Source organism: Acanthopagrus latus, chromosome 18 (genome assembly GCF_904848185.1).
Source record: "Acanthopagrus latus isolate v.2019 chromosome 18, fAcaLat1.1, whole genome shotgun sequence".
Lineage (NCBI taxonomy): Eukaryota > Metazoa > Chordata > Actinopteri > Spariformes > Sparidae > Acanthopagrus > Acanthopagrus latus.
Window position 1 is genome coordinate 23984920 of NC_051056.1, and position 144179 is coordinate 24129098.

General features: G+C 41.9%; 6 protein-coding genes across 26 annotated transcripts in view; 2 read left to right on the plus strand and 4 right to left on the minus strand.

The window, feature by feature from the left end:
- Positions 1-271: 271 nt before the first annotated feature.
- On the plus strand, positions 272-18353 carry lnx2b (ligand of numb-protein X 2b). The gene is made up of 10 exons (XM_037077282.1): positions 272-630; positions 6446-7042; positions 8679-8872; positions 11623-11822; positions 13268-13690; positions 14081-14212; positions 15099-15273; positions 15832-16075; positions 16180-16338; positions 16425-18353. The coding sequence occupies exons 2-10, from the start codon at positions 6642-6644 to the stop codon at positions 16558-16560; spliced, it is 2064 nt and encodes a 687-aa protein (XP_036933177.1). The 5' UTR covers positions 272-630; positions 6446-6641; the 3' UTR covers positions 16561-18353.
- A 3342-nt stretch (positions 18354-21695) lies between these two features.
- On the minus strand, positions 21696-28810 carry chic1 (cysteine-rich hydrophobic domain 1). The gene is made up of 6 exons (XM_037077822.1): positions 28455-28810; positions 26280-26334; positions 25111-25266; positions 24673-24729; positions 24132-24191; positions 21696-23165 (listed from the first exon to the last, which is right to left on the minus strand). The coding sequence occupies exons 1-6, from the start codon at positions 28670-28672 to the stop codon at positions 23115-23117; spliced, it is 597 nt and encodes a 198-aa protein (XP_036933717.1). The 5' UTR covers positions 28673-28810; the 3' UTR covers positions 21696-23114.
- Positions 28811-30283: 1473 nt separating this feature from the next.
- Positions 30284-34473, minus strand: cdx4 (caudal type homeobox 4). Its single transcript, XM_037077821.1, has 3 exons — positions 33713-34473; positions 32081-32226; positions 30284-31062 (listed from the first exon to the last, which is right to left on the minus strand). Exons 1-3 carry the CDS (start codon positions 34146-34148, stop codon positions 30829-30831), a joined length of 816 nt encoding a protein of 271 aa, XP_036933716.1. The 5' UTR covers positions 34149-34473; the 3' UTR covers positions 30284-30828.
- A 13720-nt stretch (positions 34474-48193) lies between these two features.
- On the minus strand, positions 48194-94912 carry kdrl (kinase insert domain receptor like). The gene is made up of 30 exons (XM_037076597.1): positions 94344-94912; positions 87520-87610; positions 85444-85661; positions 83932-84059; positions 82475-82634; positions 82194-82330; positions 81937-82108; positions 81626-81752; positions 80936-81105; positions 79518-79674; positions 77636-77750; positions 74968-75076; positions 72688-72972; positions 72304-72450; positions 71492-71620; positions 70174-70280; positions 69649-69778; positions 68744-68848; positions 67069-67182; positions 66770-66858; positions 66466-66619; positions 65640-65737; positions 64873-64995; positions 64156-64267; positions 61402-61501; positions 58880-58985; positions 57288-57412; positions 55283-55361; positions 54322-54425; positions 48194-50301 (listed from the first exon to the last, which is right to left on the minus strand). The coding sequence occupies exons 1-30, from the start codon at positions 94405-94407 to the stop codon at positions 50118-50120; spliced, it is 3939 nt and encodes a 1312-aa protein (XP_036932492.1). The 5' UTR covers positions 94408-94912; the 3' UTR covers positions 48194-50117.
- A 3661-nt stretch (positions 94913-98573) lies between these two features.
- On the plus strand, positions 98574-110470 carry tex11 (testis expressed 11). Of its 3 annotated transcripts, none has more exons than XR_005071047.1 (29): positions 98574-98705; positions 99947-100059; positions 100433-100517; positions 100669-100748; positions 100833-100913; positions 100999-101118; positions 101338-101418; positions 101550-101635; positions 101722-101779; positions 102309-102404; positions 102528-102609; positions 103036-103114; positions 103221-103372; positions 103517-103602; positions 104033-104197; positions 104303-104405; positions 104526-104650; positions 105268-105353; positions 105856-105909; positions 105987-106027; positions 106107-106184; positions 106289-106359; positions 108109-108222; positions 108449-108521; positions 108615-108764; positions 108874-108990; positions 109090-109210; positions 109839-110006; positions 110104-110470. XR_005071047.1 is itself a non-coding variant. In XM_037076598.1 (29 exons), exons 1-29 carry the CDS (start codon positions 98678-98680, stop codon positions 110173-110175), a joined length of 2757 nt encoding a protein of 918 aa, XP_036932493.1. In that variant the 5' UTR covers positions 98574-98677; the 3' UTR covers positions 110176-110468. The 3 variants fall into 3 exon arrangements, 2 of the variants coding, with proteins under 2 accessions (XP_036932493.1, XP_036932494.1); XM_037076598.1 differs by having other exon boundaries at positions 108874-108982; positions 110104-110468; XM_037076599.1 differs by having other exon boundaries at positions 104033-104170; positions 108874-108982; positions 110104-110468.
- A 1433-nt stretch (positions 110471-111903) lies between these two features.
- The window catches only part of dlg3 (discs, large homolog 3 (Drosophila)), an 87448-nt gene continuing 55172 nt past the window's right edge, over positions 111904-144179 (minus strand). For 8 of the 19 annotated variants that reach the window (XM_037076604.1, XM_037076615.1, XM_037076600.1 and 5 more), the window contains 21 exons: positions 142108-142161; positions 141634-141684; positions 140217-140341; positions 139655-139824; positions 138770-138906; positions 137356-137500; positions 135532-135694; positions 134608-134733; positions 129036-129192; positions 128258-128360; positions 121407-121521; positions 118231-118407; positions 118054-118129; positions 117354-117453; positions 115766-115807; positions 115519-115569; positions 115328-115429; positions 115067-115239; positions 114713-114822; positions 114537-114628; positions 111904-113737 (listed from right to left, as the gene is read on the minus strand). In XM_037076604.1, coding sequence (XP_036932499.1) covers positions 113631-113737; positions 114537-114628; positions 114713-114822; positions 115067-115239; positions 115328-115429; positions 115519-115569; positions 115766-115807; positions 117354-117453; positions 118054-118129; positions 118231-118407; positions 121407-121521; positions 128258-128360; positions 129036-129192; positions 134608-134733; positions 135532-135694; positions 137356-137500; positions 138770-138906; positions 139655-139824; positions 140217-140341; positions 141634-141684; positions 142108-142161 — 2376 coding nt within the window. In that variant the 3' untranslated portion in view covers positions 111904-113630. Of the gene's footprint in view, positions 113738-114536; positions 114629-114712; positions 114823-115066; positions 115240-115327; positions 115430-115518; positions 115570-115765; positions 115808-116623; positions 116670-117353; positions 117454-118053; positions 118130-118230; positions 118408-121406; positions 121522-126589; positions 127376-128257; positions 128361-128384; positions 128555-129035; positions 129193-130635; positions 130774-134607; positions 134734-135531; positions 135695-137355; positions 137501-138769; positions 138907-139654; positions 139825-140216; positions 140342-141633; positions 141685-142107; positions 142162-144179 lie in introns of those variants that run through there. The other 11 variants (XM_037076601.1, XM_037076606.1, XM_037076610.1 and 8 more) reach the window with 9 other exon arrangements.

A 144179-nucleotide genomic window follows, 5' to 3' on the forward strand; every position in this document is an offset into this window, starting at 1 on the left:
GTCATTGAAGATTTTTCTCTTCTGATTAAAATGTCTTCTATAAAACCTACATAATGCACCTTTAGTGGACTATTTTGTTTGTAAAGTCATGGTAATTATAATGGTTATTTAACTGTAGTGTTGTAGTGAGAAGAGAGGGAGAGAGGAGGTAAAGGTAACACTGCAGACACATGAGCCACAGGAGCAGATGAGTGCTGTGTGTACACCTGCCTGGACCTCTTCTTCTTCTTCTTCTTCTTCTTCTTCTTCTTCTTCTTCTTCTTCTTCTTCTTCTTCTGCTTCTTCTGCTTCTTCTGCTTCTTCTTCTTCCTGACTGTGCAGCTCAACGGCTCTTGGCTCAAGTATGTTTGCTCGAAACTGGGAAAGTCGCCCAGCCTCCGCCTGTAGGTTGAACCACACCTGGGACGGAGGACTGTGCTAATTCACCGACAGCAATGCGGTAAAGAAAAAAAAGAGAGAAGAGAAAAAAGAAACGCGACCTCGGCGGTGTGCTGTGGATGCTGTCCGGTGTTTTCTGCTGCTCTTTTTTAACAACAAAAAAGTCGTTATCTTCCAGACTTCACACTGATGTCTTTGTTTTAGCTAGCCCGCACGCACGTTAGCTGCTTCCGGAAAACAACCTTCACACAGGTAAGACCAGTTTCGGTCTCGACTTGAGCCAAATCTCCTCTTTCGTGTTAATAACCTTCAAACAAAGCTGTTACGCATTTTAAAGTGATCGCACAGCCCGTGTTTAATAGTGAAATGTGGGTGTATTGGGGCACAATGTGTGACAGAAAAAAAAAGTGAGTTCCCGTCCTCAAGGTGTGTGTGTAGCTGTTAGCGTCGTCTCAGCAGGTTTACATGAAGGTGAAGCCATGTTCGTGGTGGTGAGCTGCTGTTTTTTTTAACCCTCATACCGTCGATGTGAGCGAGAAAAAAAACAAAACAAAACAAACTATGAAGGCTAACTTTTATTACCTCTTCTGTCATCTGGATCTGTCATGTTGTTGTGGTGATTAGGGGACAAACCGACAGCCATGAGCTGACAGGACAGAGGGGGCAGTGAGTTATTTATGGTCCCAGTGACAACACACACATCCAGGCAGGCAGGAGAGTGATTACAAAATGTCCCTGTGACTGTTACTGAGCATGAACAAATGGTGAATTGATTTATACCTCTCTGTGTGTGTGTTGGAAGTACATGTACATGTGGGTACAGTTGAGGATTTCCATGTAATGCTGCTTTACACTTCACTTCACTCCAGGAGGAAATATTACACTTCTTTGCTCCACTACAGGTATTCGATCACTGTAGTTATTAAACATATATGTCTAGCTTATACATATAATGCTTTACCACCCAACAGTGTCTGTACGAGCTGCCTTAACACGCATGAACACTTCATCAATATTGTCCTAACTTGTGAGAAATACAGTCATTCAGGGCTGCAACTAACAAGGATTTTCACTGTTGGATAGGCATGAGATGGATATGAAAATTTAACGTCATGATTACCCTGTTTATAACATAAATGCGATTCACAAAATTATCCAAATAATCATCAAAAATATCTTTAAACTGTTAAAATTGCATACAAACATACTGGAATCACTTTAACCTTTGTGTTTTTTTCCTTGATAAATGTTTTTCATGAGGTCTTCCTACTCAAAAAGAGGATAAATACATGGTGGTAACATCATCTCCCTGTCGTCCTTGGTTGGGAATCTGTAGTAATTACACACATCTGATTTAACGTGTTTTTGTACAAGCCATGCCTTCAGCTGATGACAGGCTTAGGAGATTCAGAATAAACCAGGGGCCTGACATAGGACTGTACATCAGTGATCAACTTTTTGTGAGTGTTTTTTTTATTGTTTTTGTATCATGATACGCGATGAAAATCTTTCGTCGTCCCATCCCGACTGGCGAATAATGATCTGTAAGATATCAGAATATGTCGAAAAGTACTTCCTAATACAGCCCTCAAATTTCTTGTTTTGTCCACAACCCAAAACTATTCATTTTGCTGTTTCAGAGTACAGAAACCAGAAAATATCCACATTTAAGAAGCTTGAATAGAGATGTTTGACTTGTTTTGTGTTGTTTACATTACCATCAAACATTAGGCTGTATTTTTTCTTAAACACACAGACTATAGAGTAGAAGCTTTTAAGCTGCAATTAATTGATCAAGGTAAAATCTGTGAAATGTCCTGGCCTACAAGTCTCGTTCTCCAGATGTAAGCAAAAATATTCGTTTGGTTCAGACCCCAACGTATGTCACATCATCACGATTTTAATAGTTTTCTTTATCAGTAAAAATTGTGATCCTAAACACCCTTATTTCACCATTTTATACATATCTATTCTGAGTAAAAACCTGTCATCAGCTGAGTATCACCTCTCATTTGTGCTTTAATTGGTAGATTCAGTTGGCGACTTCCTCTGTAGGAAATTTAGAAACTTGTGAGTATGAAACACTGTCACCTTCTGCCAATCATGCTGTCATCATCCTTGGCTGATGATAAGTTAAGGCCATGGGTGGTGTTTGTTTGGTATGTGTGGTAAGGCCATTGTACAGTGGGAGGCTCAGAGGCCCTGTGAACACAAGCTTAACCCCAGTGTGTGATCTGTAGGCGAAACACTGGTACCACAACACGTGTTGCAGTAAGGCTGAGAATCCTGCAGGTTCAGCTGTATGAATGTACAATGTGGGAAGAGGCTTGAGTGGAAACACTTTGGAGAATGACAGGTTTAATGTCCCTCAGATGGTTTGTTAGGCGTGGATATGAAATGCAAATATTGGTCATTGTATTCAAAACAGACGACTTTGCATGTTGTTGCTATAGCAGTTACATAATATTCAAACAGCGCCCCAAAATAGATGCAGTTTTACTTCAATTACAAAGGAAACAGGGCTCTAGATTTAAGACAGGCACTGATCATAGAAGATATTCTTGTAACCCTGATGATAAGTGTTGTGTGTTTGGTCAAGCCATAAAGGTGTAATCTCAGACATGCTGGAGCTTATCACCTGATTATGTCATACTGAGACACTGATGATTAAGAGTCGTTCACTTCTCTGTAGTAATTTAATTCATTTTCCATTTTATGTGCTGTATTTTACGTATGTGATATTTTTATTGTTCATACCAGACAGTGGTGTAAGATAATGTGTGTGTCATGTCTACCTCTCTCTCATGAGCTCTTACAGAGACATTATTAATCTAACGTGGCCTCACCTGTGTTCAACGAAGGTGTGTCGGCGCATGTGACTCACTCATATCAACCATGAAAGCGAGTGACTTGGTTCAGCTTTGAAGGGACGCCAACACGGGGTAATCCTCTGGGAGACCGGAGGACACGGAAGGGCCACAGACATTTCCCTCCAAAGCTTAGACTATCACATGATTACAAGGCATTTGATTTGGATAAGGCGTTCCCTCATTAAGTGTAGTTGACTCTGAAACAGTGGAAGCATATTTCACTCCATCGATTACAAACCTGTCTTGTGTTGCACATTTGCTTGTGGTGTTTTTAATATCACTTGATACTTTAATTTGTTTGACTAATTATGAGGCTGTTCAAGATAATTATATTGATTTATTCTACATAGTCTATTGACATTGCCACTAGCTGGCATCGTTAAAGACTTCTCCTCTGGTGCTAAGAAGTGGTGCTAATACAGGACATTTCGACCTGTAGTCTCCCTGTTAAACAAACCAACCTCCTCGGCTGTTGCGGTCTCTCCTGACAGCTGTCGCTCTTCTTCTGTTATGATACTTTTCACTGCTAGAGTATTTTTGGGCCAGAGAGAGTGGACAGGCTGGATGTCTGAAGTGCAGGCTGCACCTTCACCAGCAGCCCAGAGGCAAACACTGCTTTACCTAAACGAAGTCCTGCATCCAAACTCTGCCACTACTGTAACCCCAACCTCCAGCGCACATGTAGGCCTCTTGCATAGATTACGCTGTAGGCTCTGTGTAGAGCCTGTGTGAAACCATAAATCAGCCTCAAGATGTCTGACCACCAGCCTGTAACCCTAAGTTAGCTTCAGTCAAGCAGCAAAGCTCACAATTAAAAAGCTGTTGACTAATTGACTGATTAGTCAATTAATCAGTCTACTAATTGTTTCTGCCATTCACTTTTTTACATTAAGCTTTTGCATTTTGACAAGTCTCCATTTCACGTGGAGGATCCCGAGAAAGACGAGTCCCTTTATTGATGTATTGCTGCCTGCATCCTTGAGAAACGTGGAGATATACTGCTGTGTCAGTGTGGTGTTGGTGTACAGTGATGGATCGTTACAGAGCCAACAGCAACCTTCAGTCACGGTAATCACGGCGGTTTACGAGGTCACTGCGTGTCTTCCTGTGAAGTGAACCTCAGCTCCACTGAAGACATGCTGCATCTTCAGTGAAACCTACTGGGTGCTCTTTAGTCAGCTGTGTCCCCAAGCTTGTTCACGTTGTCTCAATCACAAAGCAAATAATACACCTTGATAGGAGTGAATGGGTTCTTGATAAGGGACCTGACTGTACCTTTTGCAACAGGGCAGCTCATTGTATTTAATGTAAGTATATTGTATGTGTATCTGTTGTTTCACATTCTTGCTCTGGGTCATGTGATTTCCAAATAAATGGAGCACAGCCCGGTTTCTACTGCACATCCCTCTGTGTGCCACAGGATCCATGACCCCCTATCTGTTACAGGACAAGGTATCACTTGTACAAAGTGAAGACAAAGAGAAAGAAGGCCTGTGTGACCTCAGCTGGTGTGCATTTATGTGGAGAGGCGTGTGTGCGCACACATATTTGTAATCACTCCTGTGTGTTTGCAGTCATTCAGCCACTGAGAGTACTTTACCTGCAGTTGTGCAACATCAGCAGTCTGAGTCCCCAACCCCCCAAACACACACACGCACACACACATACACACACACACACACACACACGTTAACTCGCATTGACAGATTCTGAAGGAACACTTCTGCTTTACGCTCACTCTGCCTAGTTACACCAATTCCCCTCTGCATTCCTTACACCGGTGCAGTCAGACCTAATACATATCCATTCCCATACACACAAATATATGCCCCTCCACACACATACAAACACACACACACACACACACCAGACATTATTCTGACGGTGTGCTGCTGGAGAGGCAGGGCTCTGGTTTCATTCAGGCTTCAGGCAGCTGCTAGGCTAGAGTCTCATTTGCGTGCAGTCGCTACTGGGCGCTTGACAACAGAGATATCATCTTGGGTGAGTCGCTCCAAGGCAGTAACTGTGAAGATAAAGAAGTCTCTTTGTGGCTGAAATCTTGACTGGGTTTTACAAAGGGAGGGGAACTGGAGGTAGTGAGTTCGCTGTGGTGGCTTATTTGTGTCTTTTTCGTGCGCAAGAGAACAGTTGTCTTTGTCCCTTTGGTTTTTAGGTGGTGTTTTGTACACTTCTGGTCTACCTCAGTCCCTCAGACAAGTTCTTATAAATAGATGCCTTTGAAGGTGTCCAGAGCAAAACTATTGGCTTATATTGTACAAAAGGAATTTACTGAAACCTAATGGTTCTTTTTGCACCTTAACATAATGAGCAGTCAATAAATGTAAACACATTTAATTTTGTTCAAAATCCACACAGATGTTTTATTGGATGCAGTTTATTTAAGCTATCTAAAGCTACTACAAGACACTTTTTTTGTTGATTCCCATTTAGACACAAGATGGGTGAAATTAAATAAACTTTGTTTAGACCAGACTAAAGAGCAGCTTCTTTCCCCAGACTGTGAAACTAATTAAAAATCAGTTCTGATTTTATGATTTATGAAACCTGAATAAATTGGACTCAAACCTGGTGAGAAGTAGCCAATCTTGTCGATGATGGTCTCATTTGCTGATGTACATCTAGGGAGCCATCTGAATTATATTGAGCTGCTGCATAACCAGTGAACGTTGTATTAAGTTTCATTTATATGTGAGCCTTATTAAACATATTTGGTTTGGTCAAACGTTTCTCAGAGGAATGCATTCCTAATCAGCAGTCCCCTTATGTGAAGGAATTAAAGGAGATTAGGAGCTGGACAAAGGGATGGAGACCACTGCCGATTGGGTGCAAGGGGTCATTAGTGATGGGGGTTGTATTTCTGCCCAGTTCATTCAAAATTCTTACTCTCGTGTAGCGCCATGCCTTTGTTCCTTCCCATTAGCAGGGGTTTGACTCTAGTCTGGTTTTCTCTTGCCTCATTTCACAGAGTTTAGCCCTTTCAGAGTGGAGCACGGCGACTTTTTAGCTGAGATGAGAATTCCTTTTGTCCCTCAGGAAACTAGCTGAGAGGAAGCAGCTGCAGCTCGGTGCCATATTGCTGCTGCTCTGTGGATTTGTCATTTCCTGTGGAGCTGGTCGGTATGAGTAGAAATAGTCCAACTTCTGCTTTGGAGCTTACTGTGTCTCTCTCTCAACAGAAAATCAAGATGAAGACGTGGAGATAACATTTTTGACTCTGGATCATTGTTTTGACTTTGGATTTGGGAATGGATTTTAGCTTTTGACACACAGACACATTCTCGTTAAGTTTCACCAAACAAGGTTTTTACGGAGATAAGAGGACGTCGTTTTTTTCCCAGAAACAAACAAGTTTGGACTGATTTCAATCAGCTCATGGCTGCAACTGAAACCAAAGCTGTCGGCAGCGCTCCGGGCCTGTCGTGGGCGCGGGTCTGTAAGGAGTGTGGCCAGCAGCACGATGGCCTGGAGAGCCACCTGTATGAGTACCAGGACGATGTGGACGATGAACTGGTTTGCCACATCTGTCTGCAACCCCTCATCAGACCTATGGACACCCCTTGTGGCCACACATATTGCTTTCACTGTCTGAGTAACTTCTTGAAAGAGCAGGACTTCTGCCCCGTTGACCGCCAGCGGCTGCAGCTGCATCAGTGCCGTCCCTCCAGCCTGCTGGTCAGGAACCTGCTGGACAAGCTGACTGTGATGTGCCCCCACAATACAGAGTGTCAGCAGCAGATGCAGCGCTGTGAACTGCAGCCTCACCTGCACAACAGGTAAGACCAAGGACGGTATGCAGACAGCATGTTCAGGGTTTATTGTTTGACCTTTACTTGGCTGAAACTATTGGCCACAGTGTGTGTCTAAGAAATATGTTCCCTGTCTTTATCAAATACTCAGGGTTGTTCAGTGTTCACATAAAGGGATGCACTGATATCCGTCAATCAGTAAACAAGATGATATTAACTGATGGCAGAGGCTGATGTATATCTGTCTCTTATATCAATTTTGCCCTGGCACGTCCCTGAGCTACTGCCTCACGACATCTCTGCCATCAGTTCAGAAAGTTACTGAAAACTTCCTGTCATTGAGTAAGTAGTTGTAAAGCAGGCTATAAAGGCCATAATTGTTATTGGAAATATATATGTACATATTTTACGTGCAAAAGGAAGTAATTAAAGGGTTTTTTTTCTTTCACAACATCACAAGCAGCTGTTTTGTATATGTAATGTAATCCTGCACACACAAAAACATCAATTGACCCTTCAGTCACCTCTGTAGCTTGTTGTAGAAAAGTCAAATCAAGGCTGAGGCTGACCTTGCCTCAGGCAGAAGCTTCTTGTTTATCATGCTGCAGCTGGAGAAACAAACAACCAACAACAGACTGTTTCACACAGAATACAAAGGCAACACATGGATGATGTAAGAAATGGGGAGACATGACATCAGTATACTGAAGTTTTGTCATAAGACAGTGGGAGGCTTTTAGCAGCGATTTGAGGCCATGATTCAGATAGAAACAAAGGTGTATAAGGAATATCAGGGAGAGAACATCTGAAGAGTTTTACATCACAGTGAGTAGTATAAAAGGAATAAAAGGAATAGTTTGATATTTCTAGCAGTGTGCTTTCTTTCCAAGAGTTAAATATGATGGTTGATATCGTTCTCATATTTGTTTATCAAATATGAAGCTACAGCCAGAACTGGGTTACCTTAGCACACAGACTGAAAGCATGGTGGAAACAGCCACCATCGTTATGCTTAGTCTAACAACATCCACCTAACGGCACCTCTACACTTCACTGTATTAAGTCATGTCAGAGGAATTCTGTCTCCTCTCAAGAATGTAAAATAACTGTAATCAGAATTGTTTGTTTTTCCTCTTCATGCCCTTTTTCAGACTGTGTTTTTCCCTCTTTGAAGCTGTGCTATGTATTCCTCCTCGCTCAGTTCCTTTATGAACACACAAACTAGTTATTATTGAGCTGGAGGCAAGCTGCAGGTCAGCAGTCGTGTTGTTCACATGGCCAGTTTGGTGCTTATCATCCTGGTGGCCAGCCGTGACGCAGTCAGCTGTGGGTGGCAGATTGCCCTGCTGCAGCCTCTCTGTGCAAACAGTGAGGAGACAAAGTTCAGGCATGAGGAACAAGCAGCAGTACCAGCACTCCGACTGACTTAATCAGACTCAACCTGTCTCACCAGACACCCTGCAATGCAGTAAAACTGCACAGTGCTTCTCTACTGAATACTGTGTACATATTCACATTCTTTCTTTTTGTCTCCTCTTGTCTGCATTTATGTGTTCATCCATTCCTGACATTTAAGAACATCCCTTTCCATTATACCATGAAGTGTTTTAAACCTCTGCTCAGTCATCAGCCACATTTCCTCCATGTTCCTGTGTCTCCTCAGATGTCCTGTTTTTAGAAGACTGAGGGAGGAAGCAGAGAAAAGGAAGAGGCCCTCGTGGAACGAGCTAAAGGGACGCAAGAGTGACGGGGAGTCATCTGGTGATGCTAAACATTCAGCGTCTCTGTCCCGAAATCCCACCAGAGATCAGCCCGAGCCTGGACTGATTAATCCTGCCTATGAAGAGAGCGAGGATGGTATGGAGTCATTTTTATCACACTTAAAACATTTTTATACCCACATAGACACTGACACAGCAATCCATTTTAGTTAGGCTTGTTCTCAGCGACAACAAAGTCTAATCTTAAAAAAAAAAGTGTTTACTTTATCCTAAGGAAGGTTTTAAAGCTTTGTTCCCCATGTATGCACAAGAGGTGTGAATCTCCACTGGCCTCATGATTCAGTTGGATTACGTATCAGCTGTCAACGCTTGAAATGCAAAATAATTCTCGATGCATCACAATGCATCTCAGTGTATGGCATCGTCAATGATTTATATTACTGCGCATGGCTGCTTTGTCTTCATTTAATTTCCCAATACATAAACATTACAAAAACAAAACATTTGTCCATCTGCATGCCTTACACGTTTGTCTACAATAACATTGTTTTCATATGGCAGCTGTAAGACGCACCACACCAGATGAAACTGTCTTGAATTTCCACTCACATCAATACAACAACAGGATTGGCTGATATGTTACTCGGTTCTCTTATAATGTCTCTGGTGGCGCTGAATAATAATAGAAGCTTCTAGCCTGAACGGAAACAGTCTGGTATGGTTGCAAAAAAAAAAACCCAAATCCCCGTTTCCGTCCCCTTCAGTGGGGGTGGCAGTCAAAACACACAGACAGGAATTGCTGATGTTTTTAGCCTTGAGGCTTTGAGTCTGTCGCAGGTGAATCATCAGCCAAGCTGTAGGAACTTGCACCAGCTCACAGATGTTTTAACCAGACAGTCTCATCCCGGGGGAAACCCATAAAAGCACCGTACAAACCACTACCAAAGACCAAAGTCCATTAGACATAGTTTCCAGGTAACTGGTAATCAGTGTCTACAGAGACGTTCATATTGTTGTCATTTAATCGCTATTTTAACCAAATGACTGTTGTATGCTCTTGCAATCTCTACAGAACAAAGTGAAAGACAGTTAAGTTATTCTTTTAAATCTACAGTTAGGTTTTTTTATATTTATCAAAAGTCAGCATGTTGACTCATCCATGTCAGACAGAATGATAGCGATGCTTTGGAGTTATCTGTAGCGTGCAAGTACTTGAACAGATCAATCCCAAGGCTGAGATACCGTTCAATGTGCTAAAACTTGTGTAGCTTATCGCAAGTCAAGTTCCACTCCGTTTCTCATCTGTTTTACTGCGAACTGTGTGCTGTAAAAACAGTCGTCAAAACAATTCGCTTTCTTTGTAAAGGTTTTTTTCTCCAGAATTTGTTTTCTTGCTGTTTTTCTTTGAGACTAGAAGAGAAGACGAGCATCTATCTCTTTGCTTCTCAGTAAGGAGATTAGTACAAAATATGCTCAGTTTATCTCTATTATCTCTATACAAACAACAAGCAGAAAATGTCAGCATGTTCCTTTTACTTACTGTATGTACTGAGACAGATATGATTAAGAGAACCTTTTCACTTATTACATAATAATCACTCAATGGTATGCTGTAAATGGTGCTGTTTATAAAGGATAATTACAGGTCCAACATGGGCTGTATTTTTATCATTCTAGCAGTCATTTATTTACTTAACAGCTTACTCTGGAGGATTTGTCTGTTGTTGTCTGTCAACACACCAGGTACTGTATGGGATTCTGGAGTAAGATAGGTGATTGTTAAGTGTCATTTACAGGTCATCAATAACTGATGCGTTTGGATTTGTGAGCCACCCAAACAAATGTCAGAGTATTTGACGACCTGGGAAAGATCATCAGCTATGTTTCCCCAAGTCACCGATGTCTGAAAATGCCCCAGACAATGCAAAATAATCTGAAAATACAGGCAGAATACCCCCAAATACTCTAACATCAAAGTGATAACTGAGAGGGATTATTTTTATGAGTTTTCTGGGAAAATCCTGCATAGTTGACATTCAGTAATTGTTCAGATCTGAGACATGACATCACTACAAAGAAATCAGAAGGTGCACAATGGTGCAGGCAAATGATCCAAACCACTTTATTTGGTTGGTTAAAGAGAAGGTGACACCTGAAATGAAATAATCCCTCACTGCATGACAAAACTATGTGCATGTAATACCATGTTGGAACAAATTTGAACCAGGAAGTTGGTCTGTAAACTGAGCTAACCTGGGATCTGTTAAAACCTGCGTGGTTTGACGGTGTTGCATTCCCAGATTAATAATGCTACAACTTCGGAAAGGAATGATGGCTAGATAATTTGTATTTTATCTATATTATCACATACTGGATGTTAACTATTATAATTATAATAATAGTGAAAATGATAATGATAAGAAACTTTATTGACATAGAAATTTTCAAAAACAAGTTTACGAAGTGCTGCTCGGACATGAAAACAAAAAGGGAAAGGGAGCTGAGGTAGCAGGAGTATAAGAGATGAAAAGGTCATTGATATCAGAAGGGGGAAGGTTGTTAAGTGATTTAAAAACAAGGGTAACCAGCGCAATGAGGCTAGGAAAATACAGGGAACATGCCCCCAATTTCTAGCTCTTCTAAGAACCCTGACACCAGTAAGTTGGGGGCAGTTGATCAAGTCTTGTGGCTGTTGGGCAAATGAAGAGTTGTAGTGATCAAGGTGGCTGCAGACAGGGATGATCCGACCTTGGCAATGTTACTTAATTAACAAATTGTTCTGTGATGCTGCTAAAAACGTTTAGAAGGTTTTAGAAGTATTTGTTTCATAAACAGGTGATGCAGTCACATTTACCCCACCTGGTTCTCTGTTCCTCCTCCCTCCAGACAACACCCCCCTGCGGTCCAGTCTGGTGGCCGAGGCCAACGTGGTGGAGCTGTTCAGAGAGGAGCCGGAGGAGGAGCTGGGCCTCCGCATCGTGGGGGGGAAAGACACACCGCTGGGGAACATAGTCATCCAGGAGATTGTCAGGGACTCGCTTGCAGCTCGTGATGGCCGACTGGCCCCAGGAGACCACATCTTGGAGGTGAGAGAGGGGCTTAGTATCAGGTATTCACTTCTTCAGCATGGGAATTCAGAAGGGATCCTGGTGGCAAAGTGTGACACAGTCCAAAATGTTTTTGCATCAACACTTCGTCCCTGTGTTTTTGTGGTAGTGTAAACAAAGTGCTCTGAAGCGGGAAAGTAGATTTTCAAGATAAACAAGTTTTGGCTCCCTGGTAACAAGGCGTGGTTAGGACGGCCGAGTCAAACACTTTGAGTCAGTAGAAACAAATGTACCTGGCTGCTGTCACAGACTGACATCTGTTTGAGAGGGTGTGCTAAAATGTTGTTTTTGAATTATTACGAAACAATAATGTGATGAGGTTTCACATGATAGGAATAATATATTGTGCTGTTATTGGTAATCTAATGTCTTTTTCCATTATCAGTTAATCTGCTGTTTTTTACTTTCGATTACTGGATTAATCATTTGGTCTATAAAAGATCAGAAAACACTTCAAACTGCATAACATTACAATATTATGCAGCCCAGTGTGACGTTGCTAAATGTCATGACCGGTTGTCGAAACCCCCAAATCCTCCTGGAGTCATCAAATGTTTGAAAAATTAATTGATTAAATTTCTGTAACAGTTTAAGGTTTTTCCAGTAAGCAACTCAGCAATTAATTGACTTATTCTTGCAGCTTTAGTGCTACTAGAGCATTTCAGCATTTTAATGATAAATATTAGATGTCAGTGTCAAAACTCATAAATGCTATGAAAATTACTGAAATAATTTTTAGTTTGGTTTCATGTTTTATTTGCGGTAACAGTATTGTTACCCTCAGAGGAGAAGTCGGCCTGCAGCATATGAATTACTTTTAGATTTTAATAAGTTGTGGTTTCCCCTTTTCCAACAATGTTCTCGTCCTTGGATTTCTACCCTCCGGTTCTCCTTGAACATGGTACCGCAGTAAACCGAGCTCAGAGACTATTTCAGCCTCGACGTTGGCACCTCTGTTTCAGTGTGTCCTCCAAAATCCTCTAAAGTTAACAAATCCCAAACCTAGAAATGAAAACAAAACCCCGCCAGGCGACAAGCCACCTTCAGGATGTGAAACATTAGCTGCTGTTTTTGGCTCTTGTTGGAAAGCTGGTGGATGTAAGGAGATACGGTGAAGATGAGAGAAGATTGCATCATTAAGATCTTGAAACTCAATCTTTCTCTTCCCCTCGAATTGATGCATTGATTTTTTTTTTTTTAAGGCAATTATCATTTTGACAGTCTCCCATAGAGGCAAATATTATGGATCTGATTTAATACAGAATGAAGATAAGGAAAGTCATATGTACAGCTATAGTTGTAAGTTGCTCCACATAACTTTCTGTAGCTGTGGTGAACATGTACAGTGTATGCTGCCATGTTTCCATCAGGGTGCTCCACCACTGATCCTGTTGTTTCTCCTCTCCCTGGTGTCGTGTTTCCAGGTGAATGATGTCAGTTTGGCTTCAGTCCCCCACGCCCGGGCCATGGCAGTGCTACGGCTGCCTACCCTCCTCAAGCTCACCGTTATGCAGGAGAAAGGTTTCAAAACAAGGGAGCCGCGGTCCGATCACCACCCTTCCTCTTCCACTGCCTCACAGCCCTCTCACAGTCCCCATGGCAACACTATCTCCAATCACAACCCTGGCACGGTCCTGCAGGTGACGTTAATGAAGAGCCAGCGCAGCGAACCACTTGGTATCAAACTCATCCGCAAGTCGGACGAGAGTGGGGTTTTCATCTTGGACTTGCTGTCTGGTGGTTTGGCAGCCAAAGACGGAAAACTGAGGAACAATGACAAGGTGTTGGCCATCAATGGACACGACCTGAGGCATGGCACACCTGAGAGCGCTGCCCAGATCATACAGGTATAGTCAAGACAAGAGATTGAATTTTGTACGTTTTAATCTATTAACTACAAATGAGATATATGAACTGAATACAGTGATTAATGTTGTTAATTCATTAAAACGCTGGAATTCAGCTGTCAGGCAGAAGCCAGTTTTAAGTCTTTGTAAGTCATTGTTCCTGACAATACATTACCATGATTACTCTGAACCATTACTGCAGCAAATCAATCTGAAAACTCAATGATTGTGGCACAGAAAGTGGTCGACGGTAACATCAATCATGTGTTGTTACACAAAAAATGTAAAAACTATCATAATAGACACCAAAATGTGATCTTAGATTCCATAATAGAGCGTTGTATATGTCTTTTCTGTGGAAATAATTGCTTTTCATTTGTCTGTTTTTAGGGGAGCGAGGTGCGTGTGAACTTCGTGGTGATGAGACCTGCAGAGACTCAGGAGGAAGGAGGGAGCAGCAGAGACGGCAGAGCCAGGAGGCCTGAGCCGCAGTACTTCAGGCGCCAGTCCACCTACATGAAGGTAAAACTGATCATTTCCTCACAAACTAACGCTCAGATTACTGTTAAATACAGTATTTTCCATCCACATCTGTTTGGGCTCCTGCCAGCTGTTGGCTGCTGGAATCTTAGCTTCCTGTTACACCAGTAGCCTCAGTGTTGGTCGCAGTATCTTACAAACTTTACGTGTTTCTGTTTACTCAGCGTAATTGTGACGATGGCTCCTTTGTCAGTGACACTTGGTTGTACCATACACTGTCACTGCAAAGAATAGCAACCCCCCAGTTGGGGGTGAGAAGCTTTGAGAGCAGACACCTGCGTCGGTGAGCGGAGATGAAAGCCCCTCTCTGGGCCTCCCTCTGTCCTGATCAAAAGGCCCGGGGTGCTGCTCACTCTGCTGCTACAGGGCCACTGTCTTGTTGTTTTTTTGGCTGTTTCTTTGCGTGGCAGAGGATCAAAGCTGGTAACAGTTAGCTTTCGCCTGCAGAGTCGAGCCTTTTCGTCTTGCTGGGGGGGATGGGTTCCCTGCTGGGGGGAGGAAGAACCACCACCTCCCCCCAAACTTCCCTTCTCATGGTTTACAGACTCCAGAGGGAAACAAGGAGGATGGTTGAAGTTGTCATTTTCCACACATCTTTTCCACTACGAGAGCGTAGTGTTGATCCTCACACGTTCCCTCTACTCTTACCTCTCAGCTCCCTCTCAAATGTTTCACATTTGTTTCTACGAGTGGTTTTGTGAGAGGAGTCAATTGAGACAAAGTGTCCTGGAGAGGTTAAGTGGATGCAGAGACTGCTTGTCAAATAGAATAAGATAAAATGTGATTGAAGTTAATTAACAATTCTTTCGGTGATGTTGATCAGTGTTTTAGGTATTGCTTGGTTTGATTTGTCTCCTTGTTCGAACAGGATCCTCCAGGAGGGTTTTCCAGCCAGGAGAAGACTGTGAGCCTCAAGAAGGAGCCTCGGCTCTCACTGGGCATCACCATCGCCGGGGGGAGGGACTGTCGCAGCCGCCTGCCTGTTTACATCACGAGTGTGCAGCCTGTCGGCTGTCTGCACCGAGATGGCACCATCAAAAGAGGTACAAGGCAGCACCTAGTGATCTGTGACGGTCTTTGAGGTGTTGTTTTTGTGGCCAGTGCTACAACTACCCACCAACAGTCCAAAATCCAAACAAATTCAGGCTGTGTGCCAGCGAAGTTAGAGAAGACGACCTTCTGTTGTCTCCAGCTTCCTCTGTGATTATGAATTCTAAACAGCTGTCCTCATTATTCATAATTCTGTTGATTTTGTCAGTCACATCTCGACAATTAAATACTCATGCTGTCAGCTGGCTGTCTCTCTTACTTCTCATCAGTTTTTTGCTGCAGTTTTGTTGTTTTGCGATCCTAAGAAAGAGTGAAGAAGAAAAGATTTAAATGTTTTTCATATTGTACAAATGTTTCACTATTGACAGATGTCTTTACAAAAACAATCTTGAACCACTAACGCAGATGCAAATTGTCTATGAAAATGACTCCATCTGGTTGAATCAACAGAAAATCAAGTTCACCCCTGAGTAAGAAAATGAAAAATTGTTCCTCATGTTGATCCCAGAGCTTAATTTAACAGTCAGTATCCACGGTGTGTTTTTCTTCAGGCGACGTCCTGCTGAGCATCAACGGTGTCGATCTGACCCAGCTGACCTACAGCGAGGCCGTTTCTGTGCTGAAGGCTCAGACAGCTCAGTCCCAGGTGGTGCTCCGCGTCATCCAGACTCTCTCTGACGACTCCGAGGAGGACATCGAGTCTGCCAACAAGGACGACCTGGACCCTTTAGAAGAACTCAGAGACGACACCCTCAACTGGACGCCACTGTGGACTCGCTGGCTGGGGTTACCAAGGTAGATCCAGTTCATTTCCAACTGAAATCTCTTCCTCCACTTCAAGTGTATTCTGTTAATTTTCATGTAAAAGACACACTCTGACTCTGCTTTTGTTGTTTCAGTCACATGCACTGGTGCCGGGACATCGTCCTGCAGAAGACCAACAACGAGAGCTGGGGCTTCAGTATCGTCGGGGGCTATGAGGAGAGCCACGGCCAGCAGCCTTTCTTCATCAAAACCATTGTGCCTGGTACGCCTGCTCACTTTGACGGACGCCTCAAGTAAGTTTTGGCCCCACGTGATGTAATCGGCTCCCGTATTCTGTCATCACTCAGACTCCGTGTTAATGATCTGTGGTTCTCTGCAGGTGTGGCGATGAGATCGTGGCGGTGAACGGAGCCACAACCGTGGGAATGAACAACTCGTCACTCATCCCCATGCTCAAGCTGCAGAAGAATAAAGTCACGCTGACGGTGGTGTCCTGGCCCGGGAGTCTCGTGTAGCACAACACACTTTTACTGACAACACTATCGCCCCCTTTGTTGATCACACGCACACACAGATCGGTGCCCTGTTCTGCTGCATTCTTGACTCTCTGTCCCCTCCATATGTGACTCACTGTTAGGTTAGACTCTTGTTCCATCCTTCGATTGGTTATGTAACACAGAGCTTTTGTGTACTTAAGTACACAGTAAGAGCCATCATGTGCACAATGTAAATGACTTTCCCAGGCAGAGTCTCAGCAGGTAGCTGTTAGTTTCCCTCTCGCTCTGAAAGGGCAGATGATTGCACAAAAATGGGTTTAATCAGGGTGCAAAAATGATGACAATCAGTGAATTATATCTGTAGGGCGAACTGGAAGGAGGTGTTTGTAACATAATTTTGATCCTTTTGTAAATACGTAAAGTAGTTTTGCTTTCCTGTTGAATAATGTTATCATTTTGTAGCTATGACTTGACTCAAGTGATTCACAAAAAACGGCATCCAAAGATTAAATGTAGCGCTTTGAATACATGTACACAGCTGTGATTTAAAAAACGATGGACGCCAAAGACAAGAAAGATCATCCCGACCTGCACCTTTTGTCCCAGTAGTGTGATTGAATCGACTTTATTTACATTGCACTTTTAAAACATGCAACAAAGAAACATTATAGAAGAAATTCACCCAAAAAATGTAAATTCAGTTCTTATCTACTCACCCACATGCCAAAAAACAAATACAAAAACACGCCATCCTCAAAACATTCCTGGAGTTTCACAGCAAAAGAGAGCTGCAGCATTCTCCTAAACAACTGAAGGAGACAGACTTGTTTTGAAACATAGAAAATAAATCATATAATGGCTCCACACAGCTTGTCTGGTGTAATCCAAGTCTCGAGAATCTTCGAGCCCCTAATTGATTTGAAAAGACGCCACACCACACTATTAGCTCTGCAGCCGAAGCCAAGCAAGTCCCATCTCCTTCAGTTGTTCAGGAGAATGCTGCGATGCTGTTGTGCTTTGAAGTTCTACAAAAGTTTTGTAAACTATGAAGCTTCACCCAACTTTCCATCCACACAAGGAAGGTAGATAATGACTCATTTTTCATTTTAAGGCGAACCTACCCTTTTAAGAATTAAATCAACAGCTACATCTTGTTATAAAAAGACAGGAAGGTTGTTTGACATTTTGGTCCTGGCCCAGACAAAAAGGATCAATTTAAAGTGGCCTAAAGAATCTGAAATATCTGAGGTGCAGTCCTAAAACCTTACACCCTCCTCAACTTGGCAGGAAACATGCGTAGACCATTTAATTAAGTTATGTCGGGGTCGAGGTTTTTCACCAGGAAATAAACACGGACACATTTATCTGTTTTGATGAAAAGTGTTGTTAATCCATAGATAACACATTCAGCGGTGTGATTTAATAACTGACACATTTGCGTTGACTTGTGCTTTGTATTTATTTGTTTTAGATGACATAGTGGCTCATACTGAACGACTTTGACAAGCGTGTGGACATTGAAGGACAAACCAGAATGTAAACTTGCCTTAAATTTGCCACTGTAGCACATGTTTCCTCTCATTATACACAGTTTATAGGAAAAGTTTAATGGCCTTGTTCAGACACTGTTGCGTTACCTCGTTTGATTTTGTTGTGTCAACACATTCCAGGTGGCCTTCCTCGTGTCTTCACTGATATGAGACTTACTGAGTAACACGTAGATAGTGTATGTATATATATCAACAGTAGGTAGTGTGCATATAAGCCTGTCCACTGTTTCATTATGTTCAATAAAGTCATAACAAGTTGTGTGTTTTTGATGGTTTCTTACTGTTCGAGACACAGAGAAGACTTTTAAGGAGGAGATAGCAAAGAGCAAGAGACAACGTTGAAGGAATTTAAAGTGAGGAAGATTCAAATATTTAATCGAACACAGACTCACAAGTTCATTTTCATCAAACTAGACATATTAATAACCTCCTTCTGCCAGTGTACGTCTGAACGACTCCTCAGGATGTCGAGTCCATTTATAGAGTTTGAAATTATAACAAACAGCTGATTTGTTGTCAGAAGTTCTTTGTTGTCAAAAAGATTATTTCCGTCTGTTTTTCTGGCTTTTTCTTTTTTTAATTGCTGCATTCCGTATAAAAATAAGATCAGTACATGAATTGACACCATGAACTTTCTTCAGTCAGCTGTTAATCATAACCAGGGGTGGAAGTTACTAATTACAACTACTCAAATTACTGTTATTAAGTAATTCTTTTGGGTGCTTGAATTTTTTCCAAGTCTGTGATTTTACTTGTCAATAAATATGCATTACACCATGTAATCCATTTTAAAATCACAATTAAACATCAACGGTCAATAAATAACTAATTCTCTGAGTAGTTGAAGAATAATTTTGTCCTTTTACTGTAGTTTTACTTGTAACTGAGTAATATTTCATTAATGTAACTAAAAAATCAGTACTCTTTCCACTACTGATCATAACTGACAGTATGATAAGGCATGTAGAAGTCATGTATGTTTATCAATATTTTATTTTGCATTGTTGTTTTTAATGTATAGACACATTTGTCCCAGTGTTTGTCCACGAGGACTTTTCTACCTTATTTTACTTACTAACATTTCTTGTTTTAGTGAAAAAAAATACAGAACTAAAGTAAGTTCCAGGAAAATGGTTTTAAAAAAGAAAAAAAAGATCACAGCAGTTATTGATATGTTAACATTAATACACTGTATTTGTTACTGGACCTCATAATGTTCAGGGAGGTCTGAGAGGTTTCTTAGTTGTTCCCCATTCATCTTGATGAACTACTGCATGAGTGCAAATGACTGAAATATTTTACCTCCAGTCAGAAATGTCCACCAAACTGTACAGTGTGTTCATGGCTCAGTCTGACCCCTAGTGGACAGAAACTATACTGCATTTAAAAAAAAAAAAAAAAGTCCCAGGTTCACTGCTCATGTTTGGGTTGAAATGGATTGGTTTCAGCCTCGCTAGAACACTTAAAACATTTTTTTTTTTCTTTTTTGTAATAAACACATTTTCTGCTTTGATATTTATTTACAAAACTTAAAGACAACCGAACATGTTTTTGGAACGTTTTAACACAAGTACACGTCTTGATTAAATAAGACATGGTTGGTTCAGTGTGAACAGTTCAAGTCTGAGAATATCTGCTTGTGCAAACAAAGACGTACGCGTGGAGTTCTGTACTGTCTTACTCACCTTAACCTGCTCTATCACACACACACACACTCACACACACGTGTGTGTTTGTGCAGCAGGACCAGTATGACTTGCTTCAGATGCACACAAACACTCAACACAGTGTCATAAACAGTGTGAAGTGTCAGTGGTGGAAGGAGTCTTCAGATCCTTCTCCAAAGTAAAAATACAAATACACAGTGGCAGTGGAGTACAGTTACATTACTGAAATATCACTCAGTTACATGTACAACTACTGGTGCTACAAAAATGCAGATGAAAAGTTTAGATAATAATTCTACTCAGTACTCAATTAGGATTTTTAAAAGTAACTAAGTAGATTACATGGTGTGGTGCATTCTTAAGTACAAGTAAAATTACAGACTTGGAAAAAGAACCCTAAAAACTGAGTTAATTACAGTAATTTCAGTCGATGTAATTAGTAACTTCCACCCCTGCCAAGACCTTAAGGTGCAAATACACAATTATACGTAAAAGTCCTGCATTCACATGTAAAGGTAGCAATACTACAACACAAATACTCTGTTACATTAACTGAGAGAATACTTGAGTAAAGCACAAAATGCATTTTACTTGTTGTAACAAATGTTAGTTTAGATAAATCTTTATTTCACAACTAATCTTTACAAATCAAATTACTTTCGTTGGGATCCTAATCAAACAAATTTTGCACGTCAGAGTGACTTTGTGTTCACAAGTTTCCTGGAAAAGAAAAAAAAATGATCCTCTTTTTTTATAATTTCCTTTTCGATTAAACTGTAAGATCATTTTTATAATAACCTGCTTGGCTGAATCTTGAAGCTTCTTACAGTCCAAACTTTAGAGCCGATTACTAGTAATTTCGCACATTAACTAAATCTGGAGGTGGTGGCAGCGACGTGGAGCAGTAAAAGGTTCCTGGACCCTTCTGTCTAAACAGGGACAGACTGTGAATGTGGAAACAAAAAAACAAAGGACCATAAAAGCAGCCACACTGAAGTGAAGACCACCACCTCGGTGTTCGGGGGTTGTGGTTGAGACGCAGCAGAGACACGGTGCAGTTTTTTTCTCTGGCCGCTGGTCTGTGACGTTAGAAAGTAGCAGCAGGTTATGGTGACATCATCCCTGAGTTCTACAAATGTGTGACTAATTTGCGGTCCGTCTTGTTAAAGTTAACGATTCAGCACCTTGTTAAACATGACAAATAAGACACATTTCTGCAGCAGGCGTCACGTCAAGTGCTTTGGCTGAATAATGATCAGTTGGAAACACTTTCTAGTAACACTAACATATACTTAAGTCATTCTTTATTAAAGCATGGCTCATACCGATTCAGTGGTGGATCATGAATTCTGTTTCTCACCATTAACAAATGATCAAGATACTATGACTTGATTAGCTCATATTCAATAATCAGTAAAACAAGTCATTAATTTGGTAACACTACCAATATTAATAAATGGTAAATTTAAAGTTAATTGAACTTAAATTAATATTTATTTCGCTTTTAGCCTGGAAGCTACAGGGAAGAATAAAGTCTTTTCAAATCAATTCAGAGTCTCAGGTCTTCTAGAGACTAACGCTGACGAGCTCTAAGGAGTTTTTTTACGTTAATTTTTTTAACTAGTCCACATTTACTTCACTTGTTCAGCAGAATGCTGCAACACTGTTTTGCTGTGAAGCTCTAGAAATGTTTTGTGGACTACGAAACTTAAACCAACCTTTCATCCATGTGAGGCTGAGTAGATAATGACTAATTAATTCATTTTAGGGTGAACTTTTCCTTTAAATCATCATGAGCGATGCATTAGTTGAGTATCATTTAAGTTTAAGATGATTTGCACCCTTATTACAAAGTGTTACTGATCTGTTTTTACTGACATGACTCATCATTCATCATCTGACTGTTTCACAAAAAAAAAACAAAGCTGCTGCAAAGTAAAATCAAAATCAACAATTTATTTTCTCTCTCCGTAGGGATTAGGTCATCATGACAAACATTTACAAGAGTTGTAACAGGGACAATACTGGGAGGAGGATTTAAAATCTCCTTTGTACAAGAGAACAGATTTCAACCTGTACTTTTTCGTGGTTCACCGACTATTCCAGAGGCACTCTAATAATACAATGCGATGCAGCAATCTCATGACTAAGATTAAGGAAAAATGACACGGACACTGGACAGGATGGCTTAGACAAAAAGAAGAAACCATCTGATCAATACGCCATGAAATATGTGCTTCCTAAACACATCTGGAGGACCAAACACAGCACGGGGAGGAGTACAGAACAAAACAAAACAAAAATTAATGCAAAGTTGGGTTAAAATGATTAATAGATGGGTGGAAGAGCAGAGTTCAAATCACTATCTTCCAACTTGCACATCAGAGATGAAACCATCTCCATTTTTAACGGCTGATGAATCATCATTATTGGCAAAAAAAAACAAAAAAAAACGCACAGTGACATGCGCTGGATTAATCTTTATCATCTGACTTTCTAATGGGCTCGAGTGCAATAATCAGTCCTAACTCTGGCATCATGTACATTGTAACTATATGGCTTACAAGGTAAACAGGTCCATATAAACTAGAAAGGTACATAAACATCTTTCATTAATCAAAACTATGGTACAGCAATATATTGGCAAAAACAAAACCAACTAAAGAGCTAAGTAACTTTATGTAAACAATGGTATACCACTGTACAGCTTATCCTAACATGGTATTTACAGGTCAAGTTCTTTTACTAGCTAGTTCCCATGTACAGAGGGTTAATGTAAAGAAAAAACACAGGGTGGTGACGTACACTGTACGTTAGGCAATTTCAACCATCCCATCTACTTGCAAAGAATTTCAAAGAGCGGAAACCCAACAAACAGCATTTAAATATTCAGACTTGTTGAATTACCCAATGCCTTCCTCTTCCTGTTACATGTAGAGTTTTTTTTTTCTTCTCTTTTTAAAAAGATCATACATAAGGCAAGGATAGTTAAGGAAGGTGGAGGCATCACATTCTTTGCAAGGGATTACAGATATAATAGATGGGATACAGGCTGACGGTTCTTTGGGGTAAATGCACTTTTTCGAGAGTTTCACTTGTTTGTCACATGTAACAAAAAAAAAATACACATCCGAGTGCAACAGAGGGGACATGTCTAGTTCTGTCGGGAAAAAATGTGCAAAATCTGCTCTAAAGCAAAGTGACAGTGTTGCAAATTTCTAATGTACAAGGTACTGGGAGATGTACGGGGTCGTCACGAGAGACACCGGTGCAGACCCTTATTCCAACATACTGTATATACAAGGCACTAAGGATAAGATTCAAGGGCCACACGTCCAGTCCTTCAGCAGCCTCCTCAGTCCGGTCGGAATATAGGATATTTGGGTAAGAATTCTATAAGAATCACCTAAAGACAGAAAAAAAGACAAAACTCATTATCATTTATAAACAACTGCAAGATGTTTAAACATAATGTTCTAACTAGAGATGAAATTATTTATCAATCTGACAGAAAATTCATTGGTAAAACGTCTCGGGACATTTGCCATAATAAAGAATGTGACTTGTCTTATTTTTTGGGTTCTGACAAAGACATTTATCGTGCTTTCTTCCTCAAAATGAACACAATGTACTTGATCATACAAAATAAAAAGAAAGGATATAAAGAAAGAAACCGGGCGGCTCTTATGTAACTGTTGGATAATATTACTATCTTTATAAATCAAAACATATATTTTTCAGATAGGTGGTTTTAAAGATAATTAATCAATTGTCCCCATATGTATTTAAAAAATCTCTGTATTTTCCCCTTTGTGTCTACCTTTAGTTTAGCAGTGAGAAGGACAGAATTAGTTACACAGACAAAATAGACAAAGTTTTAATAAAATAACCCTGATATGATGGGCTGACATCAGTTTCATCAGTATATGTGTCCAGTACGTGCTGATGTGAAGTGTAATTAATAAATTCCCAGTAAGGTTTATTGTTTCAGTGCACTGACGTCATTTAAGGCAATTAAGTTTATCAAATTCTAAATGTCCTGTACTGTTACTTCTTCACCACATGTTTGATGTATAAATGTGTTTTTGTGTATATATAAATAAAAGAATATTGCCCGATGCATAGACATAAGAATTTGTTTATTTATGGCTAGTTTCACAAATGTGAGGATTTGTTTCTTTTCTTTGTGTATTAGATGGAGCAAGACTTTAAAGATTACTTCAGGCTCAACGAAATATTTACTATTTCCCTGATGTTTTATTTATGACAATTAATAGAGAAAACAATCAGCTTATTCACAGCTAATGCAAACAATCACTATGTTATGTAATTGTCCAATAATTTATAGTTTTTCCTGTGACAGCCTACTTACGTATTCCATCATATTACTGCTTTCACATTTTCTTTTGCTGAGTTTCCAGTGCAGGCCCAGCTGATGAGAGAAGAAAAGACACAGACACAATGAATGAACATCTCTCTCTCACACTCAAACAGACACAAAGACACACACACACACACACACACACACAAACACACCCACACAAAGAAAAATCTGTCTGAAATCTCCCCTTCAGTGTCGGGGGAATTTGAGAGCTGGGCTGTCTGGTCTCACCGGGGTCAAACTGTGGCCAGACACCCTGAAGAGCTTCCTTTATGCCTTTGCGCAGCTACTAGCTGTAATTTGTTGCTGCGAGACAAAACAAAATTAACACGGCATTTTACTGCTGACCTCACGATCCTCTCAGGCCCGGTGCGCCAGATCTGACTCAAACTGCTTTGAGGGCTTAAAGAGTTTACAAAACAGATTAATGATCATTATCCATCATGATGATACTCCACTTCCACTGCACACTGACACACACAATTAAGCACTTTCACACAGGTGCTAATGTGCAATTTGTCTCCTTTCTTACCTTGTGGTATAGCCGGTTATTTTCCCACTCTAACAACTTATGAATAGAACGTCTTGTCTGTTGGAAAAGACAAACAAATGCACGTACATTAACAATCGGTACTCCGTCTTAACACTTTAACAGGTAACAGTAAAAAGCCACAGTTTAGGATTTATGGACTGGGCTCCTAATTTACCAGCTAGTAATCTACACTTCGCTGTCATTAATTCTGAGTTGTAACACCACCTTTAAATGACACACCCTTGAGCTGGGCAGGACAGGAGCTGAGCAGCGCAATGCGTCATTTCTACACAGAGCCACTAATTGAACACGAGCCGTTATTACCCTCTACACTTAGACCAATGCGGCTGAATTGCTATAACAGCCCCTGAGTAATCAGCGCTGATGTAAGGGAGAGTTAAACTGTCCAACTCGTGTCACAGGAGGTCTGGGACTTACTCTCTTGTTGAGGCAGATTACAGGCCATAGACTGCAGCCTACTGTACAGCAACAACACAGGCAGCCGCAAAGAAGCCACTTCACATTCACAGGCAAGTTCTTCTTCAAACAAGCGTTCACCCTGCTGATGCTGGTTTTGAATTCCTCTGGTGCTACCTAGAAAAACAAAAAGGAGAAATGATGGATGTGTATGTGCATGTGTACCAAAATCAACAGTTCCTACAGATGCAATGGGGGAGATTTGGGGGAATATTGAAGCAAATTGCTCAGAGCGAGAGACAACTCAAGTGCTTGGAGGTGGTGCTGACATGAAAGATTCCTAATTGCTCAGAAGAAAACCTGAGCACGGAGATCAAAGAGCTTTAGAAGACCAACAGGTAGATATTTGCAGATGTTGTCCAGAGATGAGATGAGATCTCTAAATACTCTGCCTCTGACTTGCTAACCGAGCTCTAGACTGTTCAAGGCAAGGAGAGACTCAAAGGAGAGATAAGCTCAGTGCCTGTGGCTGCGCCGGCCAAACAACTTGAATGGATGCTCATTCCTCGCTGAGTCTGTACGCCATAAAACCGGGGTCGTAATCTTTTATGACAGGATGCAAAGGTCTCTTTGCAAACAGCCAAAGACCTCAGAATAAAGCCCAGCAGGGCCTGATCTGCACCCTTCAATCATCATAATTGTGACCTCATCCATCACATGTCACCCTGGGTCACAATACTGAAGATACTTTTTATTGCCCCACACTTCCCTCGGCCTGCTCTTACCCCTACAGCCTTTTTGTGTTTCTGCGTCCGACCCAGGAAGCTTTCCTTTCTTGTCTGCGGCAGAGTCTTCATTTCATTATTTTATCACCTGGAGCTGGACCCTCAAAAACACTGGGGTCCCCGCCAACCGAGCCCCATAGACGGCTTACTCATTTACAGAGCTGGACAGCAGCACATTCAGGCTCTTTTCTATGCGCTGTGGCGCGTTAGTTGAAATGCATCTCCGTCAAATCAAAACCACTTGGAGAGGTTTGAATGGGCCGGTTTGGGGAAGTTGAGGCTGTTAAAGGCCCAAAAGAACAATAGAATCACTGTGGCTTTTAATTGCTTAATTCTCCCGACTTGGAAGTGAACAGAAAGCAGCCGGCAACACTGAAGGGCAAGAAAACTAAAAGGCAACTGTACCTTTCCCGTGAGAATAGAAGGGAATTCTGTGTCAAATCTGTTGCTCAGTCCAAACCTGAAAAATACAACAAACAGAATGTGAGAATATTGAAATAATGATGCATCTGAAACTGAGGACAAAAGCTGCCATTACTATGGACATGGTGGAAAAAAAGAGCCTGAGGAGAAATATATTATCTGATCATGTAATGAGACATAACATGCTCGCTCACAAATCATTTGGGTTCAGTTTAGCTGCCATCACGATTAGTGCTGAAACCAACAATTATTTTCATTGTCAGTGAACGTATCAATTATCTTCTCAATTACTAATTAATAAATTAGTTATTTTGTCTATTAGATGTCAGAAAATGGTGAAAAATGTTGATCAATGTTTCCCAAAGCCCAAGATGATGTCTTCAAATGTCTCGTTCTATCCACAACTCAAAATACATTCAGTTTACTGTCACAGAGGAGTAAAGAAACTAATAAAATTTTCACATTTAAGACACTGGAATCAGAGAAAGTTGACTCTTTTTTTCATACATTTATCAAAACAGTTGGTGATTAATATGATAGCTAACAACCAATTCACAAATTGCTGTTGCTCCCTAGGGGAACATTAAAATAAAACACAACAGGACTGCACAATAAAGACATTGCTATTGTAGTTCTTGATGTAAAGAGAGTAGATATGGAGGAGTGAAGGTAATTGACATCATATTAGTAGCAAACCAATACAATAATCCTTAAATTATCATCAGTATAATCAGGATCCAAAGAAATAAATTCCACAATGTACCAACAAATCATAACCAGGAAAATAAGCTTATACCTCAAAACTTCCCAGAAGCCATTAGTATTTTATTCTATTCACATGGGAACTGTGTGATCATTCCCTGTGAGTAAAATAACAGAGATACTGGTCTGTCATCAGCTGCTGATGGAGCAGAGTAAAATCAGGGTTCCTACATGTTTTCCACAGTGAAATTCGAGCACTTTTTAAGTATTGTTCAAGGTGTATTTTCAAGCTTGTCCAGCAACTCACGTACAGGGATGGGTCAGTAAATGTTTTATCATAGATGAGGAGAAAAAAAAGGATAATTATGAGTCAAGATAATCGCACATATCCTCACATGAATAATATGAAAAAAGCTGACGTAGATTCCTGTATTGGTTTCCTGTCACCGTGGCTCAGAATCAGGCTAAAGAAGACTCGTATACATATATAGAGCATATATTTGTCTGATTAAAGGAGCACGATGTAGTTTTGAAGAGGAAATTCGCATTTTTCATTTTTACAACAATACAAATTCAGAAATATCTTTTGTCCCTTAACTGAATAAACAAGCTGTTCTCAGAAGAGAATAATGTCCCCAGAAGAAGATCACGAAGACTGAATGATGGCAGGGTCCGCCACATGTAACCAAAACAAAACAGTATGAAACTGTGTTGTCCTTTAAGGTCAGTTTGTTTGTTTGTTCAGTCATGAAAACAAAGAGCGGCCCCTTATTTAGTTTGATTATGCTCCAATAAAAACCAAGATCTATCTCTTCTGATTGAAATCTCTTCCAACTAACTACATATTACCCCTTTAACTGATTATAATGACACCTATGAACCATTTCACATTTTTGTAGTTCACTCTGATTATCACTGAACTACTACATGACGTCATATGAGGGGGGGATGACGTCCTTTATGCTCCACTCTGGTTATCACCCTGGAAAAAGAAAAATGGCAGCTAAGGAGCTGACACCCCTTCATATAAACAGTGATTAAACTTGTCTCAGACGTTCATTGAGATGGTGACAACGAGCTGACCTGGTAGATAACACCCTGACGTCTGGAGGCTGGTGAAGATGTGTTAGCCCGCTCGATAATAACGTCACATTCACACACTTTGAGCTAACGACACATCACATGTAAACTCTCCTGCTAACCAACATCAGGTGCCAGCCGACCACGTACATGGCTGTCGCTGTGAAATAAAACTCTCAAAGCTTTTTTTTTTCTGTGTGTGTGTGTCGTTAAATCAAACTAACCGTCCTAACAGAAACAAACGGCTAACCGTTAGTTGCTGTGTTTGGCGTTAGCTAGCAGGCTAGCATCGGCTAACCAGGCTAAAGGATGAAGACAGCCACACAACAAAGCGACCGGCGGCCGGACAGGAGCGACAAACACGGCTCAGCTTACACGGTGATGTGGCCGGCACCTCGCATGATCACGGGCTCCGGGCAGTATCGGGGCAAGTGCTCCTCGCTCACTACGTGCTCATCCTCTTCGTCTTCCAACTCATAAATGGTATCAAAGTCCGCCATGTTGGGTAGTAAGACGCTCATGACGTCTCCCGCGGGGGCGCGCACGGACGCACGAGCGGGAGCGCGGAGCCGGAGTTTATGAGGAGGGATCATCTCCAGACATGAACATCATCATCATCATCATCATCATCATCAGGACCATCAGTCTCCAGAGCTGAGATGAAGATTATCATCAGAACCTCATCAGTGAGACATGATGGAGGCAGATCAGCAGAATCCATCAGATCAATACTGCAAGATTTTCTTGAGCCGCTGTAACAAGAATAATTTCACAGCTGAGGGATCAATAAAGTTTTATCTCAGACCCAGAACATATGAAGTGTTTATATAATGTTCCATCTCTTAATTCTGCAGTTGACACCAGGGATAATTGCCCTATTTAACTTCTTCAGACATGGACAACAGATCAATGTGGAAGCCAATTTCTGCCAAACAAAACAAAATGTTAAGAAAAGTTGGTCAAAGTCACAATTGCAATCAGAATCATGAGGTTAAAAAGTCATCATGAGATAAAAGTCATAATTTTGAGCTGGAAATTCATAATTATGAGACAAAAAGGCAAAAGTATGAAATAAGAAGGTATGATTATGAGATAAAAAGTCATACTCACGAGATAAAATGGAAATCACGAGCAAAGTGTTGACTTTTTTATCACGTAACTATACATTTTGTATTTCACAGTTTTGACTTTTCGCATATTTTTGACTTTCTCGTGACTCTTTATCTCGGAACTGACTCGATGTCTTTCCATCAAGCTTCTTTTTTTTTTTTTTTTTGTCTTGTCAGGCAGAAATAGTCCTCCGTAGGGTCAAAGACAGGAAAAGACCTCCTTCCTAAAAAATATCCAGTCTGGCCACCCGACAGTTGATGTGTCACTTGAACTCATCACACATGAGCCCAGTGAAGCTGAACCTTCCTTGTTGAAATGCTTTGAACCCAGAACAAGTTACTGAGCGTGACGACTCTATTAGATGTAAAGTCACTGACATTGAATGTTAACGAAGGTGCACCTGAACACAACTGTATGTTCAACAGCCAAACACACAGTTCTGTTTAACACCTGGACAACTGGGGGCTAATTAAATACAATTCTGTGGTACTTCACATGAATATTTCCATTTTCTGCTACCTCACACTTCCTCTCTGTATTTTGGAGGCAAATATTGTGGCCTAATTTTCACTCCACTGTATTTATTTTACCTTTTTTTTTTTTTAGAAAATCACTTTTGATTCATGATGTCAAACACTTTAAGACTTTTACTCACGTAGCAGTTCTCTCTTAAGTAATAACAGACGTCTTTGTGATATTTTAACACCATTTCTATAATACCTTCGCTGAAATTGTATACTTTTATTTTTTTGCAACATTGCTATTTAATAAGTGAGATATGTAGTTGTATAGTGGTGAAGCACTAGCTGATTTTAATTAAGGGGCCACTGAGGGTGACGACTGGCTCCACTGGGAGATGCACTGAATCCACTCAAACTTGGTGATAGAGTTTAAATGCTGATTATATTTGGCATTTTCCCTATTTTAAGTAATTTTTCAGTAGTATTTCCTTCTTTCTGTCTGACCTGTAGTAATGTGATCTGTTATCCTGTAATAATAATAATGTAAAATACAGATTTGTTGGAAGCATCTCAAGTACAAGACATGTGATGTCTGCAACCAGACATTTGGTGAATAAGAGAAATGACAGTGTGTACTGCAAAAGAAAAACATTTTATTTACATTTTTATGAGCGTTGCCACCAAACGACCCGTATCATTCAAAAATTGTGCTGAAATAAACGAGTGTAAATGATTTGTCAAAGTCAAAGCAGGTCGTCCAGTTTTGACCTGAGCTACACACAGCTTCATTAACAACGTCCCTGAGTTCTCATCTTTTATTCACAAACACTTCATCACATACAAAAAAACAAAAACAAAAAACAAAAAAAACCCAAAAAGGATATTTATATCTTCTTAACTCACAAACAAAATTTAAAGCTTTTAAGTTTGAAACACGTCGATTTTTTGATTTTTGTTTTTTCTTTAAATCCCCACGTTATTAGATCTATTCTATAAAAAAAGCAATATTTTTGGAAGAGCCTCCAGCATTTCGTTGCTGTAAAATGACATCTTTATCCACAAGCTCGGTGCTGCAGGACGACAGTTCAGATCCCCTGCTGCCTGTCAGGTGTCCTGTCAGCAGGTCGGAGTGCTCAGTTATTGTGTTCGGTGGTCCGGACGGCCACAGGTGAGCTGCTTCACTGAGTCACTGTCACCTGCTGTATATTCCTGATAGATGGCAAGGTGTTCATTCCCTGGGGAGGGTACAGAGAGCCGTGGATGTCTGAGGGGCTGAGAGAGCCCGGCACCGGCAGAGGGCTCACTGATCCCGGGTCGCTGTGCACAGAACCGCCGCTGCCGTCAGACTGACCCAGCTTCTTCTTGATCAGCTTCCTCTCTTTGGCTCTGCGGTTCTGGAACCAGATTTTCACCTGGAGACACCAAAACAAAAGGACATTTAATACAGATGTAAGTGCACGGGTTGACTCCGACAACCTGCGCGTTCTTCCATAATCCGAGAAAAACACAATTAAATAGAAAAGAGACGCGTTTAGTTGGAGAGGAGCAGGAAACACACAAACACACATACATAAATATTTTGGGTGTAAACTACGTTATTCTAAGTACCAGCCCTTTATTATTATGATAACAAAAACATTCAAACATCAAAGAAAAGAAGAAGAAAAATTCACCAAGATAACAAACACAAATTGGTGCTTCCTTTAGGAATATTGAACGTTAAATATATTTTTTGTGGTCTAAATTACCTTAAACTCCTAAATTTAACTCCTAAAATAAGATAAAAATCCAGTTTCGAAAATAAGAGTGGCTAGAAAATGAAAAACTATCAATAAATAATGACAATAAACTCTCTTTATTTGGGTGTGAGCTGCTTTATTTTATCTCCATGTTATTTAATTCTAACTACAATAATGAAATAAATTAAATTGATTAGCTCAAGATGCCAATTTACACATTAAAGATGTTTAAAATAGTAAAATAATGCTAGATATAGGCTTAGTATGATGATAATATATTTCTTGTTCAATTCTGCTGTCATTTAAAATTAATATGAAGTATAAAAAACATTGTTTGCACCAAATATCTGAATATGATTTATAATATAACATTTTTGCATTTTAAGATTTACTTCTCAAAAAAAAAAGAATGAATTAGCAAAACAAAAAAATATCAGGTTCATTGTATTTTAATATAAATATATAAATATAAAAGTTTCCTTTCTGTCTTGAGTGTAAATATTCAGACAGCTGTCACAACACTCACATGATCACATCGACACTTTGTTAAGTTCCACATGTAGAAACTGTTTCCATGTGGCTGCTCATCCACATCCATCACTGACTTCATCACATGTTATTAAATCATGTAATACATCTTCCTGCCATGAAAACAAACCACACGGACGTATTTCACTGATTATAAACGTACCTGTCTTTCCGACAGGCCGAGGTTGACCGCCAGCTCTGACTTCCTCCTGATGGTGATGTATCTGTTGAAGTGAAACTCCTTCTCCAGCTCCAGCCGCTGGTGGTCTGTGTAAACTACCCTGTACTTCTCCTTCGTTCTTGTTTTACCTGCGAAAACGACAGACAGAATAAAAACACAGTTAAGATCGAGCGTTTCTTCTTTTTTCTTCTTTTTCTTTTAGCAGCCAGGTGGTTGAACTAGAAGATTTACGCAGCGCAGGCTGCATGCCAGGACCGGCCTATCTGCACATAGCATCTTTATTAGCTGCTCCTCAAATCCACATCGCTCTGCTGCGGCTTCAGATACGCAAATTGAGCTTGTTTTGTCTTTGCTTTGATCGCAGTTGTAGTACAGTGAATTTCAAACAGCCGGTGACAAGTTAAAAAGAAACGCAGGACAGTAAAGAAAGAGATAAGAGAGAGAAAAAAACGTGTGCGGGCCCACAAACTGACGCGTTACTGCGCGTAAAAACACCTCCAGACAACACGAGGAAAAAGTGTGAAAGTGTTGTTTTACGATTTTACAGGATCGTTAAAGGAGTGCGTGTTGAAAACAAATGGCTGACGATGACAAATCTGACCTGAAGTTACACAAAATGTGACCAACAACCGCGTTTCTACAGTAAACGACGAGCTGATTCCATCGGACCAACAGTGTGTCAGTTTAATTCCAGGCCCCGAGAAGAAGAAATATTCGATCTTCACGCTGCTGTAAAGGCCTTACAGTTTGTACCAAACCCCACGTTGGGAGTCACTGGCTGTGAAAAACGTCACTCGTTCCGGCAATATAACTCTGCGAGAGGAAGGGAAGCCTGGTGCATATCAAAGTGAAGAGGTGTTGAAAGCAAAGGCCACCGCCTGGATATGACGGATAACACGCCAAACACCAAACAATGTGACAGGGAAGTCGAGCTCACATCTCCAGGATTCACGACATTAACATCACAACTGGGCCTGGCGCCGATTCCTCACACCTTTCTGTCTCTCTCTCTTTTTCTCTCCCTTTTTTTTTTTTTATTTTTATTTCTAGCAGCTCAGGAGAGAATTCAGTGCACCGAGCTGCGGGTCCTCAGACCAGTTTCACAGCAGAATTATGAGATGTGGAAATAAGTTTTGGACTCGTTTCTGCAGCCAGTCTGATGCAATTCATTATAAATATTTCATATGGATATTCATCTTAATATGTCGCCTTTAAACACTCTCATCCTATCAACAGTCACTTGTTATTAACCTAAATGTGAGCAACTGGCAGAAGACAAATGTCAAGAGAAAATAAAGGAGTTTGCTTCAATTTGCTTTAATTTCTATCGACTTCTTGTGCGCTTTCTTTTCTTTTCTTTTTTTTTTTGGCAACACAATGTTCAACCATTTTTTTGGTCAAACATATTCGATTTGAAATTTAATTTTAAACGATCTGAAACTTTAAGAAAAAGAATATTTCAGATGTGTGTGTAAAATCCTCAGTGAACCACACATTCTTGCGTGCGCAAAAAAACAAAACAAAACACATTTTCTTTTTGGGTGTTGCAAGAAAAAAAACAACGAAAACAGAATCGAATGACAACATTTTTGGGCACAAAGCCGAAGGACTCACCTGTGGAAGATGATTGCGCAGTTTTACTCATCCACTGGAACGAATTGCGTCTTTCTCTGTCGGGAGAAAGTTGTCCAACATTTACGTTCTCCGGCGGCGGCTGTAACACCGCAGCTCCTGGAGGATGCATGTGACTGTACTCAGACGAGCAGTAAGGAACCTGTCCTGGAGACGAGTTGTTCATGGGTGTGGGAATAGTATTGGGTGGGCCCAGACTGTAAGCGCCCCAGTCCTCCCGTGGGGCTCCATACGAAGGTCCCCAACTCCCCGACGACTGTGCGTGCGTATCCATGTTCGGCACATGATGGTATCCGGTAAAGTCGGGGTACTGTGGTGTCGAAACAAAGTTCTGTGGGGGCAGGTTGATGCTCGATCTTCTCACTGGCCCTTGGTGATACATGCCGCTTTCTTTATCCAGAAGATATCCCACATACATGATTTGTACAAAAACAGCTGAATGTGATAAAAACAGCAAAAGGGGAGGATGTTGTGGCCCGTATTAAGGCGACATTGCGGCCCTGAAACTCTCAAAAAGAAAAAACAATCCTTCTGCTGTTTGTGTAGTCCAAATGGGTTCCCAGTGTGAAATGCGCCGTAGGTCCAGTCTGTCTGCAGTCTCACATGATGTGGCTCTGTTGACAAGACGGTAAAGGTATACTAAGGCCTTCCTGACGTCAGCCAACTCCTCAACTCTTGAAGATTTGCATTCAAATGAGAGTGACCGACGCTGCCGGCCCCAGCTGTCCCCTCGCGCCTGTCCCGTAGCGCGTCATCACCTGACAGCGGGCCTATCCTGAGCACGAGCTCTCCCCTCCATGAATACATTAACACGGCGGCCTATCAGCTGCACAGGCTGCAATAAACCGAGGAAACACGTCCTCAAACGCATCAAGGGGGAAAAAAGGCCCGTGCGTAATTGCGCGCAGACGTGTTTTATCTCATAGAAGCTTCACTTTCTGGAGACGAGTTACTGAGTCAGAGTCTAAATCACCACCACAGATTGTAGATATTAGTTATTATTATATGTTATTTGTGTGTGTTAGCCGCAGAGTTTTTATTGTCCCCAGACTAAATCCAGAACATCCAACACGTTTAAGAACCTGTCATCATGGGAAAGTCTCCAAACACGCTTCACGCGTAATTCCCGTTTTATTTGTCGAGATATTCACTTGCAAACGAGGTGCAAAGTACGAGGGACTTTCTCTTGAAGCAAGCCGGACCTTTCGTATTCCGTGTTTCACACCTCAAGGTCGCACTTCACAGCTAATTCCGGTTACAAGGAAACTCCAACAACCCCCTCTGTGACAAACAGCGGCCCTCCACACATCACTCACCGCTGTCCCGTGAAATCACTGTGAACTGATTTGTCTGTGATCGCGTCTGATGCGACTCAGGAGTTTTATCAGAGTTTTAAAAACACACTTGGACACTTTTCAAAAATGTGCACGGTGCGGCCTGCTCTGCTGCAGACTCACACATCCACGGGTTCATGTAGTTGATGCAACTCACTGAGCATTAATCTAAAATATACCATGTGCAAGGATGAGTTTTAAAATGCATTTTTTTCCCCCAAGATCTCAACTGCAGCTCCAATGTGAGCTGCTGTTCTTGTGCGTCTGTACTAATAAATATATCTGGATCACAGGAACCAGCAGAGTCTTCTTCTTCTTCTTCTTCTTCTTCTTCTTCTTCTTCTTCTTCTTCTTCTTCTTCTTCTTCTTCTTCTTCTTCTTCTTCTTCGTCTTGTCATATTTTTTGGGGGTATTTCTCTGATCAGTTTGTCAGGTGTCTCACGGCCTCTTTAGCAGCGCTGACTAATTGGCTTGTGTAAAAGTCCAGCTCGAACTCATAAATGCTGATGGATGCCTCTGAAGCATCTGCTCATTGACCACAAAATATTTATGAGACAGTCTAATCGACTCTGACAGTCCAAGGCCAGCGCGCGTCTCCTTCTGCCTCCTGGCTTCAACAGAAACCCTCAGCTGCAGCAGATAAATATAGTAAATGTGTCTGAATGTGTCTGAATTAAGGCGTCTCCTCTGACAGGAGGCTACATATTTCAAATTGTTTCTTCTCAGGGGGGATATGAACTACCAGGTCTAAGAGTGTGTTTGGCTATTTTACATGTTTTATTCTGATTTTAAGACTCAATTTTCTATAATCATTCATTCCTCCTGCACTGTAGAGTCACATTCCTGCAGCTGGCTGTGTTTCTTCTGTCCTGTCCTGTAGCTTCAAAGAGTGCAGAGTGATTTTTTTTTTTTTTTTTTGCCAAATTTTGAGCAAATTTGTTTCATTTTTACGTTGATGCTTTGACCAAACATTTTTTTCTTTCTTTTTTTGTGGTTACTTCAATGCCAATAAACCCTCAGTGGCTTGGAAATAGATAAATAAGACTCACTGCTGCCCTCTTGTGAGTTTTTTATCAGAACTACAGCTGCTGTAATCAAAACTGCTGACTGATAATCAAGTTTAACCTACTTACTCAAGCACTGCACTTAATTAGGCTCTCAGTTTAGTTTAGTTAAATTGGGTTTAGTTTAGTTTTAGCGACACTTTTCTTTTACTAAAAACAAGAAAAGTTGAAGTAGTTGAGGTAGAAACTAAATGTAGGCTTTATCTTCATCTAAGAGAAAGAAAAGAGACACACATGTTCATAAATTAAAGGTAAAACATGATAAAATACCAATAAACATGCACAACTTTCACATTAAAAGTTTGATTAGCTGCAGATGAAATCACAACACGATCAGACGGTTCATAGCAGCCTGTAATCACATGTACTGAACCTGTTATGCAGATTTAAGTCACGTCAAGTTTGTTCAAGACAACATCTCATTGACAAAGAGAGAATCAGTCAATACACAAGCTTCTGTCCTGGAGATGCAGGTTGTTTATTTGTCTAGTTATTTGAAAATCAACTTGAGGATAACAAACCAAGAACTCTTCGCAGCCTTGTGGTCGGTCTGTCGTCACTTTAAAAGTGAAGGTTCGTGTTTGGAGAATATCAAAGAAAGCATGAGGTTTCAGAGGAGAGAGGAAAGTAAAACTGCACTTACTACATTCATCTCATAAAGTTAGTTACTATCTAATTTACAGACGATGATCAACAAATAAAACACTTTGTTTTTTTTTACATGTTCGTACGAGATGAGGGGAGATTCACACTGCTGCAGTATTGAAGTGATGTCCACATTAATGCACCAGTCAGAGGTCAAACAGGAACATGTTTCCCTCATATCAGCACTTTTTGCAATGACAACCCCCATAAACCTTCATTAAAGGAGCAGTACAATGCACCACTGCTGCCTCAACATCAGTACACTGTATGTTAATCATCTCCGGCTTCAGGTTTTTTTGTTTTTTTTGTGCTGGTTATTTGTGTGAGAAACTTCTACTGATGTGTTAGTTGGATTTCATTTATTTTTCACTGATGTCAGATTGTTTATAACGTCATGTTTGGAGGGGCCCACCGGGGAATTTTTTTTTTATTTGGCCCGAGAAGCCTCCAGAATCACCACCGACATCAATGACAGACAGTTTGACCTGTCGAGCTCAGTCTTTATAAAAACAACAGAAACAATGGCTTCTTTCCTTTAAGTGTCAACATGAGACACATCGCTGAGTAAACATGCACAATACATCGATACTTTAAGCATTGTCACTACTTGTAAATGTTCCAGGTTTGATTTAAAGTGTCACATTGAAGTGTTTCTGTTATGTTGAGTCAACGTGAGAACAGGTTTAATGATTAAATAAGGTTGATTAATTAGATTTTAAACAGACAAGAAACATAACGTATCTTCAAATGTTTATTATTCAAGTGTCATATGTAAAATTAATGCATTTAAAACTGGATCTTCTGTCTCCTGTAATAAATCACAAATCTAATAACCAAACATGTTCACACTGACTCGACATGAGAGAAAAACTCTAAATTCAACCCTTTACATCATGTAACAAAATTAGATTTACAAAAAACAACTGACATTTTACATTATAATCCAGTGATGTTTTACACATTATTCTGAAATGGGATGGGACACAGTGTAGGTAACATTTTGAATGCAGAACCTTTATTTGTAACAACGTGTTCCTACAATATCTTAGAGTATTGAAATATTTCTCTGCAGAGCTGCTCACTGGACTCTTCACCACAAGAGGGCGACGTTCCCCAACACAGAACATTTAAAGACCTGTATCACGTTTCACACCTCAGCCAGAATCACAAACTGCTTTTTACAGCTCAGTATGATTCAGCTGACAGATAGTTACTGTGACAAACCCACAAAGTGTCAGTTCAAAGTTTAAAAGTTTAAAACCCACTAATATTTGGTAATGAACAAACAGGTAACTTCTGAGCCCTATTGTCTTGAGATAATATATTCTGTTGTTGCAAAATGTTATCAGTCAAGAAAATATACAACAATTGTTCGGTTGTTTTTGAATATTTTAATACGTAAACGTCGCATATCATATCTTTAACCCCTGTTTTATCCTCAGGAGCTGAAACTTCACATGAACAAATGAAAAGGAAAGAAGTGAAAAGAAACTTTCTCACTGGCAGTTGTTTGACAGACTTCTACTTCCATCTTTTCTTGCCACACTTGCGGCTTCAACCTTGGATGATCCTTTCTGTACTTTTGGCCGACCAAATATTTTATTTTGGCACGTTCACCTCGCAAGGTTCACTTCCTCCTGCTGTCCTCCCCCTTTCTCTGAATTTGAATATTTCAGAGGTTTTCTTGCTAAACCCTTGTGAGTAACATCACAAGAGGAAGTCTGAGGAGAACGTGTCTTTTATGTAACTCTGTACTTGTATTAATGACACATGTCACCAGATGACGGCGGTTTGATGAGGATCACATTCTGCACACCGCTGTGATTCAGGAGACGCGTTCGTGTTTCATCGTGGCCGCAGACATTTAGTGACGTAGTTGTTCTTTCAGATTCACTTGTCATATGATTCTTTTAACAAGAGCAGACTTGTTAAAAGTTACGAATTCAAATGATTCAAGCACTCAGATCCATTTAAGTAACTTTAGAGGTACCACTGTGTGGAAATACTCTCTGACACAGGGCCGTTTAGAGCTTCTTTGGGGCCCTTTAACAAATCTCCACAAGAGGCCCCTGTTTTGGGGAACTGTGGTGGTGGATTATGAAACCATGCAGTTTATACCTAAATGCACTCATCCGCCACATTTCAAGAGGAACAGAGGCTTTCTAAGTGTCTCAAATTCAGGTCAGACATCTCAAGTTTACGGGAAATAATAAAAAAGGGACATTGGAAGACACATACGTGAGACAGATTTGCTGAGGAATACAATAAAAAATGTCACAGTTTTACTTAGAAAGTAAAATTATTTGTAAGAAAAGTTGACTTTTGAGTCAAATAATGACGCTGTGGGACAGAGGCTGACTCAGCCTACAGTCTCAAAGCTTCATTATTATTTGACTTTGATTAAATTAACCTCTCTTACAAAAAGCCATTCAAGTAAAAGCAGTGATGGAATGTAACTGAATACATTTACTCAAGTTCTGTGCATGTTTGAATCAATGATCATTTCAGTCACTAGTTGCTTTGCAGATTGCATGTTGCATAAGAGGCAAAGTAGATGATAATAGAAAATCAATGTTTTTTACACAAGTATCAGAAAAAACAACATCACTGATGCTGATAATCAGGAAAAGGTTGAATATCGGCTCTGAATCACAACCCGACCCACACCGCTGAAGCACATTACAGTCGATCCTCTTTATGTGCCCGTTGTTTTCACTAGATGGCGCAATTTAGTTAGTTTTGCTGCGTCTCCTGGTCTCTTCACAGATGTGCAGGAGTCGATGATTGAAAGACAGAATACAGCAAATGAGAGAAAACTTCCACATGGACTCAATATCCGAAAAATCAAAATGCAAAGATCTTCTACACGGCGATTTTGCGATAATCGATACATCGCAGGACGATTACGTGGCGATACATCACGATATCTGTCTGACTGAAGAACACAGAATACCCCAGGAAGGCAAAGTGCAGGGACTCGGCATCGACTCACTGCTTTGTGAAACTTGACTTGAAACTTTTAGAGCCTCTTTATCACACAGAGTTCATGCTGCAGTCCAAAAACAACCATCGACCAGAAGAACTGCTCTTGAGTTCTAATGTTTAAAGGGAGGATAAAACTATGAGTCACTAAATGCACAGATGTACACCTCAATATGAATCTGACGAAGCTCCGCTGCAGAGGTGACTATGATCGTGTCCAGGGGTGCGCCAGAGTTTTCTGGCTCAGACCCGACTGCACTGATTTGACTGGGAAAACTCTGGACGGGTTGTATAAGCCTTGAAACAGCACGATCCTCACATTCCCCTCCTGTCAGCGGGGAAGAGGATTTACAGTCACGCTGATATCACTGCTCTGGACTTTGCCCAGCCGTTGTGTCATTGTTGATGCTCAGATCCCCGTTCTTTAATTCCAGGACTTTGCATCCTGATTGTCTTTAAAGCTGCAGGTCAAACATTTCAGACAGATCAATGTGAGCGATCAGTTTTAAACCCTCTTAACATCCCTGACTGTTGACACATACACAAACACCGACAGGACCCTGGAAATGTCCCTTCTTCTTCTTCTGCTTCTTCTTCTTCTTCTTCATCTTCTTCTTCTTCCCCTGAGCTCAGCACAGCGTGTACGATGCAGCTCCACGACAGTCAGCGGCGAAACTGCCCAAGAATTCAGTTCGTTGCATAACTTCGCTGATGTTATGGAAGTGGCTGCAGTGTTTCTCTGCGGGAGGAGAGGTAAAACAAGACCATCTGCTACTATTTTTAGAGAGAAACTGCCTGCGTGGGCCGACACACACACACACACACACACACACACACACACAAACAGGCAAGCGATCCTTCATTTGTCGTGTTCTGTAAATGTGAACCACATGTAAAGCAGGATGCTGCAAACACGAGTCATGTTGGAGTATTTTCGAGCCGTTCGCTCTTCAGGACGCGACAGAAAGAGATGCTGGCGAGATTGTGGAAAAAACTACTTCGGTTTTACGAGCAAAAACGAGAACATTTTCTACATCTTTGCGGCGTCGCAGGGACAAGTTTTTTTAGTTTCATTTTGACTTTATTCTTTGAATCATGCCACAGGTATTAGCACATGAAGTTCATGAACCCGTGTGACCAGATTTTTTTCCTTCATCTTCCCAGTAATATATGATGTGCGGCACAGATAAGGCAAAACCCTCACATGAATCACTCCAAACAGTCAGATGAGTCTCGGGGTCACCAGAGTCCAGAGGTCGGCACCAAACTTCACAACGATCAATCTGAAACCTGTTGAGATACTTCAGTCTGGACCAAAACGATGAACCAATCAACCAATCAACCTACTGCGATCTTGAGCCTTAAAGGGACAGTTCATCTCATAGTCAAACATACATTATTTTCCCCTTTAACTGCAGCGCTATCTATCCATCCAGATTGTGATGTCTGCCGTGGAGATGCCTTTCTTCCCGCCAATACGATGGAAGAACATCACACTTGGATGATATCGTGAGCTATTTTCCACCAGCCGTATCCACGTGCAGCAGAAGTCCGCTCATGCTCGCATCACAGAGGTGATTTAAACACCGATGGCGTGTAGGAACTGTGTGGATCGACGCCGCGGCATTATTTCAATACTCACAAGCTTCTCATTTGGCATCGGTTCCTTTAAAGAACATTGATAATCAGATATAATTACAAAAACGTGAGCTGCTGCATCACTACTGACAGTTTACAGAACTTCAAACAACCCTCACACAATCAGCCGGCCTGCGCTACGTGACACAGGAAACACATGAGACATGAGATGATGCACGGCAGACAGAGAGTGCACCGCCGTGTGTTTCTACTTTGTACATCTGTGGATAAAACTACCGCAAGATGCACTGTTTGTGACCGACAACACAACAACACACACTGAAAACTCCAAGAAGGCTAAACAAAAACCAGAAGTAGTCAAACCATCCATGTCTTCTGTTCCACCTGCTGTCCGGTAAGAAGAAGGAAGGCCTGTGTCTTCAACAAAAAGACATTAAAAACATTTTATAGTGTGGGTTTGCAAATGAGGTATCATCTTATTACGCATACATTTCCATATTTCAAAATCCATCTTTTACTTTGAAGACAAGAGTCAAATGTCTGAAATCACATTCCCATTTAAAGGAGCATTATGTAGTTTTTGGGGAAGAGGAAGATCTTCACCTAAATAAATAAACTAAATAAACAAACTCTCTTCATGTTCGTGACTGAATAAACTGAATAAAAACCTTAACACCAGTGCAATCGATACTGTTTTACTGTGTTTTTTATTTGGCGGACCCTGCCACCTTTTCAGCTTCAGAGAGTGTTCTGGACCTTATTTTCCTTCTTCACTCAGAAATTTTGAATTTGTATTATAATCTCATGAATAATGTTAATTTTAAAATTCTGATTTTCAAATTTCTTCCAAAATGGCGTCATGCCCCTTTAAGAAATGATCAGTATCGGTATCATCGACACCTCATGGCGTCCTCCTAAACTGAGCTGTAATCTTAGCGGGCGTAGTTAGCTTAGTTAGCTAGCCTCTCGTCCGCGAGTACAGACAGACGATAGATGCGACATGAAACTACTCACGACAAGGTGAGTAGATTCTCTTGAGTAACCAGGTCATGACTGCTGGACAAAGACACTGCTGTTGAGTTTTTAGTTAACATTTTTTAAGAATTGTTTTGGTCCTTTGAGCACCACAAGTGACCAGCATGTCAAAAGTCCAGAAGTCTGCAACATCACATCAAAACTATCTAGATGGATAAAAAGCACGAAGAGGAAAAAAAATGTGGGTTTTAATTTTGGGGCGAACTGTCCTTTTAAAAATAGAAATGAAGCAACAGCAAAACAAATGACTTCCAAGAAAAAAAAAGAAAAAAAAACTGCTCATTTTCTTTAAAATACGACGTGTTGAAAGATCAACCACAACACACAGCGGAGATGAGACGAGGCCCGGAGCGCACAAACTGCAAACTGCTGGTGGCAGCAGATGGGGAGGTTCTGACGGCCCACATATGGACCCATCGGAGGGGTTCCAGAAGCAGCACTCAGAAGCCCGGCAGCACCAGAAAAGGGATTAACACCAGCTCCTAACTAACCCGATGATGTTTAAATTCATTATGGCGCTGCATTTTGTTCCCAGGCCCTCTAAACGCACCCCTCACCCCCCGTCTGAGAGGTGAACAATGGGGGCGAGCTGGTCTCACTGCACTTTTGCCTTTTTGAATGGACACTGATGAGTCTGAAAGCTCCTGAGGGTTCAGAGCTGACATGTTTTTTATTTATTTATCTTTTTGTTCCAGTTCTCTGGAATCAATTTGAGGTCGGACGTTTCCTTCAGAAATACCGCGCGCTGCTCGTGTTAGCACCGAAACAAACAGAGGCAGGAGGCGATCAGACGCACCGATCTTATCTGACACTAAGTCTTCTCTCTGTGTTTGTCGTCAGCAAACAAACATGGAGGCACACAGACGAGGACACATGCTATGAATAAAGTAAACACTGTGCAATACTTCTTCTTTTTTTATTTACTCCACTGGCATGCGAGCATTTCAAATTTAAATTCAGACCAACAAGCTCTCTGATGTTTTTCATATAAAGCGTTTTAAAGAGATCCATAAAAAAAAAATACAAAAAAAACAAAAAACAAAACCCAAAGTAAGAGTTCTGTTCTGTTTCTTTGGACTAATCTACAACACATGACGAACTCTGCCAGGATATAAAATGCCACTCTGTTGGTTTCCCCCGAAGTGACTTTAAAGCTCCTGAAACTTCAGCTACATCACACAAATATCAACTAAAAAGAAAAAAATACACAGGTGGTGTAAACAGATGTCGCGTACGTTTCCCGGTTTTATCGTTCCAGCAGCAGAGTCTCACGGGACGGCAGTGTCAGTTTAATATGTTAACAAATGTTAGATAGACTTCCATGAAACTTCCCCAGAGGATGAATGTTAGTCATTTCGGTGATCCTCTAATGTTTCCTCCAGCTGCCAGCTCAACCATAAGTGACTTTTGTGGTTCTGAGGCAAAATATTGAAAGGATTTCCGTGAAGGCTGGTGCAGCACGTCACGTCCCCCTTCGTAAGTGAAAATCTGATGTCTATTTTTTGGTTATGACTCAAAGCTGGAAATTATTTATTTATTTTTTTTCTTTTTGCATTTTTTGCACTTCCAGTTCCCTCATTTCCAAGTCAGTTGGGTTTTGGAATTGTTTTTTTGGGGTTGGATGGTTAAAATAAAAGTCTGCTGTTAGCACAAGTTTGAGAGACATTCATGGTGTGTTATATGATATTAAATATGCCAGTATGCGGTATCTAACCCATGCTTACATTCTGGAGTTTATTGTTGTTGTTGTGCATCTTGGGCGGTTGGTAACAAGTGGCTAAATGCAGGTCTGAGAACAGAGGAAGTTGTTTGTGAAGCTGTGGAAATCTTGACTTGAACGTCACTACAGAGGTCGTCTGGGACATTAAACGTCTTTACGCTGCACGTAGCGAAGCACATACTCACTATTGGGTTGCAAACTATTCCAATTCTAACTCTACAGCTTGTAAACTGGTCAGTTGATGGTAAAGTGTGTGTAGCAGGAAGCTTGGCGGCGGTGGCCTTTAAGTCAGTGTTGTCTGTTTATAGGCCAACTACAGCTTTACAAGTGGCGTGTTCATCTGTGAAGACCATCTCGCTGAACTTAAAGGTATCGTGATCATAAAAGATTATTTTTTTAGCAGCGTTGCAAAATCGAATGGAAGAATCCCGCAGGCTCTTTTGCAGAAGGAACCGAGGAGATGCCGTCTTCCAGCCCGGTCACAAGGCTACATTGTTAGCAGTCAACGTTTTCTGCAAACCACGGACATTTGTGCCGAACGCGGCGTATCTCATTTCACATTTTATGCTTATTTGTGGGCTTTCTCGTCAGGAGGGGACTGGCGTTAGTACGAGCCACAAGGCTGCCGGGTAGATGACCGCGCTTTTACCCGGTGAGGAAATTTCCAGGCGTTTTTGTGGCTATTTTGAGCCAAACCAGGATGTTTTCCAAACCCCAACCAAGTGCTTTTTGTACCTAAAGCTAAGCAGAGTGTAAGCAGAGTGTTGTGACAAGGGAGAAAGAGAAAATTTAAACTTATCTGTTGTTTTGCACGAATGTACTTTGCTTACGTTTACTCCGGTGGTTGGGTCGTAAGTTAGCCTGCAGAAACACGTCATCTCCCTGCAGCACCTTATAGCTTCCTGTCAGACTGTCACTTTCCCATCAGCCCCTGCTATGTTAGCACGCTGCTGTAAACATGGAGGGAAAGCGGAGCAACAACATGCAACAAAAAGGCATCTCAGCCACTGGCCTGCTGGGAAACCACCAGTTACATCTGCGTGACCAAAAAAAAAAAAAAAACAGCTTGTTGATTCTGTTGTTTGTTGACTTTTATTCTACACATGACAATATATCATGCTGCTGATCTGATCTTGTTTGTTTTTCGCCCTTTGAACCACAGCGCTGCCGAAGCGTCTTAATTTAGCTGTTTGTGTTGTTGGCCTGGTCCTTTTTATTTTGCTTGTTAAAGGTTGGACAGTATCCGGCTCATTGTTGTGCATTTAGGTGAGAGGCGCGGATGTGGACCGACCCTCCATTCACCTTCGTGGGCAGGGGTCTGGGAATAGCATTGTATGGTCACTTGAGGGGGGGAGTCGGGGGGGATTTGTGCTGCTCGTTCAACAGCTCAGCGTATGATCGGATTTCAAGCTGCACAGATTGAGCTGGATGTTTTTTTTGTCGTGGACTCAGAGGTTTCCTGAATTCATCAACGCCTCTTTTTCTCAGTGATCGATGGCGCGATGTGCAGCTCTGTTTGCTTTGGGAAAAAGGAGCTGTGGAGGCGTCGGAGGAGGAGAGAGGTCATTTTCATAAATGTGATTGTTCAATGAGGGAAACAAAAACAGCCTGAACGGGCGTGGCGCTTCATACAAACATTTTGGGTTATTATCCCGTTTATCTACCTCTGTTCCTCCTCTTGACGCAGTTTTTCATTTTTTTTTGTAGTTTCTTCCTCATCGAATTTGAGAGCGGGAGGATGTAGGGTCCCATATGTTGTACAGATCATGGTACATTTTGAATATGGCCGATATAATTCAACACAGACTCCACTTAAGTCTTATAGGATCTCACTTTAAGCCAAAACACAATATTTGTCACATTCCATCTCAACTCATATCCTGAGCTCGACTCTCCTGGTGACAGATTTATATCCTCGCTTGTTTCATTAGTAAGACTTCCGATCAAAGAACAATAATAATGAGGAGGTATCTTAAGTCACTGCATTGCAATTTTCTTTAACTGCTTCTTCGTTCGGTGGTGTTTATTTCCCCACCTGGTGATTTTATGACATCGGCACGATTAGAGGATATTTTCAGATTTGAAGTCTGTCTTGAGGCAAAGATCTGATGCCCATGTGTGCAGATGTTTTTATGAGGGTATCGTCCGGAGATTCACCCGTTTACTGCCACTACTTCAAATAATATGGAGATAGCAGATTTTGTAGAATATGGACACGAGCACAGCAGCAGAGGTGGAAACTACAAGCAAAAGATTGATTCATCATGAGTCTCACATCTTTCACATTTGAAAATTGTGAAGAAATGCTGTCACCACTGCAAAGCAGGAACCATGACAACAAGTTTATCAAAATGACTGATTTACCTTCAATCATCATGTGTTTTAGTACTTTAAATAAGCAGATAACTGTAGTGGAGTGAAACATTTCCCTGCTGCTGTCGGCTCCTCGGGATCAGAACAGTCGTCATATTTCTGCCTGTGTGGAAAATTACAGATACACAAACCTGTCTGTTACCAGAAGACAGACAGTCACGAGTGCCCTCCCCCTCCAACATCCTTCCCTTGTTTGTTTAATGTCTTCTTCTGGAAATAGTCGGAGCTTGTTGGTATGTGACTGGGTATGAAGTTGTGTACGGTAAATCCACAGAGGACAAGCGGAGACAGTCGAGGGCCCAACCTGTCCTGTGGCGCGTTGTCCCCCTCTGACACACCCGGTGCCGGTAAGCGAGGGGCACTGCGCCCCCAGAGGAAGCCGTGTGTGTGGCGTCCTCCGGTCGTGACCAGGATGATTAACAGTTCCTTCCTTTCCGGCTCAGGGGGGCTTTGTCAGACAGGCTGCCGACACCTTGTCCTGCAGAAGGAAGTCTCTCACAGTCCAAGGAGCAGCAGAGGGGCTGGACACCGACCGGCTTGGTCCAGTACAAACAAACCTTTTCTTTTAATTAAGGTTTGACAATTCAAATGGGAATAATTCTGTGAATCAGCTTGATTGCGGTTAATAATAGCTCAGAGCCTCCGGTCAGACTTGGTTGTGGTTCCCAACACGGGGGTGGGGGCCCTCTGAGAGCCTGCAGGACCCATCTGAGGGGTCATGAGATGGTTTAAAGGTCCAGTGTGAAGGAGGATCGAGGACCAGCGGGAACAACTGGCAGAAACTGAATATGATACTAAACCCCACACACACACTGGACCATCACAGGAAATCAAAGGGGGAAATAAACACAGTGTTTTTCCACAAAACAAATTATTTTTGTTATATTTTTGATACAACTGGATTCATTTTAAGACTTGAATGAAAGCGATGAACACTGAACTCTCTTCACTTGATTAAAGAACATGCTGAACATTGTTTTTGTTTTACTGAGTGAAGTAATGACACGATGATGTTTTTTATATTCAAACTAAAAGTCTGTGAGACTTATTGATAACCAACATATTATTTCTGATGAAGTTAAAAGTCCCTCTCTAATAAAAATAAACTTGTCTTCTTGTTCCTGCAGTCGACTGTTTTAGCTTCCCTGTGTTGAATGATGTGAGTTCAGAGTTTGACACTAGAGGCAGTTTTCTCTGTGCTCAGTGAAAAATCAGATTTTTTGGGGGGCGGGGCTACGAGCAGGATTTGTGACATCACAAATCAATCCCGGTCCAGTATTCAGCGTAGACAAGTGTGAAGTGGAAGCTTGACGCCTTTAGCGCACAAACACTGAGAATGAATCTTCACAGTGAAGCAGGAGACATCTCGAGTCGAACAGTTACGCAAAAATATCTGCATATTCAGATATTCTGGAACTTTTAATCAACGATGTAGAATGAATGTCATTTTAAGGATTTGAATGTGGTAAACATATATTTGTTTGTTTTGTATATTTTGTATGTCTTAATACATCTTTCAGTCAATGTTCACATCATAGCATGAGTCTAGCAGCTTTTGTGAGGCTGGATGATAAAAAAAAACCAAACTGTTTAATTAATTAAAATGACCGTAAACCCTTAAATATCAAGCTCATGGCGTATTAGGATCCATGGACATCGCCACACTCTCCTTACACAAGTATTTCATGCAAATATGAGTCAAGACCACAAGTAATGTATAAATATATAAATCTTTATTCATTTATTTACTTCATATGCTCAGTTAACAGTGTTGGGGAACATGACTTTCATCACACTAACCTCTAGGCACACTACAGGAAGAAAACAGATACATTTTGGAGGATGTGAGCCGCTGCAGGGTCTCATTACTCACACTGGTTCTGAGTGAAGAAATGCAGTTAAATTGAAAACACACTTCTCTTTTCAAAACCTCTCAGTGTCATTGTGAAAGCAGTAACTAAAGTTAAACTCAACACAGGAATGTAAGAAGTGAACATGATGATTGTTATGATGTTAGGATGGTATGAAATAATATGACAAATACTGCAAATGTTAATTTCCTACTATGTAGTTAAGAGTTAAATAAAAAAAAAAAAAACTTTTTGTAACTTGTGACCCTCAACACTGTTTCACAATAATATACCTTTTAGAATACACAAATTATACTTGATATAAAGTATCAGTGCATGATCACGTCCTCTCCGCATGAACAAAACAAACTGGTAACAAACAAAACAACAAAGTAAATCCACTTCATATACTTCAATACTGTTTTCTTTAGTGGTCGAAAAGCAAAAACTAGCTGCGTCTCTACAGGGTGCGTGTACGCAAACACGAGCGTGAACAAGGTCCGGTCAACAATACTTTAAAAGACAATAAAATGCTGTTCCAACGAGGAGATTTTGTACATGTTGACAAATAACACAACAGTGAACTGAAGCAGTCTGGTGCTAAGGTTTTTTTTTTTTTTTTGGAGCTTGCCCTGCAAGCTTTGCTCACACTTAGCACGAGACCAAGGAAACTTTATCCATGTACGTGTTTTCTGCAGGCGCACGTTCCCCTCAGCTTTACAGCAGCACAACACAGCATAAACATCTGGAGTGGAGTGAAATGTTTTGGGATGTATCAGGAAGACTGAGCTTGAAAATCCTTTGGTTACCTTTTTTTTTTTTTTCACATGAAACCGAACTGGATTACTAAGTAACAGTGTTTACAATCTAAATAAATACACAATTCATTTTTTAACTAGTGCTTTTTTGAATAAACTGTTCCTACGAAGACTTGTTCTCATCTCTTCTCACCTCATTTATACTTTGACCTGACAAACACGACTTTTTCACTAGCAGACTGGGGCAGGAGGAGGAAATCTACATGTTCAGTAACTCTACATTTAAATGCTCTCATGGTCGAGCTCTTGCTCTCAGCTCTACCCTGTTCCCTCCAATTACTTGCGATTTTTTTTTTTTCCACAACCCGGAGAGCTTCAAAAAACATCCACCACTTTAAAGGAGCGATGACGCCCCCAATAAGAGACTTTGACTTTGAAAATACGAATGTTTTGTTGCTTTGAGCAAAGCTTAATTTTGGCTGACCTTCCTATGAAGCTACATTACAAAAAAATATCTTCTCTGTAACCTTTTTTTCCACAAATTTCTTTCCAGTTTTTACTTTTTTAATAAAATAAATCATTACAAACTCAGCTATCGTCTCTTTTTCCTTCATCATCAAAGGTTGTAGTTTATTCAGATCTGTGGTAAAGTTGGAATCACGTGGTTTGTTTTCACAGTAGATGAAAGAAATACCTGAGCCTGTTTTCAGCTGTTAGATATATCACAGTGAACGTGGAACGAACCAGCAGCATTAATGTCAGCCTACGTCTGAAAACTGGAAAAGAATCAACAGTCTGCAGGTTTCCTTTCTGCTGCACAGCAGACGCCCTGGAAGTTGGCAGATGCAGAAGTTAACAGTCGAGCAGATTCATTTCAGAGCGTCCTTTTCTAAACACTTTCAGAGGGAATGTCACGTGTTTTCCTCTCAAACTTCACCACAGTCCAGAGATAAGAGCCAAAACAGAGGAGAACGACGCAAAAGGCTTCAAGGCTGCCGGTCAGATTCTCTCGGGGCGGAGCAGGAGGTTACACAGGAGGGGTGGAGTAGCGCACCACGTAGTTGTAGTCAGGCGGCGGGCTGTGACACTCAAGACCGGCGTCCAAGGCCGAGTCGTCCAAACTGAAGTCCAGAGAGGCGACCGGAGGGGGGAACTTCTCCTTCTCCGAGTCGCTCAGCACAGACTCTTTGCTCTTACTCACCGCCTTCATCCTGAAAACACACAAGAGATACACAATGAATAAAACAGGCAGATATCAGCTGCTGCAACTGAACTTTTCAAGACGTAAATCAAGTCGAGCAGGACGTAAAAATGAAGACGCAACAATGATTTATCCACATGCTGAAAAACAACCTAAAGCATGTCCATCAAACTAGCAACAGACAAGTTTTGTGCGTTCAAGTATCATAATGAACTAAATGTTGATTGCACAGTGTAATGGCTGCGGAGCAATGAAACCATCTGTGGTGAGACTGATTCTCTTTAAACTTTCACGACGCACGATGTCTGCCACCGGGCACAAAGAACAAAGGCACACCGCCGATCGAGTTTCGAATCTGTTCTCGCGTCTCCACCATCGACTCAGTGAATGAACAAACTCATGTTGTGTCGCGTGTTCTTGGGTTAGTTGCTGCTCAGAGGAAAACTGACAATGATCCAACAATAATACCACTTGGAAACACTAAGGAGGGAAAGTTGTCTGTTTCCACTTTAAAAGCAATTAGTTGATTAACCAAATTGTGGCTCTAAAGAAAATGAATTGGTCATTTTGATAATAATTTTTCAAAGTCTTTTGACTTTAAAGTGCTGAATATTCTCTGAAACATGGGGTTTTATTGCTTTTCTCAGTTTTGCATCAATGTGAAATGAATGTTCTTTGGATAGTTTGGATGAAGCATGACTGGAAATTATGACAGTTGTCGTTCACCATTTGTAATATTTTACAAAAGGAGCTCTAATATCTGTGAGTTCCAGCCTCTTTCATGAGCTTCTGTTCAATCAAGAATAGATTATCCAGTCACTAAAATACTCGAGGATCTGGATCTTTGGAGACATGCGACGTCTTAATATGAGCTTCAATAAAGAAAATGCTTCATGTTACACAGTTTCTTTTTCTTTATCTTTTTCATTATCAAAAAGATCTTAATAACAAAAGTCACTTGAATTAAAAACTAAGAAAATTAACTCGTTCTATTTTTGATCCTTTTTGTTTGTTTTTATTTATCTTTGGTGCCGTGTGTGACAGATTTGTGTTTGGTGATGTTTCTGTTAAAGGCTCTCTCGTTTGTTGTTACATGTGCGGAGTTATTTAGTTGTCTAACGTTTACGTTTGGCTTGTATTCAACTTTCCTCTTCTCGTCGACACAGTGTGATTTTAATGTTTATGTCCTGGACTTATTGTGTTTAAAAAGGACCCCAGCAAGATTAACAAATATTCCGAGGCAAGCTAATGGGGATACTATTGAATAATTAAGAAAATAAAGAGACGCAGCGATGTAAGTTGGCCACATTATCAGCCTTACATGATAAACAGACACTCCTAATTGCAAAAACAGACAACACATCAGCGCGGCGTGACGGGACGATCAGCTAACATCCTGACCGAGAGGTGACACAGAACCTCTTTTCTCTCAGCATGGAAACTGGAGCAGTAAACGGGTAAACAACTGTGCACAATATCAGGCCTTTTTCTTCAACATCTTGACTTGATCGCTCTCACAATAGAGGGCTGTTTTGATACTCTTTGACTTCAGAGAAGAAAAAAAAACACAAAAAAAAACATGCCAAGCCGCACAATCAGACAAAACTCTCCTCATTCAAATATGATGTAATCCATCATCCTGAGTGTTTTCTGCTTCACTTGATGCTCAGAATATGAGTAATTGCCTCTTATTGTCTTTGGAGGTTGCTATGGGTTTCCACAGCTCCTCTCTCGGGGGCCCAGGGGTCAGCGCCCAGCGGGGGTAAGTGACGCCGCTGTACTGGAATGTTGCCCCGATGACTAACTACCTGCTGAACTAGTCATCAAAAATAGTTCACAATAGTACAGTGTTGCTGTGCCAATGCCAAGCTGCAGGTACAATGGGCAATTAAGTGACAGGAAATAAAACGAGGTCAGCTTTAGATGTGAATACTAGCTTCTTTGTCTTGATGTGAGATGAACATCTTCGGGGGTTTAGACTGTTGGTTGCACAAAGACGGATTAACTTTTTGCAGTTTTGTTTAACCACAATCCACTCAATCATCGCTGAGGCAGCTTCATCCGCAAAGATCGTTCAATCAAAGTTGTGTTTCTGGTATAAAGGAGTCTGGTCAGGGGAGTGGTGAGGGCCAGCGGAGCAACAGGTGGACTTCAGAAAGACAAAAAGGAGAACGGCGCTACAGCTAAGAGGGGAGGCCATTGTAAACCCTTCTGAGTTCAAAGGTGGCAGTGACTGAGTGGTTGCCCAGCGAGGAAGTCCTCCCCTCAAAATGCACATCATTCTCCGCATGCCTGGGTCGACTCCTTCTTCCACACCGAGGCGCTGATGACATAAGCAGGCCTGCAGTGTTGTAAAACTGCCTGACGGTGTTTTTTTAATGTGACTGCAGATGAATTATTATCTTTTTAAATGCACAACTTCCACTCTGATGCAGCATGCAAACTGTAAAGTAACTAGTAAGCAAAGTACTCAAATAAACAGAGTTATTGATCGGCCAGATATCGGAGTGTCAGATATATCAGATTCTGTGCAGGTCATATTTACACACATGCTGCCTGCTTATCCCAACAGGATCTCCAGCCCAAACTGTAAGAAGGAAACTAAATAATCCATGTTTTTTAACCAAAATATGTGCATTCATTGCAGAAACAGGCCATTAAAACAGCTTACAGTGTGTTATTTTCTTTAGTTATTAAATGGTCAGTTAACGTCACAAATATTTAATTTGATTTAACTATCCAGTTAATTAAAGGTCTTGAGAAGGAAGATAATTGGAATTGGCTGAGGAAATTGCAGTTGGTGCATCTCTAAAATCTACTGGAGTAAAGTACAATATTTGCATCCAGAGTGAAACATTTGTAATTCAGTACAGTACTTGAGTAAATGTACTTAGTTACGTTCCATCCCTGCAGGCCTGTATCGAGTCTTGGTAGCTTTGATTTTAACTTTTGAGATCTAGAAGACGCTGTGAGTGGGTGTGGGTGTTTTTAGAAAAGTGAGTTTGATGAGCTGCGATTTAATTAAACTCCTTCACACAGTGTCATAAATCTGTTGTGTGTGTAGTATAAGTTATTCCTCCAGAAGTTGTTTACATGTTCCCTCTTCATAATTAGAGCTTTTTATATTGTTTTCACAAGTTTAAACTCTTTTGCTCTTAAGAAGAGATTCAGGAAAACATGTGGAAGGACGATTTACTTTACTGCTGTTCCTCCTTTAAATCCTTTTTAAGTGGAAACCACGGTACTTTGAAGGCAGCATTAATGGCTGCTACTGTGCAGGGAGCAGCAGAATAATACCACAAGGTTTAAAGTGTAATTACCAAGTTCAGAGGTTTGACCCTGTAAATTAACCCTGACACTGAGCTGCTGTAAACTTCATATGTAAGCCTTAAGTCACCTACAGAGGCCCTCATAAGAAAAAGATTTACAGAAATTTGAATCAGATTTGACTTTATCCTCGAATAACTCCTAAAGTGAGAACACATTGTCTCTGTGTTTGTCTCCTTTATGATCTTGCCCTCGCAGCATCTTTAAGTCATCAAAACAATCTGCACGAAAATTCAGAGTAGAGGACTTAATCCAAGGCCACTCATTTGAGGCTCCGTGTGTTTGTTACCTAGCGCTGCATTATGCCAGACAGCCATGACTCATACGTTAAATCCATCTGGGAGGTATCTCATTCAGGACTATTCAGTGAAAACAAAGAGGTTTTAGTGTGCGCTCCTAAAACAGCCAAACCTCAAGTGACGCAGCCGCTCTGCTTTTGTGCTCGGCCCTTCAGTTTGTCACCTTCAAGCGCTTTCCCTCCCTCTTCTCTTTTGTGTCGATGTCTGTACCTCATGGCTTCTCCAGACAAAAGGGGAAAACTGGCTGCTGACGTCTTATTTAAGGCAGAAGAAACGTGTCTGTGTGTGTGTGTACGACAGTAATAGTATCTACATTCCAGCACAGAGGGGAGGTTTCCAAGCAGGTATTTTGCAGCCTCTTCCTCTGTGATGTGCAGGGGTGCTGTGTGGTGCAGTGTACGTACGCCAGAGCCATGATGCTCAGAGGTCGGCCTGCCAACGATTCGAGGCGCTTCAGGGTCTCGATGTTGTCGGACGAGAGGCCCATCCCGCTGTCTGAGTGACCGCCCTGATGATGAAGATGATGGTGCAGAGACAGACAAAGACAAATAATGAATAACTACACACCAAATGTCATCTTTCCTTCTTATTGTTATCTGAGGTGAACAAATTACAAACATGTAAATGTATATAAATAAGTAAACTATCTCTAAGGAACCTTTCAGCACCAGACCTACATTAAACATATATATAAAAGAATTGAATAAAATGTATAATAAAAGCATTTGCCAGGTGGTTTATTGTGGGAAATGTTCACTTCTACATGATATTCGACTGCGTAGCGGTCAGAACATCTGTCAAAGATTAAAACCAATCTCTTCACTTTGGCCTTTATGTACTCATTATGTTTTAAGACCGTCTTAGTCTTTTCAGCACTGAAAGGATTCAGTAACAGAACTCCAAAAAGTTTGACGCTGTTCAGTCTTTGCAGGCAGCATCGTTACAGTGAAGAGAATCAAGATTATTAATGTTTTCCTGACTAAATGAGACGGAATAAAAAATAGCGTGTCACAGTGTTGAAGTCATGAATAATGTGGCCAAATGGTAGCTGTTACAAAAAAAATAAAATCGGGCCAAGTACAGAGCCCTGTGGGACTCAACATGACGAGACAGACGGGGAAGAATTAAAGCTAGCAAGAGTTCTAACTTTTTGACAGGTATTAGGACAGACTAATTTTAAGCAATTTCAAATAATGTTCTAACCTTTCGCGCAGTTCAATCGTGCCATTACAAATAAAGACATTCACGTTCCAGGCTGAAGTTTCTAGCTAAACGCCTGTCATTTAACTAATTGCCTGGCGGAGGATAAGTTAGAGTGCAGATTGTGTGTTTATTCCTGGTCGAGATCCAGAATAAATAACTCACCCCGTGGTTCTCATTTGTCCCGTTTTCCATGGTTACCTCGTCAAAGGTTTTCACACTAGCAGGACGGATCTTGATGTTCCTGGCAAGAAAATATTTCCAGGGTAAGTCTCGAATATACCCTCAACTGTTCTCTTTCTGTTTAGAGAATCATTTGATTACACACCGGAGCCAAGAGGCGAAAAGCTCGGCAACAAAACCGCAGGAACTTAATCACTTGAATCAACAATGTGCGGCATCTCTGACATTGTACTTTGAAAACACACCTTGTTTACTTTGCATTTCAACACACGGAGGCTAAAACGGCGGCTTAATTCAGCTTAAGGGGTAACTGTCATTACTGCTTTTCAACACCTCCTCAATAAACACACTTGGAGGACCTGTGAAAACCCAAGAGCTCAACAAATATTATTTTAAGTGCATATAAATCTTGAGGCTGGCTTTATGGTTTTTCGCTGAAATTCCTCCCAGGAGCTACAATACTGAAAGCTCTCTGTCCAGCAGGCTTCTGTGTGCACACTCCTTATCAAGTGTGAATCCGGCCTCTCATTGTCCTCAGGTCAGACGTAAATGTTCTCCTGGCTGAGTTTAGTCTGAGCGCTGCAGGAACACCAATTGTTTTGGATATTATTCAACGCAAAGAGGGAAAATAATTTAGCTATTTCCTTTGCAAAACAGACTCCGCGGTGTTTGCCTGAGGATAGGTTTACATGTCTTTAAGATAAGATTAGAATTTCTTAACAAGGTCGTAGCCAAGCTGGCAGCTGTCTGAGGCTGCACTTTGAGCTAAATGCTAACATCAGAATGATAACGAGCGCGGAACGTCAGTGCTCACATGCTGAAATAGTTACCATCTTATCTGATGAAAATATTGTTAGTTTTGCAGCTATTTGGTCAAAAATCTAAACACTAGACAGATTTTAATCTCGACCGGATGATGTTTCACGTCAACACATCCAATAGTTGTTGAGACATTTCACTAAAAACCACAAACGCCAATCGTTTCTGGCGGCCGCAAGATGTACTGAGGATATATCTGATCACTCAGACCACATTCAGAGGCTTTCTGTGTCAGTCAGTGACCACAATCTTGCAGAAGTGTGTTCACACATGTGTGACGGGCCACACTGAAGGACCGTCTACTCGACCGATGTGCTCCTCCAAACAGCAAGAAGCCACAACAACAGGCAGAATGGATTACACGCCGTCTGAATTTTATTTGCTCCACTGTAATGCAAACTAGGTGTCTCAGGTCTCTCTGCAAATGTTAGCAGCAGATGTTTGTGAACACAGCGTCTGTTTCAACTGACCCCCTCCCCCCCCCAGGCCCCCTCAACAAATCCTGCAATTTTAAGAGTTGTTGAGTAAGGAAATTAAGCAAGTTTGTTCTTTTCTCGTAAAAAAAAAGCATCAGTTTGTTGCAGCGTGGCTGTACCAGCCTGTCTGCTTCCATGTCTAAAGTGCAGCAGTTAGAACACACTGATTTAAACCTTTTTTTACTAATACAGTAAACAGCAACTGGTACAGCAAACTTCTTTGTCTCCCATGAAGAAATACTCCAGACTAACTTAAAGAAACTGCTCAAATCTGTGAGTTAAGTTTGGTTAAACCTCATAAACTTTGTGAAACACTAGTTAAGACCCCGTGAAATCCGGTTATGGTTGTACATGAAATTATAGCTCTCTCCTTGTTGAAACACTTGTGTCAGTTTGTCCCGGTGATGTACGTGTTTATTTGGATATAGAGACGGGAAGGGAGATCCGCTCGTAAGTCCACACTCGCATGTCAATGCCAGGCGTGAACTGATGTGGCTTAGAGCTGTCTACTTGAGATCAGACCACTCAAGACGAATGTGGTCTGTGGTCATTAAACCTGTGGTTCTCAAACTGTTTTCTGGCATGCTCGCCTTCAAAAGCGGAAAAAGTCTCCCCATTCTATATATTTTGTATCAATCATTCACAATAATAGGGGAAGCAACTAGGTGGAAAAGCGGTGTCGATGTTCTCACCAGGTGCTCCCTGAGTCGCGGTGTGAAGCGGGTCGAGTGGTCGTCTCCTCTGACAGCACGCTGTTGGACGGGTCTCCCACCTTGGCCAGCAGGGCTGTGTTGATGGGTATGTAGTGCTTCCCCTCCTAAATCCACCGAACAGAGACAGAACACATCAGCCTTTTTACAGCCATGATGCAAAATTACAAAGAGGCCGAAGTAGGTCGAAGCTGTGTGCATGCTGTACAAACACACATCCACAGGTCGTGGCGGGCAGCCAAAGAAACTACGGTCATACCTAATAAATCCCACACAATGTTCTTAAAGTTGATGGAGGCGGCAGCGACTGTGACCGGCCTTCCTGAACTGTAACAATAGCTTTATTAATAAGAGTCAAATCGCTCCATCGTTCTCTCTGTGCAGTCTGAACTGTTTTTCATGAAGATAATCTTTTGCAGACTCATTTGTATTGCAACATGATGTAGTTTCCATGTGATGTGATGTGATGTGGGGCTTTGCCTTTATCTCTTATTACTTCGCTGGACAATCTACAGTCCTGTGTGGTGTTATATGATTTCTTTTCTTTGTCTGCAGTAATGTACAGTCTGGAGATAAAGCCTGTTCTCTTCTGTGGAAACATGACTGTGGGTATCTTGTAGATCCAGATGACTGAGAGGGATCCGTTCTTGTTAGGGTTTTGGACAGTGTCCTGATGTCAGTAGTAGTGTCAGACCTTCTCCAGTTTCCATCCTTCATCGTCAAAAATGTCATTAAGTGAGACTGTATTTGATCAACCTCTACGGAGGTGGTGCTTCAAATACGTTGTGCGTATACATTTTAATGGGGAGGTCACCTGGATGCATGACTCACCCATCGGACACAGAATCAGATTTCATTTATGACACCAGTTCTGAGATCCAGATTCTGTTCAAGACATATTCACACACGAACCCAGCCTGAAGCGATTCGGCTGAATATGACTTGGACAAAGCCAGACTCAGGTCTCACAGACCTCTAACAAATCAGAGTGTCTGCTGTGTATTGTCCTTATATAAGATCAGATCCTTTCAGTTTAACATGATTGCATAATATTCCCTTGGTGCACATTTTCTGGCCTGATTAGAACAAACTGCAGTTAACCTTTCTGACAGCCTCATAAAACCCGACAATGTTTTGTTGCATCACACTAACAATTACATTGCTTTTCCATGTGTTTTGAAGTGTGGTTCCTCTGACAGGAGTGATTGTGCCATTTCAAAGAGATCCAAGTGTTTGTGTTGAGTGTTATTTCCCCTCTCAGTTACTCCAAGCACCCCCTCCCTCCTGCTCTGAAACGCCTGTAAGCTGCAGGACTCAGATCAACGACGCTGCTTCCTGAGTATTTGCCTTGTTTGTGACTCACTCTGCAGAGCTAGTGACCTGAAGCATGCAGGGATTTAAGCTTGAAATATAAATTGTTTGTTTCATTTGTCAGTCACTGTTTGAAGGATCACTTTTAGTTTTAGTCGAGAGCTCAACAACTTCGTTCCTGCTGCTTTCGAAACAATCCCGTCACACATTTCAGCCTGAACTCCATCATGTAGAGTTGAACCAGTCCTTGTTTTCTATCATACCTGTTGCACACTGGCCTGAAGCAGATCTCCCAGCCTCTCCACCAGCTCAGTGAAGGTCGGTCGCTCCAGTGGCTCCCCCTGCCAGCAGTCCAACATGGTCTGATATCTAAGGGCAAAAAATAGATGTCTATGCATTTGCCTGATGGTCCGCAGTTCAACAAGACTGCGTCGCAATTATCACTTCAAATTGACAGTTGTTTGATGGGATGATGATGCAAGAGAAAGATTACAATAAAAGATTGGAACGTGAATACACTTGGTACAGCCCCACTCCTAACGCTGTGGTTGATGTATTATAAACTGTGACTAAGCACCTTTATGAGGATAATAAAGTATTCTTAGTGCCGATAGTCCTTTGTCTTTTCACCTTTGATACAGAAACCTCTGCGCATTGACCTCCCACATCTGGTCTGACTCTAACTCGACTGTCATCTCGAACATTCGTCCTGCTTTCTATTTCCAGGTGATCCCGAGCCTCTGTGGTTATATCTGATTCTCTCTCGGATTTTGGGTGTGAAGAGCACGCAGCCTCGCTCAGGTCGCTGACAAGCTGTCAGCATCTCGGTCCGTGTGGGAAGACTCAGAGCCTTTGAGAGAGTTTCCATCATACAGGCCTGTCTCATTTTGTGAAGGAATTCAGAAACTGAGCACCACGGCTGCTGTTTAAGTTACGTTCACGGCATGTCACTGATTGGCAGTAGACGGTGATGGATCCCTGTTCTGTTACCACTTTCCCCTATAGATATCTTAAGTTTAATGTACATAGATCTATCTTGACTCCCTTTTGGCAACATATTTAGTCAATGAGGACTGTTGCTGCTGTATTGAGCCCACTTCCTCTCCGCCTCTCTGGCCCTCAGTACTGTTAGGCCCAGACTGAAAGAAGCCAAGTGTCTGTGATTCCCACGTTAATGAACATATCGTCCAGGTGGTAACCCTCCTATTGGTGACAGGATGTGGAGAGCATGATCACTGCCTTTATGCATATCATTGTGTATGAGTTCAAGATTTAAACCACATTTCCTGCCAGAATAAATAGCCTGCCCCACATGTTTTGGGTCTTTTGGGAGCGTGGTGTGTCTGGGGGGGGGCTATTCCGTAGAACTGAGCAACTCTGTCCGGTTGGGCAAGTGTGGTAGGATGGGAAGTAAGCATCCTATTTATTGTCCTCCCACTCTCCGAGCAGCATCCGCCAAATTCCTCTGCAATGCATCAGGACGGGGGATCTTATTAACAGACAACATTCCTGATGAATCAGTGCTGCGGCGGCACAAATTAATTGCTCAACACTGCCCGAAACCTCATGTGCTTTTCATCATTCATATATTACGAGGTCAAGGTGTCAAAACCTGGGCTTACAGACACATGTGATCAACTGCAGACCTCTGCAGGGGATCTCCCCACCGACTCTGAGTGCATTACTGTGAATCCCATTTAAACTGATATCAGCAGGTTTTATCTTAGTTTTAAATGAGCGGCAGGCCTCACAGTCCTACAGCCGCGCAAAATATATAATCTGGCAGCGTCTGTTTTTGCCAGCGCACCGCCTGAACCGAGATGGAAAGTAGGAGAGATTCTTGGCACCAGCAGGTCTGCGTCTACAGACCCTCCGTTCATGACTAAAAACTACAGTCTGGGTTAGATTTTATGTATCATTTCCAATCAGCGTCTCCTCTGCAGAGCGGATGAATTCATTCAGTTAGCTCGACTTGGCACGAGCTGTTGGACCTTTTGATATCACATCATTATTAAGGAGAAGTGCAGCGTTATGCTTTCAAAACAAATAAGATTTGTGACCTTTGTGAGTCGCTTTAAAATGAAAACCAGACACAACGTATGCATGCACACATGTTGGAGTGAGCCCATGAGTGCTGGATCTGGATCAGCTGCACATTGTTATTCCTGTTACAAAAGCTAGCTGCATCACTGACTGACTGACAGCACTGATACCAAAGAAGAGGACTCTCTGTTCTCCCACAGATATTTATGTCCATCACCTTCCACTAGAACCCCACTCAACAACAACAAAAAAAAAGCTCTCCAGTCTCTGGCTCTTGTCAGTGGGGTAACTTGGACTCCAGACATCACTTTTAATCGTGGTGCTCAGTTACATCTGCAGCACTGTCAGTCCCAAAATGCCTCAGAGCTTCAAGCTCGCCGCTGCACAGCTAATCAGTAGCTAATGTTTCCTCGGAGCAGGATTACCCATGATTCTTATCAGGCACCCCTGACCTGCTGGTGCAACCGCAAAGAGGGAGAAAGACACAATGTCTCCTTTTAGTCGTCTGCCGACATGGGAGCTTTTACTCGCTGCCTTTATTTTGTGAGGGAGAACATACAGCTGAGGATGTGGAAAACAAGACTTCTGTAGCTCCATGGAAGATTTAAAAAAAAAAAAAATGATAGTCAGGGCAGTAATGAGCTCACTGAGTCAACTCACCGTCTCTGTTCTCTTGAGATGGACAGCATGCAGATATTCTAAATTTGTGGTGTTCTGAAACAAAGTTAAAGGGAATGCTCACATTTCAGAGGAAGAGTATTCTGGTGCTCTCATCCTGGTCCCCTCTTTCAGCCTGCAGCAAAACTCTTCGTCAATTTGGACACCAGGGTACGGGGAGGCGCCTGAGAGAGGAGGGAGGGGAAGAGGTTCATTACAGAGTTAACTGCTGTGCACAAAAAACATTACTTTACACTACTATATACATGATAACATAATAAAATCCAAATGTAGGAATATTGTCAAGAAAGTTAAGTGCTCAGCTGAGTCATTACTGTGGTATTTTGTGGTATTTTAAAGGCTCCAGTAAATCCTGAGGGCGTCATTGATCATAAAGCTGGTCTCTTCTCCATAATGCTCATTTTTTAATTGCGTATTACGTGTTGAAAAAAATCTCCCATTATTCAAAACATTAAAATGATCAACAGCCTCTCAGTGACTGACTGACACGTTGAGGTTTTAAAGGATTATTCTGCCTAATGCGCGGTTACAAAGACAACACCTGCCCGGGCTCTGTTGCATTCTCGATTCCCTGCTGGGAACATTAAACTCTGTTTGCTGGTGAGTGTGAGCAGCTTTCCAACTCCAATAATCTACAACATCTCGCAGATTTGTTTACGAGCTCTTGCAGACTGCCGAACAGCTGCTGCATACATACATGTTTACCCATCAAACTGCTAGAAAAATAAAATATGACCCAGTTTTTATTAGATTTGGTTGGATTATGTAACTATGGTCCCCATGTGACAAACAGTAAATGTGAGATGTTGTTATATTTGGATTGCCAAGTCATGAACCTGCCAAATGTATCACTCACCAAACAAAACCACGGCTAATTTTATTTGCTTATGAGCCGTAATGTTGGTAATAAAATTTAAATTTGGAGCCAAAGCCTCCTTCATGTTGGCCTGCTGTGAAAACATACAGTCACACACTGAATGACTCGTATCCAATTACTTTTTCTGTTGGTTTTGGAAAATAAAGCCAATTCATTTTTATTAACACAATTTCCAGGAGTCATTAAATTATATTTTTATTTGCTTTCATCCCCCACGGACAATATAAAATATCATATTTATGGCAACATAAATTTAAATGGAAACCAGGGATTCAGCTGCTTCTGCTTGAAGCAGAAGTGAAAAACATAATATGTGAAGACATTTGTCTTTAAATCCAAACTATCTCTGTTCACGTGTTACGTATTTGTAGTTGCAGCTGATGGGACTCTATTAACATACCTGCAGCTGTCGATATAGACGGATTAATTTGGATTTTCACATTCTTAAAAGTACTTTTTCTGTGCCGAGGTGACGGCCATGTTGGTGAGGGTGATGCATGTTGAGCGAGACGATGTAGCTCACTGAGAAGTAGATGATATTTTAAAATCTCTTATTACAAACTATTGACAAACATCATACGTGTCATTTACAGCACAACAATCGACTTCACCTCTCTATTGGATTGGTACTTGATTGTGCAAAGTTCAGGCATCAGAATAGGTATGAGTCAGGAAAAATGATATTCAAACATCTCAAACTGATAATGTTGAACAGCTTGTATGAAAAGCAGCACACAGGCCTGATTCAACACATTACTAACAAGGTTTTGGATACTGGCACAGTTTTGTTTCACAGACCAATCTGAAAAAAAAAACAAAAAACACGCTGGTTTTACTCTGAAACGTTTGACCTAGAAACACAATGAGGTTGGGCTTCTTTGCCATGCTTCTTGCTCATTTTGTATCCTTGTTTCCTGATTTATTTTTCTGAGGCCCCACTAACACTACCCAGATGTGTAAGTGTTTCTTTAACGGAAAATGTGGTGAGAATGTGTCAAGAGGAGTGAAGAAGAGGGAGAAAGAGAACAAGAGGGAAGAACAAAAGGCAAAGTGTCATAATGACGTCAGTGTGCTTTACATTCAAAAGAATATACAATTTGACACACTTTAATTTTAACTGCCGTGGGTGTCGACACAACATGGCAGCGATTCAACAGCAGCACAGTCAAAAAGTACGGAGCAGCAATACATCCAGCTCTGCTTTTTTACACCTACTCTTATGTTTCGCCTGCTTCCCATGGTGACATTTAACATACAATATTTCACGTTGAGCCTCGCTATAGAAACGTGTGGCGAGCTCGGTGCCACGGTGCACAGGCAATCATGGGCCGACACACAATGCCGCCTTAAAGGCTGCGGTGGTTTCACAGCAGGGAGACACTTTTACACTGCTTGGTTACAGTGAGTTTGTGTTGCCAGCTGGGACAAAACGAAAAACTTAAATAGGAGGTGTTCTCTCGTTTTAATGTCCCATGCCTGTGCTAAAAACCCTCTAGTTTTACTCACACTTTGTTTTTTTGCACGAGCGGTCTGAAAATAGTTCTCTCAGTCTAACAATACAAGCCCAGGCTCTTTGTCCCAAAGGCACAATTTCACAGTGGAAGAAGACAGTTATTACCCAGTGCATCTGGTGAGGCTATACAGCCGAGGGGCACCGAGTGGGTCCACCAAGCTCTCACTTGAATGTCTCTGATAACTAGGGCTGGCTGTCATGGCCTTAAAGTAATATTGCAGTGATTTTAGGCTGTGTCCCAAAACATGATATTTGAAAAATTTCCTTAAAAGCACTTCATCATAAATGCTAGATGTGGGTGACAAAATCAAATATCACTTCTTGACCAAGTTTTCACAAAAGGTTGATAAAGCTTGCATGCTCCTATGCATGTTCAACAGGATGAACTATAAAGCCAGAAGCGGTCGATGCTCAGCGATTACACTCACCCAGAGAGAAGATCTCCCACATGAGGACACCGAAGGACCAAACGTCGCTCTGAGTCGTGTAGATTTTGTCAAAAATGGCCTCGGGTGCCATCCACTTGAGCGGCAGTCTAGCCTGAGCAGGTGTAGAGATACAAAAACCCATTTGTATTGCACTTGAGAACAAATCTACGGTGCTTGTACATAACTTGAGTATTTTTCAATTTAGGCAACGTCATAATTCTCAGCTGATGACACTATAGAATATTATTGATTGTCACAACATTAAACATCTACAGCAGTAGAAGTGCAACATATACATTAATGCAAAATATAAAGATAATATTAAAACCCTGACTGGGAACATATTACTGCACAATGAGTAATTTTACTTTTCATACTTTAGCCTCAGTGAGGATTTGAACACAGGACTTTTACTTGTTACAGACTATTTCACCAGCAGTAATATGACTGCTAGTTCTACTACAAGAGTCTCAGCACCACCGCTGCCTAACTCCATTTATCTAGTATTCAACCCAACACAATAATCTCCATTATTTTTTGTAACATTCCCAAGAACTGCCAAATTGATTTAGTCCTCCATTTTTTATCTGCCAAGTCAGTGGCAGCTTCCTGTTTTGCATGTTTTAAATCAATGAAAGTGATTTGGAGCATGATTTCCCTTGAAGACAGTAAAAACCACACAGCTGGAAAATAAATTCTAGACTTTAATTAACTCACATCTCCTTTGCGCACATAATCCGGGTCTTTGTAGATGTCTCTGGCCAGTCCAAAATCACAGATCTTCACAACATTATTCTCAGAGAGGAGGATGTTTCGTGCGGCTAAATCACGATGGATGCACTGATGAAAGAAAGGGAAGAAACAAAATCCCATTCAATGGCGACATTTGGACGTGTACGTTTTCTGCATGTAATTGACTTCACAATGTTTCTCTGCTGGCAGAGCAACACATGGTCAAGTCATCAGTGATATTACAATAGGAGATGATGTGTTCCATATCCAGGCTAAGAAACGGTCTGTAGCAGGTTATTTAAAAACAATGGCTTTATTCTCTAATCAGTCCCATCCGGCCTCAACAAAATTATGAATGACTTGGAAAAAAAAATGAATGAATTCCAAATTTCAAAAAAACAAACACTGGAGTAACAGGGACAAACAATTTGATGGTTGAGTAAAGAACAGTGGTTCACACTTAAATAAAAGAAGCCAAATCTTTTAAGTTGTCGTCTGCCACATATTTTTTTTCACTTACAGTACAGAAAACTTCATGCATGAGATTTATGCACGGCAACTTCAAAAAGATTTGACTCCTCCTTTTGCGTGTAAATCAGTTTTCTGCTTTAAACATACCAGTTAAACGAGGCTGAACATTACGATCCTTCACTATATGAGCAAAATGTGTCCAAATCTAAATCAAAATAACATGGTCTTTAAATAAAAAACAGAACAATCCCAACATAAATCAGGAAGAAAAAATTAAGTACCTTGCGTGAGGCCAAGAACTCCATGCCTTTTGCAACTTGGAAACTGTAGCAAATTAAATCTTCCAGTGTCAGGACTCTCTTATATAAATCCTCCGATTCTGTGGAACAAAAGAACATAAAGCTTTCCCAGTTAGACTTATTCTTCAAATTAGATGTATGTGGCCATTAAATCTAGAACAATAATCCTCCTCATCTTGCTTTTAAATGCAGTCAGCACCTGTAAGATGAAACACATGAGATGAAAGAGCAGTGATTCTCAGGAGGGAACCTGTAAATGTAAAGCCCCGGACTAAAACACGCCATCTTAACAACCCATCCTGTCCCGTGCATGTTTCCTCCTACACGCTTACTGTCTTTAAAACATCCTTTACAGACGAGAGATAAAAACAAATCACAATTCCTTCTATTTGTCAGGTGAAACGTGTGGTTAAGGGGCCGAGCGTGCAGGTCGGGGGTCTGACAAGAGGGACTTCCGCTGGCCCACCTGAGTAAACAGCTAATCAAACCAGAAATAACATGTCAGAAACAACATGGCCGACGTGCCGTGCCTGCGTATAAGCAACACTCAGGTCAGGACAGGAAATAAACAGACGCCTCCCCAGACTCAGTGGGGTGACAGTGGCTCCTGCTGCACTGATTGTACTGCTGAACAGGAGGAGGAAACGTCCCATCAGACTCAGGCTAGAAAACAATCTGAGGGGGAGCTTTGGTTCCCGGGCAGGAGGGGTGGAGCAGAGGTGGGGCGTTGGGGTGGGGGTGGGGGGCAGCAGGAGGGACAAACAGGCAGGGGGGCTTTGAAAGGAAGCAAGACGTGCTTGGCCTTTACCTTCTTCCTCTTCCTCTGAGTCGCAGTAGCTCTTATCTTCGATGAAGCCGGAGCTGGCTGAGCTTCCGGTGCTGGCTACGCTCTCCAGGCGGCGCTTCATCAGCTCGCTCAGCTCGCAGCCCGATCCCGATGACACCACCTTACCGTCCTGGCTCTACATATATCATGTTTAAAGAGATGGGGTTGAATGTTACTGCTGACATGCACAGGACTTTCCTTTAAGGTTGTCAAAAACAGCCACACTGCTGACAAACTCGTAGAGAGTGATGAGAAAGCAGCGGCGCCAGAAAGTCTTGTGCCTCACCTTGTAGACAATGAAGTCGTCTCTCTTGCCTCTCAAGTAGTTGGACAAGTTGCCATATTTGCAAAACTCCACTATCATCATCAATGGGCCTGTTGAGATGGTATATTTCTTATTATTCCTCTGGCATGTGATAAGTCACAATATTGAAAAACCAGAAAGATAGACATTTTACTCTCACAGCGAGCAGTAATTTAATGTCTTTTAATGTCTTTTCTTGTATATTGTACATTATATGTTCTACACCCAAAAATCAAAACAGTTAGATTACATTTTGTTACTGCCTCAGTAACAACGCTCACCTCCAGGCTTCGTGCAGGCTCCCAGCAGATTGACCACGTTCAGGTGATGGCCGATGTGGATCAGGATCTTTAACTCCGACATCAGAGCTTTCCGCTCATTGGACGTAGCGCCTCCTGTAATCATGTCAATCAGCATTGGTTTGTATATTGTTAAACATCCACAATAAAATCATTAACATTTTCATACTCAATCAGATTCAGAATTTAAGAACTTTTATTTTGTTTCAAGATCATTCCAGTGATGTTACGATCATGTACACATGGAATCCAAACAAAGGAACAGACAAAACTTTCTTAGTTGAAATCTGTAAAAAGTTTGTTTAAGTTACCAACTATCAAATGTTATACATCTCAAATATATGACTTTTTTATCTGTTCAAAAATCTGTTCATATAAAATCTGATGTGATGATTTTTACATTTCAAAACAAAATTTCTGGTTCGGTCTGAGAGAGAAAGCAGGAAAAAGCCTGAACCCTTGTGGCTGGATTACTGAGGAATTTCATTTTGCCAGTTCATTAAACATGATGGAAAAACATTAAATATTGCTTTGGCGATAAGAAGCAGTGTTTGATGGAGGAAATCCTTAAAATGAAATGCCAACAAAATTAGAGAACTAAACAGGAGGTGCTCACATTACATACCAGGTCCTCACCTTGAATCAAGAAACAAAATCAAAATTTAGAGGTTGTTTTATTGTTGCAGCTTCGACCGACCAGATATTTATGAGCTAGAAGCTGAAGCAGCCGGGGAGTCTCGCGCTAAACCATGGTCAATTTGAGGAGACCTGCTGCTTTCCATTAAGTTTGACCTACGACTAACAACGGACTCAGAGCGCCTGTGATTTATGCTGTGACATGATAAATGGCACGACACTGACAACAGCCCAGCTTTTCATCCTTACTGATACATCATCACCACATCACTGCTCGCTGATCGGTTCGAACTACGCTTTTCTAGTTAAGCAAAAAGTTATTTGAAACTGAGATTCTTTCCACATATAAAGCTGTTGTGAATGAAACAGCTGAGCATCTGCAGTCTAACCTTCTTTTTTTTTCTTTTTTTAGCTTGCTGTTTTTCCTGTTTTCATTAAGATCCAACCTCTCTGGCTTATTGTGAATATTTATAAGACTTTGGAATGGGATTGTAAATAATTCCGCTCTGAAGAAATCTAGACCAGAGACTGAGGACAGTTTCCAAATGTTATAATCTTCACAATGTGTCAAATATAAACATATTTTTATGGCTCATTTTGTTCTTGAATCTTAAACTTTTGAACTCTTGTTCACCTGCAGATTTTGAACATACTGATCTCAGCTGCCGGATCTGCATGCACTCAATCTCTTCATCGAGGAGGGGGTTAGAGGTCTCTAACTGCACTTTGCAAGGATCATACATTGCATGCTTAGCTTTGAACCCTTAAGCCATACAAACATTAATTGTAGGCACATGTGGTGCTGTAGCTCATGAGCCTGTAATGTTCACAATAAATAAATCCTCTGCAGAAATGACAGAAAGATGTAATTCATCTGATACCCATACAGCAGTAGATACTGTGCTAATGCTGGTCTGTCTGGTGCTTCGGGGAAGAACCAGAGCCAAGTTGAAGTTATGTGAAAAAGGACAAGAGGTTATGTATATAAATGCCCATTTTTCAGACATTTTTGACATCCTACCTTTCAGCATCTTGACAGCAACAGTCTTACAGGTTGAGAGCTTGTCAATCCCAAAGGCAGACGCCTCCACCACTTTTCCAAAAGCTCCGTGGCCGAGAGTTTTACCTGGCAAAGGAAGAAGGTATTTGATAAGTGGGACGACATCAGAGCTTCCTGTCCCTCAGGGGGGGAAATCAGACTGGATTCCCTGTCAGTCAGGCAATAATGGGTCTATAATTAAAACAACATGCTGGAGCTCTGATCTCCAGGCAGTTGTTTCTAGAAAACATACTGTTCACTGAAGACTGGATGACAGCACAGGTCACTGATAAGTAATGGGGGGGTGACGCTTTTTTCTATGTACCTTAATGCGGCTGTATAAATCCTTAGCATGAACCGCTTTCAAAATGAGCTTTTGACCTTTCAACAATCATTCTTTTTGTCATCTGCACACTTTAACGTAATTAAATGAAATACGTTCAAACCAGAGATAGTAAATTCAAGATTTAAGATTCAAGATTAACTTTATTGTCCCACACTGTAGGAAATTTGCATTGCATGTCTGAATTAATCTAAAAAGACGAAGTAAGACAGAGGGGGAAACATACAAAGAAATAAAATAGCTAGTAAACTATAGTACAGTGGTCATTAATCACCAGTAAAGGGAGGAGAAGCACATTTCTCTACACAGGTGGGGTCATTATCTGGAGTCTTTGACTGTTTAATAGCTTATGTTTTGCAGTTCTTCCAAACTGTGCATCTTAACAGGGTTCTGCTTCTTGACTCGTTAAAAAAAGTAAAAATCACAACAATGCAGAAACTATATCAACCTCACCAAAGGTTTGATTTGGATGAAGTCTAGCAATTGACAGCTTTAACGAAACAAAAATTAAATATTTAGTTGGGTAGGATTGCACAGTGCTCACCCAGCCGCAGGCGGTCACGGGGAAACTCCCATTTGCTGCTGTCATACTGAAGAAAATCACCCTGCTCCTCGAGGGGACACTCGTCAGGGTCGATGATGATAGATGGACCCATCTTATACTGCGCTGGTTGCTGAAGGTGTTAGAGGACACATTTCATGATCTTCACAAAAGATGATAATGTTAAGATGTGAAAATGTTTAACGTGACTTCAGATTCTTGCTCCAGGTCGAAGGCACAGAAATGTTCCCACAGTTTCATCACAGAGGGAGCACATTCTGTTCTCCTTTGAGGCCATATTGTACATTCATAATGAGCTTTGCACTTCCCAATTGTCAGGACATGTGGAAATTATTAACAGTGGCTAAATTTATCCTCCCAGTCAAGTGTATTTCACAAGATACATGAGTCAGTCACTTCCACGAAGTCCCTAGAACTCATGGAACAAATCAACAAAAATTACAGGAACGTGACGTTACTTAACTTAACTGTAACATCTCATGTAGCTTCTGAGAAGAAACACCTTACCTTCCTCAGCTTGCGGATGAAGAGGATAAGCATCAGCCAGAGGAACGTGGCTGCCGCTCCTGTGCACACCAAAATGATGACCTCCACATTTGCCTTCCCTTCATCCCCTGAAAAGAGAACAGCTCTTGTAAACGACCAGAACACTTAGGCAAAAAAGAAAAAAAATCCCCTTGTACTTCTTCATGATCTCATATTGTTGTCATATTATATTGACGAGGATTTGATCTGGTTCAAATTTGTAAACAGGGAGCCTGTTTTTGGAATGCAGGAACTTTCATTGTTTTTTTTTTCTTAATTCTGTGATTGATTGTACACAAAAAGGAAGTGGAAACACACACTGGTGTTTATTTCTGGTTTGTTTGGGACATGGATACAGCGATTTTTCCATCACTCTTTTCATCCAAACACTGTTTTTCTTACCATCCATGTCGACACTTTGAAAGCTAATACCCTTTGAATCTTCACAAAGCTTTTCTGGCTCTTATTTCGTGCGATCCTGGACTAAGCAGTCAAAGCAGAACTTGAATACAGCTTATTGAGAAAGTCTCTTTGTGGTGAAAATGGAATGAAAAAAATCTTTTTAAGTGACTAGATGTGGACAAAAACTGGCTGCATGGTATCTCTCCTACACTGGCCTCCGCACCTTCACAACCTGCCATCAGTTTCACATGTTAAGTACACAGCTCTTCTCCTGCAGTTATCTACGCTGTGTTTCCAGCCCCTGGGCTGTTGCAGCAGTCAATCTCTTTGCACTCATTAGTGGACCTCTTAACACTTCACAGAGGTCATGTCCTCAAGGTAAGGACTCGCAGCCAGAGCCTTGATCATAAAACCCAAGAAGGAATTCACTTGGCATTCCTGTGAGCCACAGATTTTCTGTCAGGGGAGACTTTTCATACTGAAACTAGAGCAGACCTATTTGTCATGGTGACAAGAAAGCATGAACGCCAACAAGACCTCTGACAGGCTGCGATTGAAAAAAAAGAAAATGCAGTGGTGATAAGGGAATTTGATGTGATCTGTAGCAGAACACACACAAACTGTGGAAACAGAATGCCATCATTTGCAAAGTACAAGCACCTGAGCCCAGGTAGTGATATAATCTATATAATCATGACACAAAGTGGTGAACCTCAAACCATCAGTTTCTGACTGACTGAGGCTTTTAAGAATTAACTACCCAGTTAATGAGGTAAAACATTCAATATATTGTTTTTGTAATTTTCAAATGAGTACATGTCAGAAAGGGTTGAGAAATCACACATTTATGTTTTACACAGAGTTGTATTTGTGATGGCAAGGTGCACGAAGGACTTACCGAGCACAGTAACAACAGCACTTGTTCTCGCGACGCCCACATTGTTCTCGGCCGTACACTCGTACAGACCCTCGTCGTCTTTCTTCACCCTCTCGATGGTCAGAACCCCGTCCTCTCCCAGTGTGATACCTGCAACACACAGCCTCTCAGTCAAAATGATACCCTGAACTATAAGAAAAAAAAAAAAAAAAAAAAAAAGTCTGGCATCTAACACTGAAACACTGAAGAAATGTTATTTTCTTCAGGCACTCTAGTTTTAAAAATTACGGATGACCTAGCCCACTTCCACTGCACTATTCAAGCCAAAAATAATATTTTCTGTTGGAAGAGTTTTGGCTAACTCATTTTCTCACTGTGTTTGGATTAGTTTGATAATTGTGTGCATGTGAATGCAAATATGAGAACCTGAAGGCAACGCTGTTAATAGGCAGTTACAATGTAAACAAGTTGCACTGTACTAAAAGTGATGGCAAAGTCACCGCACAAACGTCTCCCAAAGGATTCTTGTGTAATTGGCTACGCATATGCAGGTACATAAACATATATGTTGTTTATTCATGCTTTGGTAAAATATGCCTTCAAGTGAAGAACTGTTTTCTCTGAAGAAACATTATCCTGTAAATCTGTTGGCGTCTTGCAAAGGGACTGACAGCTCCACCTGCTGATTATGTTGCTCTACTAATAAAGATTAGCAGCTTTCAGTCCTTCATCTAGTTTGTACAGGGTTCCACTAGCTATTAAAGTGGTAAAAAGTACATTTTAGAATACTTTATTACATGATCATAGCACATAGAGTACAATTCTTAGCATACCAGGTCCTTCTTTCACTGGAACACCATTTTTGGACCACGTGATGTTGGGATAAGGAACTCCCAGAGCGTAGCAGGCCAGCATCAGGGTGCTGCTGCTGTTCACGTCTTGATTTGTCAGGTTTTGACTCAGCCAGGGGCGTTTTCTCACTGCACAAATGAAACTTGTTTAGACGGCAGCTTATGAAGAATTGCAAGATTGTTTCCTGTGTTCCTTTATGTGCTAACGGTACAATGACATAATTGTTATCACACGATTACACCTCAGCAGAATGACTGATTTAATTTTGGAACATCAGCTGACTGACAGTAACAGACGTCATTTATGGAAATCGTGTTGCAATTAGCAGCAACTAAAAAGAACAATCAGCTTCTCTTCTAACTTACCATCCACAACAAGCACAGCTCTCTTGAGTTCAACCTTCTTGTAAAGCTTGTATGCTTGACACTTGTAACCATTGGTGCTGTTTTGGGACACATTATGCAGATGGAGAGAGAGAGAAATGGAGTAGTTGCTGAGCTGCAGACCAGACACGTTGGATGTGATCGTCTGATTCGAAGAGTCCAACCACCGCAGATCTGTGTAGAGGTAGCGAGCTGCCCGACAGGTCAAAGTGACGTCATTTCCCTCGATCGCTTCCCGAGGCTCGATGGTAATCTCCCCGGGGTGATCTAGAATGACAAAGTAGAGACCGTGTCACCTGTTTCACACGCATGTAGAGAGACACGTATGCTGCTGGCCCGAGATCCTATTTTGGACACAGAACTGCTTGTCGCGAGGCCAGGAATGTCAAATTTGCAGTTATTTCCTGTTTCATCACTGTTAATTGGAAGCACGTTGCCGGTGGACAGAATTGCTGATGGCGCTCCTGCACTCATCCAATTGGAGACGAGCTGTGTCTGGGCCCCAGGGGAACCAGACTGTGCTTGTTTATTCAGATTGCTGGAAAGCATTCTGTGTTCCGTAAGAGAGGACAGCTGTTATTACAATTCTGTCCTCTTTTCTAGCTGCATTCCATCATCCTCCGTCCTCCTCACCTCTGGAGGAGGGCACATTCCTCTTGGTAATTCTCCCACCATCAGAGACTACTTTTTGGTACTTGGCATCTCCTCAAATATGGGTTCACCTACATCCATCCCTCTCCAAAAGCAATCCTTCACCCACAGGGAGTGTTGATTCACTGAACTTTTAAGGAAATGTGATTCACTTTGTTGCACGGTGAACTCCGCTTGTGTGCAGTGACACCTCATCCTCACTATCATTACATAACTGTCTCAATGGATATTCACTTCGGGAACATTTGGAAATGCTCAGCGGCACATAAAAAAGCAAATTCTCATAGCAGAAGGCTCACTGAGAGAGAGGAATGACCTGCTGGCACTGGAGCAGGAATGCAGTTATTCATAGCTGTTTTTAAACGCGTGCCATTATAGCACTCCATATGGCTCAGGACATGTTTGCCTCTCTTCCGCCCTGAAGCTGCTCCGCTACAGTGGAAGATGGTTTCAATTAATGCCCCCCTCTGGTTTCTTTATTGCACAATACAATCTGCACATTCCTTCGCTGTTCTCGCAATTCATTACAGCGTGTACTGTGTGTAGATCATTTGAAAGACTCCAGTGCACGGTGTAATGCGCTTTGCAGTTACTGCAATAAAACTCAGCAGTATTTCTGCGTGCACTTAAAGGGTAAGTCCACCAATTTTACACATTTAAGTGTGTTTACAGGTCCTGGGGAGTACTACTGCATATGTGAAAAAAAGGTATATAAAGCCTTTTGTGGCTCCAGAGGAAGCTGCATGTAATCTGATAAATCACCTCAAGTGATGTCACTCAGTGGTTAAGATATATTGTGGGTAATGTAGAGACCAGGTTTTGAAAAGCAGTCCACTGGTCCAGTGTTGTGACTGATTTGATTTATATACTTACACTACTGTACTAGCTAGCCAGCAATAATAGCAATAATTGACAGAATGTAAGAATTATTATATTGTTGATCCACTTTTTGCCAACATCTGTCTCTTCTGCACGTCCAGTGATTTTATGTAAGGTGCATGTTCTCAGATAGGGGCACAACTGACGTACAGGCCTGATTTCTTCACATCTCTATGTATTATCCACCTCACAAGTTGAAGTTTGCCACTACTGTTGGAGAAGCTGAGAACTGCACTGGTTTTAACATCGCTGTAAAAATCAGGTTATATGGAAAGTAAAAGCAAAAGTAGCAAATTGTTCAGTTCTTATAACAGACGGCGATCAAACATGCAGATATTGTAGAGAGACGTATTAGTGGCGACTTTTCTAAATCCAGTTAATTCCCCTCGATTTATGTACAACACTGTTGGACCCATTATGGAGAGTTTTAAAAACAAATGATCAAAATCGAAACAGCAGAACCAGAGTTGAAAATATTTTACCAACCCTTTTTCCTCTTTTCAAAACCTGGCACCTACACTACCCAAAGTGATACTTAGTGATTTATCAGATTACATGCAGCCCTACTGGAGCCACAAAAAAAGGTCTTATTCTACTTTTTTCCACATGTGCAGTATTGCTCCTCAAGACCTGTAAGCACACTTTAATACACACATTTGCTGGAGTTACCCTTTAAACAGTTAAGTTCTAAATGTTGACATTTCAGCTGTTGTTTCCTGGTGACCCACTTACCATCAACGTAGAAAGGAATCATCATTGTGCTGTGGCCGGCTTCATTCTTCGCCACACAGGAGTATTTTCCTGACACGCTAGCCTCTCCGATCACCAGGGTACTCACAGTCTAATTGGGATCAATAAGGTGATTATTAGTGATTAATCAAAGCAAAATAAAGCAGGTTGTGTTAAACAGAACTCCACTGTGACTTTTAGTGTGATTTACGCTTGGGGTTTCAATCACCATCGGAGCAGTGAGTTAACAGGCGGGTGAGAGGTCTGGAGCGAGCCTGGTCTGTTTTCTACTCTCCAGTGCTTCACATTAATGAAAGGATACATCTGGAGCTTTAAAACCCACTGAGTCTCCTTCGGACCTGCGCTGTAGATCTACTGCAGTGCATGTCCATTTCCTGGAAAGCACTTCTAATGCCACACTCAATTGTGTCACCACACCACTACAACGTTTTAATGGCACAAATAGACAAAATAATAAGTGAGACTTGGGCGAGGGCCAGACTGCGTGGGGTTCTGTTTAGTGTTCGTAGTGACATCTGTTTTTGGAGGGCAGTCGGCTGCATCAAAGAGAGTGAGTGATGTGGGTGTATTGTCTGGGTGTATGCTGGACTAAACTTCCTGGGCTTGTAGGAGCGATTGTGTTGAATTTCAGACGCACAGCTGTAGTCATGAAACAATTTCAGCCTCCGTGCACATTCAGTGTTCACCACGTAAACAAGTGTTAAAAAGTTATCGTATTGTCCAACTCGCGCTGCTCTGACATTTGTCAAAACACTGATGGAGTGGCCTTATGGTATTACGTTACGGCTATTACTCACCATATTGTAACCCAAGCTCGAAAACAGTCATTTAAACGATTATGCACAGTCCCAAAGAGGAGACCTGACCAGACGCACTGTGACCTTTGTGCCCATGTCCTCACCCTGTGTTTTTCTTATATTATGACCCGGGCCAGTCTCCCTCTCTACTGGGCCTTCAGAGGCCCGGCCCCGACTACGTTCTTATTCACGGGCCAACACGATTTATGTGAGGTGACAGAGAGGAATTCACTTCCAACAAATCCCTCTTCTTTCAAACTGCTGCTTGTTATCATTGACCCTTAGTCCCGACCCTCATAAAGCACCAGCGTTTGGCCACAAGTCCTTGTAAATAAAGTGGTGCCTCCCTATTTATGTCAGAGACATATTAGAACTGATGCTCTGTGAAAACAGCTTAATTTACAATTACTCAGTTGATGTGATTCTGAGTTTCTTTATCTCAGAGCAACAGTCAATAAATCAACCAGTCGTGTCCCAGAAACTTTAGATGAAAACAGACTTAGATCACTGATTCCTTCTCTTGCAGAATACTTGTATGCTGATGTATTTGTGCCCTAATTTGACCCAGCCTGCTGCGATGGGTTTCTTTAACCTAATCCTATAGACAGACTCGCGAGCTGGTGGAGGCCTGCTCTCAATTATGTTTGGGGTGAACAGTTTTAGTAACAGGCTCCCACAGGACATTTGCAGAAATGTCTACAGTTTCCTCAGTGTGTGGCATGTTTTGGTTTTTGCGTGGTAATATGTCTCTGATGTTTCCTAAGAAAAACCGATGGACTGATAAAGCCCACGCTGTGATGATTTAGCAGATAGGAGGGCTGTGCTATTTGAGCAGAGCAAATTATATTTTTAGGTGTAAGACAGCTAAATGTGTTTAAATTCACAGCAGTGACAAAGGCAAGTTCCATCTGCTTAAATGTCCTGTTTACATGATAAAACTTCACTTCTATAATCACATTATGTAAAATTGCAGCAATATACCAGGGGTGTCACAAAATCCTGATATCCTTGATAAATGTGATACGAAAAAATCCAGCGTGGATGTTGGGCCTTGTGTCTTTTGTTTATGATTCTGTCTGCTTTTTGCATACTTTTATTTCCAGCTTTGCTTACAGACTCTTTCCACCTCCCTAAACTCGTATTATCAGGGTAATTTATTTGTCAAAAAGACGCCCCGACAGGGAGCAAAGTTAAAGATTGATCTGTTTGTTACCATTTATTTCTATAGACGTCAAAATAATATCGTAATCGTGGCCCTGATATCGCTCAATCGTTCCAGTGAGAGGGAAGCTTTGTACCAAAGGAAATCCATTTCAGTTATGCTACCTTATTAGCTCTGTAACATATATTGCAAATGTATGTTAGTTATCAATGTGGCTTGTTCTTCTTCAGATGTAGCAGATAACATGTGTAGAACCAAGTGATTTCCACATTTTATTATGCCTTTTTTAGTGCAGCAGTGAAAAACAAAACTTTAAAACAGACTGCTTTCATGAGTTTTGGTCACAGTTACATAAGTCACTACTAATGCAGATAAAATGAATCCTTTTCAGCAAAGAGAAGCACTGAATCACTGCCAATGAGAGGAAAATTGTCATATTTATGGATGTCAGATGTTGAATCTGATTTTCAAGCCACAGTCACGGAAGATTTCTGCTTGAATCTGAGCAAGCTGCTGGCAATTCAGGGATGTCTAGACATCTTCTAGATCCAGTTCTCATCAATAAGACTGTTGAGCTGGTCACTGTTATTTGGTAACAACATTTCATGGTGAACAGAGTATGTTACAAGTGCATCTGCTGTTTTTTAATAAAAACGTGTGGAAACAGTCAATACAAATTTAAACCACATACCTTGTTTTTTCCTTTAACCAGTTCACGCTTGACGTTTATGCTCTTAATCCAGTTGTGGGAGTTATTTCCTCTGTCATCAGCATTGACCAGGATTGGCTTGGTGTCAGCAATGCAACTGCAGGACAGACAAAATGCAATAAACCCGACCGTCCAGTCATGCTGTCAGTATGTGTAGAGACATGTTGGATGATTCAACACATAAGAAAACTGCAGACTTTCATTTTTAATGTGGTGACGTTAAAACACATTCTGCTCAGATCAAACATCATAATGTACAACTTGCTGAGCAGTTGAGGGTATTGGAACAGACCACTTAGTCTGATCTGAATCCAAGCACCAGGACCAGCTTGCCTGGGTTATAAAACCTAAAGAAAGCCTTGATTTGACCCCCACCCCCAAACCCTTCACCGCCCGTGGTGGGGAACAATCAGCCTGATGAGAGGAGAGGCAGAGGAGGAAACAGCAACAGCGACAGGAAGGGCTGTGCTGTGCGTCACCTCGTACAGGAAACGCCCCCTCCACGTTCTGGCCAGAGGAGATAAGGTTGATCCTAAGACCTTGGCGGTCAACAAGGGACAGCTGATAACTTCTCAACCTGGTGATAAAGACACCCCCGTATTTCTGCCCCCTTCACTATCAGCCTCATTCCACATAGAGAGCTTCTATAACCTCTAAACCCTCCCCACACTCAGCATTTCCCCTGCCCTCCAAACTCACAAAGATTTAGATGAGATACGATCTTGAAGGGCTTCATGTTGGATTTGCAGTGACAGGTACTTTACAGGGTCAGGGCGGTATAAAACAAACATTTTGCACAATTGGCCTCCCACCAGGCTATAGCTGTTCCTCTGTCTCATTAGCCGCCTGCCATCGCCTGGCCACTGTTCCCAGTGCCAGCCCTGATTATCTTTATGCCTGCAGAAAGAGCTGCTTTGACCCAACTAACGCTCTGCTATTATTTATCACAAATCTGGCAAGTACGAGTGGGCGTTTGAGATAATTTAATGACTAAAATAATGGAGGCAAGTCATGGATTAACACCATCGAACATGAAACATAATTTGTTCTCTTTCTCGCGCAGCAGTCCACAGTGTTGTTTTTGTTACCGGTGTTGGGTCCTGATAACCCAAGGGTAATGGCCCATTGTTTTTCTGATTTTACGACTGGCAGGTCTCCTGGTGTCATTGACCAATATGGGTTTCTTTGTGGGTTCACTAGCAGGCCGGTATTCCTGCGCACTCACTCATACATTCAGTTCTATTTGGCTCTGTATGAGCTTCGGGGAATCTGAGATTAATATATCTCCCCTGTGATTCCCCGTCAATCTACACACTCGCTGACCAAAAACGAGAGGCCAGATCTCGAAGGCCACGTTTCTTTGATTAATGGTTCACATTCTGGGCCAGAGTCAATCCTGTCAATGTAGATCTGTTCTCCAGTGGGATCCCCGGGACGGACTGGAGGCTGTGAACTTATCTACTGTTAAGTCTGTGCATTTGTGAATGCAACTCCAGTGCTGTGGCAGTCCTTAAAGCAATACATCCCTGAGTGTTCGATGAGTCATCAGCATGACAGTTTATGGACAAAGAAAAGTTACTGGAGCTCAGATTAAACTGAAAACTGGCAGCTAAAACTATAGTACACATCAGGTTAATGAGTGAAACATCACACTCACTACAGGAACACTAAATGGTAGCTAGTGGCATGTGATAGATGTTTGAATGGAGTTATGTCAGGTATTCATAACTGATTAGAGCTGCTTGAACTTTGAAAAACTTTCCCCTCAATTTGCTTTTGCTTCCTCAAGATTGGATCAATAACCAAGCATGAAAATCTAGTTCAAACATCTCTGGAAACAGAGAAGAAATGGTTGGTGACTCACTCTGTAAGGCTGGGGCCTGATTGACACGGTTGCCAGAGCCAAGTGATGGTTGGCATGGGCAACCCGTAAGCAGTGCAGGTTAGCTGATGCTGCTTGCCAAACATGTAGGTCTGCACATTCACCGAGGGTAGCTCCGCCTCTGAAATGGTTGGCTTGACTGTGAGAGGGAAGTTCACACACACATAAACATACAGAGAGAGAGAGAGATAAAGAGAGAAAGACAACAGGTTAGATAAACCATCTGCCTGCCCGGCTCAGTGTGGAATCTCATAATGTCTTTATAATGAGATGCGACAGTCATGATGGATAGCCATGAAAAGGGTGCCATTGACACCGGTTCTCCTTTAGACGGCAGTGTAAGAGAAGAATGGCAGGATGATTGGCTAGCCCGGGGCTGTAGGTCAAAGAACAACCCCGGTGTGGCCCATGCCCAGGTCGGCCAATCAACCATGTCAGCAGACAAAGATCCTCGTGCCATCTCAGTCTACATTACTTCAACATTTCTCTCCATTTTGAACAGCTCAAAATAGTTAAACTACACATGCACATCACGTAAAACACATTCAAGTTGGAGCATTGTGAGAGCTCTGAAACAACTTCTGAACAAAATTTTAAATAGTTCCCTAATTAATACCAGGACTCTCTCTTTGCTGTGTTTGTTTGTCTCTCTGTGTGTTTTTTCTTGTTTTTTCTTTTTTACATTCCAATAAACCGAACTGAACTTGAAGTTGAAGCTGAGAAGTGGGACAAGACAGCAGGACCGTAAATAAAGCGTATACAAGCCAGAAGGGGGGCTGATTTTTTCCACGTCTTGGCACGCTATTAGGATTCCTAGATAATGTTTAAAGAATGCAGGGAAATAACAAAATCGCTCTGCCCCCCCATGGTAAGCTTGAAGTTACTGACACACATCCTTGAGCAGACTTCAGTCAAGTTTACACCTAAACAATAAAAGATTAATAACCTCTAGTGTTAACAGTCATCAGTGTTCTTTCTAAAGTCACCATAACAATGATTACACACTCAGTCCTTGTTTATCTCAAGCTGTTCACATACTGTAAGGAACATGTTGTTTATATGAGCCGCACTGTATATACACATGGTGAGGATGCAAATAAATGCTGGTGACTAGGGGGGGGTCTGGAGCGGCTGGAGTCTGCGTGCAGAATAGAGCCCGGGCCATTTACACACTGCGCCAAACCCCCTTCAAAAGAGCCCCAATAATCAACAACAGCTGCCCCTGCTACGTCAATCCAGCCCTGGAATCAACAAGCCCCCAAATTCCTCTCATACTAGAGCTGCTACCTGCCGTCCAGTGAACTGTACTGAGAGCAGCAGCAGCACAGAGCTGCAGCCGAGGCACTGCTTCATTTCCTTTACGACTGATAGTCATTATCAGGTTTATGGCAGAGGCTTACCGTGGACTATCAGAGTGTAGCTCAGATTCCTATACAAGCTCTTCGCTTGGTTGCCCAGGCTTATGGTGAAGACCCCAGCATGCTTCTGCTGGACATCAGAGATCATCAAGCTGAAATTAACCATCCTGTAGCAGGTGGAATTCTTCTTGATAGGGACGCCGTCCTTATACCTAAAAATTGGAGGCATGGAGAGATTTTTGAACCATGTTTAAACAGTAAAAGGTACCCTGACACAATAACTACTTCTGTTGGTGATACACTACCACAAAAAATAAATGCGATAAACTATGCAGTTGTCATTTTAAACCCATTTTATAACACTGATATAATAACAATAATGCATCTGCACCCTTTCAAAAAGCAACAAATAATATTGGCCAAATCCACTTTGGCACCTCTCTGAATCCCCATTATCTCTGCTGCACATTGCTGGTCGATACAGTTTCTACTCCTATTTCTTACAGTGTAGCAGCTGAATAAAAGCCTCCCCTCTATGAAAACATTCAAATCTGCTAGATCTGAATTTTTATTAGTATTTGCATCAAATTGAAGACACTTACAGTCACCTAAATAACTTTTCTTCATCTGTTAAATTGCATGTAAACACAGGAGGCAATATCGGGATCATGTGCTGTCCATATATCAATAAGTTGATCAAATAATTATTGTGACATATAAACCATTGCTTACCACCCTATCAATACTGCTCGTGGCAGAGCGTTGACCTTTGGATCAAACACAAGCTTCTTTCTACCTTCTGTGACAGTCACTGTACTTGGTCGCTCATGCCTGGAGGAGACATTGAGGAATGGATGCTCTGGAACAAAAGATTAATGACATATGTTGAAGTCCATGCCAGAGGGAAAAAGGATGTGAGTACAGTCATCATCGTTTTGTTGTAATATCAGTACAGTGGCCGAAGATTTATATGTTTAATGTTTATTTTTATATGACCATTTAGTTGTATTTTTTTAGTTTGTGATCCTCCGAATCATACTCACCGAAGACAATGACTTTTGCAGAGACATTTGTGTGTTTTGTGGGATCAATCTCAGCTCTGCAGCGGTAGATCCCTTTATCCTCCATGGTGATATTTGGCAAGTGTAAACTGTTGCTCATTACAAGAGCGTCAGCAGGGTTACCTTTGGTCTTGTTAATATAATGACGATTTTCCTGAAGGCAAAGGAAATGTCATGAACTCCACTAATACAACATCTGAGGCTACATATAGTTTACCAAAAATAAAACTTCAGCTTACCTTCTTCCTTGGAAATTCCCATGTAAAGTTGATTCTTCCATTGTAGGTGGTCTCACCAGTACAGTTGAGGACGAGGGTGTCTCCGACCAACACTCGGACACGTTCGTGGTCAATCTTCACATTTTTTAGAACAGATGCTGAAAAATGGGGACGGATATAGGGAGACATAAGTGATCAAGAAACAATGACTGCATATCAGTGCAATGGCAATAGGAAGCAGACATATCAACACAAGTCTATCACTTTTAATTCAATGGGAAAACTTGAACAGAAAGACTCACTTTGTCTCATAGGAATGTACATTGACTTGAATTCACGACCGTTGACCGTGGCGTGACAGATGAGCATATTATACATAGTGGAGGGACCGTAGGGAATCGTGAATCCCACCTTTGGATCCCAAGACATTTCCTTAGGAACCTTCTCTGATGCGGGTGGGAACTGCAATGATGGAAAAGTGGAGCAGAGATTTTTTTTTGTCAGCACTCAGAGACATTTGGTGACACTTGTGATGTTCATTAAAGATCACTGAGCCAGACAGATTGGAGTCTAACGCTGCTCTCAACTTCATTTAACATGTATCTAACGCTCTACTGGGCTCAGCTGGGGACAGACATCTGCCAGAGTGAAAGTCCAATTAGTTTGCATTGTTTTGTGGAGTGTAACCTCGGTAATCATTTATGCAATGGAGCACAAAACTTTGCGGATTCGGAAAAGGATGTACGTGCCTGCTGATGTTTGTTCTCATGCCAGAAGTGGGACTGGGAGAGGAGGCAAGGGAAGGAAAGGAAGGAAGGAAGGAAAGGGAGCAGGAAGGAGGAGTGCCAAAGATTTACCAACAGCAGGAAGGTCACACAACCATTATCTGTGCCATCTGAGTCAGAAGTGTTTGTCCACAGTCCACACTATGCCACATGTTCTTATTTGTTGGCATGGCGACCCAACAGGGAGGTCTTCTTCACTGACGTCTTTTTTTTTCTTGTTCCGGTTCCTACAGGCCTCATGATAAGTTACCTGTTGTTCCGTGAGACTGGACTGTTTGTCTCCGGCATTTCCTGATGTTTGTAAAACGCAGGGGGACTAAATTTAGTCAGAATCTATTCTATAAGAAAACACACTCTTGGAGCACCTTCCTGCTCTTACAGGAAGCAGACAGAGTGACTCCCTTCGCCGCCCCTGAGCTTCCCTCAGACATGCCACTGTCCCTGGTCTGTTTCTCTGCACTGGATTGTTTTAACGCTTAAGGGGTGTGAGAACCTGTGAGATGCCTTGAGCACAGAGTGGAAACACTTTTGTTTTTTTCCAAGAAATCAAGTAAATATGCCTTGCTGTGGTTTTTATAGCAATCTTGACTTCTTACATGTCATACGGTGTAATTGATCTTAAGTCCACATCCTAACAGGTTATGTACTGGGCTCAGACTGGCAATCGTGAGCACTAGGCAAATTCCTGGACACCAACAAAGGGGAGGCAGGTACAGTATGTTCAGCCACCGGCTTTAAGCCTGATGGTATGATCGCTAACTTTCACCTGGAATTAGCCACGGTTAACATACACATCAACACAATATTCAGTCAGTGCATAAGATAATAGAAGACACAGGCGAGAGAGGGGACAAGTAGCAAACAGTGGTACACAATAATACTCAACTCTAATAAATAGTGCCATAAAACAACTTAACCTACAAGTAGAAGGCACAAGCAGAAAATGTGAAATGGTTGTCATGGTGAGGCCTTACCCCTGTGAGGATTACAGTAGTGTCAGGAGAAGACGTCCGGCAGGGGACCACCAGGCTGGTCTCATACCTGTAGATTCCCAGGATGTCTGGAGTCTGATCATGGGACTCCACAAATGGTTGCTCAGGATCTGTGGAACAAGAAACCTCCTTTAAAATGAGTGAAATTGAAAATACGCTTGCCCTTTGTATCAAATTTACAGCTCCGGCCCTGAAGAAGCTGTTAGACTACAACTGAGTCTGGCAGGGAGGTTGAAAAAGGGCAATGTGAGGGCATCCAACACAGAAATCAAATCTCGGATCAGTTCATTCTAAACTGATGAGGCAGCAGAGCACAGACAGAGCAATTAGACTAGTGGTGTTTTCCTACTGGGCAACCAGGCATCACACGACCACTGTGGGAACTTCACGGCTGCACAAATAGTCTGCGATGGGTGTGGGGTCAAGCAGTAGTGGTGCTGATAAAGGAACTATTATTTAAAAAGCAAGCATGGAATATTAAGAAATAAACAACTGGAGCGCTTTGAAAAGAGTGTTAAGACTAAACACAGGCACAGCAGGCAGCTTTATAGACACATGAACTGGGAACCACATTCATAGAGCAACAGGAGAAAGAACATACATTTAGTTTTCTGAATTGACTACAGTAATATTAGACATATTAGACAAATATTTCACGATCGTATTTGATATCTTTAAACCAACTGTAAACCAACATCTCAGAAGGGTCTCGGTGAAATGTACCGTATAATCAAAAATTCGCTCTCCTTATGCTGCCCAGCACAATCTCCATTTGAGTAATAATGTAACTGTAACTGGTGCCATGTGACGCTTAAGGGGAAACTTAGGAAAACAGTAGTCAGAGCAGGAAATCACAGTCAATGACCAGGGCTTCCCGTGCAATCAGGCTCAACCTTCCACCTTCAGAAAAGAAACCAGAGAAATCACTTCCTCTCTGTCTCTCTCCCCGAGAAAGACAGCAGCGAGCACTTGAGTCTGAAGTGTCGGCTTTCTGCATGTGAGGAAGAAACTGTTTTTTCAACTTCTTTCTTTTGCTTTCTCTCCCCTTCTTCTTTCTTGTGGGAAATTTCAGATTACTCATCGACCATTTCATCCTGCCTATTAAGAGCCATTGTTTGTGGGCTCATTTCACCACCAGGCCCGTCCACTGGCGTCGGCAGATTAACACACACCATGTCCAAACCTCTCTTTTATCAGAAGTCTTTCAGAAAAAACAAACACAGTTAAATCCTGTGACGAAGAGAAACAACTCAAAAAGAAAGAACTCTTATCAGTGTTTAAATATTTTAGACCAAATCTTTATGCTTCTAAACAACATTGCACTCAGTTTTTCTCATGCTGGAAAATTACTGACATTCTTGACCGAATGATATAATGTCAGTGTCGTTAATCTAAGAGAGGTTTCTGCTCTCTTATTCCCACAGGTTCACTGATTGCGTTTGATAAATAAAGGAGCTATTATCTGAACTGGTCAGAGCACTTTGTAGGCCTCACCTCTGACAAAGACATAAGTGGAGGTGCTGTGGTCCAAACCATCTTTGGAGTAGTTACAGCTGTAGCTTCCTGTGTCATTGGCAATCAAGTCGGTGATGGTCAGTCTGCTGCAGTGTGAATGAGTGTGATGACTGGAATCACACGGCTCCACCTTCACCCCCTCTGATGAGATCGATCGACGGGGATCACCAAGTGTCCAGTGCAGCACGCCCTGACCTCTGACAGAAGCAAAGAGGGACAGTGTCAGCAAAGTCCAGGACAACAGTGCCTAGAAAAAGTTCATTTTTCCTCCCCATGATCCAGTTACTAAAGATAATCCACCAACCTTGTTGTGAGCAGATTTAGGAACTATTTTCTAAGAAGAAGCATCTGTCCATGCATGAGTGGCTAGTTGAATAAGCAGGTGTAGTTCAGTAGAAAGAAAACACTTCCTACATTGAACTACCCACAACAAGGTCTGTGGATTATCTTGAATAAACGGGTAATGATTCGTGGTTTTGAGCATGTTTCAAGGCAGCAGAGTGCCATCTAGTCCTCTTATACTTAAAAAAGGAAGACATCTCTCTGGCCAATATCTCCAAATCTCTGGAACTCAAAATCTTAATGGATAAATGAGGGATGATATTAATTTAGTTGGATTTTGGGGTGCACTATTCCTTTAATCACATTTCTGGTAACAAGAAACAGGCACGAGATCCAAAACGTGGATTTTTTTCTGAGGAAGTGTCACAGCTGGCAATGAATTCCTAATCTTTTTTTAGCTCAGGATGGCAGCGGCTGCTTCTCCCCCTTGGGACTTTTTTGGACTTGATATTCATTTTAAGTTTATTTCAAGTTAATCTGAAGTCATCCGATAACTTGAACTTTCACATGGGAACATGTTTCTGCTGAATGATGCGCTCAGCTAACACATTCTTTCCACACAACATCAATTTTAAAAACTCTCATTAAAGAGATCCCAGAGGAACATCAAACATGTCTTGCATACCACGGCCTTCGCCTGCAGAATTCTGGGTCAGGCAACCTCCAGCTCTCATCCAGCGATAGACAACAAGACAGTGCTGTATGGGCCAGGCCGGTGTATGGCCTTGTAGGGAAGCATTACATTAGATAGACACGACTTCCTGAACATTCCTTGCACACTTACAAAATAATGCTAGACTCTCTAAATTCTTTACAAATGTGAATGCAGCACACTTGGGTCCCATCACCCCTAAAGGAAATTGCAACAGACTGATAAACGTAGACCACCACCACTGGTTCCTGTTCAGGATTGTCCCAGCTTCTTTGTAGCCCACCAGTGTTCTGAGGCCCAGCAGGCATGTCCCGTTTATTTTCCCCTGGCCTTTCTGACATGTAGTGAGAGCTGAGTCTAAACATAATGGCTGCAGTGACACTTTGGAAACAGACTCCTCTCCTGCTGACTGACCTCTGGTAACTGACCAATTAAGGGAAAGGCTTGTTAAATCATCACAAAAAAAAAATGAGGTTTTGGGATTCCTTGGTGACATGATATTTTTTATTTTAGACATTTTGGGGGACGTCTGTTTGATGGGGCCGCGCAGATCCACAACCCTGCTTAGGACATCCTCCCTCATTGTCTTGTGAGATAACCTGATGAAGATCCAAGTACTGAGATGTTGCCGTCAATAAACATAATCACAGGTGAAGTGGACAGTGTGCGGGAGACTTTTGCCAGGGTGCCGAGACACACGGTTTTGTCACACTGATCATGTATCATTACATCTTCATCAATCACCACAGAGCATATATAGTATTTTTAGAATAATGTACTTAAAGGTATAATATGGACGATTTTTGTGTAGATACACAACCAAACATCTGCAGTTAAACTGTGTTAAACATTTTAGAAAATCCTCAACTATCCACTTTTACATGATTAATACCAAAGGTTAATCAACATCCAGTATGAGATTAATTCACATGAACATGGTGGTGTTGGTGAAGAAGTACGTCTCACAAAAAAGGTTGGGAACCACTGAACTAGGCTGAAATCAACTTAAATGTTGTTTCAGTTCACTTGACATTGACTGAAATACGTGTGTTGTTGCATACCTGCATGTGAGGATCAGCAAACCATCCTTATGACGAATGAGGGGATTCTCAGATGGCAGAATCTTTGGCAATTTGTCTTTATCCGAATGACCTGTTGAAAACACACACACACACACACACACACACACACACACATTGTTGGAATCAGTAGAGCGCTCTGCATGTGGGTTCGCTTTGTGCTCACAAGCTTCTGCCTCTTATGCAAGTCATTCTCCGCTGTGAAAGCACTAGGGGTGTTTCCGGTGCTGGGAGGGCAGGTTGTTGAGATGAGCAGTGGTCTGAGATGAGCCGACAGAAAGGAAGAGAGAAGGTTGGATAGAGGGAGGAAGGCGACGATATATGGGGCAGCTGTGCCAGTTTGCCAGTAAGGTCAAACCAGTCAGAATTGCAGAGGACTCAAGGCAAACCCTGATGTGTGTCTTTGCGTGCGTTTCCTCAAAAATCGACATATCAACCTTGTTCAGTGGGTACCAACTTCCTCTCTTTTAGCAGAAAGTATTTTTTTTATGTACCGCTGGCCTTGCACTCTAAATGTTATTGTTACAATATCACAGGGGAAAATACGAGGTTGGGATGCTTGATTCAAAAGTGACCTCTACTTGGTGTGCAGCCAGCTGTGTCTGTAGAGGGGTCCTGCTAACAAGTGATCAACATAGGAAACACTGTGATTCTCCCTGCTGTCCAGGAGATGTCACAGTCCAATTTGTGACTTCCTTCTTTTCACTGAGCTCCCTGAACGGCTTGTCATTGTGGTCAGAAAATAAAAGTTTATTAAGTCGACCTTCCATGTGTGACAGCCTACAGGGAAACCTTTTTTTATGTATGGCACAGAAAGGACAACAGAGTTACACAACAGCTTACTGCAAGGTTGGCATACTGACACATGATGGACACACATGTACACATGGAACCACAAACATTTACACAAGTAAATCTGCATTTACAAATGCAAACGCACATACACAGAAAAACACATGCTCACACGCATTTTTACTAGTATTTGTCTATTATCCGAAACAGCTGTTGTGTTAAGAATGAGCTGACGATGCCAGTGTTGGCAGTAGCACTCAATATCGACTTCCTCACAACATGTTTGAACATCATTGTTTTATTGTCCAAGGTTATGCAGAGGGGAAGGGATGTGGCTCATACTCTTTCATGCTGTGATGCCATGTGCTTTCAGCTGTGTGTGAGATTACTCTGCAACAAGGTTCCTGACTACAGCTGAACAATATGCAACAAAAACAAAATAATATTACAATTATTCTAAAAGGTATTTTGACTGTGTTTGATTTCCTTACATTTGGAGAATGTGATTTATAGACCTGGGTATCTCTGTAGCGTCGCAATGCTTCATAGATCATGGTGACAGATTTTATATTCATCAAAAAATAGCACTTAGCTATACTGCGATTTCGATAATATAGTCATTAATTGTTTATCCTTATTTGTGACCTTAAGAATCAATTCACAAATGAATATCTGTTGCTGGTTTCTCCTTGGCTAGCACAAATTTCCTTAAGAACGATCTGAGTTCAGATTTCTTGCCTCACATCTGCAAAGTGGAAAAAGTTTATTTAATTGAATTTAATCTGGAAATGAGAACTTTTCAAACAATCAGTCGGAAAAATATGACCCTTGGGACCTGTTAAATCCAACTGACAAAATAAAAAAATAACAATAAATCATGTGAGACACACTACTGCATGTTCAACAGGTCATTTTTTTTTACTTAGTCAACACACGAATATGAAAGCCGGCATCTGCTTGCAGACAACAACTGCAAACATCAGCCTGACCTTGAATTGCACCGGTTGGCAGCTCAGCTCTTAAAACTGGCCAATTTTTCCCCATTCTCCCCAGTAACTCACTACAGATGGATGAATCAGCAGGGGCCTGCAGCAGCCCACTGAAAGAGAAGAAAAAAAAAGAAAAAAAAAAGCGGTTGTCTCTCTCTACACCCACGCCCTCAAAACTCCCACCTGCCCCAGTGCCTGACCAATGCTGACCTCAGCAAGCGTCCCAACACCCCTAACCCCCTGTAACAGCTGTGTGCCGCATTCCTCCAGCAGAGCGTCTGAAATATGCCAGAAATTGTGCTTATTGTGTTGGTTCAAAGAGCCCTGAAGCTGGTTCTCATTAGGAGCCATTAAGAAGAGGACAGGCATGGAACAAACAGCCTCAGGGAGAGAGAGAGAAAGAGGGAGGCTGAGTGACTTCTGGTTCAGCTTCTCAGTCAACTGATGACGGACAACGTCACGCATGTTAACTTCGATTAGAGGAGGATCACTTTTTTATGTCCTTGTCCTCACTTGGCATCGATGAAGGGAAGTGGCACAGGATGTGATGTGTGGAAAACATTTGTGGCAGGTTCATTAGCAGTCAGGAAAGAAAGACTAAGATTTCAAACAGTGTTGGATTCCAGGATGGTCTCCGCACTGTTATGAAATGTTTGTGGGCCAGAAAATGCTATTTAAATATTTAGTCTGAAAGGATGGCCCAACAATGACAAGAACACAAAGAGTTGTTCAATTAATCTTCGCCAGAGGTTCAGCAATGCAGCTTGCATTGTTGACACTAGACTAACCCTAATAGACTAACCCAAATGCTTTTTAAAGGACTCAGGGGCAGGAAAATTGAGACAAGATATATTTGAGTCCTGTGTTGAAAAAGAAGTCCATAATAGAGGCTGACTTGTTAGTTATTACATTATTATTGTACTTCTTTCTTGTATCAATTGCTAAAAAATCTGGATTGATTTGAAGAGTTTTGGTACTATCCAATAACTGCATCAACCATTTTAGAACAATTTACAGACCTTAAGGTAGCATTTCCAAGTGTATGGAAGACTAAGGTGCATGTAGTTGACTGGGGGGTTTGGGAAAACTATTACTAAAAGAATATTCAATTTCATATCCGTTTCTACCATCATTATTACTGTATCTGTGTACAAAAAGTTGGAAAAGCTAGAGCAGATCATAAATAATCAATTCTCAAAGTTAAACTAGTCAGAGAAATCCACTTGGGACCAACTACAACCAATTAGGTATGTCAGTCAGTTAGTGATTATGCTTGCCACATTAACTTTTCATTTATTTGGCTTAGGTGGTGCACAAAACCACTTTTAATGGTGGGAAAGACCCTAAAAGATTGAGAAGATGTAACCGAGATGAGTAATGAGTGAGCAACTACATACAGACTGAGAGAAAATGTAAGAGGAAACTGTTTCAGCATGTTGCATAACAGAAACTCACTATTACCGTATGAAATGACTGTTCTGTCACAGGAAACCCCAAGTCACAACCCTTCAAATGCGGGGAATAATGTGATAATGTGAGGAGTTCCTTTCTCTTTTTTTTCCGCATCCTGTCCCATCATGAAACAAGGTGACTATCTTGAGAGTTGGAGAAAGACTGTTGGTGGGTGTTTTCAAGGCAGAAGTAACAATACGGCGTGACGATTGCCTTGTTTGACCTTGCCAGTGTACTCCTTGTGACAACAAACACAAAGAAAGGGTGGAGAGTGAATTATTGTTTAACAAAAGAGTGCAGGGTCACTGTTGGTGAATCATCTTCGCCAGTCGGCTGGCACTGCCAAGTTGAAGAACAATGTGTTTAGTTTGATCTAATAACCATAAAAACTGCTCTAGTGACTGTTCAGGAGCTGGACAGAAACTGCATTCTGATTTAATTATTGTTCAGCTACAGCGCCCTGCAGTTAAGGCTGGCTTTGCCAGTGACATTTGATGGCAAGTTGACTTTAGTAAGAATGCACAATATGGATTTTAATGGATTTTGCACCCCAAGTGGACAAACTGGAAGGCTGCCGAAAGTCTGTTTGATGGCCATTGTGGACTGGATGAGTTGTGAGTTTGCAGACTGCAGACTTTGTGTCAAAGTCCAAGAGTCTGCAAGAGTGGTGAAGTCCAAACATTTGGTTGCAGCCTTCTTCCTCTTCATCTTCTTCTATTTCTTCTTCTTCCCAGTATCCCTTGAACAACCAACTGTATCCAAGTGTAATCAAAGCATGTGGTGTGGCTTTCTATTATCAGCTCTGTATATCAACTGTGAGTTTATCATAGCCGATAAATAGCCAATAGTAAGAATTCCCCATTATTGTGCCGGTAATTTATCAGCTGGATATCCATAGCCTTTAGGTTGAGCTTCTCAACACAAACAAAGAGACAAATGAACTAAAGGTGTAACACTCTGGGGAGAAAATTACAACACAAATCTCGAATCCCTGACAGGATTTGGGACAGAACCACCTGCCAAAATAAGGAGCAGCAGCCACTTCTCTGGCTGTGTAACGAGGTCTAAAGTCTTCTCTCCCTCATGGCCCTCCTGAAACCCCTCCACTTTGCCAACTGCAAGGTTAAGACAACAGTTAGGGAGAGTGCCTTTTTTATTAGCCGTATATTAGCCTTTGGAGATTTGGAGGCAAAATGCCCCAGACTCCTCTTAAAAAAGCAAAATAATGGAACATCTGGCCATGATGGGTGGCCATGCTAGGTTATATAAAGTTGAGTGGAGCCAACAAACAGGAATGGGCTGCATGAGAGTCCAAAATGGTAAAGCCAAAAGGAATTCCTGTTCCATAATGTATGATTAAGACAAGTAGGCAGACAGAAGCCCCTCGAAATTGAAATCTCATGCAGGATTCAAAGAAAATATATTGCTGGCTCAGGGTGGATACACCTAGTATAGACCAGATGCTGCAATCATCCCATAAGAGCAGCTACACAAGGCAATTTGTTAAGTTAAACATCCCTGTGTAAGGGAATTACTCTTTCTGCTCTGCTGGTAAGTCTCCCAATCCAGGTGAGTGTGTGCGTATCGATGTGTTTTTGTTCTGCGCTGCCAGCACAGAACCAGACGTTCTGCCGGTGAGCAATGAGCCCCCACTGCACTTGGGTGACCTCCCATCACTCCCATTTTCCACTCCATCTCAAGTGTCTCAGCGGGAAAGAAAAAATGACTCCAAAACAGATTAGACAAAACATCAACTCCCTCTGCTAGAAAGCTGCCACTAGAAAAAAATCACAGCTCAGTGTGGACCACGCAGCAACCAAAAATATCTTACATGATCACTTCTAGGTTCAAATTCAATCATCTCTTCAACCTTTACGTTCTTTAAGTCACCCTTTGCTTCACTTGTTTTACCACAATTACTACTGACTTAGACAATATAAATCTAGAGGTTGATCCTCGGGGTTAGGCTCGTAGGTCAAACACATGTGACAAAAGATATGCTAACAGGGGTAAGATATTTTACAGTTTAACAATTAACCATCTTAACAATCTAAAACAGTCTGCTTACTAGGAATACAATCATTAATAATTATTCCAAGCATCTTTTTATGCATTTTTCATATCACCACCTACGTGGATAGCAGTATATCTGTGATAGGCCAATATTTGCCAATTTATATATCAGATTGGCTCTAACAATCTGAAATGCATGCACTGTGTTGCAGATAGCTGCCAAAAGGTTTCTATCTGTCAGTCTGAGTCTTCATGCTTCATTTGAATTTGTGTGAAAAGGGAACGGATCATTGCAATTTCAAATTTGAGGCAGCTGCAAGTTACATATTAATAAATAAGTCAGATGATCTTTAAGGCAGTCTTTACCTTTCAATCACTGATAAAATTAGGGGTGTAATCAAAGTCTGCCACTGATATAATAACTGTAATTTATATGACTCTGCACCATCACTGACAGGATGCAAGCACGACCTCACTATCTCTCCACAGCTCTCAGCTCTTTTATAATCAAGACAAATACTGTATGTTGCACACCTCAGCATGAACAGAAAAAAAAAAAAAAAACTTGATGCACCATCAATAACTAATGGCTCTACCAGTCAGTGGCTCCTCTGCAGGAACAATACCCTCCTTTCCTCCCTGCCATTGTCTCGTGGAGGGAGTTTGACATAGCTCAATACGAGCACAAGGAGCTCCGGGAAGAAATCTCCACTCAGGTAGCGTGTCACATTTCCGTGACCTTTACTCGCCAGAACAATTCCAGGCTGCCTCTTGCTCCCTACGTCCGCTTCCTCCTTGTGTCTTTCCCATGCTTTGTGTGTGGACAGTGAAGGAAATCTACTCAAAAACATCACAGACAAAGCTGAAAGTGTGTGTGTGTGTGACTGTGTGTGTGTGTGTGTGTGTGTGTGTGTGTGTGTGTGTGTGTGTGTGTGTGTGTGTTGGTGGTGAACGTGAACCGTATTTCCTTTGTTTGGATGAGCTGTTTATTTGGAAATGCTGAGGAAGGGTTACTGTATATCTCTGTGGCACACTGGAGCTGGCACAAGGTGGAGGAACATCCACCTTTTATACTCTGTCTTGTTTTCATGGAGTGACACTGACACAATGAAGCGGATCGTCCAGTCAGAAGAAACATGCGCACTCTTCTCCAATGTTTCATCCTGTTCACTCACAGATAACAATTGATGGAATAATTATTTTAAACATACTGAACAAACTGAGCCACTTATATCAACGCGCAATAAGAACAAATCTCCCACAAATGTTAAGATAAATGAAAGAAATGTCCCAAAAATCAACTGTTCTTCTCGGATCAATCAAAATTGAGACAATAAATTATTATTGTTGTCAAAAATAATCAAATGAATCAACTCTGCTTCATCCTCTACTCACTGAGAGTTAACCAAATGTCTGCAGAGACAACGTCCTCTGCATCCAGCCACTCATGAAACCAAACAACCAAACTGTGCCATGTCGTCTAAAGTTTGTTCTTTCATGCACAAACACTCTGCAAGCCGTTAAAATCACAGATCTGCACCAGCGCGAATGATTTCTTACCATTTGTGAGTGGTGAACAACACAACACGACCACGACCAGCGCGAAGCAGCCGGATGAAACCATCCTGCCCGAAGTCTTCAGCTCGATCCAAACCGCGCGTAAGAAGAAAAGTAATAAGAGTCCCTTGGAGAGATGTGTATAATTCCCGCTGACTTATAAAAAGTTTCTTCTTTCAAAAAAAAAAAAAAAAGTCAGTAGATCAAAGAGTCTTGTTTGTCTTTGTAGTAAAAATCCACACAAGCCCTCAGGTGTACATGCGAGAAGCAGCAGCGGTTCTCCTGTAGCCCATGACGCGTTTTCGCAGGGGAGCTCTCCTGCGCAGCTGGGTAATCCAACTCCCGATCCCGCAATGAGGAGACGGATGAGCCGCTGTATCCTCGAGGGCAGGTGCTCTTCACCTCCCCCCAACCCACACACACACACAAACACACACACAAAAGTTTAATAGATGGTGAAGAATAAAAGTTGAGTGAGTTGGTGAACCAGACTCTGACTTGTCTCTGGTGAAGCCCGCAACAAGCAAGATAAATCAGCTCCTGCCTCTCCTGCGCGCCCTGGACAAGTCCTCCTCCCTCTCGCCTCCTCTGAGCACTTACAGTCCATGCGTGAGGCGCGTTTTATGGAGACACGGCAATGACGCAATGACACTTTTTTTTTTTTTTCTTTTGAAGGGGGGGCAAACAGGCGAGAGAGGAGGATATCACTCAGGATCAGAGATGTGTCTCAAGTAACTTGGTCACTTTTTTAAAAAAAAATCTTGGATAAGTAAAAACAGGTTTTGTCAAGTAAAGTCCTCAGTGAAGTAAAGTTATTAAACCCAACACTGCAGATGATCTGGTCTTTAAAGAGAGGAAAGAAAGGTATTACTAGGTTTTTAATGATGTTTTTGTCCAATTTATCAAACCATTTTTTTTTAGTTTTTAGCATGATTCTTGATGATATTAAGTGAAATAAATGTAATCAAACACAACCACATAACTTGATAAAAGCTTATTTATGCCTTAATTTCATGTCCATCAATTAAATCAATTTATCCCAACTACGTTTTATTTATTCAATCTATTTAATCACTATGTTTTTAATTATGTTATTGTCCAATGTATCAAATAACTAAGCTTATTCATGTCTTAATTTCATGTCCATAAAAAAATATTGCTTCTCCATCACTTTACACCCAACTACAACCTCGACTTCCCTCCTTTTTGAGTGTTTACTCACCTTTTTATAAGTTTACCATTAAGTTCAGTGTTGTAAAAAGTATCCAAAGGTCATATTTGAGTAAAAGTATCTGACATTAAATTGACTGAAGTATCAAAAGAACAAGTAAATTATACTTATATTGACATGTGTACCGTATAGCAGGCGTTAATATGAGATATTTTCTGATTGCCGATGAAATTAATAACTAACTCCAACTAACTGGTTGCAGTGTGCAAAGTAACTAGTGACCAAAGTTATCTAAGAAATGTAGTGCAGTGAAATGTACAGATGGAGATGGAAAGGAAAAATGAAGTGACAGAAAATGGAAACACTCAAGCAAAGTATAATTATCTTAAAATTGTGCTTAAGTATGGCACATGAGTAAGTGTACTTAGTTACCCTCCATCACTGCTTCAGACTGGCCAGTTAAGCAGGTGAACACTTTCCAAAATCTACTTTGGAGGGGAGAACTACATGAAGTTTTCCAGAGAGGCACCAGAAGTAAATCTGTGTCTCCATCACCCTGTCAGATCAGAAAACACCACAAACATTTTCTACTCCAAAAAGTGATTAATGGTACTTTGAGTTGCTAATCTGCTAGCCACTCGCTAACACTCCACACGAAAAACAACCTGAGTGGGATTTAACATAGACAAACAGGTGACTGATAGGTGTGATTAATATCTGTATCAGCTCACTGATCTGTGGTCAGAGTACGTTTTCTAAATGACGGCTGGGAGTTAAATTATAAAGTAGATCATTAAACTGACCTTTGCATCCGGCGCTGCCTTTGATGAAATCAACCTACCGTGAGGTTAAAGGTAACAGCAGTTATCTCGTTTCCACAGGAAATAGAGTCGAACGTAAACAATCAGTGTGATATCAGATCAAATCCATCTGACCAAGTGTTTAGAATAAATATTTACTGGGTTTTATTTTTAACTCCAGAAACAGGATACACTCTTTTTATATCACTGTAAATAATCCTCTTTTGTCCAGGAGTACCCTGCAGTGTGTGGATGTGCTGCAGACTGTTTTTTTTTTTTTGTTTTTTTTTGTATCGCTACAACAATTACTCTGCTGCTGCAGGTCACAGTGGCAGGGGCTGTAAATAAGAACATCCTGCCCTCACCTTTCCGCCCATGTCAGGACTGAACAGCCACCATCTTGGAGATATATCTTGGCGGGCGGTTGTGTCCTGGGAGAGGCGCAGCATGCGTGGTGTAACGGGATGAGCGTCACATTCCCGTCCCTGAAGCAGGAGAAAAAAGTGAAGTGGCCCATGAGAACATGGGAAACAATTTTCAGCCTCCGAGTCGTGGGAGTCCTATTTTGCTTTGTGGGATTCTGAGACCATATAGTCACAGCACAGGAATGCAAAGAATTTCTTTGACACATTATCAGCAGTTTAGTTCACTGTTTTAATTAAGCTGTATGTTTTTTTTCCTTCCCTGATATCAAACAAGGAAATAACAAAGCAATGTCCATATGTGAGTGGCTAGAAAATGTGTTTGAAAAAAACAATTGCTCTATTCTACATGGTTTATTCTGTACATTAACGGCTCAGAGGCTGTTGGGTTATTTGCTACTTGACTTTGATGAGACTTTGGGCACTCACCGTTATAAAACGGTGGTTAAATCACACTCCACACTTTAGATTTGGCAATGAACCCATGACGAGAAAATGTGTACAACACGTGGACTGTCAAGTCTGACTGGTGCCACTTTCTTATAGGCTCACACATTTAAAGAGATATAGATTAGCTCAATAAATGGATAAGGAAGAGTTGAGGTTTTGCAAAGATTTTTGTCTCCTACAATTATTTTCTTTGCGTGTCTTCACATGTAAGACTGCAGTGACATTCCCATCGGGCCAAGAGGGCAGCAGATACGTCTCCTGATGAACAATTGGTGGAAGTTGCTCGCTGAGAGGGCTGGATTTAAAGTGTTTTATTTTAGAATCTGGAGTGCAAAACACACGATGGGGGACTAACTGGTTCTACACACACAGCATGCAGTCTTCCTCTTGCCCTAACCGCAAAGTCTTCTTGGGTTAAGGAACCAGTAGGAATAGTCTTTCTTCTGCAGAGCAGGAGTGGAGGAGGTCTGACTCCGCTGCCCTGTTGATGAAATGACTGTAGTCAGTCCTGAGTGGAAACAATGCCACAAGCCTCCAGACCCCATACTGCAGCTTAGAGAGGCAGGTATATAATTTTGTAGTAGAATAAATGCCGGTGGGCAAAATAAGATTTATTGTTGACAAAACCATTTCTTGCAAGACAGCGTTATTCTAAGTTGTTGTTTTTCCGAGCCAGGGTCATAGACAGAAGTCTGCACTCGATGGAAAACCAAAAGACTTCTGGAAACCAAACATGTATCAGATTTGACATGCAAGTAGCCAGATAGGCTCCCTGCAAAAGACTGCGGAGCTGCTCCAATACAAACGAGTCTTATACAACAATTGGTGTTCAATATCCCTTTTGTTGGATCAAGAAATACAAATAAAAGACAATATGGAAGAAGACAGTCTATTCAAATAAAATATAAAAAAATTGGAAATAAATGCAAAACATTAGCACATTTAACTGTAATCTTTAAGGGTAACCTACCACTGGAAGTCTTGTTTTAGAACAACAGAGCTCGCTCTTGATAGAGTAAATGTACCTGCCTGCTCTGACTACAAGTGGAAAGTCAAGTGTCAAGTGTAATGTATTGATAACCAGGATTAACTGCTGCAGCTTGGTTTATCAGGCCAAAACACCCCAGTGAAATATTCCCATTTCTATTTTAATCAATATTACATGGTTATGTTTCATGATAATTTTAATTTCGCTAAGCTAACAGCAAAATAAGCTAACGTTAATTCTTAAATGTCAACAAATAGAAACTGTAGCTTAACTCAACCAAGTGTCATTAAGTTATACCGATCAACATGATGGACGAGATTAAACAAAATAAAGCTATCATGGCTCAAGTACACACACAAAAAAGCAAGAGTAAGCTAGCACTATTCCAAACTTTAGCTTGTTGTTGTTGTTACCTTGACGACTCTTCTCCTCCTGAACCTGGCGGGCTTGTGTCAGTTATCAATCAAACAAGAGGCCGTTGGTCATTTTCAGCTGAAACCCAAAACATGGAGCGGCTTGTTTCAACTGTGAAGTGTGAGTAACTATCCCTTTCACCTGGTTTAACTACTATTCGTTGGTTTAAGACGATTTTGGACGAAACACTTCGAGTTGAGTAACGCAAGCTAATGTTACTAGCTAAACTTCAATCCTAGCTAACCTTAGGTTAGGCTCCCATTAGCTAAGGCTAACTAGCTAAGTTAGCTTTTTTATGCATGGTAATGTCAGTGTGTTCCTTAGTCATGACAGACATTATGCTATAAAAATGAATTCATTTTGTATTGGAATCATATTTGATACAGTACAAAGTACACATTAAGCATTAAAGTTATACTATAATATATATAATGCAAGTTAACAAGCCATTTTTGATTATCATTCTCATTATCTAACCTGAATATTTAAAATGAACCATTTATTAACCTAAAGAGAGGGTAATAAATTAAAGTATCCTGGAAACAAAGAAAATGGGCAAGTCAGTTAAAAACTTTAGCAAACTGAATTTATTAGGTATAGACACCAAACAGTTTCTGGTTAGGCTTCTCAATTTAAAATACAAAGTGTTTCACTTTTATGTATTTCATGCTGTTGAATACTTGGGGAGCTTACATTTGTGATATTAGACCAAGTGAAAAATCAGTGGTCAGCTATAACATATTAACGTTTACTTTTTCAAATGTGTGTCAGCCTAAATATAATCTACCATACCATTACATAATTACATAATTTTACTTATTTTACCACAGGAGACACTGGCAGAAATTGAAATTGGCTGCTGAGATACAAAACAGTTTTTGGGATAACCAACTCACTTATTTTAAGAAACTAGAATAGTACTCAGTAGAATGCATACTTCTGCCAAGGCCCAACAGTCCAGTGTCAGTCACAAGGATACCAGCCACCTAGATATGGCTTTTTCATCAAGATCCATGCATTATTCTATGAGGATGTAATGAAAAAATGTCAAGAAAAAAACACCCTCACCCATCTTGCCATGGCTAAAAGTGAGTAAAAAAAAGAATCCATGTAAAAAAAAGTATTGTTTTCTTAGTCACTTGTGATACAAGTGATACAATACTTTGTAGGCTAGTGCTCATGTTTCTGTTCGGAGCATTTCTTTTATAGGAGTATTGATTCTGAAGACACCCAAACAGTAGCTAAAAAAACAGTTGCTATATGTATTAGATATCACAGTCCACTTGTTTGGATGAAAAGTCTGCGGTTGCCCTGTTTGTGTCTTGTTAACATGCCTTTATTTTGCTTTTATCCAAACAAAGGTCTTACTGAACACCTGCTGCAGAAACATCTGACAGATTATGAAGAGGTGATACAGAAACTTTTCTCTGAAGTCTCTGGTCTGGAAGAATTCCCCAAAATATCAGATCCACAGGTAGATACACGTTTGTGAGCATTGACTGTAATATTAATAAAAAAAAACAAACAACAACAAAAACAGCCTACATTTAAAAATGAGCAAACTGTCAGACAAGAAGAGAATTTCACATATTTATCACTTCCATATGTTACATCAACAAGTACATTTTTATATTGTAGTGTTGTGTTTTTTCATTTGATATGTGAGTATATGTGACACTTCAATCTGGTTCTACCACAATTTATATGACTAGTGCAACCTTGTAATAAAACTTGTTCAAAATGTTTTTTATCTGTTAATTAGTCAGAGATTATTATTTGAAGGATAGATAGTTATTTGAACAATTTATAAGATGCTTGGTTATTTCTTTCTCCAACTCACATTACAGCTTGAGGAGTGTGCCATCCAGCTGTGGAACTGGGCAGTCACTAAGAATGTGGGCACAATTATAAGTAAACACCAGAAAGCCAAAGGTAAACCCTTAATTTGCAGTATTTCTTTAAAAGACGGTTTTACTGATCATCATGATGCTTGAAAATATTCACATCATCTGAAATGTTGACACAACGCAGGCACGTCACACTCGTGTCACGTCGCATTCAAATGTTCTCACCATCCTCACAGTGCGTCACGTTGCATGCAGTCTGCTGTACTGCAGTGAGCCTGAGCAGCCGACAGAGGGCGTCCTCCGCAAGCAAATCCTGGTAGGAAATACTGTAGCCACCCTCAGTGAGAGCTCAAACATTTCAGGATGAGGAGGTCTGTTTGTCACTGTCTAATCTTTACAGATGGCCAGCAAAACAGGGAGAACCTGGTTGGACTGCAAAAATCCCCAGATGGCAGATTACTTCTTAAGACTTGCTGTCAAGGTGAAAAAAAAAAAGAATACTCAAACCAAGAGATCAGAGAGAAATATGGTGTCCTAACAAATGATTCAACATAAAATACCCTTAGAGTCTGGAAACACTCTATAGCCAACTAACGTCCAGAGGTGACGGCGCAGCTGACATCACTTCATCCAAGGGCGATGTAGAGAAGGATCTGCTTCGAATTCTCTCGTGTCAGGCGGAATCGGTGAGCTGTGGCGCATGTGATGTTCAACACCTTCAATGTGAATATTTGTTCTTGTGATATTTGGCAGCTGAGGAAGCGCTATTCTGACAGACTTGCAGTGTGAAGTGTGAGACAGCTAAAATGTGAACTGAGAAACAATGAGAGGGGGGATCATGTTCGTTGCTAATCAGGAATGTTTTATTGTTTGCTGACATTTAATAGGAGGTCTGTCTTTTGCAGGCCATAAGTCAAGGCAACAACCATGAGGCTGTGGCCCATGTGCAGCGCTGTAGAGACATGCTGCTTCGCCTACCAAAAGACGTAAAATAATAATCATAAAAAAAAACTCTGTTATCATAACAACACTATATATTGTTGTTTCACATTTAGAGCACATATTGCTGTTGGAAGTGAGGGGGATGTTAACTGTGAATGTATTTTTTTCAATGCAGACTGCATATCTTTCCCTAATGTGCTACAACTTTGGAGTAGACACTTACAATGTGAAGAAGTTTGAGGACAGCGCATTTTGGCTCAGGTAAATATAATTTTTTAATTACATTTCTGCAGGAAATTGCTGTGAAATGATGCAGTGTGAAAGGAATTTGTTTTCTTCTTTTCCAGCCAAAGTTATGACATTGGGAAAATGAATGAGAGATACGCTCCTGGATCTGAAGTCCAGGTAGGACAGTGAAATAAAGTAGCTGCGTTTCCACCCAAAATGTCCATAACTTTTTATTCTACAAACTAGTTTTCAAGGAATTTAAAGTTTCCATCACCCATTGTTGTTTGAGTTTCCACATCAGTCTAAAGACCTGCAAAGATTCGGCATTTACTCATCACTTTTGTGCACAACGTCTTTGTCACCAGTCCGTATATGTTATGCTTTCTTCTCCATGTTGCTGTGTCAGAGCACAATGAATGAAAAACAAACTCATTTGCATATGCAGATTTTTAAGATAGTGGCTGAATTAAAGCACTCGGCCAATCAAAAATCATCAGCACTGCAAGCTGCACCCTCAAAGGTAGAAAATGTCCAATGTTCAATTTTAGGCCTGGTCCCTGTGTTGGAAATGCACCGAGTTCCTCCAGAGTTTCCCAGTTCCTAGGGAAAGTTCCAGTGGGAAAAGTCCGTTCTTGTCTAGTATGCGAAGTTGGGTGGAAATTAAAATAGTTACTTTCTTAACTGTCTTCATATTTCCTCTCAATAGGCCAAGGTTTTGAGGCTCCTTGCCACTGTTTATTTAGAATGGGACTGTGAGAGGTTTCAGGAGAAGGCTCTCAACGCTGTCAGCTTAGCTAACAAGGTGAGATTAGATAAATAATTTGCACATTGGAAATTTACATATGCATTTTGCAGCATGTGGAAAAAAAAAAAGGAAAAAAAAGCTGAGTAGCTCTGTACCGAATGACATTGTGCAATTTGGCAGGAATATGTGAGTGCATCTGGGCTGTACTTAAAGATCAGAATACTCCTGAGATGTCGGGCCTCAGACGATCACATCAGAGCAGGTTAGTCATTACCCGACCTCACTCAATTATTCATGCAGAACTTCATTAATGTGGGCTGCAGTGCAGTGTCAGTGGTCTGGGAGGTGAGAGAAATAGATTCAAGAATGAAATGTCTCAGAAATGTCTACTGATGAGTTTAATTTCTCCAGAAATATGAAGTGTCTACAGTGAGCAACAGTAACTACATTAACTACTCCTGAGGCTTTTACAAGTCAGGTCAGAGGCATGAGGCTGAGTAGATAATGACTGCATTTAATGTTTGGGGTGAACTTTTCCGTACGATCTTTAGGATTGAAGGCGGTGGTGCTCTTACTGCTGTTGTCCACACGGTCCACCATAATCAACGAAAAATTAAAAAGTCCTTGTAGCTGCTTTAAGTAGATTTACATTCACATTTTAAAGCAGATCATTAAAATATATTTCCAGGACTTAATGAGATGCTGGAAGCTAAGATTTCTCTTGAAATGTGTCTGAGCACAGTGAACATACTCATGTCTGCAGACAGGTAAAAACTCTTCTCTAGTACTCTCTATTTTAGAATATATACACATTTTCTTTGAAGGAGGGACGTGCTGCTCAACTCTGAATGCTCTCTGCTCTGATTTTTCCAGAGAAGTGCTGGCATTTGAGTATTTGAAACGCGTGTGTCAGCACTTTGAGTCGTCCCCTGACCTGGGAACTGCTCTCGTCTTGCACGTTGAGCTGCTGCTGCAGAAAGGCAAGGAGCTGCTGGGCAAACAGAAGATAGACGATATCATCACTGGTACTCTATTTTTGCGTTCTGGTTGTAGCACAAGCCTGATTTTAATTAAAATGACATGATGAATATTGTAGCAATGTAGGCAGTGTGCTCTAGATGTGCCTCTGTGTTACCATTTTTAGTATTATTGGTTCTCCACCCACACAGGCCATTACACCGGAAAACAGCTGACTCCACAGGCCCTCACATGTCTACATGTCATGCTGTGGGATAAAGCCTCCAAACACTTTGAGGTTTGCCAAACACAACCTTGTTTATCCTCAATATCACAGGATATTTTATAGTGTATGTATACTTGTGTAGTTATCAGCATGTGATCAGCACTGTTGCCTCATAGCAAGAGGGCTGGTGGGCTGTTGTTGGCCCACCTGTCTCTGTGGACTGTGCATGTTGTTCTCTGTGTTTGTGTGGGTTTGCATCGAGTGCCTTGGTTTCTTTAACTACCTTACACTGCTGAATGTAAGTAGAGCTGGTGTTTGAAAACAGAAAGACATGCATGTGAGGAATACTCCTTTGAATAAGGTACTGTCCTCAGAACCAGTGATAGTCTCGGCCTCTTCATTGTAGCTGCCCTCTGCCCCTAAATAGTTATGATAGGTGCAATGCAGAGGTTTAATTGTCACATAAACAACGGTTAAAATAATGCTCTATCTCGCCTTCCAGGCCACGGACTATTCTGAAGCTCTTCAGTGGTATAACTACTCCCTGAGTTTCTTTAAGGCCGGTCAAATGGAGCCCAACTACGCCAAACTGCAGAGGAACAGAGCTTCCTGTTTCCTGCAACTTAAACAGCTGGAAAAAGTGAGACAACTTGAGCCACAACAGCAAGTCAGGGAGAAAAAATTATTTTCCAGTAGCAGAACTCCGCAGCCACAATATTGCATTTATATACATTATGTAATTTATGTATGTATGAAAACATGTGCTTGTCAGGCCAAAGAAGCAATTAAAGAAGCAGAGAGATGTGACCCTGAGAGCATTTTCACTCAGTTCAGTGTTTACAAGATTGCAGTGCTGGAGAACAATGTGGAGAAAGGTACTTAAGCTGTGAGACGAGTATACATTAAAAGCGTGTAGCTTAGTAGTGTTTGAATACAGCTACATTTTCTTGTATTGCATATTGTCTGTGGTGCTGAGGCTGATTATTTTGCACCAGCTGCAGATGCAGTGAATGCGATGGGACGTCTGTCCAAGAGTCCTGTGGGCGATGAGGACGGACTGCTGGTGTCTGAGAACGCTGCGTCCAATCTCCTCAGGCTGGCAGCTCAGATTGCTTTAGAGGTAAGAGGCATCAACAGAGGCATTACATGTTTCTGTACACCAGAAGTGGTTATTTTTTCCATTTTTGTTACGATTTTTTTGTGTCTGTTAGCATCCAGATTGAGTTTGCTCGTTTCAGTTTAGTTTTCATTGTTTATAAGATAAAGACATCTCAGTCTCACTACACTCTTGATGCTTGTTGTGTTGACAAATTTGACCAAATTTGCAAACACTAAAACTAAAGACATCCTAAAATCCTAAAATGTATACATCGGACTGGAGATCAAACATGATTATGACGACCTTCACAGGCCTACTGCACATAAACATACAGTATAAATATAGAAGTGTTGAAGTTCACGATTCATATTGCTGTACAGATTTAAGTTACAAAAATCAAAACACAGCTTTGTGGACGTTCCCTTCCCATGCTACAAACAGCAAACACACTGGACAGCAGCTAGCTATTAACATTTTCTGAGGGTAAGTAAGGTCTTCAAAATGTTGTTGCTTTTCTTTTCATTTATAAATAGAAAATGTGAGGGAATCCTATCTTTAGTACACTGTGTGACTGTGATGAATATGACCGACGGGTGGTGGCATTAAAGACAATGAGGATGTTTGTTCCCCTGTGACAGAACAAACAGCAGGAAACTGCCATGAAGGCACTGGAGAGTCTGTGTGAAAACTCCAAAGATGAAGCTCAGGTCCTGACTGCTCTCAGGTCTGTGACAGCTGGAGTAATTTGTAATGAAGTAATTTGTTTTTAAGCCAAAAAAAAGTCCACATGTGTAAGAAAGCATAACAGACATGGCTGTGAAAGACATCGACATATATGGACACTTCAATAATCATATTGTGTTTTATCAAGGAAAACTTTTCCAGATACCAAAACAAGAACTTACAGGTTGCCTTCGGAACAGTAACACTGAATTACATATACCACATTTTTATTTTCTTTTACTTTTAAGTGTTCGGTGTTCATGTGTTGAGGCCGTGTAAACAAAACATGATGGTGGAGTTTCACACATAAAGTGACAACATTTAGTGGAGATGGCTTATGTGCTGAGAAATTTGTAGCGAGCCTGTTAGTTTTCCCGTACACCTCTATGATCCACTGACCTATATTCCCCTGCTTCTCCACTGAAAGTGTGTCTCTGTATAATACAGTTAGTAGGTGAAATAAAGGAGGTCAACACCAGTTTTCTCCATTCATCTTTTTATAGGTGTTTGATTCGACTTGTGCTCTCCACAATGGAACAACCGAGTGATGAGATGAGGTGAGGGGAAGTACCTAATAAAGGTATATAGGTTTACTGATGCTGTTAAAATAACTACCATACATCTCTATATGCAGGAATGTGAATATGGATGTCCTGCTGCCATATCTAAAAATGGGTGAGTACATGTGCAAAAGGCTGAGATTGCATTTTGGTACAGTCTCAGTATCTAAATGTTTTGTTTGCCTTCACTGCAGCTCAGCGGAAAGTTTCACACCAGACTTGCTTGACTGCTGAGCAACGAACAGAAGAAGCTAACTGGTTCAGGAAGATTGGTGCTAAGACTCACTTCAGTCACACGTGGTATGCTATCACTTAAAATCTTGCAGCACCTTCATCTTTGACTGTATGTGTGCACTTGTTTGTGTTCTTGCTACAGCATGGAACTCGGCGCTGCAGTGCGAGAGCTGCCCTGACAGAATGAGGGATTTCTTCGTGCTCTCATACCAGGCAAGTGTCCTTATTATCTTTGGCAGGTGAATTGATCGATATCTACAGTATGTGGGTGTAGATCAATAACCCCAGAACAGGGATTTAGTGCTAAACATATCACTTTAAGATAAAGAATCATAGTGACTACATTTACAGGCAAACTTGTTCCAGTAATCCAAATTTAGCATCATGTTTAACACTGTATTCAGTTTCAGGCCTCATTCTGAAAGTAGCATTTCCTGAAATATGTGGATCATGTCAATAGTCCTAATCACTGTGACGCTGTGATAACAATCACTGTTGGGTCGAACACTCACAGCTAATTTGTGGAGTCATGTAAAATCAACAAACACTTTCTTCTTTGTGTTTAAACATATAGTAAAACACAGGAGTCCGACCCCTCTGATGTTGCTACTATGCTTATTTTATGAGCCTTGTAGCTTGGCTAGCATCTTTGATAGCTCCCTAAGAGTAGCAACTCGGACTAACTGCTTGGTAAACTCAAGCTTTTTCTTTAGTTTGTGACCCAACAGGTAAATTAGATGTTGGTGAAAGCGCTGTTATTAACTACAGTAAATACGAAAGCATAAAACCAGCATTTTAGATGACATGATTGCAACAAGATTTAGGATCATTCGTCCACATTGCGTCTCAGTTGGGGCCTCTTGCCTGTTTATATTGTGCTGTCAAGGAAGCGTTGTACATAAGCCAACTAGAAAACTGTTTGCAATGCCGGGTAGAGGCGCATGCCCAAAAGAAATGCTCACATTACTCAACAGAGGGAGAAACACAACTTATTTTAAACATTATGAAAGACAGGTTTTTTTGATTTGTTGCTATGCTGTCCTTTCTAAGAAGGTGGCGGAAGGAATGAAAGTGCAAAGCTGTGTTTGCATTGTTGAACAAGTCTGTGGAGACATCTTACTTTGACACCAAATGGCTCGAGTAGCACCAGCTGTTCTGCTTGTCCATATTTTGACACAATAAAGACATTTTATGGAGCATTTATCTGAGTATGCATCCATGGTCATCACTATCCTTTCACAGTACCCTTATCAGAATAGCTGTGCTTGCATGTGGGTTTTTAAATGAACTTGATATAAGTACATGCACTCATGCCGAAGAAAACCCTGGGATGAAATACTTTCTTTAAAGGAGAATGGTCAAAAAATGAATGTTAAAAGAGGAGAGAATATTTTTCTTCTTGTGCTCAAAGACCCAAAAAACCAGTTGCTGTGTCTCAATTGAGGGTCTGCATCCATCAGAGGCCGCATTTGAAGGCCAATTACGTCACTGCGCCATGCAAAGGCTGTCCCAATTCGAAGGCTCCTCCAAATGCAGTCCACACATGCGGCCTTCTTTTCCCTCTTTTTGGAGGATGCACGGCTACTATCCTTCATGGCCTCACATATCCCAAGATTCTCTGTGCTCCCCGAAAAAGAAGAAAGAAAGAGAGAAAATGGCGACATCGCATGACATAGATCGTCACTTTCGCGGGCCTGGATGGCAGAAATCGTGACATAAGGGTAAAATATGGTGCTCCAAAGGCTGGACTGTCCCATTTAACAACAGCTGATGCTGACTAACAAGGTCTTTCTGGAGGACTCACCTTCGAGGACCGCAAAGGCTGGGTCCTTCAAAGGATGCAGACCCTGAATTGAGACACAGCAAGTGTCTTTTTCACAATCAATGTGGAGGCACAGTAATTAAGAAATGCTGTACTGTCACACATTAGTTCCTTTGTCATACATCTGCATGAACCTGCAGCTCTCCCAGCTGTGCCCCCCTGATCGCACACTGCTCATGGGCCAGAAGACGTGTCTGCTCATGGCTGCCGCTGCCTGTTTGGAGCTCTGCAGGAAGTCTCTTCTCACTGACCAGGTGCGCCACCCACTCCCTCTGCACATCTCCTACATTTAGCACGCTCTCCATCCACATGGATGGAAATTTACCAAGACCAGAAGGAGAAGAGAGGTGACTAACCACATTACTGGTGCCGGCGTAGGTGTTTCATTTTAATCCCTCTGCCTTTGAAGAGGAAGTGAACACTAGATGGCGATGATGAATCCAGAATGCTTGTTCTGTGTTTTTTCTGTTGGGTTCACAGACTGAGGAGCTCACTCAGGCACTGGAGCACATTCAGACCTGCTGGGAGGTCTGGAAAACCCTGAAAGCATCGGGTATCTTAAGTACCAAAGAGCCACATTTATTTGCACGTCTTCACATGAATCAGAATGGAGCTAAAGAAATGGTTTCTCAACGTATACTTGCAGGAAACTTCCCAACGGACCCAACAGACACACTGCTGCTGCTGTATGAATTTGAAGCTCGTGCTAAGCTGAATGACCCGAAGGTTGAGACGGTACTGGAGTCAGTGTTGGATCTTGAAAATGTTGAAACCAAAGTGCTAGAGACCATTGCAGGTATAAAACAACCCCCTGCTGCATTGTTCGACCATCTCTGCTGACATGCCTACAGAAACGGACACATTTTCATATTTGGAGCTGGCATCTTTTTTTTTCTTATTTGCAGCCTTGGCCATGGAGCCTCCAGCCCACTTCCCTCTGCTGAGCAAGAAGGCCTTGAGGGTCGCTCTCTCTCTGCACAAGAAACAACCACAGGCGGACCTGGACCGCTGCAGGCATACCCGTCACTACTCACAGTTGATTCACCATTCATTCCCACAAAGCTTGCATTAGGATGAAAAGGGTTTCTGATTGTGTGACTGTTTTTGTGCTCCTGTAACAGCATGTGCGTTCACAGCCTTATCAAGCTGTCCCTCCCGAGTGGCGTATCAGAGGTGGAGGCCCATGTGCTCGAGGAGGTGTGGGACTACTACGAGGAGGCCCTGTCCATCATCGCAGCCGCAGTGAGTCAGCACCAATCACACATCGCCATCCCTCGGCTCCCACCTCCTGTTCCCTCCAGCAGAACTTCTCCCTGCTATATAATTAACCCCCTCTCCTCCACTCCATGCCTGCCTGCTGTTCTGGAAGCCTCTTTTTTTATCAATGGGCTTTCAGCCGCACTTCAATTAGCAGATGCTTCCATTCACCACCCCCTTCCTGCCAATTTGAATGTTAATGTGCTGTACAAGTCATCACACTGCCGGTGAGCTGCAGCTCTGAAAGAGGCATCAAATTATTGAGACATTACACCGCTTCAGAGGCAGAGCATATTTCCCCTTTCAGATTGAGTTATTACTCGAAAGCTGTGGAATTCTTTGGATCAAAGTGAAAGCCCGAGATTAAAGTGGTGAAAAAAACGAATGAAACTTTAGAAATGATAAGACCTTTGAGTTTGTTTACGGTCTGTTTAAGCATGAGTAAAGGTTAACATACAGCAGAAGAGGATTGGATGAAAGTTACTCACAGGATTTTTCCACTAAAAACACAGATTTCCTCCCATACTTCTCTCACATCACTTGGCTCAAGTGAGTCACCCAGGTGGCCTCCGTTAAATGGCCTTTTGAACATCTTCCTGCTTTTTCTCTGCAGCCGGACGACTTCCCAGAGATGGAGACCCTGTGGTTGCTGACTCGGGCTTGGAACACAGGGATACTGCTGTACAGCCTGGCTCAGTACCCCGAGGCTGAGAAGTGGTGCGGCCTCGCCATGAGCTTCATCCGCCACCTTGGATCCCTGCAGGAGAGCTATGAGACACAGGTACAGAGCTGATGGAGGGGAAGGAAGGGGAGACTGAATCATCCTGTAATTACAAACCTTTAAGATCTTTTGAAGTAATACAGTTGTTTACCCACAGATGTCTGGACTCTACAGTGAAATCCTGGACAGGTTGGACAAAGCCAAGAAGAACATCATCATGGAAGAATGACTCAACCGGGACGTTAACTTCCTGTTCTAAACACTCAGTTTGTTGCAGCTTGATGTTTTTAACATAGTAAAATGTTCCATCAAATGCTCCATTTTGACAATTTGTTGCTTTAAGTGTGTTTAATTGTGGGATGTCCCAGTAGACAAGTAGTTAAAACACATGCCACATTTGTTCCTAGTTTGGTTTTGGCCTGAGACTTTGTTGCGTTTTCCCTCCATCTCCCTCTCTAATCCCACGTTTCCTGTCCTCTACGGAACCTGAGCTCTAAAAAAAATAAATAAATAAAAAAAAATGCTGTTGTGATCATTTTCAAAGCCACTGATTCATTAAAGCAGAACAACAAGCACATCAAAATCATAACTGAGTCACATATTTTATTTTCAAACAAATAAACTCTTGTCAAGTCCCAAAATAAAACCCAAAACAAAAAGTTGCAGGACTGTGTTCCCTCATGACTAGGACAGGGAAGACCATGAGGCCAAGTGTCCTGATAGGCTGTACCACCTGCAGTGACAGGAAGGAAACTACTGTACAATCAAAGGGTTCATGTTTGCAAGCACTTACTGCACAGATGTGCTAGAACATAAACATCATCACCCAAAAGTACAAACAAGAACCCTGACCCCCCCACCCAAAAAATAAAAAGCATATATGTCATCATTTCTCTCATCAGAACAAAGACCCTCATCAATTATACACACACAGAGGCATTCAGGTTCCATCTCGTTATATACCACAACCTCAATGGAAAGAGTAAAATGAAATCAAGTTCTTTGGGCTTTGACATGGCTGACTGAGGTATGAATACCACACACATTGTTAACAGTCAGCTGTTTTTCAACTAAACACCAGAGAGGACCAATTCTAAACTTCTAATGATGTATTGATCAATGCTCCTGGTTTCTGTGATATTGTGTAGGTTTCTGCCTGCATCTCTTTTTAATTATTTTACAATATATTTTTTAAAATCTATACACCCAGACACGTTCCACAAGAAATCACATGTAGACAGGCCCTACTTGAGGGAATCGAATTCCCGACTGACTAGTTAAGTTTTTCCAATAGGCATTTGAAGAGAAATACCAACAATACAGCACATTTGTATGGAAATTATATCTCAAGAGTAGCTCAAACTTTACTTACCTGACATTTGTGGTCTATAAAACATGTTTGTCCCAGTTTGATTCACACATGCATGAAGCACAGGTGAGGGGGATCTGCTGGGGGCTTATTTACATTGTACAGCTACCACACCCTTTGAAACAGTCTGCAAGCAGTTTATAAATGGCTCTGTTCCCTTCGGTTATTCCCTGAACTCTGGTTTTGACACAGGTAATGACAGCTGGTTTAGCAGTGGTGCCTGGCAGGTGGGGACACCTGTTCAGAAAATGCCTGCAGGTACAGGTGCTCTGTGGGTGGGAGAGAGCGGGGGGGGGGACCCAGAGGTGTAGGTTACCACTTCCTGTTGGGTCCGGCTCTCTGAAAAGAAGAAGAAGAAAAAAAAAATCTCTTTGCACTCGTCAAAAAGCTGAGGAGGAGAACGTTCGCGTTGAGGGGCCGCAGCGCTCCTTCTTCAGACGTGCTCTAACGTTCAGTGCCAAGATCTGCATGGGAGGATGGAGCAGGTCATGTCAATCCTGGTGATGTCAAACAGCCAACTCAAAAGGTTATCACACACCGACGGCCTTGAACAAACTCCCCGCCTCACGAAAAAGAGAAGACACATAATACAGCCTGATTACACGGTTTAGTTGAAAACGCCTTTAACGCAGCGACAGTACTGTTAGTATTCGTGTTCTTTCACATTTGACAGCTATGAACTCTCCGTGTCATCGCCCAAACATGGCCCTTTAGTCGCAGGGGTAAATGGTATCTGTACGTTAAGATTCCTGAGCTTGTCTAGCTCACCCCAGACACACTTAGAGCTCAACACAGTGGTTCAGCACCTGCCGACGACAGATTCATATAGATACACAAAGCATATAGGTTAAATCAAACCCAACTTTAGTGTTATTTTTGGTAGGGGGACAGGGGGACAATCCAAAACAGGTTATATTGACTCTTTAATTGTTAGGACATCCAATACAATTATTGTCTTGTTCTACCCGTTTTAAGGCCACCATCATGGCGGCAGATAGGACAGTACCATGTGACCATTCAATCAGAAGAGAATCCTCTTGGAAGGCAGAGAGTGTAATAGGGTGGTCTGCTGCTCAACATGAGTTAGGAGGCTCTGGCTGTTCAAATTGTGATCCAAATGGCCAAATTCTTCATTTAAAATTACACAGGCAGGAAGGTTGGAATACAGGGGAGAAAAAGGCGCCCACAGAGGTGAGACTTCGTTTTATCTATTGCACTCAAGTCAGGCCCCCTGGTGGCTGGAGGACACAAAAAAAGTAAGAAAAGATGAGAATGTTTCCTCTCTTTTCCTTGCCAATAATGTGCAGCCTCCCTAACAGACAACAGGTAGTCACAAAACAGAATTTGTATTTGATGTAAGGCAGTTTGGTGTTTTGCAGAGAGCCCAGTTACACTTCTCTACCCCCGTCCTTTACACAGAGCAGCTAAAAACCACAAGCAAAAAATCCCACAAAGAAAGAAAGAAAAAAAAAAAAAAAACTAAAATGAAATCTAACAGCCCTCCAAATTGACAATTCTAGTGAAGTGTAAAATGTGTAGTTTTTAATATGTAGTAAAATCTCAGTGGGATTTTATCATTTATCTTGTGATTTCATAATATAAATGTAGAGATTCACAACGCTTTTCTTCCTCTTGATCTGCCTCCCGAGATGTCTTTATCAGCTGCAGCACAGACAACTGGCAGGCGACCAAACAGCAAGCTGGTTTGTGATAAATAGATCACCAGTTTGTAGGCTCCGCTAATTTCCTCAGTCATTATAAACAAGAGAGATGACTCCTTGAACAGTACCATCAGCAGGGCTCGATTTTATCCAGTCATTTTAGAAAGAAAAAAAAAAACAAACCTCAATTGGTCTTCACTTCTCATCTCGCGTGTCTTTTTAAATGTGATTTGATGAACATTTACAAAGTGTTCCAACTTGGTTAAGATTTGTCTCTGTTTCCCTGCAACTTCTTTTTGAATCCCAACTCCTCTCTCTCCAGATTTCTGTAAAACATTCTGATCTTCAGTCAGTCTCAGTTCACAAAAGGATTTATTCCTTTTCCCTTTTGTTTTTCATTTGACAAATTCCTTTGGAATGGCATTTCCAGTCTTGAATGGATTTGTTGAGAAACTCATGCAGGGGTGTGCACAGTCACAGTAATGGTGATAAGACTTCTTTTTCATTTAGAGAGTAACATAATGATGACACTAAAACTTGATATGAAACATATCTGCAAAAAGGAGGTGAGGAGGGGGGCTATTTGGGCTTAGGTGGGGTCTCTGGGAGGCAGGAGGGGAGCTCTGCACCGACGCAGAGGGGACGGCAGGGAGCTCAGAGCTTCTCTGAGGAGGGGATCCAGATGTAGGGACCAGACTGCTCCTCGATGATTAGCTTGATCTTGTTGTAGATCTCCTCTAGTGAGTCACCCTGTACAATAGCTGGAGACACAAACACACAGGCAGATGTATCGGTTGGTTGCATCAGAATGGGAGCTGAAATGATCCCAATGGTTGATTCAAAAATAATGCCAAATATTTGCTGGTTACGGCTTCTTTAAATTTGAGGATTTGTAATTTTTTTGTGTCTTAGCATTACAAATGTAACATATTTAGGTTTGGGACAGTAATCAAACAAAACATGACATAAGATGAAGAAGCTGGGGTTTATCAAACTGAGGAAATGTCCCTTCTAGTTAAGTTAATACAGAAACAAATTAAATTAAATCCCAATCAACCGGAGCTGACTGACAGAAAATCAGTCAGCAACTGTTTTTCATGCCTGAATAATTGATCTAAGCTATTTTCAAGCAGACATGCCAAACATCTGGTTTCAGCATGTCTGGAAGCTGCAAATAAGAAGTATTTTCATTGTTGATCAATCTGCCGATGACTGTCATGATAGATCGATAAGTTGTTTGGTCTGTAAAATGTCCCAAAAAAGTGACTTTTTTTCCCAAAAGCTTCAAATCACGTCTTCAAACGTCTTGTTTTTTTACCACAACCCAAAGATATTCTGCTGGAATTTTGACTTTTTTCTGAAAAGATTAATTGAACTGATCAAATTGGTCACTGGCCATTAATTTGCCAATCAACTGATTCGTCCTTGCAACTTGAACTGAATCCCCTCAGGTTTTGGACTTGTGGTCAGACAAAACGTGCAATTTAAAATTGATGGATCAAATTAATAATTAAAAACAATCACTGGCTAATCCAAAAGTCAAAGGGAAAAGAGACCAACCTGTGAAATACTCTCCAAAGTCCTGCTCCAGCTTAACTGCCTTGTCAAAGACTTTATTGGCCTGCTCGTACGTCTGCCTCTTATTCAATTCCCTGAAAAACACAAGTAGATGGTTAGAACCACAGACGACCCTACAGTCACTATTAACTACAGTATGTAAAAGAGCTCAAACTCACATTAGGGCTTCAATGGATTTTGGTTTAATAAAGATGGCAATCGGATAAAGTTGTGCTTGCTGCAGTCGTTTTATGGCGTTCCCAGACACATCCAGAATGCAGTGTTTCCCCTGTAGGCAGGCAGAGAGAGGTTCCCTTAAACTCAAAGACTTCTAACTCACAAGAAGGCCACATGTTCATGAAGGACTGACTGTGGCTTTTGTAAGGCTGCAAAAACATATCTACCGCATATTAACAATTTTTGGAAACGTCTGCTTCGATATGTTCGAAAATGTTTCTGGTTACAACCCAAATAAACCAAACCCCATCTGGTAAGACAATCCTACAGCAGGCAGCGTAAATCTCGGTGCGTACCCTCTCAGCCACAGTTCTGACGGACAAAATGCTCGTCCCGTAGAGGTTCTCGTTGAATTGGCCTGCCTCGATGAATTTATTATCTTGAATGTCTTTCTCCATCTGCTCTCGCGAGCCCACAAAGTGGTAATCCTGACCGTCCATCTCGTTCTCTCGCCTTGGACGAGTCGTATCTGCGGAGGGGGAATGGAACAAGTTTATTTTTGACACTGCCGTCATGTTTATCTTATTGTCTAAATGTGGCTGTGGCTGTGAACTCACGGGGTACGCAGGAGCCAAACTTATGGGGAAACTCGGAGATGAGGTCATCATTTACTCTGTCCTTCGTTGGACCCAATATGATCACAGGCCTCGTGTAGTGAACTGCATTAGAGATGAACAAGGCATGTGAGGATACATGTAGAAATACACAATCCATAGTTTGACTTGTTTTATGTAAGTGCTTCACTCACTTTCCTGTCGAATGACTGGCTCATAGGAGAGAATCGTGTCCTCCTGTCCCTCTGTAATTACACAAAAATCAACATCGGTTATTTGACATCTCTATTAAAGTCGTACAATAAAATAATGTGGGCTGATGGAATATTAATTTACAGATGTCATTTCACAAGTTAATTTTAAAGACATCTATCATCTTATTCATCTATGTGGGCAGTGTAAAACAAACCAGAAAGACCACGAAAAATCAAGGTGACTCACTCGAACTGCTTTCACTGTCACTTGTGTTGGATGTCAGGCATTCTGTGAGAGCAGAAGGAGAGGGAGTTGCAGATAATCTCGAAAACAGTAGAGCCACAGTTATATTTAAATAAATTATCATGGGTGGAAATGATTTCCACCTTCCTCAACAGTAAAAAGTAGGGAAAAAAAGAGCATCCTGTTTCTACACATCTAAGCCATTAAAAGAAGGAAGGGAGGGGATAAAGAAAGCAGAAGTCTTGTCTGGTGCAGCAGCCGTGCTCTCACAATATTAGGGAAGTGGTTTTAGGTGCAAGCAATAGGAAATTAAGTGTTTCCTGTGACAATATCCCAAATGACCCGCAATTCCCTCGCCAATGTTTCCTATTGCTAGATCTGTGCCTGTGGCAGCGGATCTCATATCGGGGAAAAGACAAAGAAAACACACAGGCGTTACGCCGTCCACAGGAGGGAGGCAGGAGCTGGCTGACTCAGGGGAACTGGAGGGAAAAAGTGTTTCCACCCAGGCCCGCTCTGGTGACAGATATATTCCAGCTCTGTGTGACCTTATCTGACAAAACTCTGCTAAACATTTATTGTAAAGACCCCATAGGACATTCAGAATAAGTGTAGCGCTTACTCACCCTCCCTTGGGAATGCATTTTTTATATGTACTGTGAATCTGAATAGGTGTGTGTGTCTGTGTGTCTGTGTGTCTGTGTGTGTGTTACGTGAGCACGCACATAGGTCTGTGTGTGTATATGTCACTCTAAATGTGTGTGGTTTTAGCATTCCCATCTGGGTCTGCAGTGACAAAGCATATTTTTTTACTCAGAGCTTAGGGGACAGCTGCTTGACACAGTACAACCACACACTTACTCAAACTCTTTGATCCATAAAAGTCATCGCTTAACCCTGGGAAGTCCTAGGTGTCCCGACAGGTGAGAAGCAGAAACCAAGAGAAGAGAGCAGACAGGAAGAAGAAGAGGTTAGTGAGAGTTTGGGGCAGAGAGGGTGAGGAGTGCTGTGTGGTGCTCGCCAGGCCCGCTGACACATGGCGCTGTGCTGTACTCATTAAGCCTGAGCCCCACTTTGTTCATAGTAAGCCACGGCCTTTCAATTACACAAGCCCAATCCCATTAAAATGGGATTTTGACCTGTTAAGTGTTAAAGCTTCAGTCCAGTTAATGAGATTCTTCTTGTTGTGGGTCAGTGACTGACTGGAGGATTGATCAGGACTTACACAAGGAGTAACATCATAGTGTTAGACGGCCTGTGTGTTAATGCAGTCAAGAACGTGCACACACACCAAGCGCAGACACACAGCTGGCAGCGCACACACAGCTGGACACTCCTCTGGAGCCCACAGACAGATGCACAGACACACCAGAGAGAACCCCACGTCTCCGGCCTGACGCCGGCTCTGCATGTGGGGCATCTCTCTGGGACAGTGAGAAAGGGATGAGAGTGGTGCCATCGCGCACACACACACACCATCCCTGGAGGTGAGCGGAAAAGATGAAAGTTGAGAGACAGAACTGAAGCATGAAGGGGAAAGGAGGAGAAAAAACAACAGCCCACCCCCATCGATCACACAGCTGGTACTCACGTTCAGTCTCCACCAACTCCTGCACAATATTCTCCTTGCTCTTGTAAAACGGGAACTTGCGTGAGAGGTTGAAGCTTTTTTTGCGCTTTACTTTGACTGGCTGCTTGTCGATGTGTGGGTGAGAATAGAGGGGGGGTAGGGAGGGGGGCAATGAGAGGGTGAAAACAAAAACAGAATGGGTTTCAATGAGGGTACTCGACACCCATGCAAAAAAAAAACCAAACAAATGAAATGTAAACAAACAATACACATCAAATTATGAAAATGAGAAGCAGGTAATGGGTGGAAATGAATGGAATATCAATGTGAAGCAAACAGGCTTCTGTTTACCATCTTAAACATTTTCATTAAATTGAATCTGCTTGCATTACAGATGATACAGACAGAACATTACAGCTGATTTATACTTCTGCAAATTACATCTAACAGATCAGCCTCTGACAAACGTGCGGACATTTTCTTAATATCACTGAGTGCACGAGCTGTGGAGGTTACAGAGAGAGACCTCTCATCTCCTCAGAGCTTCTGTGTAATCTATACAGTAATACGAGTGCTTTTTGTGCTTGCTTCAGTGAGCAGGTGCTGGTCTCTTTCCCACACTCAGGGGGGGAAGTAGGCCATCTCCCTGGGAGCCCAGCAGCAGCTCTGAAGTCAGCCTCTCTGGCACCAGCGCAGGGAGCAGCTGGCCCTCTACACTTACCCTGTTAGACTCAATCATGCCTGTCCTGGCGTGGAACTTGACTGTTTTTAACCTGGCCCGCTCCTTCTTCTCCACTCTGGGGGGGAATAAGGGAAAAAGTTCAGGCTGGGCATGAATGGTAGGAGTCACATTAGCTTTGTCTGGCAATTGTGCCCTGCAAATGAAGAGTGAGTGTACCGTTTCTTGCTTGGAATGACCCCAATCTGCTCGCTCTCTCCATGTGGCGTGACCAGCCTTGCCTGCCACCACTCGTCGTCAGAAGCATTTATGACATGGAGGATGTCCCCGTAAGAGAAGCTCAGGCCTTGGCTGGGCAGGCAGCTGTCCCTCGTTCGATCGTAGTCAAACAAAGCTCTAGAAAAAAAACACAAAGGCTTTGGTTACTCTCCTTCCTTCCTCTTATCTTTATTTGTGAGCAGAGGTTCTGCATGACAGTTCTGGACTGGGGCATCTTGTCGTCACAGGGATGATAGAAAATATGTGGGGACAAACAGAGATCTTCCTTCTGACACCTCTGTGACAAAATTGATTTCATTTTTCATGTATAACGATCTCTCGGTAAAAGACAAACTGAACCGAGTGTGTCCTCTCATGCTGTTACTATAGTTACGATCACTTACTGGTGAGAGGCTGATGAAAAGGATGAGGCGTTAAAACCCAAAAGGATACAGTAAACTCACAATCGACAGGGGACGCATCCTATTTTTCCACTGACAATATGTAAAACAACAAAATACATGGTGAAATCACCAGGAGGAGAGCCAGTTAGCTGTTATCAGCAGGTGGGAGGCAAAGTTCTGTAACAGGTTCAGGCCCAAACACACCGAACCAACGTCAAAGTATTAGTAGCGATGAGACCCAACTGTTGCTTCGCTTCATGTCACCCGTGTCTTGACCAAAAAGTTGCACTTGAACACACCTCAATTATCTACAACCAACTCGTGTGTATGTTGCACACCTGTGTGAGAAAAAATGACTCTCCATACCACGAGGTGACTGTAGTCTGTAATTGTTATCAAAAAGGGAGAATTGGAAGACTCAGGCTATACGAACTGTTGTTACAATAAAGCAGCATTTGTATTCATCATCATATTCACATCACTCTCGCTAATCTAATCAAGAATAGGTTTGATTAAAAGGTTGCAAGTGGCACTGGCGAAGAGGCGGAGGTGAAAAACTAGGAGAGACTGCGCTTTAAAAATGGGGAAATCATTGATGTTACATGTTTTCCTTTCTGTCTTTCTGCTGCTGATTCGGCCATAAAAGCCACTGACAAGGCCTGGCTAATAATGGTGCAGGACATACTGCAAAAATTAAGGCCACGACACTTACTGAAGGCCCGACACTGGCCAACAGCCAACTGTCCTTGGGCCAATATAGCTAATGGAGCTAACAGAGCTAATGCTAGACACATAACAATGGTGTGAGTTTCTGTTCAGAGGAACATAAAGCCTTAAATGGTGAAGTGCAGTTTGATCTCACAACAGAATAAGCTAACAGTTAATAAATGTACTTAAGTATTTCAGCTTTAGCAGCTTTAGTACTCTGAATACAATGATGAAAAAAAGACAAAAAACAAAGACACAAGAGTTTTGGGGGATGGTGGTGAATAAAGTTAGTTTGAAGACTTATTCCAGATGCACCAAGATCAAATTACTCTGTCTGCACTTGGCACAAAATGGCAGCTATGAATGTCCTACATTACACTGTTGGTGTTTGCTACTGCTTTCTTTTACTTAACATTGCCTTCACGGGGGCTCTGTCTATTATTAACAAAATGTTAAAAATGTGACATTATCATGTTTTGTGACCTGTCACTTAAACAGCACAACACTTGAATGCCTGTGTTGTACTGAAACAGCAAGTGTCAATGTACCTTTACAAACACAAGGTCACATTTCTTCAACTACATGTATATTAAAGCATGCCAGGCATTCATATATTTCCACTTGACATTTCTAACTGTTGTTACCACATAGTTTCTACCACAAACACTCACTGTCTGAGTGCGTCACCATCTTGTCAGACAGGTAAACCCACAGCCATTCTAAAAGGTATTAAGACCTGCTTCACAGGTTCAAACAAAGCTTGACCTAGAGGCCTAAATCTACGAGACAGACACTACGGTCGAGTGGACAGCCACGCTGAAATGAAAGGGCATTTCCTCCTCTGGTTCAAGATTTTTCCTGAAGTATTCGTGCCAAGTGACACTGCAGCTTACACTGCATTAAGTAAACAGTCATGCCGAAACTGTCCCGATGCATTCCAGTGGAAGCTTATCTCAAAGTGCACTTTAAACACACGGTAGTTTGACGAGTGATAGTCAAAATTCCAAGCTTTAACCAGTTTTGGCATATTAACATAATTACAGAGTGTTTCAAAGAGTGTGTGAGCACATATGACACTTCTTTTTTTTTTGTTGTTTTTGGAGAACACCTTACAGGCTTAACGCCTCCACATTCTTGAGGCTAGGCTGGGAGGACATGGCGGCTCCTGCATCAGCCGGCTAACAAGACAGCCTTTCCAACATAACTGTGGGCTTAGTCACCCGCACAGGAGCAGGCTGGGCTCTACATGCCTCATAGGAGTTGGTCTATAAGAGAGGCAAGACTCAGAATGGTTAACACTCCTTTTCTATAGCGGGCATCCAGTAAGGTGACACCTATATACTTTTGATACATCCGAGTGAGGTCCATTGCTTCTGAACTTAAGCTAAATCAATCTAGTAATGTAGCTATTAGGCTTAGGTTAAGTGAGGCGCATTAGTGCTTCAGCAGAAATATTGTGAAGCACTTGGACTATTGAGTTACATCACTACCTTTCACCTTGACCCCCGTGAGCACTCTGTGACTCGCTGCATGTGTGTGAGCAGAAGGATGCCACCTGTTTTAATTCCTAAATGAGCCTCCATCCAGTTTGGCAACCAGCCCGAGGTGTCATAACACTGGTCGCTACAACAAGCGTCACTGTCAATCTACCTCACACAAAGTAAAGTCAATGTCATACACGGTATCAAAACAACACCAGGGAATACCTGTCCATCCGCTTTTTAAATCAGCTCAGTGCCCCAAATTAAATGCTCCACCCATATAGCTCAGCTTGAAGGTTTATCATATGATCTATGTGATATGTGTCATGCTGCTGCCCTCTGACAGCGAGGCTGCTTCTGACAACATGTGCTCTTAGGCTTTATCATTCCTCACAGGCAGGTAGAGGTTTATTATGCAAGAGTGGTTATTTTGACAACAGATTTTTGGTATTTGATGTTGTGAGTGCAAGCATGAGCATGTATGTGTGTGTGTGTGTGTGTGTGTGTGTGTGTGTGTGTGTGTGTGTGTGCGCTCCAGCTTTACCTGACGTAGAGTGAGCGTTTCTCACTGGTGCGCAAGGAGCCTGATCCTGAGCTCATGCTGCTGTTCATCATCTGCTCCCTCAGGTCGTGGATCTTGGACTCAAAGCGACTGTACTCTGCATTGGAAGAAACAAACAACAAAAATCTGTGTCAACACAACCTTAAAAATAAACTCTTGAGTATACACTACCCCCTAAGGGTTCAAAGTCGATACACCCAAGGTTAAGGTGGTGTTAAACATTTCGAATACAGAATGGACCCTGCAAGTTTGTTGGAGATCTGTGTCTCAGTTAGTGCTGCAGTGAGCCGGAGTGAATAGAGGAAAGGTTCAGCGAATGCTTAGGCTGATTAATGACCCCAGGAACAGATGGTTTATCACAGATCTGCCTTACACATCCAGTAATGTCTCACGTCAGGTAATTAATTATACAGATTAATTAAGTTCAACATGGGCTCTTTAGTGTGGTTAAAAAAAGAGAAGGCCCCCAACAATTTCCAATGCATGACCATTTGTCATAGGTGTGTAAATCCAGTCGCTGCTCAAGAGCCCAGGGATGATATATGAATCCACCTGGACCTCCTCATTAAGAATGCTCTCATTAGCCTGCTGTGCGCAGCGTGCTCTGTGCCCGGGCTGCTAGAACAAGCTAGGCCACAGCACAAGGGTAGATAAACAGACCGGCAGATGCAGCTAGAAAAACAAGAAGGCTAGGCTGCTCATGTGATCACACAAAGGAGGCGCTGGGACCACAAAACAAACAACAATGTGAGCAACCAATTTTGACAATTGTGTACTTTACACAGCTGATGAAAGGAAAGTAACTGCAGAATTAATGTAGTAATGTTTCATGTCGCACAGGTGTCGTTGGCGGTTTACAACTAGAGTCACATTGTTAATGGGATGTGATGATGTACACTATTGCTGTAATGACACAACATATCTACGTCTTGATCATAATTAGCCTATAAAAGAGCCAGCGCCAGAGAATATCATACACAGTTATTCCACATATCTCTTTTACTGCCTTGCCCTTAGGGATTCACTCCTACCTTACAGTTTAATCATCCATCGCTGGCAACACTTCCTATAAAGTGAACAGAAAGCGATCAAAGTCCAGATTCAGTCGAACAAGCCCACAAGTAGCCTTGAAAAACACACACCCATGACTACAAACATGAGTTCGTTGAAGTTAGTCCAAGTTCCCAGAAACATCCTACACAGGTGCAAAAACAAGCTTCAGGTCGTTGAACGCTAACCCTTCGCCGAAACCTAGAGGGGACTCAAAGCAAACACGGAACCTGCCTCAGGCCTGGTGCCAGCCCTCTACCGTGGCCTTGGCTCAAAGGGTTAACAATACAAGAGTGACGCTGCAAGGTGAGGTAACCAGACACCGTCTGACTGCCTGTAACCAAGAGCAACATCCTAGCACTCCTGAAGCAGGGGCAGCACATGCGGAAACAACCATTCAGACTCGTCCACTTGGCTCTCAGGCACAGGAGACACGGGGGAATGGCAGCTAGAGAGAGGAGGGGTTGAGGGACAAGACAAAGAGCAGCTAAATAGACAGAGCAGTCTTGATGCCCTGAGTCACAATACCACCAACCTGAAAGGCTGGCTGAGAGTGGTGCCAGTGAGATAGTAGCACAGGTGGAAGAGCTACATGCTCTGCTTGTTCACATTTCTTACTTTCCCATGATTCATCGAAAAATACTGTGGACGTTCAAGAGGAGCAGGAAGAGGACCTGAACTACAACTGGCTCTAACACTCTGTGGGAAGTTGGGCTGGGAATAATAAACTTAGCTGTGCATTTCTGCCACATATTGTTTACAATGATGACATAAAAGTACAATTATGTATGTATAGTATATGAGGATATCTATGCAAGAATGAAAATTATCTCTCAATCTACTTACTTACACTTACTTCCCTCATAGTGAAAGGGTTTCAGGTTCCAGTGACATTATAGTCAGATGACATGAGACAGTAAAGGAAGTACACACCTGTTAGAAAAGGAACACTGTGATTCTTTTGAATTATATTACAACAGAACCACATGAGAGGGACACATTATAGTCATACAGATGCTTGTTAATGTTTGTCCCATCTCATTTATGAAGCACCCAGGCACAAATAAATGGAAACAAATATTTCAGAACTACACCTGGACTATTAGGAAAACTGAACCTAATTGTGTTGCAGCATTCAATCTTTAGATTACTCATAAGTGGGGTGTGCAAAATTAAGCAATTTTGTTCACTGATTGCAGGTCACATTAATAATCCGGAATCAAATTAATCATTAAAAGCCCCTAAAGCAGGATGCCCTTGTTCCGGGACCTTGGGTGCACATCACATCCCATTGCCTTCTCTCTTCTTTTCCTGTCATCTATATCTCAACACTTTGTTTTTGTGCTACGTCAGCCCTGGAAAATGGTCTGGCTGGACCCATTATCATTTTGGAAAGGGGGGTGGGGGTTTACATTCTGGGTTGTATGCATTTCTTTGAAATGTTCACAATTATCTTGGGTGCTGCAAAGCCCAGGATGCAGCTATGGTGCCCTTGCGAAATTATAACACGCAGAAGAGGAAATTCTGAATGAAATAGTCGGCCAACGGCACTCTTGTACCAAAAGCCTACTTCATGTAAATCTGACAGTTAGCTATCTTAGAAAAAACAAGAACTTCTAAAATAACAGACTGTAAAACTTTTTACTTCATGGAATTTTTAAAGCTGACAAGGTCTATTTTTGAATAAGAGTCCTGAGTAAATGGGGTATTTGACTCAGTAATTAAGTACTTGCAACTTATTTGAATCATGAAATAAAAATGACAAAGTGAAACGATAATGCAATCACGTTAATTTGCTGCCTCCGCCTGCCATTATTTCATAAATGGCCACAGATAACTGATAAGGTAAAACATGCAGTGAACTCAAATCTCAAAGAGACTAAGAGCCTACCTCAAGAATAGAGAATTAGTCATACCTGCGATGTCGACTGATATGTTTTTTAATGGTCCAGTTCTTTCCAGTGACCCAATCAAACATAAATCATTCATCAACACTAACAAGCACACCTTTTAAATGCTCGGAGTCCACAGTTATTCAAAACTCTGTCCCTTAAAGCACTTAACACACAAGAACTAGCCTATATTTTTAGGAGTGACCCACAGGAAGAAAAGACAGCTAATAGAAACTGGGACTATTCTGTATCTCACTCCCACTGCGTGTCCTCATTAGTCGTACAGCTTCTTTATTTTGGGGGACGGTCGCTTCGCTTTTGATCCAGTTATGCAACACAGAAGGCATGTACTTGTAATGTGAGAGTGTGTTATGTTCAAGCCAGTGAGGGCAAACACACACACACACAAACCCTCCCCGATAATATACTGCAGGAGAAACATAGACCCTGGCTTTACTATTTCGACAGAATTCTGTAATGTACACTGGTACACACTGGCGCGAGGGCGCACAGAGTTTAACATTTCCTCCACCGCCCTCCTCCCATTTCCTACATGCAAGATTTTGGTGTAATTACACTCCTTGATAGTGGGCAGCGTGTGCGTATACACTCCTCACTTCCATTCCTTCGAGCTGGATGTAAGTGGTGATGTTCCAGTGAGCCACGAGAGTCAGGGGGCCCTTCTGCAGCAGCCAGTGTGCTCTGTTGTGGCTTCTTGAAGTCTTCAGTGCTGGCCCACCATCAGAGGCCCGTGGTCGCCCTGGGTCCCAGCCTCTTCCCCTGAGAATACCCTCCAGGCAGTTTGCCCTGCATAAACTAGCATTCACCCTCCACTTCCTCCCACTTTTCTGACTGTCCTTGTACAGCTCGCTGGGGTTCCTCCTGCTCTACACTCTCCATGTCAAACACTGCTTTAGCATGCCAGCAGAATCACTGGCGACAGGTCACCAGAGGGGATGCAGGAAGTCAATCATTTGCCAGCACTCGACTCACGTCGTTTAGAGTGGTTAGGCATTGTGCACAAACTGATAACCGTCCTTCACTGGTTACAAAGGGGGGCGAGGGGCTGAAAGCATGGTTTGGTATGGAAAACAAAGGTTCCCTTCAACTACCAACATTGTTATTCAAGATGCTGCCTGATTGGTCTGGCATGCGAGACAACATCAACTCACATGGACAAGAATGAGGCATTATAAATAAACATTTTGTAGCGTATGAAAAAAAACCCAAAACCCTGTATTGTCAGTTTTGATTTGCCGAGCTGATCACTGATCCTGCTCCACTTCAACTTCAATGACCTTGGGAGCGTTATTGGACAGTCGAGGCTTGTGTTTTCTTGAAAGAGAAAGGAAAACGGAGGGAGAGCGTGCTACAACTTATGCCTCTTCGCATTCCTGTCATAGTCCAACCTGAGAACTCAGCCCACATCTAAAGCTCACAATATCCTTCCCATTGTTGTTATAGCCTTACTGTATAGAACAGCTAAGACATGGGGGGGAAAATGAGAAGCAGCCATAACGCCAAGGCCAATCTACAATCTGCTGTTAAGAAGAAAGAGCGGCACTGTTTAGTAAAATAAACTCACAGGCCGGCCAATAAATAAACTCAGCTCTCCGACCACGAGTCCATTTTCATGCTGACTGAAGCAGAGTGTCCAAAGTCTGGTGTGGCAGTGACTTAATGTTAATGTAAAGAGGTGAGGTCACAGGTGAGGTCACTGCTTAAACAACCACCAAGCTGACACACACACACACACACACACACACACACACACCTGTCTGACCACACCTCTGTGTCTCCACCTTAAGGCTTGGGTTACATAAGAACAGCAAAGAAGAGCCTGACTGAATCCTGCTGGAAACATATCCCAACACACGCTACTTAAATGTCATTAAATTGTGAGATAAAACCAGGTCATAATCAAAACCAGGTAGAAGCAGCAGCAATGTAATAACTACAGCAGGGGTGAGGCTATCACATGTCTGCCATGCTATCATTAATTTCAAAAGGGAGCCATTTTAACTTTAAAAGGTTAATTCTTGTTTGTTAGTTTTATTCCCCCAGTGGCTCGGACCCAAACGCTGTGTAACTTAAACCCTTTACTATTCACACACACTGTACGAGCCGGAGTGAAACTACAGGTTACAGCTAACAAACTCAGGTCACCTCAGACTTAACTTACAGTAGCAGTCAAGATAAACCTGTTCTGCCATCGACACTCACTCAGTTTGTTCCCGTTTCACTGGGCAGTAATTTCCCAACGATCCTTCCGTCCTCGTCTCACCTCAAATTTAAAACGATAACCGCGGCTTATTATTTCTCTGTCGCTGCCGGTAGTTTCTTCATCCAGCCATTAGGGACTTCATGCGGCTTCTGCTCGGCTGCTGCTGCTGCTGTTGTATTCGAGCCCATCCCCCATCCACACACACACAGGCTGGTAGACAGATACAAAAAAAAAAAAAAGTTGGAAGCTTTTTTTCTTTTCTTTTCTTTTCTCCAACTCTTTTAAACTTCCACCCTCCCCGGGGCGTCGTAATGGAAGCCACAAGCTCAACACGGTTCGCTCAGTGTCCTCGTTCCATCGCTGTCCGAGGGGGTTTGTGTCCACGAACAGCGGGCTCTCTCGCTCACAGGAGCTCGGGAGTTTGAACAGGGAGGGAAGAAGAAGAAGGACAACAGCGGTTGGTTTGCCCGCCTCGCAGTTGGCTCGACGGTCGAGCCTGCTAACACAAGTGCCGCCCCTGAACCTGAATAACGCCCTGACGACAGCCCTCCAGGAGCGCTGCCCTCATTTTACAGACGCTGTGTGGTGCCTTTTTTTTCTTCTTCTTCTCCTCTTCTCTTCTTCTTCTTCTTCTTCTTCTTCTTCTTCTTCTTCTTCTCGCACAGGTACACCTGACGTCTCACGACAGCGTTAAAGAGCCATTACAGTCATTTAGTACGGGACTTTAGTAAAGTTAGAAACACTTTTTATGGTTTAGTTTGCCCCACCAACACCAGATCATACATTTCCCATGATGCAACGTGACAGGGCTTACACATCTGATAAATTATTTTTAAGTTAAACAAAAACTTTATTTAAAAAAAAAACCCATATATCCTGCCCTGTGTCTTACCCATGGACCCAATATCAGGCACAACAAAGGCAAAAAAGTTGTGTTAACCCATCTTGGTGCTAAATTATGCTAACTAGCTAGCAGTGCCTTCATATTTTCTGTTCAAACACAAGAATGCTATCAGGGATTTCATCAAACTTTGGACAATAACGTGAATATTAAAAAAAAGGAAAAAAAAAACAACTTTTCCTTTAAACGTGATGCTTTCAGTTTGAAATGCAATACATGCGTAGTCCTGAGATAACCCTGTTGACCTCGTCTGGGTAATTTTATAAAACTACCTCCACAGCAACGGAGGACATCAGGAGCGTGTAAAATAAACCTTTAACACGCCTCAAGAAAATACTGTATACAAAACCTGGCAGAGCAGTTGACTGCAAGTTGCTAAATAAATCCCCAGGTTTAACACGTGGCATTTGGGTTTGGTAATTTGATTCATTGTAACTTTGATAGTAAAGTACAATGTCAACAACAGTGGACCAGTGTTAAATCCTTGTTTTAATAGCTTTGTACATTATAATGAGATTGTGTTTAATCAAATTACCACACACGTCTTTAAAGCATTCAAGGCCCTATCAGATTAGCCAAATAGCAAAGAAATCAATAACTAACAGGCCAATCTGGCTCAAAAAAATCTTTCCAAATCTTACAATTAGTCACAAATTGTTTGATGATGACTTTTTCCATTACCACCCAGCAAAACTGTGCATTCACGACCTATTTAGGCACAGCGTCATGGAGCATTCGTGTGTGGTATGGGACAGTATGGCCTCACCTTCAGGCCTGTACTGAGCTATGATGGTGACAGTCTGTCCAGCCCTCTTCAGTGCTGCAGCCGCCTGCTCGTGTGTGGCATTCCTTAGATTCACGCCATTCACCTGCAACAAACGAGTCAGACATACCTTCTGTCATCAGCTGGAACACCCAGATAAGATCCTAACGGTGTGCTGCTTGTCAAACTGGATGTGGCCATGGTTATTCTCAAGTTGACCTTCCAGAGATAAGATCTGTGCTCATCATGTAAATACTTAACATTAAATACTATCAGATTACAAGTATGAGTGCAAATTAATTTTACTGAAAGAAATAATCGCTGATTCTGAATAGTCTTCCTCAAAAAGAAGGTACTGTTTAACACTCACGTTACTCAGGGCTGAGTAAATTATTTTTCTTCAAATAATGTATTTTCAGTTAAAAAAATGCACTGATATATAAAATAAAATGTATATTTTAAAAATAACACAAGGTTCTGCAAAGGTTAAAAGTTATGCAATACAAGTCAAATGATTTAAATATTTACTATATCGTAATATATTGAATAGTTTATGGATTTAAAACTTTCTCTTGTCTGGCAGAGCACAACTCGTCTCCCAGGGAGTTGCTCAAGGGCATTTCAGTAGGGCAGATGTTAGCTGGCTTTCTAACCACTAGACAACATTAATTCATCATCATTATCTGACAACGGGAGTTGGCTGAACATTCCTGACAACCGCCTCAGCCTTGTTGCAGTTGTTGATGTGGGCAAACAGAGATCCTGAGGTTGAGACACTGACCGAGAGAATCCGGTCGCCCCTCCTCAGCTCGCCGCTCAGGTCAGCCGGCCCTCCTGCCAGGATGAAGGAGACGAAGATGCCTTCTCCATCTTCCCCGCCGACGATGTTGAAGCCCAGGCCTGTGGAGCCCTTGTGCAGCAACACCTTCCTCGGCTCCCTGCCAAAACAGAATGACAGCGTCAGGGTGAAGGGCAGGACAGAGAGTAAAGAAGAGGTGGGCGGAGAGAGAGATATGGCCAAAACGGAAATAGAAAGAGCATAAGCAGAGGGGTACACAGAGGCTGCGTCAGGCAACAGCCATCTTCTACTGGTTTACACTGTCAGCTGAGGCAGCTGCAAGCAGTTAGCCTGTAGAATATTTTAAAGTGAGTAATTTGAATAAAACATTAAAACCATCTGACTACAGGACCACTCACAAGTAAAAAACAATCATTAAAAATGTAATAATCATACTGCTAATAAAGATAATTTGAATCACACTCATAACATTGTAAACAGTTCTGCAAGAGATACAGCGAATGCAATAAAACAAGCAGCAACATGATGGGATCCTAACGCCTATTATCTGCTGCCTATAGAGCGGTCTGCTTCGCATGGCAATCTCATGTACACGTGTACACATTTTAAGCACCCACTCATATTAATGTACGCAGACACAATGAGCCACCTCCTGCTCGACAGTCCCGCCGAAGCTCTGCTTTAGCTTTAGCCACTATGACTCATCCTCCAGCAGGCTACCCAGACTGCCTCAGCTTTAAGATGCTAGTGAGGCCAAAACCGCTGCTATGGTCCACAAAATCCCTCTGAGAACACACTTCACACAAGTACAGACACACACACACACAAACACATTCTAGGAAGCCCAACGTTTTTTGTCTCAAACACTCAAACACAGCCTCGCATACTTTACATACAAATGCACACATAACCATACATCTGCAGAGGCACACACACACACGCACAGTTTCCTCTCTTGACAGAAAACACTGCATGGTTCCCATTAGTGGTCTCCTCCTGCAGTACTCAGCCTGCGGTCTACAGGAACAATTCCTCCTCAATCCCTAATGGCTGCGCTCAAACTTGCTGTTAAGACCATTTTCCCTTCGATGGCAGACAAGGCAGCATTCCAGACTTTCAAAATCATACCCATGACTGCGCGGAAAAAGCGTTGATTACTCCACTAGAGGGAATTAAGAGCATTGGAAAGTCCTACTTAATAACACAGAGAAACTTCAGATATTTTAACCAGACTGTTAAACTGTATTTATTTGAAATGAACTGAACCGAGATGCAGACCACTAAATAAGATAGATCGATTGGAACATAATGAGTCTCGGTCTGTAGTATGTTTACAAGCTTTAAATATGATTGTAATGACAAAGCTTGGCTCTATACTATGTTATTTGATTTTATCATTTTAGATCTCCTGTTATATTAAGAGATGAAAACATTAAATTGAAAAAAAAAGGCAAGAGGCAAACGGCTTTAAAATGTGCTGAAACAACTAACTTTTCTTTCAAACGAGTGACGTTTAAAATAACCTCGCTTTCAATCTTGAGTTTTCTATCCCAGCTCGATGAGGCACACATCCCTCCATTACCTTAACATCCAGAGCCGGTGCTTGCTTCTGAAAGAGCATTTCCTAACAGGCAGGCTCCTCACCAGCGGCATAGAAGATGAGATGTTGACTGTGAACATGGTGGCTATGGCACATCGCTCGGCTCTGCGTTACCTCCTCGTGCCCTCTTCCTATCTGGCCTTCCACTGAGAGAGGGGCTACCGTTTTAGAAGCTCTTGTGCTGGAGGCCTTGTGTTTCCCTATCTCATCCTTGTGTGCCGTGATAGGAAGCAGCTCTTTGGCCCGTCACGGACGCTCTCTCCCCATCATTACAAGCAAGGCAAGACTTACACTTAACCCTAACAATCCCGCGGAAGTCATCCTCCCTCTGCAAGAAGAGGCAGCCCTCACTCACATCTGGAATATTATCTGGAGCATCAGGACTCGGCGGATGCTTCTAACTGAAGGTTAAGCAAGTTTGATCCTCTTTCAAACTGTGCTGTCCCCTCGTCTCTGCTCTGGTTCGCCACCCCCTCCAATACAGCACACTAGCATTCCAGTCTGTCAGCCGGGCCCTCTGGAGACTAGGCAGACAGATTCTCAGTAGCTCCTTTCTAATTTGTCAAGAGTGTAAACAAACTGAGGAGCTCATGAACTGACTTTCACGACTTTCAGGCCTTTGATATGACGCCCCCGTAATCTGTGACCTGGAAGCATGATCCCCTTACTGGGAAATAATGTGCAGACTACTGTGGAACATTTGGACACAAAGGCCGGCGTCTTTTTATCAAACAAGGAAGGAGCAGTATGCATGTGCGTGTATCTGCGTGAAGTGTTTGTCCATAGGATTCGTGGATCGCCTGGCCATTTTCATGGAAAATGGAAGTGAATTCCTACAGCTGTAAATGTAGGGATCAAGTCCTCCCTCCCTATCACAAGACCTGCCTCCCCCTCCCTTCCCCCCAGTGCCTTTTCATCCATGCCAGGAATGTAAACAGTCATAGAGCGGTAAAAAAAACCCTTTCTCTGTGCTCCCGCGACTCTTTTCTCTGAATCAGAACGCGACCCCCCCCAACTCCTAACGCCATATTTTCCCTGTCTGCTTTAGTGTGTTGGCTGAGGCGAGTCGCAGCTCAATCCTAAAGCTGTGAATGGATATGTGGGTTGTGGGGTTCAGCGGGTCATGCTGCCCTGGACTCAGCCCAGTAATTGGCTCTGCTTGGCTGATTAATGGTGGACACTGCAGATGGACGCCATTTTCCGCAGACAGACATTACCTCTCATAGCACTTTATCTCTCCCTTTTCCCCCCAAATGGATCACACCATCTTACTTATATAGGCGTGTACTGGTAGAATTACAATGCTGCTTTATCACTCTCTTCCTCTTCATCCAAAGCTTTTCTGCCTCTGCTTCATGGCCTGTGATTTTTTTCTAATATGAAATTAGGAAAAATGTTAATTCTGCTGAGACGATAGACAACTGAAGGTACTTCATGCCTCTCCCTGTGGCTGAGAATAAAATCGGAGCGATGAATGATTAACACCTGAGTACTCGGATTAATCTGCTGTGGTAAGTTGTATTCTAAACTTGCTTCTGGTTTCGCAGCATTTAAAAAAAACGCCAACCAAAGGTCAAAGCGTTCCTCGTCGTTGGTGACGGGATTCTTGCACTGGCCAGTCAAAGGTTTAATCTTTGTGCATGCCTGTGAGAGACACAGAAAGTTACTGATTAGCTCACCTGCCGCTGCAGTCCACAGGCATCTGTACACACAAGTTTTGTCAGAACAAAGCAGCCTTACTAGAAGCATTGTTGTGTGTATGTGACAACTTCAGCTGATAGGGCGGGCGGAGGGGAGCTGCTCGTTTAGTGATAGTGCGCACTGTCCTCACTGCACACACGCATGTTTACACAAAACATGCAGAAGGTTTTTATCTCTTATCGAGTCCAGCGTGGACAGAGACAAGGATGCAAATGGAGTTACGTACAGTTCTAACAAACACGAAAGGGGGTAATATCAGATGGGGAAGGGTGGGGGTGTTGGGGGAAGTGTCTGTGATGACACCACTGAGGGGGATGTGCAGATGGGCAGAGGGACGATACAAGCACTGACTCACCCCTCACAACCAGCCAGCTCCCCTTCTGTGGAAGCCTGTGCTTACTACAGCATCCATCCAAAATAACCCGTCGTGGTCGGAGCCAATGGGGAAGCTGCCGGGGCTGGATGGAGGTGTCTGCTATCTGCCTGTCAGTCTGATGGAGCCGGACGCTCATCCGCTGTGATTGGGAGTCGAGTCGGCCATGATGCCCTCCCCAGACAACAACGCTGTTTTCTGATTATACAGCAGACATGACACTCGAACCCACTGGGGGCGAACAGGTGCAGGCGTGATCGCAGTATGTAGGACATTCTCATTTGCACCGCTGATTTACGAGTTGTCTGGTGTGCAGGATGTTTACCCACAGGTATGCTCCGTTCCGTGTCATAACTGCGTACTGCACTTAAAGCTTGTGTGTTGGTGTGCGTGCCCATATGTGTCAGCACATCATGAGGCCTCAGCGTACAGTACGTGTGCGTGATTGGTGCTGGCAGCACGGGTGACGAGAGGGCTAAGACCTGAGTGTGTGGCCTGGTTTTCCCAGGGTGCAGATGAATCATGACAGCTGCAGGACTGTCTGTTGCTACTGGTCTGCTTGCCTGTACTGGATCAGGCTCTTACTTCCCATTACATTTATGGTAACAGCGATGCTCTGTGTTTATATTTACATACATAGAGCAGCAGGCATGCAGCAGAATGTTTGTGTTGGTTGGGTGGCTGCAGCCAGCGCCCCCTTCCTCCTGTACCGTCTTTCCATTTTAAAACCGCAACATGGCTTTAGTTACAGCAGTAACTGATGACGAGACCAGAATCTCTCTTTCCCTCTCTCACACACACTCACAGGAAAACACATATTTGCAGTGCATGGTAGACAATTTAAGCTGCACTCAACACAAACACATTACAAAAAAGCGACGGTTCACACACGCAGACATCAGGGCATTCATCCATGAGGTGATGCGGGATGGACAAGACTGTGGATCAAATGTAATAACAAAGCAAAACAAAAAAGGAGGTCTTTTGCACACTTGGTAAAAGCCAAACAATGAAAAAACAACAATATTGCTTTGAATATCATGTATATTATTGTCTTCAGCAGTAACCACCAGTGAAAGTAGCTCTGGCCCGAGATAGAGGCTTAGTTTTATCGATGCCTCCTGACAGATGGAATTGAGCAGCTTGTGGGAGCGCGAAGCCCTTTCGGCTGCTCTCCTGTGGAGATGTGTTTGTGAAGAGCAGGTACGACTCCATTTTAAACTGCGATAAACAGGGCCGTATTGTTTTAGATTCATAGATCTGAGCAGATTAGTAGGAAATTGATGGACAAATAATGACTGCGGGGGCTGGACCTTTTAAAATATAAAAAGTAGAGCAGATTACAAAACAAAACACACAAACACAAAGGGCAAGAAATAATAAGTTAATTTCTTGTGAATATTTCAGCACCACAGTCAGTTGGCTGTTACAGTATTCTAGCGTTTCAGCACAATTCATGTGAACTCATGAAAGATTAAGTAGTAAAACTGAGCATGTTATACAAACACAAAAAAAGCAGCAACACACTTAAAGCGACAACACACAAAGCAGCTCAGGAGACACAAGGTGAGGGGACATTTACATGCAAACACAGAGACAGAATGATAAAAATTCGCTATCAACACAAGTATCAGCCCACCGCCCCCTCCCTCCCTCTCAACTCCTTATCTTCTGTCCATTGCCATCTTTCTCAGCTCAGTTTATTTCTTTTGCTTATGTAATTTGTGCACAAAAATAGTGCAACATCTTCCTGTAGAGGCAGGTGGCCTCCACCTCCACCTCTACCTGTCCCTACTCCTGTCTGATGCCAGATCCAGATGCTGAGCTATGCAGAGGAGGGTTAGCTACTGTAAGCAAGGCGTGATGGACTAGGTTAGTACCTGCCAGAGAAGGGGAGTGGACCTTGGCACAAGGGAGCAGGGGAAGGACAGACGCCTCTGAAGAGGGCCTGGGGCACCTTGCTGTCCCCAGGTTTGTGGATGACACTGTAAATAGGTTCAGCCCTGCTGTGGGGTACAGGAATCACAGTGAACGGGACAAGTGTAGGACACAAATAAAGCACACATACCAACAAATATGCGACAAATGCACATACAAGTCATGTAGACAGCTTGTACAAGGACATTACAGGGCCACATAACGAACACTCATCCAGTAACACATGCACTCCACGACACACACACACACACAAATGGGGGGAATACAGCCTCCTCCCCAGAGCTGTGGGTTAAGATGACTCAAGACCTCGTGGGACGCTCCAATCAAGCCTCTATGAATGCTACTTCTGATCCAGTACTTGGATAGGAGGCCAAAGGTTAAAACACAGTCATAACAAGTACAAGAAGTGACAAGCGGCCTCTCTGCAAAGTATTCGGTCAGCAAACATCCACCACACACTGTCAAGCTACAATACAGTATGCACCACCAGGGCAATGATGAGCTGAACATTGTAAATTGTTTTGCCTCATGAAACACTTTAAACTGCTCTACATACATTTATTGTCAAATTAAACCACACTATGACAACATATTTAAAACAGCAACAAAAAGAAGTCGGCAAGGAACAAAGTCAAACCCATGCAAAACTAAACATAACATAAAAAGTTTGAGGGATAAAATCTTTTATTTCCCTCCTCAACGATGTCTCTTCACTCACTAACACAACAGCGGAAACACAATAAAGCCTTTAGCAAATACCCACAAACATTCTATGGAATGTGCTACGATGACTCTTATCTACACTCCTTAATGAGAGTCATGCATGCAAGAAGAATCTTCCATGGCAGAAGCGGTCTGTAACCTACCTCGTGAAGTCTTCCTCCCCCAGCATGTGGCGGGGAACAGGTGAGTACCTGGACGGGGTGACCTGGGGTGGCGGGTACACTGGCTTGGGCTCCATTGCCCCCATGTAGTTGTGGCTGACGTGGTTGTCTACCATGGTTGGGAAGGCTGGAGGGAGGGCCAGGCCAGTAGGGGGAAAGATAGAATGATTACAAAACAGGCACAACCGGAACACGGATCCACAGGTTTAGTAAGCACAAAGACCAAAAAGTTTGCCCACTTCAGTCTAGACTGAACTATCTGAAATTGTTAGCATATTAACATGTTAAACTGAGCTGGTTCAAATTATAGTAACAGAGTGTTAGCACTGTCATTGTGAATATGTTGGCATGCTGACTTTCAAGTTAAATCTCACACAGCTGCTGGTACGGCTGTCTTAGTCCTTTTATATTAAAGGTGCAATATGTAAGAATTGGCCTGCAGTTGAATTTATACTCCAAACAGACAGGGGGCAGCATATCACCAGAATAAACACTCACTGGAGCTGCCATTACCTAATTGGCTCACTCAGCCATGTAGGTGGCAGTTCTACTACTGTAGACTCAAACTGCAAGCACATGAGCATTGGACTGCTGCGGGTTAGCATGGTTAGCATGCTAATTTGAGTAGATATCTCTGCAACATATTACATAAACATCCTTGAAAAAACTGTATGAAAGAAATTATGACATTTATGAATGTCAGTGATCCCTTCATGAAGTAAAACTGTATGCAATTGGTTTGAAAGCCATAAACAGTGAGGGTGATAATTTCAACATGTAAAAAAAGTAGTCGGATTATCTGCCTGCTTCAGTTTTTTTACGCTCCAGGAATCTAAGCAGTTAACTTGGTGATTACACTTTTATTATTAGCATTAGGAATTGTAGCCAGCATCACAAAAATAAGAGCCAGGTTGTACGAAACACACATTTTTCCCCGAGGAACCAAACTGACATTTAGTAAATTGGCTATTTTAGCAAGTACACTTATCTCTTCTGTTTCCTGTCTGTGCTAATCTTTACAGAATGACAGAGATATTTCAGAAATGTACACCTGACATCATCCATCTATCCTCTTATCACCGGAGAGGAAAAGTTGGGGACTTTCTTCAAAAATAACTTGTCTTTGAGCATGCATACATAAGACAGATCACAAAAAAACACTTCCTTTTTCTATGAATTAACATTCTTGATGGAGGCAGCCGAGCATGATGAAGCAAGCGTTTCAAATCCAGATCATCTGACCGGGGGTTAAGTCTGCATTAGGGGGCTCGCTTAAAACCCTGACAACTGCAAACATTTAGAGTGTACAAAAAGCCCTTGATAGCCCCCTGTAATACTAAATCATTGCTCTGTGGAAATTTGAGATGCTGCAGCTCAAGATCGTGGGCTCTCATGAGCAGGTGGGATGTGAGAAACCGTCCACACTCAGTGGGAGGCAGAGAACTGCGCTTGTTGTTGCTGTGGGTAGGATTGTGTGGCTGTGTGTGTGTGTGTGTGTGTGTGTGTGTGTGTGTAAGCATTCACTATATTCACTATGTGGGTGTCTGGGCATAGCAGTTTTGGGGAGAGAACAGTGATCCAACACGAAAATGCATGCAGGCCCACTGAAACATCTCTGATAGAGATGAAAAGATAATTCCCTGTGAAAACGCTCTAACATGCACCTTTGCTTATAAATCACTCTTTACCTTGAGTCAAACATTATGTATCAATAAACCTGTTTGAGTTCAGGAGCTGGCTGACTATGGAATAGTGAGTATAAAATGTAGTTTGTGACTGGAGCAACAAGAAGAGGTAGATACGTACTGCTGGAGTAGTCCGGAGGAGCATACATGTCGTTGAGGTGCACCGGTCCTGGCTTGGCCACTTTGAGATAAACCATATCTGAGGTGTTCTTCAGCGCAGCCACCGCCTCCTCATGACGCACGTCCTGTAGCACGATGTTGTTCACCTGAATGTTATGATTGTTCGAGAATAAGACAGAGAAGAGGAGAAGAGATCCCTGTATCAACACCTGAACACCTCGTGTCTTCGCTGCACGGTGACAACAGCAGACATCACAGCAGCCATCACACCAGCCAACACAATAATGAATCATAGCACGAAGGTATTATGTGATTTCAGTACATTTCAGCAGCAGAGTGAAAGGTTGGTGTGCTGCGCAGCGTTAACAGAGGTCAAAAGCAGTAGGTAGAGGTTCTAAAAATGATCAGAATTTCTTCAGTTTTTTGAGATTCAGTTCCCCGGAAATATACTGTCAGTCAAAAGTTTCTGAACACTCATCTTACATCTAAAGGAATGTGCGCTGCATAAATACCTCACAATGAACAGGTTGAGATTTTCTATTATTACAAATTGCAAATGCTTTGGCTTTTTGCATACACGCAAACGGCCTTGTAGGTTGCTGAAAATTATGTTGATGGAATGGATGTTAGGCCACATTGTTTAAATTTAGAGAGACACAAATGGACACTGATAGTACCATAATGGGAAAGTAAAAATGAGAAATAGCATTATCCAGGACAATTCTGTGAAGAGCCGTCACGTTTCTCTCCCTTGTCCATAGTATTTCTGTAACTAAGCAACCGACCACAGAGCATATGATCTAATTCCTGTTTACAACGGGACGTGCATGCCCGGCGTGCGTCAGCGACCGTGAGATTTGTGTTTTCAGATGCGTTAGTAGTATCGAAATGGTGCTAAAATGCTCATCTGGATGTAGACAGTTTTTTTTTTCTTCCTGTTTCCAAAAATACTTGTGTTAATGTGGACAAGGCCTAAGACACAGACAAATATCTCTGTGAGACAGTTTTAACTTTGTTTTCTCTGACATGTGACTGCCACAATGCTGGCTTGGTTTGTATTCTACTGTTCTGTAACTGAAAATATGACACAATGCTTGGGCTTCATTTGTTTCATAAGGTTCAACTGAGTGGGTGCCAGGTTTTTTTTTTCATATATTAATTTGCGCTTCAATAAAAGCAGGTACACTGGATAGTCAAACTGTTGTAATGCCTAATCCAGTAAGTAAGGTTTGCCCTGGCCAGCTGATGGGCCTTTTTTGTTGTCAAGGCCCAAATGCTGCGATAGCTGTTTCCGATTAGCACTAAACAACTATTGCTGAGTTTCTTTTGTTTAACTCGAACTGCTTTAACACCTCGAACAAGTTCATTTTGATTTGAACACTCAGTATGTGGCTGAGTCAGAGGGAGGCTCATACAGCTAGCAGGCGGTCTCCGGTCTGCAGCCGTCCATCTTTCTGGGCAGCTCCTCCTTCTATGATCTTGGTAATATAAATGCTGTTGTCTCCGGGGATATGTTGGTTGCCGATCCCTCCGGCGATGCTGAATCCAAGCCCTTGTTGAGTGAGACACAGAGTCACATAGTCAATATGTGCACATAGATTCACGTCTGATATGGTACATTTTTAGAAATATTCCACTTGTAAAAACTGCTTTAAATCTCCATCATCATTCAGCCTGAAGCGTTACAATGATATATATTGTACGTCTAAACACAGTCTTTTTATAGGCTACACCCTGAAGTTAGAATCGCCCTGGTTCCTTCAACAAAAAGCCTGCAGCATTGGATTTTAGAATATTGCAGAGAATATGCTCATGGCAAATGCATGTTTATGGTATTTGTTTAAGATCATCTTCACAAATAAACATCACTTTTATCATTTTTGAAGCGTATATGCAATGGAATAAAAAGCTTACATTACATCGCTGTCATGTAACTTCAACGTCACCACAACTACACTTCCTGCTACACTATACCATGCACACTTTACTATAAACTGATCCATCTACAAGGTGGAAAATTAAAATAGTTTCCAGCAAAAGTCCGAGTGAGTCCACGTTCGGCTTGATAACATTCAATGTTAGCTGCTTGTTAGCAACAATCTCTTTTAAGAACCTAAACACTTCAATACTCACAAGTGATATATTTACTGGTGTATTTTAAGTTGTTGAACAAAACATCTCATTCACTTAATTAACCTCAAGACAAGGGAACCAAAAGTGCTAAAAATGCGAACTCATTTCTTGGGTTTGAGAACTAATTCCTGCACTCTGTTTTAAGTGTGATGTGATGTGTTCCTGACCTTTGGGCCCTTTCAGCAGGTTGACCTCCAGGATCGTCTCAGGTGGGGCCTGCCTCCGTCGAACCAGCAGCCGCACCACCGGCCCCGCCTCCTTCAGGGCCTCCACCGCCCGGCTGTGAACAACCTCGGACACGTCCACGTCGTTCACACGCAGCACGCAGTCGTTCACCCTGCGGAGAGTAAGAGTTTTAATACACATCATGCAGGCCGCCTTGTCAGTAAACAGATAACAGCAATGAAGTTAATCCACTGGACAGAGGCAGGGAGATACCGTAGGAAAGCTAAGGTAATCAGAAAACTCCAAAAGCACATAAAAAAGCACTCCATATCATAATTTTTGAATGTTCAGACTTTGTTTTTTTCAGTCAATCATAACTTTGAGGAAACACACAGAGCCTGGGGGCAGAGGGCTGTAGAAAACTCTGCCTCCCACACAGCACTGCCTGGCGGGACACACGGTGGTGGTGGTGAGCGTTAAAGAGGAGAGTGGGGAGGGTTGGAGCAGACAGAGGAAAGAGGGTTCAGGAGGAAAGAACGGGGTGAAGAGGATGGGAGAACTTACCCGAGCCTCCCATCCATAGCAGCTGCTCCTCCAGGGATAATCTTGGTGATGAAGATCCCCGGATCATCAGGAATGTGGGGATTATCTATTCCTCCAGCGATGCTAAAGCCCAGGCCAGAGTTCCCCTGCACACAGGTTATGATTGGCAGTTTCAGGAGAGACCAATAAACAACACACACACACACACACACACACTTAGATGTAAGTGATGGACCTGATGTGGGCTCAAGGTCAGAACAATATGCCTCTTAAGTGTATTGGTATCTCAGAGGAACACGTGAACGATGCAGACTGCTCTGGGGATTTCTCCATGCATTTCTGATGTCCATTTCTGTGGACACGTGTGTGTGTGGTTGTGTGTGTGTCCTTGCATGTGACAAATGATAATGGCATGTATTCCATTAGAAGAGGGCACTTCATTCAAAATGTCACGCCTATCCCGTCAACCCACAGAGAGGCACGGGCCTTAGAAATGCCCGCTGTCCACAGAAAAGTGGATTTATGATTTGAAGCAAAGATGAGTTGAGAAACGTCATTTCTATTGCATGATGCAGAGCTTCTCACTCTCTGCAGGAGACAGACACTCCCAACCCCCCGTCTCTCCTGGCCCTGAAATGACAAGAGGACCCATTTGGATCCAGTGGGTCCGGGCGCACTGCTGCATCTGACAGCCGTGGCCACAGAGACAGGCAGCAAACAAGACAGCTGAGAAAAGACCTCACTTTATTATTTTCTATAATTAATGAGCAACAGTCGAAACAAATTAGGACAGAGGGAGGATGAGGCCTCCCAGTGTGCTGCTCTGGAGCCGAGAGGAGTGCACTGGGCCTTACCGCCAAATTTTACACACCCACAGACCTTTTAAAGTGTGGCTTTGCATAGCTTATTTAAGCCTCCTGCAAGCAGAAATGCCACTTAGGGTGGAAGGGGCAGCAAGATTCTGTGCATCTATCATGGGTTCGGAGGTGCATCTATATGTGGGTGGAATAATGAGAGCAGAAACGTATAGCTCTGCCACTACACGCTGAACCGCTGCTGACAAGTGCAGTGGTGCCTGCTGAACAATTGAACAGGAGAGCACTTTACATTTCTGGCGTCTGCTGATGACATGTGCATCCGGATTATGTAAAAAGCGACGCCTCACTGGCGTTATTCTGCGCTCATACTCACATGAGACACCATAAGATGTTCTCACTGAGGTGATGTAACAGCTATACCTTCACGGGCGTATATTATCACATATGATTCTCGTGCATTTGCGGAGATGAAGATGTTTTTTTTCTTTGGTTTTAAGCACAATGAGCACAGAACGAGCTGCTTACTACCACCTAGTGGGGAGAAATCCATCCATCACGCAGAAAATATATAAAACAGGAACGTGTAAATTGTGTAAGAAAAAAAAACAGGTAAAACTCACCCTCTCTAAAATGATCTCTTCATATTTATACATCCCATCACTTCCATTTACCTGTCAGAACAAAAAGCACAATGGTTAGTCACAGCATTGATCCTGAGTTCTGTCATTTTGCTAAAAAAACATTTAAGGAAAAAAGAGAAGCATGCAAAGGTTTCAGCTAAATCCTTCAGTGGAGAAAAGAACCTGACAAAAAATACTTAAGATACGTTGACCAGATCGTTTTTCTAGCTAAAAATACCAAAAGCGTCCGTCTTCAAAATACACTGTGACAACTGCAGAATGCACATTCCCAACAAACAGGCGGGGTCAATGGGATAATGGTTGTCGGTCCACATGGCAAACAGCATGTTGCTACCAGGAGGCAGCCTTTTCATCCACACACACACACACACACACACACGCTCATGCACCGACACAGAGGGAGTGTGAATGAGAGAGACATATACTGTACAGAGAGAGAGAACAGATACTTACATAAGGGCCTGCATCTAGTGAGTCTGCGTTGACGATGATGGGGGGAGGGTTGGCCTGTGAATATGAAGAGATACACACATTATCTCAGTGTGTGAGGCTGGCAGCACACAGACGTAATGCGGCACACACACCATCACTCGGGAGCAAAGTGAACGGATGCCATGGGAACAGTCGGTGAATCTCCTTGGGGCTGAGACTCTGTGTGTGTGTGTGTGTGTGTGTGTGTGTGTGTGTGTGTGTGTGTGTGTGTGTGTGTGTGTGTGTGTGTGTAGGGGAGGATGCTGGGAAAGGTGTGAGGACTGAGAATGAGGACTGGGGCAGAGAGACCGCTGCTTATTAACCGCCACAGCCAGACGTCCTGCGGTCAACTCATAAAACACACCGGCTTGTGTTCCAGCCGTTGGGACAATACGTTTATCCCACATCAGCTCCTCCCTGCACTCTCATTTCACGCACATAAATAACACCATGTAGTATCACATATAATATGCACAGCTTTATGGTTCGGTAGCCATTCAGTTAACATGACAGGCTGCATGTGAGAATACTAGACCAAAGCAACGTCTCAATTATCTTTTTTTCTTTTCCTGTGACTTCGATGGTCGGGGTTGTTTTCGTACATGAAAAGATGAAATGATTTATTCATTAATCAGTTACACAACTGAGGGAGAGTTATCTTTTCAACACTTGATAATCCATTAATTGTTGAAGCTGTTAATTAGCAAAATACCAAATATTTACTGGATATTTTAAGCTCTTACTCATTATTATAACTGAAAAATGAACACCTTTGCTTTTTGTTTGAAGAAAACAACCAATTTAAGGATGTCGTCTTCTGATATTTTACAGGCTAACCAGTGAATAAAAATGGAAATATTAATTAGTCGCAACCCTAGATACATATCAAATAAAGGTTTCGTCTGGTGTTAGTGTTTCGTTCCAGCAAACAGGAATAAAACAAATAAGCTGATTTATCGTTTAGTATATCGTCAGAAAATTAACTGTCAACATCTTTGATAGTCAATTCATTTTTCAGGGAAAACAGCAAAAAAATTGGTGTTCTCAGCATAAAATATAAAAAGGAAAGGAATGGCTTGGTTGCTTTTCTGGTTTTATCCTTTCACATTTAATATCTCTGGTTTTCAGACTGTTGCTCCGACAAAAAACACAACATCTGACCAGTGTTGATATCCAGAAGTCCAAGTTAAGATATCGAGGTAGTCATCCATATTAATACTACTTGAGTAAAAGTCCTCAAAGTAAATTATACATAAACAGCATTTACCTGTATGTATATGCTGTATGCTATGGGTCTATTGATTATTGACCCGGCTGATTATTAGATCCAATAACTACCTTTGTTCTGACTGGAATCAGTGTGTTTTCTATATTATGATTACTGATAATTGACTAACTGAAATAAATTTTAAAATGTTCTTCTTTGGCTCTGATGCAGTATGTAGTCTAGTAATCCAAAAAAATGTAGTATATAGGAAGTATAAGTACGCCCAGATTGTACCTGAGTTACATTCAATCACTGCGTCTGAATACACATCATGGTTTCTGGGAAAGTTCTTCTTTTTAAAAAAAATTATTTTCCTCTTTTTAAGTAATCGGGTCATTGTAAAAATTCAGATTTGATATTTATATTTTGATGCCGAATTCTGAATTTCTGGGTTAAATATTCTGATCTTTTAGTTCCGATTTAATATATTACATTATCAACTTAAAAAACATGTTTAATACAAACATGAGGGACTTTTCTTGACCCTGGCGGCCAAATGTGGCCCTTAAATAACCTCATTCTGGCCCTTTGATCATTTTGTTAGTCGGCTAATTTGCCCATTCAATAGTTTTGTCTGTTGCACAGCTCAAAAATACTCTTATTTGCTTACATTTTATTTTTTACCCAGGCTGTTCAAACACAGGGAGTTTAGATTTCAAACTGATAACTAGCATTATTTTTCCTGCACTTCTGCATATACAATAATTATTTTTCAGTATAAACAGAGAAAGAGAAAAAAAGGCTGTAGTTTCAACACATTTGTATAGTGAATCTTCAGCCCTCAGCG

What these genes read in the sequence shown, in the direction of transcription:
- lnx2b (XM_037077282.1), top strand. Translation starts at nt 6,642, where the DNA reads ATGGCTGCAACTGAAACCAAAGCTGTCGGCAGCGCTCCGGGCCTGTCG. An exon ending in CAGGAGACCACATCTTGGAG is followed by an intron (nt 11,823 to 13,267) that starts GTGAGAGAGGGG and finishes TCGTGTTTCCAG; the next exon opens with GTGAATGATGTCAGTTTGGC. An exon ending in CACTTTGACGGACGCCTCAA is followed by an intron (nt 16,339 to 16,424) that starts GTAAGTTTTGGC and finishes GGTTCTCTGCAG; the next exon opens with GTGTGGCGATGAGATCGTGG.
- chic1 (XM_037077822.1), bottom strand. Translation starts at nt 28,672, where the DNA reads ATGATCCCTCCTCATAAACTCCGGCTCCGCGCTCCCGCTCGTGCGTCC. An exon ending in GGTGCCGGCCACATCACCGT is followed by an intron (nt 26,335 to 28,454) that starts GTAAGCTGAGCC and finishes TGTATTTTTCAG; the next exon opens with GTTTGGACTGAGCAACAGAT. An exon ending in CTTCTATTCTCACGGGAAAG is followed by an intron (nt 25,267 to 26,279) that starts GTACAGTTGCCT and finishes TTGTTTTTCTAG; the next exon opens with GTAGCACCAGAGGAATTCAA.
- cdx4 (XM_037077821.1), bottom strand. Translation starts at nt 34,148, where the DNA reads ATGTATGTGGGATATCTTCTGGATAAAGAAAGCGGCATGTATCACCAA. An exon ending in TGCGCAATCATCTTCCACAG is followed by an intron (nt 32,227 to 33,712) that starts GTGAGTCCTTCG and finishes TCGTTTTCGCAG; the next exon opens with GTAAAACAAGAACGAAGGAG. An exon ending in TCGGCCTGTCGGAAAGACAG is followed by an intron (nt 31,063 to 32,080) that starts GTACGTTTATAA and finishes TGGTGTCTCCAG; the next exon opens with GTGAAAATCTGGTTCCAGAA.
- kdrl (XM_037076597.1), bottom strand. Translation starts at nt 94,407, where the DNA reads ATGGTTTCATCCGGCTGCTTCGCGCTGGTCGTGGTCGTGTTGTGTTGT. An exon ending in TTGCTGATCCTCACATGCAG is followed by an intron (nt 85,662 to 87,519) that starts GTATGCAACAAC and finishes TGCTTCTGTCAG; the next exon opens with AGGTCAGGGCGTGCTGCACT. An exon ending in CACTTATGTCTTTGTCAGAG is followed by an intron (nt 84,060 to 85,443) that starts GTGAGGCCTACA and finishes CTTGTTCCACAG; the next exon opens with ATCCTGAGCAACCATTTGTG.
- tex11 (XM_037076598.1), top strand. Translation starts at nt 98,678, where the DNA reads ATGGAGCGGCTTGTTTCAACTGTGAAGT. An exon ending in GATAGACGATATCATCACTG is followed by an intron (nt 103,373 to 103,516) that starts GTACTCTATTTT and finishes CCACCCACACAG; the next exon opens with GCCATTACACCGGAAAACAG. An exon ending in TAACTGGTTCAGGAAGATTG is followed by an intron (nt 106,185 to 106,288) that starts GTGCTAAGACTC and finishes TTCTTGCTACAG; the next exon opens with CATGGAACTCGGCGCTGCAG.